Here is a 144,179-nt window from a genome sequence, read left to right as displayed (position 1 = left end):
TTCTCTTCCATTCATACTCTTGCTTGGGAAGCTGAACAAAACTGTACTACTTTAAACATGAAAGCTTAAAGTAATTTCTCCAGGTGCCTCTTTGCCTTCTGTGGGTAGGGCTCTCCTTTCTCTACAGACTTGCCTTGCCTTGGACCCTCTTTGGATTGGGCTTCACTGACTGTCCCAGTAGGGAACAAAAATTCACCAATTATGTTGCAGGGTCCAGTCACCTCCCCTCACTTTTTATTAGCCCTTCCATCTCATTCCCTCTCAGACCTCGTGGATCCAAGCACTTTTGCATGTCCAGCTTTTCTAAATAGTCCTTAACCTGTTCTTTCACCACTGAGGGCTGCTCACCTCCTCCCACATACTGTGCTGCCCAGGACAGCAGTGTGGGAGCTGAAGTTGTCTGTGAAGACTGAGGCGAAAAAAGCTTTTGAGTACTTCAGCTTTTTCCACATCATCTGTCACTAGGTAGCCTCCCCCATTCATTAAGGGTTCCACACTTTCCCTGACCTTTTTCTTGTTGCTAACATACCTGTACAAACCCTTCTTGTTACCGTTCACATCCCTTGCTAGCTGCAACTCCAGTTGTGTTTTGGCCTTCCTGATTACACCCCTGCAGCTTGAGCAATATTTTTATACTCCTCCCTAGTCATCTGACCAAGTTTCCACTTCTTGTGAGTTTCCTTTTTGAGTTTAAGCCCACCAAAGATTTCACTGTTAAGCTAAGCTGGTCACCTGCCATATTTGCTATTTTTTCTGCATATTGGGATGGTTTGTTCCTGTGCCCTCAATAAGGCTTCTTTAAAATACAGCCAGCTTTCCTGGACTCCTTTCCCCCTCATATTAGCCTCCCAGGGGATTCTGCCTGTCAGTTCCCTAGGGGAGTCAAAGTCTGCTTTTCTGAAGTCCAGCGTCCATATTTTGCTACTCTCCTTTCTTCCTTTTGTGAGGATCCTGACCTCAACCATCTCATTCATTTATTTCTGAACATTTAAATTCATGTTTCATATGGTGGTGTGTGTGTTTTTAAAAACAGGCTTGGTACCTAGCTGAGACTTTGAATGGCAGTTTTCTTTAGCCTGGGACAAGTTTTACTAGTGAGTTATAAACACCAGCAAAAACAAATTTATAATGGAAACATTGACAGATCCTTAACTATAGTAGTGTTGGCAAGCACCACTATAATATTCATATTCCAGCTCAATAATTCTTATTCTAACCATAATAAGCAGATATCGACTTCTGCTGAGTTCAACATCAAGATTTATTGACCCAAGAGGTAAATATTGGCTAAACAAAAGTCAGGGTCAGTGAGTCCCTTAAGGGACTCTTAATCTTGTGTAGACTGGAAAAAAGTCAATATCAGAATTATTACATACTTCTATTATAAAGATTTCTATTACATGAAGACACAAAGGAAAAAAGAACTTTACAAAAAAAAAATAGCAGAGCAATTTTCTCTGAGGCCTATGACAATACTATAAATCAGACTAGAGCACCCCTACATTGAAAAAATACCACAAAAGGAGCTCTGTATTTTCCACAATATACTGCGTAGCACCAATTATTAAAAAATGGGGGTGGGATACGGGAAGAGGGAACTGAAGTTTATATTGCTGGTCTCACTAAGGACTCAGTCCTGCACGGTGCTGAGCAGTCTGGCCCTGACCCAGCAAAGCATTTGCTTAGCTTTAAAAATATGAATAGTCTAAGTCAACGGTACTACATCTATTCCTTAAGCAAGCCTGTGTTTGCTTACTTTGCAGGGTCAGAGTACTTAGCCCCTTGCAGGATTGCGTTCAAAATGTGGCTGTGTGAACTGGGTTGTGTAATATTCCCATCCAGACCTTCTTAAACATTCCCCTGAAATTGAACCTTTGCTGAGGTTAACTTTTTTCCTCATCTGTTTTCTGAGGCTTCTGCTCTGCTCCTCCAAGTTAACTGGGATGGAAGCATTGGCAATCTTCGAAGCCAGCTTGTTCTTGTCTGTTCCTCCTCTAAGTTTTCTGGACTCAACTGCCTGCACCTGCAGTTTGGCATGCTTATCCAAAAAAGACCCAAACTCCCATCCTCTCAAGGTTCACCATTACTATAGCTGTCTGTTGCTCTTTCCACAATATACATAATATGGGGAAACAATATGGGCACAGTGGGATTCAAATAACATTGTTTACTACCTATTTGCAACTTGCAAGGCCTAGCTACATAAGTGCACTGTGTCTCTGGCAGAGATCTGGTGGCTTCTGAGCAGAGGTGAAAGTGGGCCGGTACGGTGTACCGGTAAGAAGTGGCTGCCGGTACGGGCCCATATGCAGCCAACGTTAAAGCGCTGCCACGCTTTTGCCCCCTTCCCCCCCACCCGTTGGTGGCCCTGCTGGTAAGGACCCTACCGGCAGGGCCGCCCACGGGGGTGTGTGTGTAAAAGGGGCAGCTGCCCTGGAGCCCGGCAATTTAAAACTGCAGCAGCCAGAGCCCCATGCCCTTTAAATCGCTGCTGGAGCCCCAGGTGGCACGGGACAGGCAGCATGGAAGGCTGGCTGGCGGAGGCTGACCCTCCCCAGCCACGCCCCTTCTGCCTGAGGCCCTGCCCCTTCTGGGGGCTGGTAAGTCTTTTATGTTACTTTCACCCCTGCTTCTGAGACAACATGAGGGCTACTGAAAGGGCTCACAAACTATTTAACGTTATAGTACTCCCAAATCCTATATACTATAACTACACTAAGCACAAAATGAAGGGAGTTTTCAAATGTGGATTTTTGATTGAATATAATAGGGTAATTCTAAAGTGGAATAAAAGGTCCAGGAAGAATGAAACGTCAGGCCAAATAAAAATAAACCAAAGAATTGACTAAAAAATGTCAATAGACTGTAGACTCTGGCATAGATCTGAATGCTATATAAAATTGCCCTGTAAGACATCCAGGGTGTAAAAGTGGCACACTTATTTTAAATGTAATTTGCTTTTTTGGTGATGCTTAATGTTGACCTGATACTGCGGTTAGAGAGTTTGCACATGTTGCCTGATATACCATATCATCAGCTACTAAGGAATGGAGCTCTGCAAACATCTCAGGTTTTAACAGAGGGCAAGATTTGCTGTTCATTATTCATGATTTGTTATTTCTCATTTGATGATCTCATGTTTTTCAAGTTTGTCACCCATTTAGGGAACAGAAGTAATATTGTGTGACTTAGGAGACCCGTCAAACAGCTTGGATAGTGAGTAGGGAACAGTCAAAGTAAACAATCTCATAGGCTGAAATTGTCCATATAAATTATTTGGTGAATACTTGCAAATAAAAAATACATTAGTAGAAAGTAGGATTGGGCCACAAATGACTCTTAAAAAGGAAATAGGTTTCAATTCACCAGACCCATTTATCTGGAACAAATAATTTGACCAGCTGTCCTTATCCTAATGAAGAAAGTATAAAAATAAAAATTCACATTTTGTAGGGCAAAATAAAGCATCTTTTATGCAAATAGCAATACATATACATTTTATTTACATAAAAGACTATTTCATTCTGTAAAATATGTGAATTTTAATTGTATAGTACATTTATGTGTGGGTACGTTATTTGCATAAGAGATATTCTATAAAAAAAAAAGTGCACGCCCACAGAGAACGTTTTCATTTTTGCTAAATGTCACACTAACTTATTTTGCTAAGTTTTGTAAATCCTTTATATCACTTAGTTACATTTTAGGCCTACAGTTCATATTTTGTAATATCAGGTTCTAAATCTTTATATTTTGTGTAGCTAAATACTAATTTTTCATTTTTTTTCACACTACAGTTGAAGAGCAGGACTGATTGGGATCTGTGCGGAGAGATGGTGTGAGGGAGTATATTCATCCCACACTGGACAAGACGGGGTTAATGCCACATGGTGGGCCAAGGAAGCCAGCCCCCCTCACCCCTGCTAGGCATGCTCCAACTGGAATAACCGTATAAAAGGGAGCAGCTCAGTCTGGGCTGACTGCCGAGGAGGGAGGATGCACCTTGTAGGCTCCAGCTCAGAAGCTGGTGATGCCCCAGATCGTGGAAGCCAGAGGCACTGAGACCCCAATGGATGCCCAGGTATCTATGGATGCCCAAGAGAGGTTAGAGCCATCGGGAGTTGGCCCAACCACGGAACCCAGAGTCTCCCGGACCATGGCATCAGGGACATGATAGGAAGTAGCCCAGGAGAACTAGACCTTGATCTGGTTGTAGAACTGAACTGTAAGTCAGCGTGTTTTGGTTGGATCCCTGCTGGCTCAATGGCAAACACGTTTGCCACTGCCAGGGCCCTGGGCTGGGATCTGGTGGAGTAGGGAGGGCCCACTTCTCCATCTGGCCACTAGGCCATGCAGCCCTGTGGAGGAGGGCAGGCATATTGATTCTGGCCATTGGGCAATGTTGTCCTGAAGCTAAGGATAGCCAGTTGGACTCAACCGTGGGGCTATAATACCCTTTCCCTCCGCCCCCAAACCACAGGGTGACAGGGGTGTATTCGTCCATGACAGATGGCAAAAGAGGACAGATATGTCAAATTCTGTGTTACTGCTGTGCTTCTTCCAAAAAAAAAAAATAGTCCCTGAAAGTACTCCATCTGTGGGGTGAATAAGGGTAAGTTAGCAAGCTATGAAACAGCACGTCAAAAGGTGACAGAGAACTGCACTGGAAGTAGGGGACATTTCAATCCACTCAGCATATATGCAGTTTCCACTTCATGGTGAGTTGAATCCGTAATAAGTATGTAGCAAAGAAAGTGAATTCTTATCTAGAGCATTTTGTTACATAAAAAGTTACCATAAAACCCTACTGATGCATGTATGAACTTATTGGTTTTTTTTGCCATCTCTGGTTTATATTAAACAAGAATGACACTTCCATATAAAAGTGTGAATAATCCATTATTATGAAGGCTAGGTGAAGGGCCTCATCCAAAGGCCTCTGGTTGGTGAGAGTCTTTTCATTAACTTCAATGTTTTTTGGATTAGGTTCTATATGAATTTGCCCTGGACATAACAATTGAGGCAGATCCCATTTATTGTAATGGAGATTGCAGATACTTGGACTATCAGTAAGAGACAGGCTACAGTCACCAGAGCCGGATGGTCTGATCAACACACAATGCGTATGAGCATGGGAGGGTAAGTGGAGGAGTGCTAATATAACTTTCAAAAACTTTGTTTTTGCAGGGCACTTTGAAATTGCTTGTTTTCATTCCCAGCTGGAATGAAAACACATGTTGAAATGGCCGAATATCTCACAGAATGGGAATTCCGAGTTTTGAATATCTCTAGTAAGTAGATCAACCTTCTTTATACTATTTATTTTGTATACCTCTGTAATATCCCCTCTTAATTCTCTGCTCTTTAAACTAAACTGTTTTCATCTTTTCAGTCTCTCCTTATGTCAAAATTCTGTCTCAAGCACTCACCGCCCAGGGATAAGTGAGTATGATCATACATAGAGAGGTAAAATGTCTCTCCTACTCCTAAATCTCTTTAGCCGTATGTGCTCCTTTCATCTGTAGGACCTTCCCGGAATGCAGTGCTGTACACACATACTATGCAGGATTCAAGGAGCAGTGATAGTTTCTCCCCCCCCGCCCATGTATGTGTTAGAAATAATTAGAAACACAAGGTGGGTGAGATAACATGTTCTATTGGGCCATCTTCTGTGAACCTCAAGAAAAGTTCAGTGTAAGCTCAAAAGCTTGTGTCTCTCGCCAAAGAATTTGGTCCAATAAAAGATATTCCCTTACCCATCTTGAATCTTTAATATCCTGGGACCACCACAGCTTCCACCACACTGCACAGAAATAATTAGAGCTGGTTAGAAAATGGAAAATGTTTGTGTGTGTGTATGAACTCTTTTTTTTATATAGAGTAACTAGAGCTAGGTGAAAATGTCTGATTTGTAATTTTGACCAACATTTTTATCAAAAATTGAATTTTGAAAGTCAAAATTTTTGCAAACTTCTCATCCCATTTTTCAACCAGCTATAGATTTGGTTAAAGATCCTCAAAATTCTAAATTGGAATGTATTTTTTGTTGAAATTTCAACAACGAATAAAAGGGATGAAATTTGTGTGGGAAATTTTCACTGTAATGGTAACCGGTTTTTCAGCCAACTGTTAAGAGTAACTTCTCTGCATAATGCTCAGGGAAAACATACTAGAAATCTGCTAACAACAACCATGTCAATTCATGGTGGCTGTTACCACAGCATTGTTAAGAAGTTCTTCAAGATCTGATGTCTTTTGGAGATCACCTAACTTTCCCTAATTAATACAAGGCCTGATTTTTCCCTTCAGAGGGATAAGTAACTCCTGTTTGTTTAAATAAGAATTGTTTGTATCCTGGGGAGAAATAGGGCTCTGGGGGAAAAGCAAAAGTGGATGGGAATCTGGGAGGCAGTGACCATGAGTTGGTTGAGTTCAGGATCCTGACACAGGGAAGAAAGGTAAGCAGCAGGATACGGACCCTGGACTTCAGGAAAGCAGACTTCGACTCCCTCAGGGAACAGATGGGTAGGATCCCCTGGGGGACTAACATGAAGGGGAAAGGAGTCCAGGAGAGCTGGCTGTATTTCAAGGAATCCCTGTTGAGGTTACAGGGACAAACCATCCCGATGTGTCAAAAGAATAGTAAATATGGCAGGTGACCAGCTTGGCTTAACGGTGAAATCCTAGCAGATCTTAAACATAAAAAAGAAGCTTACAAGAAGTGGAAGGTTGGACATATGACCAGGGAAGAGTATAAAAATATTGCTCGGGCATGTAGGAATGAAATCAGGAGGGCCAAATCGCACCTGGAGCTGCAGCTAGAGAGAGATGTTAAGAGTAACAAGAAAGGTTTCTTCAGGTATGTTGGCAACAAGAAGAAAGCCAAGGAAAGTGTGGGCCCCTTACTGAATGAGGGAGGCAACCTAGTGACAGAGGATGTGGAAAAAGCTAATGTACTCAATGCTTTTTTTTGCCTCTGTCTTCACTAACAAGGTCAGCTCCCAGACTGCTGCGCTGGGCATCACAACATGGGGAATAGATGGCCAGCCCTCTGTGGAGAAAGAGGTGGTTAGGGACTATTTAGAAAAGCTGGACGTGCACAAGTCCATGGGGCCGGACGAGTTGCATCCGAGAGTGCTAAAGGAACTGGCGGCTGTGATTGCAGAGCCATTGGCCATTATCTTTGAAAACTTGTGGCAAAAGGGGGAAGTCCCAGATGACTGGAAAAAGGCTAATGTAGTGCCAATCTTTAAAAAAGGGAAGAAGGAGGATCCTGGGAACTACAGGCCAGTCAGCCTCACTTCAGTCCCTGGAAAAATCATGGAGCAGGTCCTCAAAGAATCAATCCTGAAGCACTTAGAGGAGAGGAAAGTGATCAGGAACAGTCAGCATGGATTCACCAAGGGAAGGTCATGCCTGACTAATCTAATCGCCTTCTATGATGAGATTACTGGTTCTGTGGATGAAGGGAAAGCAGTGGATGTATTGTTTCTTGACTTTAGCAAAGCTTTTGACACGGTCTCCCACAGTATTCTTGTCAGCAAGTTAAAGAAGTACGGGCTGGACGAATGCACTATAAGGTGGGTAGAAAGTTGGCTAGATTGTCGGGCTCAACGGGTAGTGATCAATGGCTCCATGTCTAGTTGGCAGCCGGTGTCAAGTGGAGTGCCCCAGGGGTTGGTCCTGGGGCCGGTTTTGTTCAATATCTTCATAAATGATCTGGAGGATGGTGTGGATTGCACTCTCAGCAAATTTGCGGATGATACTAAACTGGGAGGAGTGGTAGATACGCTGGAGGGCAGAGATAGGATACAGAGGGACCTAGACAAATTGGAGGATTGGGCCAAAAGAAATCTGATGAGGTTCAATAAGGATAAGTGCAGGGTCCTGCACTTAGGACGGAAGAACCCAATGCACAGCTACAGACTAGGGACCGAATGGCTAGGCAGCAGTTCTGCGGAAAAGGACCTAAGGGTGACAGTGGACGATAAGCTGGATACGAGTCAACAGTGTGCCCTTGTTGCCAAAAAGGCCAATGGCATTTTGGGATGTATAAGTAGGGGCATAGCAAGCAGATCGAGGGACGTGATCGTCCCCCTCTATTCGACATTGGTGAGGCCTCATCTGGAGTACTGTGTCCAGTTTTGGGCCCCACACTATAAGAAGGATGTGGATAAATTGGAAAGAGTCCAGTGAAGGGCAACAAAAATGATTAGGGGTCTGGAACACATGACTTATGAGGAGAGGCTGAGGGAACTGGGATTGTTTAGTCTGCAGAAGAGAAGAATGAGGGGGGATTTGATAGCTACTTTCAACTACCTGAGAGGTGGTTCCAGAGAGGATGGTTCTAGACTATTCTCAGTGGTAGAAGAGGACAGGACAAGGAGTAATGGTCTGAAGTTGCAGTGGGGGAGGTTTAGGTTGGATATTAGGAAAAACTTTTTCACTCGGAGGGTGGTGAAACACTGGAATGCGTTGCCTAGGGAGGTGGTGGAATCTCCTTCCTTAGAAGTTTTTAAGGTCAGGCTTGACAAAGCCCTGGCTGGGGTGATTTAATTGGGGATTGGTCCTGCTTTTGAGCAGGGGGTTGAACTAGATGACCTCCTGAGGTCCCTTCCAACCCTGATATTCTATGATTCTATGAACTGGTACTTAGATCCTCTCTGCTGAAAAATTCATTCTTGTTCTGTATGTGCTAAAGGATTGGGAAATATAGTATAAGCGACTAGAAGCTATTTGAAAAGTGGACCTTCTGTAAAGGTTTTCTAAGCCGGAAAGTCTATCTAGAGGGACTACACTTAGCATTATATAATGTGAGACCTTTCTAGTGTGATGCATTGTACAAATTATGCTCTGTTGATCTGTCATGAAAATACACACTTTATTAAAATCAGCAGCAGCAGCCCAGCCAGACTCATGTTTCCCTTTCACTGTGGATTGGTAATGCATTTTGTTCGAATGCTTGTTGCGAAATCTAGGTTTCTTTCCTTTAAACACAAATGATACCAAGATCAGAATAACCCAGCAAAAGGGAGGAAATGGCTTCTCTCAAACCGTGATATTTTAGTGTAAACCATCCATTTGTCTCTGTAGCTGCTGGCAAAAATTTTTGTTGCTGTTAGTATTAAACAAATGTTCAATTTCCAGGTACACAGCAGTGGAGCTAAAAAACCTTGCAACCAGGATGACCATGTGAATCAGATACATGGCATTGGACTAACAAATCCACACACCATGCTTAACATTAATTAGCTTTCTACCCTGTTGAGTTTCCTTTTATAAGGTGCATACTGTCCATTAAGACTAAAGAACAGATATTACACCATATGTTCGAAACGCATCAGAAAAGTTCAGAAGATTTTAGGCTAGACAGTATCCATGTTTCATCCTGGGTTTGCAGCATATTGGTAGTGCCCACAAGGACTGTCTAAGCAGTCTCTCAACCCTTTTCTTTATTACTTTGGATTGGCCCATCTTTTGTACATTACACTGAACAGTCTATATTAGGATTTCATTCAATTTCATTTTTTTGGAGACTCCATTCTTTTCTCTCTCTCTTTCCTTTTAAAACCTTCTCACTGTAGCTTTCGTAGATTTGGCGTATGAAAAAAAGCTGTGGCTGTACTGGGGGATACAGCTCAGTGGTAGGGCACATGCTTTGCTTGTATGAGGTCCCAGGTTCAGTCCCTGGCATCTACAGGAGATTGTTTGGTCCTCTCCGAGGGTGAGATACATGGATCTCCTCACAGGCAGGCTTTGGGGGTTGGCGGCTGCTGCCTAGCCCTGCTGGGATTCTAGCTGCTGGAACTCCATGAGTGTCTGATGCTCATGGGAGCAGCTGCTTGCCCCGACACATGGGGTGACTTCCCATGCCCATGTGTTTCATTCACACCATTGGAGTGCCTTAGGAACTGCCCTGCCCAACTCCCATATGTGGTGCCAGCCCTGCTTCCCCCTTGTCTCTAGGCAGGAGGAGCTTGCCTGTCCCGGACAGGTGTGGTGGGAGCGTGGTGAGCTCATGGATTGCCCCTTTCCAGGGTGCTGACAGCCCTTGCAGACCCCTCAGGTCCCCCCTGTGCCCTGCTGGCTCTGCGTAAGGCTGGGGCTGCCATCTATGGGTCAAGGAAGGTGAAGCGAGGCTGTGCCCAGGTTACCCCACTCGCTCGCTCACTCACTCAAAGGCCTGCTCTGGTGCTTGGCATATGGGTGTGAAGAGCCCAATGAGTGTGTGTCTGGCACACAGCAGCTTCCCACTGTGGCTGAGCTGGCATCGTGGGGGGGGGGGGGAAACATTTCCTGTGCATGACGGTCATTTGCAGGAGGCTGTAATTAATCCCTGCACACGCACATGCTGTCATCCCGGAGCCGGGTCTATGGAGTCTTTCTTGCACCTGAGTGGGGACTCACCCTGTTTTCTGACATTGCAAGTTCAGATGGAGCTACTCAGAGTTCTGGGAAAGTGGGCTAACCCAGAGAAGTTATGAATCCACTACTGTTCATCACAGCTGTCCAGACCTATATTGGTGCAACTTCTCTTGGGCCCAGGCTAAGAAAACTTCATAAAGTGAGGTGACCTTGCATATGCCCCACCCCAATCCTGCTGGAGCATGATGCTGAAGAGAGACCGAAATAGAGAAGTACCTTTTTCGCCAATATCTGAAATAGAAGTCCAAGAAAGACATTTCTTCAAATCATCAGGAATCATAAGTGACTTCATGAAACAAGCAAGAGGGGCATGCCTTCTAATGGAGGATAGACAACAGTACCCAGTCACTTGGACCAAACAGTCAGGGAATGGCTCTGTTGTGGACTACATCACATCTAGTTCTTTCATATCCTACAGTCAACATGGGAGCAGTGAGTAGCTGGGTCTTTGACTCTGGTTGCCTTGGCTTAATGCACTGAGTTGAAGAGGAATGAAGGGGAAAAGTCAGGGAGGCAAATCCAAACCAATTTCACCTTCAAGGTGGACATCAGTGTGTGATCTCAAATGTTTCCATACTCAGTCCTCCCCTGACAGCTCTGTGAGGGGGAAAAAATATCCATTCTAATTAATCCCCCTTTTTGGAGAGGCCTAGGTATGCGGAAACTTGCAATGCAATGTGGTGGGATCTTCCTCCGCTTTTATCTAATGCTTGTTTCAGTGTCTGCACAAAATGCTCTGCTGATCCATTTGTTGCTGGGCGGAGTTAGCTGGCTGAGTATGTTTCATTTAATTTTGGCACAGAATGTCTATCTGAAAATCCTCCGAATAAAACTGCAGACCGTTATCTGAAATGAGCTGCTTGGGTAACCCATAGGTGGCAAACATATTGCAAAGCACCTCATTTGCTTTACAGGAGAGGTTGGTGTCAAGTGCACCACCTCTGGCAATTGAGAACAAGCATCAACCACTCCTATGGGGGGGGGGGGGAAGCGAATGTAAAGTCAGTCTGCATCCTTTACCAGATCTTCATAGCCTACTTCCATGAGTGACATGGTGCCACTTCTGGCATGTTTTAATGGCTGAGGCAGGAGTCACACTGGATACTTTCCACTTTCATATCTTGATCTGAAGCCAGAGCAAAAAAATAACTTCTGGACACCCCTTTCATTTTTACTCCTCCTTGGTGCTGCTCGTGTAATTCCACTCACATCCTTTTCTGTCAACTGTGTAGTATTATTGCTCAGACTCCATAGCAAACAATGTTCTCCATAGATAAGTCCAGTTTCCTGAAATAGTAAGGGCTAAGGGGCTCTTCTTTTATGTGATTTGGCCACCCCAAAAGCGTACAGTGCATCACCATAACCAAAATGGGGTATTTTCTTGTTTCCAGAGCAATTTTCTTAGGTGTAATAGGGAGGTCATCTAGGAAAGAGACTCTGTACCCAGAATTTTCCTCTGTTTCCCTGTGTAAAGGGGCAAACTGGGACCATACACTTGCATTAGTGTGTTTTTTGATTATCTATATGTCATACTGGTGGACTTTGATCTTCCTGCCTATCTCTGAAATCCAGCTGCCGCTAGTTGGTGGAACGCTTACCTTTGGGTCCAATATTTTTACCCGAGGTTGATGATCAGTGATGAGGGTAACCTTTTCTCCAAGCAGGTACTTGTGGAATTTAATAACCCATAAAAAGCCTAAAACCTTTTTCTATTTGGGAGTAGTTTCTCTCAGCCTCTGACAATGTTCTGGAAGCCAATGCTAGAGTTTTTCAGTCCTATCTTTACAAATGTGTGAAATGACAGCTCCAATTTCTATAGGAGAGGCATTACAGGTTGTTATGGGAAGCTCTAAATTAAAATGTATCAATAGACTGGCACTGCTCATTTCATTTTTTTTTCTTCCTCCGAAACCTTATTCTCCTTTTCTGTCCAAACTCACTTGATATTTTTAGATAACAGGACAGACTTTGATTCCAAATGTATCAACATTAAATCTATCCAGTCTTCCATAGTCGTTTAATATGACCAGAAACAATATAAAGTCGGAGTATTCTGTGGTAGTGGTGCATTCTCAAGGGCTTTTTAACTTCTCTTTTACTGGGTGTACCTCTTCTGCAATTATACAATGACCCAACTAAGTATATTGAGTGTATGTGTGGGTGGGAGGGGGGGAAGCTCATTATCTCAACATTAAAACCATATTTTTAGAACCTCCTGTAGGTTTTTAAAATGCTCCTCTGAATTCCTCTGTTATTAATGTCATCAAAATAACAGACACCACCAATTATCCCCTGCATTACCCAATTCATTATTCTTTGAAGCACAGCAGCTGTGCTGACTACCCCATAGGGTAATCTTTTATACCTAAATAACTCCTTATGTGTGTTCACTGCCAGATTTTTTTTGAAATCTGGCTTCAAAGCCACCTGCTGGAAGGCTTGGGACAAATGTAGTTTAGTAAACTTCAGTCCACTTGCTAGTTCTGCAAATAGATCTTGTGGTTTAGGAATTGGATTTGGTTCATTTCCAGCTTGGGATTTATGGTGACTTCATAGATCCCACAAATGCTTGTGCCGTCATTGCCCTTGGGCATGCACACAATTGGTACAGTCCATTCATCTAACTCAGAAATGAAATTATACCCTTATTTGCAATTCATCCAGTTGCTTTTTTCACAGGCTCCTTCAGAGCATATGGCACAGGTCTAGGCTTCAGGAATTTAGGCTTTGTCAGACACAACCAGCCTCACAGTTATTCCTCTTTCCAAACCCATGTCTGTACTGCACACAGCTTTGTATTTTTCAGTTCCCCCATTCTGTCTGGCATACGGAGCACCACAATCCAATCCAGTTTGTGCCCATCACTGGGATCCCATTTCCTTCGCTCACAATTAAGTCCTAATGGTGAACAGATACCTTTATAAATTACAGTGACGGGGGACTGCCTAACACAGCTATCTGCCCCTAATTGTAATGCTGTAAAATCACATTAGTTTCTCCTACCCAGGAAATGTTTTTGTAACCCCCCCCCCCCCCGAGATCAGACATGACAATGGAAGCAAATATAGGAATGACCAATATCACATTTACCTTTATGTTAACATAATACAGGGGATGATATGTCTGTCCATTTCCCACCACATATAGTTCTGTGAAATAATATAGTTCATGCATGCTTTCATCCAGGGGAGAACCTGTTTCTGAGCCAGACTTCTCCACAGTCACATAACTAGGACAATGGCTGGCTCCTATTTGTAGGCATGTATGGCTTCCTTTTGACGTTATCCTTTGCTGTACCCTGGTGCAGCCTGAAAGGCCTGGAGGCATGTCTCCTCTGAAATCACTCTTTGCTCTGCAGCTTATTAAGGAAACATTGCTCCTGCTTGTGTGATGTCCCTAAACAATAGAAACAGGGCTCCTTCTGTTTTGCTTGGATCTTGTGAGAGATGCCAACTAGTGGTGGTGGTTTCTACCCCTCGTGGAGGCCTTTCTTTTCAGGCCTGGCATGATGATGCCTGTTTATTTTCAAATTTTGATTGTTTTCTGTTGTAGTGTCTGGAGTGCCCTCTGGTGGCATTTCCTTCTTATACACAATATATAACAGCCTCTCACTTCATTCAAGGGGTTTTATGTCAACAACAAATTGATCTGAGAGCCTCTTTCAGAAAATTCCCCAAACAAATAGCAGACAGCTTGTGTGGGGTTTTTTTGCCCAGAGTTGCCAAAAATTCAGAGATATTTTCTCTTTAAGTTTCTTAGATGAAGCTTATCATTCTGTTATAAAAATTTGTGGTAGGCACATAATGTTTCTTTAGAATCTGTTATGTCTTTATTCTGCAGCTTATCAGGTTCTTGTGGAAAACGGAGTCTTTAAGCTCTGTCAATGTTGATTTCCCCACTAAAGTTAGAAAAACCACCCTCTATTTATCAGTATCTTCTATAGCATTTCCATAAAAATACTGCTCAAATCTGAGTATATGTTGCAAAATATTCCTCTTTGTCATTAAATTGGAAACTGTTCATATTGCCATATGTAGCTATGTTATTTTTCCTCTCTCTCTCTCTCTCTTTTTTTTAAAAATTATCCCTTCCTCATTGCCAGTTTTTTTCTATTATGTTCACCGCGTACACACAGTGAAGTTAGATAAAAACAAAATGCTCTTGCTGGAAGGTTGCAGTGTAACACTATTTTGATTTTTAGAACCCAGAATCCTAACCCACAAGTACAAAAAACAGAGACCAAGCAGGCTACTCCATAAGGGAGAGTGGCACAGCTCACCCCAACTTGCTCAAGGCTGGCTCTTTGCAGACTGACTGCTGAATTCAGGCCACACAGCTCCCTACAGAGCCCCCATAGTCTTCAAGCAGTACCAGGAAAACCCCCTACCACTTGAAATGATAGTTTTTGTGAATTTAACACAGTTTTCCATATACCACCCCCTTTATGATTACCGAGTCTAGATTTTGTGGGGCTCTGTTTTTTGTTTTCCATATTTCACTCTGGTGAGGGAGGTGCAGGCATGTAGGTCCTGTCCCAGCTTCTGCTAAATCCCATCCTGCTGTCTGTCCCAGAAGCCGTCTCCATGCCTGAGCCGCCCTGTTGTGTGGTCGTTCTCCGTTCTTTCTAATTTCCTAGAGACTTATGTGGTCTCCCCATGATCCTCCCACTCCAGGGTTGGCTCCTGACCTGTCCCGTCCAAATGCTTTCACTATCATGCTGAAGTGCTGCTGCTGTGCTAATGCTCCTAGTGCCTTGTTGTATGTGAGCGCTAGGGCAGGGATGAGTATAAGTGATGTACCGATGTCTGCCTCAACCTACAGCCTGCCTGAAGCAGAGGCAGGAAGCTGTTTGACACCACACTCGCCAGACTCCCTGCTGGCAACTCCAAGCCCTGAAAAATCCTGTCAGGCCCCCTTCCAATCCTGAGATGACTTAAATAATTTGAAATGTGTTTAGTTCTTTTTCTTTGCCTTCTGGGTGTCTTGAGCCTTTAGGCTGCATTCAACTCACATGTTTGAGCTTTTCTCTGCAACCGTGAAGGCTAAGAAGGTGAAGTCTGAAATTCTCCTTAGTCCAGGAGCTGGGGCTTTAAGAAGAACAATATTTTAGCTAGCTCTCCAGGGATGGGAGACAGACTTCAAAGCGGTCGATTTTCTGCGTTGTCCTTTAAGTATCCGTAATAGGACTGTGCTGTTGGTAGGCTGAAGGGCAGTGGGGTTGTGTGATGGAGTGTGCGCCCCACACCAACTATGATCGAGTTAACGAGGGCCTGAGAGTCTGGTTAGGTCACCTGAGAGAAGGAGGAGCAGGGTTAACTGAGAATGAAGCCCAGCTGGGGAAGGGCTGGGACAGCACTATAAAACCAGGAAGCTGAGAGTAGAAGGGGGCTGCCGAGGAAGGAGTCTGTAGTGGCTACCTGGGAGGTCTCTAGAGAACCAGGAGGAAGTGAGGGAGGGAGAGAATCCTGCCCTGCAGTAAAGAGCCTAGTAAGGGGCTAGGACGGGGTTACGTAGCCACAGGGAGTAGAGTAGACTTTAGGGGTGAACCCATCAGAGAGGCTGAGTAGGAAGGAGCCCAGGGAAACTGTGACTGAGGACCTGGATTGCTAGTTGTAAGGTCCATGGGCTGGCACCTGGTACATCAGGAGGGCCCTAGTTCTCCTGCCAGCCGCTGGTATAGTGGCACAGAGCTCTGTGCCAGGGCCGAACACTATCTGGAGAAGGCATTTGGTTAGTGGTCCTGTTGGACTTTCGAACCCTGGAAGGGGTGAACTAAATGGTGACCTTGCCAGAGGCCCAAGTTACCAGAAGACAAATTATTGCAGAGTGAGCAATGAACAGCAACTGGGCATCTGATGCAGCGAGGATTAATTCCCAGATGTAGACACAAGGAGGTGCACTAGTGGTGAGAAGCAACCCTGTGACAGGATGTCTGACATATATGAACTGTGCTGTGGATCATCTGCCCCATATTTCTTTGTTGTAATTTGCACTGTGCTTTTGAGAGCCAGGGGGAAAACGTGAGCAGGTGACTGGGAAGGAGAGGTGTGAAGGTTTCTGACAAGAGACCTATTACTGGCAATGTTGCCAGTACCAGTGATGCCAGGGTCAAAAATGCTTTGCTTGTGTATTTTAAGAACAGGGCACTTTGGCTTATTGCTTTTTAGCAGGATATGTGCTTTTAAACAAATGAATGATACCTTAGCCATACACTGGTTGTTTGTCTTACTGCTGGTATCTGCGCTGTTGTTTGAATCTTTATCTTGTGCCCCTGCTGTGTTGCTTTTGTGCGCTGGATTCGTCCCTTTCCTTCTTTACCTGAACATGTGGAGTTGTGAGTTCCAGACTGACTCGTGAGCCAAGCTTTATTTTGATTTGCTTCTTGCTGGTCAAGGAATCTTGTTTTAAACCCATCGATTCACCCCCATTGCTATACTGAATGCTAGCAACTTTATTAACCACACTTCAGCAAGCATGCACTACCCACAAACAACAAGATATAATTTAACCTTGAAGGTCTTCCAGACACAAGTCCAAGGTTTGTGTTGTGCCTGGCAAAGCTCTCCTTGTGCTGTGGAATAGGGGCTAGGACATTGCAAGGGAAGTGAAATGCCAGTTCTGAAAGAAAGGTACAGGGCACTAGACAGGAGGTGGTATAGTTTGCCAGAACTGCCTCTTTATTGGGGGAAACAATTTCTGTTGCATTTGCTGGTCCTTCTCTATGTTCTGATTCTCTGTGTAAAACAAAACAAAAAAACAACACACCCCCATCTCCAATCTCTGTCCCCTCTCCCCTGCCCCCCTATGCCTCCTCTCTTTCCATCTCTATGGCCCAATGCTGCTGCAGCTTCTGCCACATGGAGGTGTCTGACATGCACTGACCGTGCTGTGGGTCATCTGACTTAGTCACTCTGTTATCTGTAATTTTGCACTGTATTTGTGAGAGCCAGGGGTAGGGTGATCAGATAGCAAGTATGAAAAAACAGGACAGGGGTGGGGGGTAATAGGCACCTATATAAGAAAAAAAACAACCCAAATATCAGGACTGTCCCTATAAAATCGGGACATCTGGTCACCCTAGCCAGAGGGAAATGTTTGCTGGTGACTGGGAAGGAGAGGTATGGAAGTTTCTGGCACAAGACCCATTTCTAGCAGTGATGCCAGGGTCACAAATGCTTAGCTCATGTATTCTGAGTACAGGGTATTGTACCTTATTGCTTTTTAGCAGGATATGTGCAGTTCAACAAACGATGCCTTATCTATTCCCTGGTTGTTTGTCTTCCTGTTGGTAAATGTGCTGTTCGACCTTTGCTGTGCTGCTTTTGTGCTCTGGCTTTGATGCTTTACATCAGGGGTTCTCAAACTGAGGGTCAGGACCCCTCTGGGGGTCACAAGGTTATTACATGGAGGGTTGTGAGCTGTCGGCCTCCACCGCAAACCTCACTTTTCCTCCAGCATTTATAATGGTGTTAAATATATAAAAAATGTGGTGTTTTTAATTTATAAGGGGGGTTGCACTCAGAGGCTTGCTGTGTGAAAGGGGTCACGAGTACAAAAGTTTGAGGACCACTGCTTTACACGAATGTGGGAACTTGTGAATTGCAAACTGTCTCATGAGCCAGGCTTTACGCTGATTTGCTTCTTGCTGGTCATGAAGCCTTGTTTTTAAAAGCAAGGGTGCACCTCCATTGCTATACTGATCACTAGCACCTTTATTAACCACACTAAAGGGAACTTCAACAAGCATGCACCACAAGCAACAACGTTAAATTGTAACCTTGAAGGCCTTCCAGACTCATGTCTGAGGTTTGTGTCCTGCCTGGCAAAGCTCTCCTTGTGCTGGGGAGTAAGGGGTTAGTTTTTCAGTACTGAGCACAAGACAGGAGGTGGGTGTGGTTTGCCATTGCTGTGTCTCCATTTATTATTGGAGTCGGGAAGGAATTTTCTTCCAGGGCAGATTGGAAGAGGCTCTGGAGGTTTTTCGCCTTCCTCTGTAGCATGGGGCACGGGTCACTTGCTGGAGGATTCTCTGCTCCTTGAAGTCTTTAAACTACAATTCGAGGACTTCAATAGCACAGATATAGGTGTGAGGGTTTTTTTGTAGGAGTGGTGGGTGAAATTCTATGGCCTGCGTTGTGCAGGAGGTCAGACTAGATGATCATAATGGTCCCTTCTGACCTAAATATCTATGAACAGTTTCTTTTGCATTTGCTGGTCCTTTTCTGTGCTCTGATTCACCTGTAGACAACATCTGTTGCCCCTCTCTGTCCCACTCTTTCTCCTGCCGTCTCCTCTCTCCATCTCTGTGGCCCAGTGCTGCTGCTGTTGCTACATGTTGGAGGGTCTCTTTTTGTGCCTTTCTGGGATTCACTCGTCTGAGTCCAACAGAACCTCCTTGGTCTTCCTTGTTCTTGACATCAGACCTGTCTTGCTGTGCAGATGTCAATGACTGTCCAATTGGCTCTTCTGTGGCTGCTGTCCAAAGAGAAGATGAGTTAGTAACCAGAGTGAACAAGGCAGCGACGGCAACCCAACCTTTCCTGGCCCAGCCACAACAGGAGAAATGGTTTTAGCAGCCTCAATCTAGGGCACCATGAGGTTGATAGGAATCTTCAAACTGCCACTTCTGTGACTGGGAAATGTAATGCCCCCCAGATGCTCTGAGTGGCCCAGTTTCTTATGCACCATCAGCCTAGGTTTGGAGAACACACTTCTGGTGTTCTCAAGTGCTGTAGAGCCCCACACATGTAATAGACCCACAGAGAGCTGGGAGGGCCTCTGCATCTTTGTGCACCACTAAGCCCACTACTAACGGACACCAGTCCTGGCCTCTGTACAGCTAATGGTGTTCTGGAGATGAAGTGGTGGCCTCCAGACACCAGGGAACCCCTGCCCTTCATGCACCGTTGCCCAGAACATGAAGGAAAGCCATTGCTGGCCTACATAACTTCAGTGCTCTGGAAATGGAATGGCTCCCCCATGCCTGGGAACCCTCTCTTCTACTTACCTGATCTCCCCCTTGCCCCTGACTCTTCCTACCTAAACCAGGAGGTTGAGACAGAATTTGAAATTGTCCCCTTTGAAACACTTCAGTTTGCAGCCATCTGGGAACTTGCCTATTGCTCAGTGAAACTAAAGGGTCAGAAGTCAGTGAATGCCAAGTTAAGGTTGAAAGATCAACTTTATCTCTGCCCCTTTGTGCTTATGTTACAGACGGATTTTATTTAAAGGCAATAGTATACTAGTGTCTCATGATGTAGGGCACCAGAAGTTACAAGCTAGGATAGAAGCTTTCACATGGTGAGTTCCAGCATCCCCCCACATACTCAGCAAATTGGGCCAATTGTCTGACCTTCTGCTTGTCACATCTAGGCCTCTCCATAAGAGAAGATAAACTGGGAGGGTTGGCCAGTTCAGGGGGGCAGGGAGCTGTATTTGTTCCTGCTATGTAAAGGTCCCCAGGGTAGGATTGAGCCTGGAAGCATTTGAGATCACATGCTGACTTCCACCTTAAAGGTGGAATTGGTTTGGATTTGCCTCTCTTCCTCTTTACTCCTCTTCAGTTCAGTGTATTAAACCAAGGTGCCCTTAGAGACACAGAGTTAGCTTCCCCCCACATGATCTGGACATCACAGGGCTAGATCCTTTGTAAGTGTCCAGTGGAGCCACTCCCTAGTCACTTGCTCTGAGGGACCAGGCACTGCTGTCTATCCTCCAGAAGGGGGGTTGCCCTGTTCTCCCCGACCCCTTACAGACAACCTGTTGGTACAGATTAGACAGCTGCCGAAGGATGAACCCTGCTGTCAAATTTCAGCAACTAATCATGAAAATGGGAGAGTTTACAAGCACCAAGTTAGCAAATGATTTCAGTTTTAAAATTTGTAAAGAAATGCAGAAACAACCCTCCCTCTCAGTTCACATATTGTAGCAAAAAAGTTTCTACATGTCCAGTAGACCCCAATGCTTTTATATCAGTTATATCACCAGATCAGTACATCAGGCTGTCACTCATTCATTGATATTGGGAAGTTATTTTGCCTTAGCACTGCTGAGGTCATTGTTAGTTTTGCATTAAAATGTGCTCATGGTTCAGCAGAATTTGTAGTTAAATTTGGCAGGTTCACTTTGGTGCACATATATTCCATTCTGGTTAAAATGTTATAAAATACTCTATAGACAAACACTGTCTATGTACAATTGATATTCTAGGAATGAACACATGAGGAGCCATGATGTGGCCAAAACACAGGTCCCAGCGTCAGGTAATTTTTTGAAAAATGGGTACTGAGAAAAGTGACACAATCCAGTGGAAAACTGCCAAAGGGTGATATTTAAACTTGTATAATTCTCCCTGCATCAACTCATTTTTCATCAAACCGCCATGAAAAATTCAAATGGGGCGCAAAGTTTATATTGTGTGTCTTGGTTTCTTCAATTTCAGTTATCCTTTTACAAAACAGAGGTTTAAAGCTCCTGTTAATCTGAGTTTGGCAACACAACCTTAACTATTATGTAATACCCATGGCACCAAAATATTTTCTGTGGCTAAATCAGACCAATGAAAATAGGAGAAAATAACCTCTTGCTATACCCTGTTATATAATGTTTAAAAATACTTGTGGCTTAACTAGCATTTGTGGATAGTCTATTTCAGTAAATAAGTACATAAATAAACTATAGAGACATCACGCTTTGTCTGCAATGTACCTTTCTACCCTCTCGGTAGTCCTGTTAATGCTGTTACAATGTGTATCAATTTCATTTTTATTCCTTTCATCAGATGCTGTCCCTGCCTGTGTGACTTACTCTGTAAATGGGATGGTGGGAAACCTGGGCAGTTTCTTAACTTTGTTCTCTGCAGGCAAGTTTGACTGCGGGAACGTAGCACCAGGGTTTCCACTAGGAACAATTTGTTTCCTGGTTTCTTTATATGTTTCCTGGAATGAGAAGGTAGCACTGTTTCCTTAAATCTGTAGAGCAAGCCAGGCAAGTGGGCAGGATGAGGAAGGGAGGCAGAGGTTCTGAAATGAAGCGGATTTGGGGATAACACTATTTTCCTTATTCTAACAAAGTTCCTTTTTCAGTGGTTAGAAGAAAGTGACTCTTTCTGGATTTCTTTACTATTTGCATTATGACAATACTTCTCTCTAATATTAAATGGGTGTATATTTTTAGTAAGTTCAAGTCAGGTTATAGATAATAGATAAATAAACCAAGCTGCCATTCCAGATATTTATTATAGTGGTGTGTATCTCAGGAGTCAGAAAATGATCCTCAGCGACTTCACTTGACCACAAAGCTGCATCATGACACCGTAAGAGTTATTACCATTGTATCAGGTTAAAGCAGTTCTGCCACTTTGGGCATTAATCTTGGCTGGTCTCACAAACTAAGCATGGCTCGCTGGGTCAACACTCGAATAGGAGAGCTCCAGAGAAGATATGTGCTGCAGGAAGAAGTCTTGGTGATTCAGTAAATAGCACATTTCCCACTAAGTGAGAATTAAAAACGTGGGCTGGTCACGCACACAAATTGCACCGGTTTAGCTATTCTGCAATGGGGATATGGAACGGCAGTACATGTAGACACAACTAAGCTGGCTTTACTGTAGCTAGAGTGTACCAATATCGTGAAGCTGCTGCAGCCTGGATTTCAAGCACAGGCTAGCTGCCAGAATAAGTACCCAGGCCCCTGGGCAGGCTTGTACAGCCTGTGATTAATCCTGTGCTGCTGTGGCTTCACTGCTCTTGGTACTAGCACTAGCTACCGTGAGTTTGCCTGCTCATGCTGTGCACTCAGCCTCCAGCTGCAGAGTGGACATACCCTAAGGATCATAGAATCATAGAATATCAGGGTTGGAAGGGACCTCAGGAGGTCATCTAGTCCAACCCCCTGCTCAAAGCAGGACCAATCTCCAATTAAATCACCCCAGCCAGGGCTTTGTCAAACTGGGCCTTAAAACCTCTAAGGAAGGAGATTCCACCACCTCCCTAGGTAACTTATTCCAGTGTTTCACCACCCTCCTAGTGAAAAAGTTTTTCCGAATATCCAACCAAAATCTCCCCCACTGCAACTTGAGACCATTACTCCTCGTTCTGTCATCTGCTACCACTGAGAACAGTCTAGAGCCATCCTCTTTGGAACCCCCTTTCAGGTAGTTGAAAGCAGCTATCAAATCCCCCCTCATTCTTCTCTTCCGTAGACTAAACATCCCCAGTTCCCTCAGCCTCTCCTCATAAGTCATGTGTTCCAGTCCCCTAATCATTTTTGTTGCCCTCCGCTGGACTCTTTCCAATTTTTCCACATCCTTCTTGTAGTGTGGGGCCCAAAACTGGACACAGTACTCCAGATGAGGCCTCACCAGTGTTGAATAGAGGGTAACAATCACGTCCCTCGATCTGCTGGCAATGCCTCTACTTATACATCCTAAAATGCCATTGGCCTTTTTGGCAACAAGGGCACACTGTTGACTCATATTCAGCTTCTTGTCCACTGTAACCGCTAGGTCCTTTTCTGCAGAACTGGTGCCTGATCCATTCGGTCCCTAGTCTGTAGCGGTGCATTGGATTCTTCCATCCTAAGTGCAGGACTCTGCACTTGTCCTTGTTGAACTTCATCAGATTTCTCTTGGCCCAATCCTCCAATTTGTCTAGGTCCTTCTGTATCCTATCCCTACCCTCCAGCATATTTACCTCTCCTCCCAGTTTAGTGTCATCTGCAAACTTGCTGAGGGTGCAATCCACACCATCTTCCAGATCATTTATGAAGATATTGAACAAAACCGGCCCCAGGACCGACCCTTGGGGCACTCCACTTGATACCAGCTGCCAACTAGACATGGAGCCATTGATCACTACCCGTTGAGCCTGACAATCTAGCCAGCTTTCTATCCACCTTATAGTCCATTCATCCAGCCCATACTTCTTTAACTTGCTTGCAAGAATACTGTGGGAGACCATGTCAAAAGCTTTGCTAAAGTCAAGGAACAACACGTCCACTGCTTTCCCTTCATCCACAGAGCCAGTTATCTCGATGTAACATTGAACCTAAACCAGTACAAGTTTGTGCGTGGACACTTACATTGGTTTAAACCTGGCTTACACTTGTTTCGCTTTGCTCTGTTTAAATAAGAGGAAATGCCCTGTTAAAATAACAGGGGCAAGCTAAACTGATATAATAGTGTTTACTCACAATGTTGCCAAACTTAGCTGAATTGGTCCACCTTCACACTTTCAGTTAAACTGGTGCAACTGAGTGTAGGCCAGAGTTAAGTCTCTGCATTGTAGTGCTAAGGGTGCTTTGCTGCGGGACCTTCCATCTTTCACATGAGCCATGACACTGAGACACTGACCATTCATTCCTAGTCATTGAAGATTCCACAACCGTTTGGCTCAGATTGGGGTGTTAGGACAATGTGATGTGACAATGTGTGTCAAATTTCAGTTTGGGTGACTAGAGTCTACTTCCCCGAATTTCCCACTTCAATTGTAACTTCAATTGAAGTTCAAATTGTAACTTCATTACCTGTATGGTTATGTCAGATTGCAGTGTGCTGTTAGAAAGCGCTCGCATGCTACTCTAGAAATGGCTGCATTTTAATGGTGGATGAAATGATTCCAGCACAACATAAGAAAAGGAGGACTTGTGGCACTTTAGAGACTAACAAATTTATTTGAGCATAAGCTTTCGTGAGCTACAGCTCACTTCATGCATCTGATGAAGTGAGCTGTAGCTCATGAAAGCTTATGCTCAAACAAATTTGTTAGTCTCTAAAGTGCCACAAGTACTCCTTTTCTTTTTGCGAATACAGACTAACTCGGCTGCTACTCTGAAACCCAACAGAATATATTAATATTAAAGAACTTTGGTGCTTTTCTGCCAAAAAAGCACACTATAAGTGTAAAACTAATAATAAAAGTAATGAGATGGAGATACTAGAGGTGTCTGAACCATTAAGGTAGCTAGAATCTGTTCTGTTTTTTCCCCTCTGTGCCTGACTATTCTCACCCATTTCCCCCCCTGCCAGCACCTCCATGTTATACTGATAGGCTAAGCACTGTTGTTACCCTTTTAATGCTGACCTGTAACAACTGTTGCTATTCAATACTTGTGCCTCCCCAGGAAAGGCTACCAAATGGTGTGATGGTTTTGTGACGTGTGGGAAATGTGAATAAGGATTGATCTTGAACTCACCCAGCTGCATGTTGAACTCTAATTCTAAACCACTTTTGTTTTGTTTGTAAGTACTTTGGTTCTGTTTCATTGCTGTGTTTTCACCTTGGATGTTATGTTTCCATTCTGTATTAGGCTTCCCTTGCATCTCTTGTGGCTAGGTGAGGAATTACATTGCAGACTTCAATTAAGTTGCTGTCTGTCCTAGCAATAAGTCTGCATGTTGGAGTTTAATGGGCTGCAGTGTTCAGCTTATCTACATATTAGAGCTGCGTACAACTTGTTGGCTTCATACTTTAGAGTTACAACAACCTATAATTTCACCCTTGTGTTTCACTTAAATAACAAAATATGATTAAGGTTTTTTTTTGTTGTTTTTTTGGGGAGGCAGGCCTGTTTTTGATGGAAGATTTCCTGGATAGAGGCATGGTCAGGATCTAATTCTAAATCACAGTACCTTAATTTAGATGCATATTGAAGAATATGAAGCTAACTTGGATGTGTTTAAAAACCGTTTGTGCCACTGTTCAATCGTAAGACTGCATTAAAGTTCAGTCAGCAATAAGACTTGCGAAGTTCCATATGGTCAATATAGGAGTGTCTCTGCATTCCAACCAGTGGAAATAATTTATTTTGACTTTCAAAAGGCTTTTAATATGCTCATTTACAAAAGAATGCTAAGGGATCTTGGGTAACCATTGTGTGTGAAGAAGAGCCCTGTTGTGCATTGAAAATTGGTTTTGATATAGGAAACAAAGACTGGGAATAAACTGCTAATTCTCAGTATGGAAGAAGATTAATAGTAGGGCATGCCAGCCAGGAACATGAAAGGGACGGGGAAATCAGTGATATAGCTTTAAAGAGTCAATTGCCTACTTCTAACGTTCTATTCACAAAAATGAAGTGAATTTAAGATCCATTTACTGCAGCTTATTTTTGTTTCTCTAATTAAGGCTGAAAGTTAAAAGCAACAGTCTCTTGCATCTGTACCAAGGCCATGGGGATGGGAATGGAGGGCTCTAGGTTTGTAGAAGAGGAAGTAAAAGACTAAGAGGTTTCAGAGTAAGAGTGATCTAGTGAATAACCAGGGGCCTGTGAGCCAGAGAACTCTTGGGTTCTGTTCTGAGTTTTTTCCACTGGCTTATACAAAAATTTCAGCGTGTAAGTAAATCTTTGTAGGATTGGTCCCATGCTGTGTAATTTTGTCCAAGTCACTTAAAGGGACAGAGTCAGGTTAATTTGTTAATTTTATATATTTCTTTAAATACAGATTTCTGTACCAATCTAACTAGTAACGCCTAAAATGATTACTATTGGCAAAAATTTAAATACCTACTTATTTTTTCTCCATTTTTATGATGTATATTTTACTAATGTACTCAAACCTGGTCTCTGTGCTGAAGAACTTGCCCAAAAATACAATCAAAATCTGTTCGTCTACTTTGCAATCAAAGGGGTGTTTGTAGCAGCTGTAGACATACCCGAGATAGCTTTGATCTAGCTCAGTAGTTCAAAAACTGTGGATTGGGACCCCAAAGTGAGTAACAACCCCATTTTAATGGGATTGTCAGAGCTGGTGTTAGTCTTATTGGGGTGCAAGGCTGAAGACCTTGGGCTTTGGCCCTCCCTGCCCGGGATGGCAGGGTTTAGATGGGCTCAGACTTTGGTGTCCCCCCCCGTCCTGGGGTCATGCAGTAATTTTTATTGTCAGAAGGGTGTTAGGATATAGATATTCAGACCTGTCTGTAAAGGCCTGTACTCTAAGAATTTAGATGTATTCTTATCACTTGCCTAGTTATAGAGATATAAAAGAGAGAATCAAAATCACTGTCTGCCGGTGTAAAGGGTCTTCTCTTACTGTGACAGTCTGAGGCCCTGTTCTTAGGCTAAGGCCTTTGGCTAAGCAGCAGAGGCAGCCACAAGCTGGGAAGCGAACTGTCACATCCTCACATTCCAAACTAGTCACATTGAAAGAAGGTGCTATTGGGCTGTTAGGAATACTGTCCTGTCCTGATAGTGCCTATCACCTCCAGAGAAAGGGAAGTGCCTAGAAAATGTAAAAGGAAACTTAGTTTGATAGCATCCTGTCTGGCAAGAACTCACTTATCAGTAGCTGGGATGTGAAATCCCCACTTCTGTATTGTTTTGTCATTATAATTCCCACTTTGCTATTAGAAAAGGAGTACTTGTGGCACCTTAGAGACTAACCAATTTATTTGAGCATAAGCTTTCGTGAGCTCACGAAAGCTTATGCTCAAATAAATTGGTTAGTCTCTAAGGTGCCACAAGTACTCCTTTTCTTTTTGTGAATACAGACTAACACTGTTACTGTTACTCTGAAACCTGCCACTTTGCTATTGTTTGTCTGTATAATCTCTGACTGGTTCTGTGATTGTTTCTGTCTGCTGTATAATTAATTTTGCTGGGTGTAAACTAATTAAGGTGGTGGGATATAATTGGTTATATAATCATGTTACAATATATTAGGATTGGTTAGTTAAATTTCAGGAAAATGATTGGTTAAGGTATAGCTAAGCAGAACTCAAGTTTTACTATATAGTCTGCAGTCAATCAGGAAGTGAGTGGGTGTGTGTGGGGCGGAAATGGGAACAGGGAATGGGGGTGGGGAAATTGGAATCATGTTTGGCTAAGGGCAGGAATGGGAACAGGGTAAGGCTCTGTGGTGTCAGAGCTGGGAAGGGGGACACCAAGGAAGGAAACCGGAATCATGCTTGCTGGAAGTTCCCCCAATAAACATCGAATTGTTTGCACCTTTGGACTTGTTGCTCTCTGTTCATGCGAGAAGGACCAGGGAAGTAAGCGGGTGAAGGAATAAGCCCCCTAACAAAGGGGGTCACAGTGCAATGAAGTTTGAAAACCCCCGTAGGACTGAAGCCACAGCAGTCTGGACCCTAGTGCAGGCTAGCAGTCCAAGTGAGTACCCAGGGTGCCCGGGCAGGCTTGTACAGCCTGCACTGAAGCCTGTGCTGCTGCACATTCACTGCGATTTGGTACCTGTGCTACCGAGATTAAGCCAGCTCAGGTACGTCTACGTGTGGTGAAATCATGTCTCTGACTGCAGTGTAGACATACCCCAAGGCTGCATCTACAGGGTGAGCTTAGGGGGCTACTCGCATACCCGTGTTACTCGGATGGGAGGTAGTGCGAGTATAAAGAACAGTGGAGCTGCAGTGGCAAGGGCTTAGCCATGCTGAGTACATATTTGGGGTTCAGGTGTGTGTGTACCCTGTATGGCTACACTGCCCCATTGCTGCCGCTGCTCGTGCTAACGCGGCTACGTTACTATTTATACTCACGCTAGTTCCCATGGAGCTAGTGCAAGTCTGTGTATGCGAGCTGGATATCCCCCCTCCCCAGTCGTACTGTATTAGTTAGCGTGGGCAATGAAAATGAGCTATTGTTTATAGTCCATTTCTAAGATTCCTGGTTCTAGTAAATTAGCAGGATGCTGGAATGTTTGGATTTCATGCCTGTGTTTGTGGGGGAAGGGGAGGAATCTTATTCATTTCTGATCAAGTTAGATTGAATAAGAGTCCTTATAAAATTAAATGCTAGGCCTAAATTGACCTTTATATGAATCCTGTATATGAAACTCTATTTACTATGTTTCAATTTCCTCATTTGTAAATTGGCTATAATAATATTAGACCTGAACAAATAATTCACAATGAATGATTTATCCTTTTTCTGCTTGCAGAATATCCACAAACAACTCTTGATGTATTCGTTACTCAGTAAATATTGTTATATTTATGAAATGACCATGAGGACAATTCTGTGAGTATTTATTTTTTATGTGCTATTTGAGCGGTATTGATTAGGAGTGATAAATTACAGGATATTCATTCTGTTCCTTAGCTGGCTGAGTCCATAGCCTATATAATTATAAATAAGAATCTTTGCATGAGTGTGAGAGAGACATGTTTTTGGCAAACACTCAAGCATGTAACTCTGAAATTTGTCATTTTTTGCAAGGATTTGTGCCAGTAACAATCAATAACATGAATATTTGTGAAAAGCAAACACAAAAGAAATGAGCATGGTCAAAGCAATTCATGTAAACATTGGCAGACCTTTATTGTTAACCAGTATTCACCTATCACTGTGATACTTCCCTAACTCAAACGGATGTTGTGTTGGTTAAAGTTCCTAAGGTGCTTCATAGATATAGATAGATAAACACTTCCTCAAGTGTTTATTGGAAATGGCAATTTTAATAAATTCCTCTGAATATAGCCAGCCACTCAGTTTGTTCTGATGTACTGATTCTAACCTGGTATTTTATTGGTTGACTGTGTCATGATATCCCTGCTGGAAAAGATGTGGGTGGAGTTCTGAGAGGGGCCTTATTATTTATCTGTTTCATCAGTTTAGCATATCCATTGTTACTTTTCTGACTCACAATAGTGACTAGTCTATACATGGGGGGAATCCAGCATTACGCACATTTTAAAGTTTGGCATGAAAGGGACCAACAGTTATATGATGCTGCTTTGTGAGAGAATGAAAATAGGGCTGTCCCTCCTAAATTCCTATCGATATAGATAACACAGTGAGGTAAAGTAGTGCCATCCCTACTCATTTTACTTGAGGAGTCTTATTGAAGCCAACAGAACAATTTTTTTGAAAGTGAGCAGGATCTGGCCCTTAATGTGACGACTGCTGTTGGGCTCATATCCCAATTAAGACCAAAAGATGACAAGGGCTAAAAGCATGAGCCTCCATAGTGTGTTCAAGTTAGCTCCTCGATTTTTAGCCTCTGTGGATCATGCATATGAGGAGGGTGTGTAATACACATGAACAGTGAGTTCCAATGACACAGAAATTAGAGATAGAAGATCTTTATTAGATCATTGTCCAGCCCCATGCATGCAGGAAATAGGCCACTGAAAGATGTATGAGAAATTAAACTAACACTATATATGCTCTCAAGTCAAAGATGCTGAGTTTCAGCTTCATCTCTGCATGTCTGCATTGTGGTGGTTCTAAGTCAGATCCCTTCTGCTGTTGTCCCTTATTTTTCAGTTCAGTTGTGTGTGGGTAAAAGATCTTGAGCTACAGTGGCTGAGCTGATATTAAAATCATCTAAGAGGCTGCCTGATCTATATATAAAGCTGATGCAGGTCAAAATTCAAAGCTCCATCTTCTTTCTGAGGCAATAATCTACACAACTGAGCAGTCTGTGACTGCATTAACTCACTGCGATTTTTGACAGAAGAGACCTTGTTTGCACAAATCCCTTTGAATACTGATGGGAGTGTGATTACAGCTTTAACAAAAGTGAAAGCTGAATACAAATTTGGGAGGGCCAGGCAGTGTTTGGTATCACTTAGTGTTTTCATCCAAATTCTAAATCTTATTCATCCAGATGACTCTGATCTTCATATCAGTGCTCCAAAGGAAAAGAACAGAGGAGCAAAACAGCTTTTTGACCGAAGAACTGATTTTGTTATCATGTTACCAATGCACTCCATTTGGGATATTGTTCAAGGGCAGGATCAGTGCTGGGCTTTTGTTAGAGACCTTATGTTTAGAATACACTCGCTCTCCTGAGAGTTAATCCAATGGAAAAATGTTAAATTCAGGTCAGAAGATACAGAAGGTAGGATTTTGCTCAGCACGTTGAATTTTGCTGGCAGAGTAACTCTGCCTTAAGCTTAACACTAGCCTGATTCTTTTGAAAGCTTTCAAACTTAATAGCTAGATTCTATTTTCCAGTGTCAGGTTTTGTTCCTGAAACAAATTGGCAATTAGCCACCAACCAAGGGAACAAAGGGGGTTTATTCCAAGTAAATGCAATCATCATGCCTTGTCTTGGTATTTTTGTTTTCTTATGAGAGTAAAAATATCAGGTGTGTATTTTTAGCTGAAGAAATTGAACAGAAGTGAGTATTATATTTAGGGTAGCTATTCTTTTCTTCTTGGTGTTCAGCTGCAGTACCCATGCTATAGCCCTAATATCACTGCTTCAGGTGTAGCAGTTTCAAAATGTAAATGGACAAATGGTTGTAGTTGGCCTCTGCACGATGGGGACAGGGAGAAGGCACAAGGGTCCCCTCCCCATTTTGTGCCCCTTTGCATAGACTGGCCAACATCCCCCTGGAGAACACAGTCACTGCTCCCTGCAAGTACTCTTCTGGGTACCTATTGTCTGAAAGGAGGCTTGGGTGAAGTCAGAGCCATGGCTTTGCCTCCTGTCTCTGTCCAGGTATGGAATATGGAATGGCTCCCTCCTCTCTAAGAGCTATATTAGAGCAATAGAATGTGCTCCTCCACTGTCCCCAGAAAGAACTCAGTCTGCCACAGGGAGAATTCTCCCTGGGGGCTTCAGACTACCTGTACCCTACTCCAGCACAGTAGAGGAGTGTGTTGCCCAATGGTAATGTAGCATTCAGACCTCAGATTAGAGAGGAACCCTTCTAGAGGCATTAGGTCCTGCAGTGAGCTGAACAAACTGGAATCCTAGTGAATTCAATGGGATTTGAGGGCACTGGGGATCAAACCAGTAACAAAGTGGTACTTCGTTCCACTCTGAGCCCCCCAAACTCATCACTGTTCTGTATTTAAGCTAGCTCAGAAATACTTGAGTTTTTAAAATAGTGCTTAAATGAATCTCCTGTCAGACCAGAATCTTGTGAGGGGCGAGACCACCTACTTCACGTTCTATTGGGAATGCCCATGTCAAACATGAGGTTAGGGCAAAGTTCCACTTCGGTGCAGTACTTCAGTGGCAATTTTAGAGGTTTATATTCTTCATGCTATGTCACCGTATTTGAGATCTGTGTTAATGGCAAGACTTGCTGGAAATGATGCTAGTGGGTCACAGCTCATATTTGGAAACCATTGTGTTCTGCTTTTGCTGTCCATTTTCTGGCAGACTAGCATCTAATGTCATATAAGGCTGTGATTATTATTTTTTTTCCCCAATGGAGCCTAATGGAGTGAAGTGTTCAAATCCCAGTGAAATTCAATGGGATTTGGAAACCTCTCCTGTAGGAGCCTTTGAAAAAAATCACAGCCTTAGGCCTTGTGTAGGTGGGGAAATTTACTGGCAGAACCTACACAATTATATTTGTTTCAGAGTAGCAGCCGTGTTAGTCTGTATCCACAAAAAGAGCAGGAGTACTTGTGGCACCTTAGAGACTAACAAATTTATTTGAGCATAAGCTTTCGTGAGCTACATTTATATTTCGTGAGCAATTATTTGTATAATTCCCTGTGTGGACACTGAGATTTAGAGGACCCTTTTTTGATGTATCTCATCTCTTTGGAAGTGGTTTAAACTAAACCAAGCCATTTTGTGGCCACATGCCTACTTCTAGAAATAATTTGGTAACTCCGAAAGAATATTCAGTATATTGCGAATACCCTTTTGTATATTCCTTTGTCCAACAAGGATTTTTCTTTATCTTGCAAGATTCAAGCACACATCCTTGTTTTAATGCTAGCATGAAAAAAAGTCATTAAATAGCTCTGCAAAGAAAATCTACTCTAACTTGTATTGCTGGTTTATTCTTTTCTCAATACCTAATGCTTCTGAAGTGAGTAGAGGTCATCAGTTTGAACCATCCAAAAGAAGTCGTTGTAAATCAGTGTTCCTCATCAATAACACAGAATGCCTAGGAAAACTCCCCACCACCCTTCCTAGAATTCAGAAGTATTTTGTTTCTGAAAGTGGACACCATCCTAGGTAGCAGAGAAGGAAACCAAGTAAATAATAGAATTCTCTTAGTCATTCAAAGTGGATCACTTCTGCTGGACAGATTGTACCTCTGTGCATCCATGTTTTCTAGATGGCTGTTCCACCAATCCGTATGGTAGTGTTAGAACAAGACACCTACAGAATCAGATACAAGCTGGTGGAAGAGTATGGCTACCTGTTCCAATGTATATTATTTTTATGAGCGATGATAGACATTTTGATAGACTGATGCAGTTCTGCTTCCTTTGTCTTCATCTGATCCTGCAATTCCTTTCCATGTGTAGAGATCTGGTTTTGCTCCAGTAGGAATGCTGCGCATGGCAGGCATGGACATTATATGAGCAGAGCAGTGGGTCAGATAGAGTGGTTATGCATAGCAATTTAATAGGTGGTGTCCATTTAGATGGGAATCATTGGATGATATTTGCTTTGTGATGATCTGTGACTAAACAGAAGGCTAGATGGATTGTTCCCTGGCAGGCTCCTGCAACAGGAGCTATGTCACCACAGGAGCAGCTCTGGAAAGAAATTATGATTCAGATACCTCTCAGCTGGAACTCTTGATTGCTGTATGGAAGGGAAGTATGCTGCATTTACCCATTAGCAGAGCCAATAGTATTTCTCCCCCCCCCCCCCAACCCCCAGCTCTCTGCTGCATAAAGCCTGCTCTGTTGGCTGGTGGCATGTGACCAAGCACTCGTATACCACAGAGATGAGTGTAGTCTGGATGGGTGGATGGATATGTAAAGTTGAAGTGGTAAAGCTCTGGCACAGCCTACTCGTTGGCTCCTCTCTGCTCTCATTGCACCTCTCTCTGCTCACCTTGCTCGTTCAGGAGAATATTGGGCACACAGTCTCACTTTTCCTTCTCCCCAGACTTAGGATCCTAGTGAGCCCTGTGTTGCTGAGCTCCTGGCTGGGCCAGGCCTTACATCCTGTAATGGGCGGTAGTCACCTCTTTAGCACCTCCTGCTGCTGTGTGCAGTACTGCAGGCCTTTTCCTGCACCTGGAGCCCCCTGTGGGTTATTGGCTCGCTTTGCGGCTCTTCAGTGGCTTAGCACTCTGGCTAGGTTACACAGTCAAAAATCCCTTTCAGGATAGCAGAGAGACCAGCAAAAACCCTGTCTGTCTGCCCTCACCAGGGCCTTCAGCCCTAGCTCTGGGGCCTTTTAATCCAGACCTTCACTTGGGTTACTAAAGGAGCCTCGCCCCCTTCTAAGGGCTTAGGCTGCTTTGCCAGTGGGGGAACCCAGGCCCACCCACTACTCCAGGCTCCAACCCAGGGTCGCTATTAAGAGCAGCTGCATACTGCTCCCTTCAGTTAGTTGCTGCCACTTCCCTGGGCTTCTTCCCACCTGCCCCCTTTATTGTCAGCCCATAACTTAGGTTAAAGTCCTCTCTCTCTCCCATTTTAAGCAAATGCAGCCAGCTGAGCCCCTGTGGCCAGAGCAGAGCCCCTTTCCTCTCTCCTCTGGTCCCTGCCAGGAACTGCCCCGCTAAGACCCGGCAGCTGCTCTTATGTGAACCTTCTGGGCTGTAAGTAGCTGCTTCCTTGCAGTCTCTCAAGACAGGCCAGCAGGAACCACCTTCACCACTCCTTTCTTGGGTGGTGTAGAAGGACTGGGGGGGGTCTGCCGATCGGAATCACAAAGGCCAGGTACAGGGTACCCTCCCCTTGCTCTCTGGTGTGGTCATGGAGGGATCAGTCATAATGGAAGCCAAATATTAAATTCTTGTTTGCTACTGTTAGGTTGGCAGATAATTTGGGTGCAGGTGTTGGCTAATGTTGAAATATAGCCATAATAGCCACAATAAACAGGCTTATAATATCCCATAGTGTACCTCCGTCACAGGGTAGAGCTTCTCCTACCCTCCAAGTTCTGCTGCCTAGCCTGTGCTCGTGGTCTCCTAATCACAAACACACAGAAGCTGTTTCTCTTTGACCATGTGGGCATTTATTCTTCATTTACAAAGCAAAACAGAATGTAGCCCAGGCACAAACAGCAGGAGAAGAATTAGGGTCTGGCTACTCTAAAGAGCTTACAGTGGCGCAACTCCCTCTAGTGTAGCTGCTCTAAGAGGACTGGGAGAGAGAGCTCTCCCTTAATTACTTCAGCCCCCACCAGCGGTGGTAGCTATGTCAATGTAGTGCTTAAGTCAGCGTAAGTTATGTCACTCGGGGCCAGCTAATTCACATGCCTGAGCTGCAGTATAGCCAGAGCCTCCCACACAGCTTTCTCTCCTCTCCTAGGCTTACCATCTGAGCTCCCCTTTCTTTCCCATCCCTCCCAACTACATATCCTCCTAATTACTGCCACCAAACGTCAGTAATCCTTAACAGGAATGGGTTACTTGCTTCAGTGAAGCCTGCAGCCTTCCTGGCGCTGCAGCAAACTCAGTGACCAGGATGCTACAGGTAGCGCCCTCTTACTATCTCACTATATGTAGTCTTGTCATCCAAATATCTTCCTTACGACAACGATGAAACAACTTAAGACTATGCATATAAATTATTGCTCTTATCAGTTATGATAAAATTATTCATTTGTTGTCAATATTTCATTGTCCAAATGCATCACTAAAACGATTGTGTAGTCAATTAAATCTTAGTTGCTCTTTGGAATCTTGTTGTGCTTCTTTTTCTTTTGCAGATAGCCAGACGTCCCTAACTAAGCGTTCGTTGAGGTTCTTATTCTCAATTATCTTAATGTCATGGGAATATTTTCGTACAGGTATTGATGGAATTTAAGAGATTACCTATTGTGCTGGTAGTTCATACTTTGCTCAGTACTGTACTTCACTAGAGTAAGTTGGAGTTGGACACTGAAGTCATGTTGTAGTTGGCTGGTGGAACCTTTCTGGTAATATCAAAGCCATGTACCAGCCCCTAGTGAGTACCTGGCTGAGATCTTCTCCTCACTATACAATCACGTGAACAAATTAGAAATCTCTGATTAAGTCATAAACTTCCAGGGGGACAAATACCGCACTCAGCTCTTGCCTGCCTGAGCTACCTTGTCTAAGGTTTCTTTCAACAACAGACTGGGATCCATTTAAGACTGAACAATTCATTTGTCATACCATGCAATACATCTCTTGGCTTCTGATTACTGGTTTGATGGTGCTCATTCTTTTGCAAGGGACCTGCTCCTCTTTAAAAGTTCAAAGTTGTTGTCTTTCACTAGGGTCTACTGACCATTGTTTAGAGGTGCTGAGCATATCCTGACTTCTGAAAAATCAGGCCAGATTCTTCTGCTCTAACATAACAAGCCAAATAAAAAAAACCCCTCCAGTTCCAGAACGAAATCCAAATACTGGATTTTGAATATGCTTTAATAGTGCTCGTGGCACTTCTTGGATGGTTGAAAACACTTGCTCTTGAGGTTCATCCTTCACAATGATCTTTGGATTTTGCCACTGGCTAAGTAACATACCCTGTTCTAACATATTACTTAGACCCAAAGTCTGTCCGTACGTAAGTGCGTACAGCTCTTATTAACTTTAATGCAGTCAGTCCCATGTACCCAAGGCAGAATTTATCTCTTAATTAGCATGCCACAGCTTTTTCCAATTCTCTTCCCAGCAGAGCATATTTATATCAAGCGAGGCATCCAGAAATTCCAGGCATTGCTTGTAGTGACTGAAAGTGATGAGAATCAATATTTAGCTTGCCTGGGGAGATGGCTATTGTCTGTAGGCAGAACATAATCTGTGATTAATGTCTTTTTCTTTGTACAGAGATCAGGAAGACGAACATGTGGAGTCGTTAAAAACAGGTTAGATGAAGTGCTTAAGAACAGTATATATTCAGCAAAAGCAGCAGTCCTGCCTCAATGGACTGGAGGGGACAAATGACCTACTGTATCTCGAATATAGGATGCATGATTTTTTTTTTTTAGTGAAATATTGTATAGTCAAGCAGAGATGCTGTTGTACTCATGTCACTGTTTCAGAGCAGTATATTTAGAAAGGAGTGGGGATGGGGCATATTTTCTAAAACTGGATTTCATGCAGCCTTGGTCTTGAATTTTGTTTTGTTTCAGCCCCAATTCAACAAAGTGCTTAAGCACATGCTTAAATCCCATTCATTTCAAGTAAGGGCAAATCCTCAGCCAAGTTCCCAGCCTGAGTGCAGATTATATACAGGCAATGGGAGGTAAATAATGATTGTCCCTTCCCTTTGTCCCCAGGTTACAGAGCAGATGCTGCTGCAGCCTCGAAGACGCAATAGTTCTGTGGTCCTTATGCATCCCCTTCAGATGTGTTTGTGAGTGTGAGGTACAGGAGAGGGAGGGTCTTCATACAAGTACATTCTCTTGGCCTGCCCTTGCCTTGGTGCTGCCCTGGTTCCATGCTGAGCAAGAGGTGTGTACTCCTCTTGCAGCTAGCCATATCCTGCCTTATTGCACAGAAGAATCTCACCAGTTCTGGCCCTTTGTGGGACTGGGATTTTCCCCTTAGAGCAAAGTTTTCCTTTTTGATTTTCCTGGTGTATCTTGAACTCTCCCTCTTCTTGGACTGATTGTCTGTGGGAGATATGGGACTACATTAGTAGGGAAAGCAGAATACTGTATTAGTCAAGAGTCACTCTTGTGTGGCTGTGAGAGGAGAACTTTGCCCTTGATTTGCAAACATCTTTCACAAATCAAACTGCTATACGACATCAGGGGGAAGCCCTGGAAAAACTGGGCTTAGCTGTTTAGTGTGTTTTGCTGCAGGGAGGGAAGAAGGTAATTTGTAGCTCCATGGACTGTACTGTGGTAGAATTCAGCTTGCAAGCAGTAAACCACTGAGCACCCTGGTGACAGGCCATAGTATTTCACTACCTCAGCCTCCCTTGTTGCCCAACTCACAGGCAAGCAATATTGGTTTCAGCCCCTAAGGGAAAAGGAAAAAACTACGATTAGTAGTGAAAATGTAATAGCAGCATTCACACCTTGTGACAGAAAGTTAAGCCTAAGGGCATTTTTGATCACAGAAAAGCCTTGTCCTTTCTGGCTGGCTTTGTAGCACTGCTGTCAGTTCTCTATGCCAGAATACAATTTCATCAATCTCAGTGGCTGTGCCTGTTGTCCTGGAGGGAGGAAAGGTACCATAATATATTTTTTTTAAAAACCATCAGAGGAGTATGACGAACCTCCTACTGAGAGTACATTGTTTGCAAATTGGCATATTGAAATGTACTTGAGCCCATTCTCTGCTTTGTTTCCTTGAATATGTTTTTGTTGATTTAGGAAAGTAATTTTCTTGGTGTGGGCATTTGTTTAGCGTTTCATTAATAGCTGTGCACTATACATTACTAAACAGGATTGGAATTTAGTAATGTATCTCACTTGGAATATGAATCTTCTGTTCAGTGCACCTCAGTGTGTGCATGTTTTGTTTTGATTTTCACAACAAAAAATGCATTAAAAGAACATTAAGGCTGTGAAATAAGTGAAATGGAAAGGTAGTGATAAGGATGAAACCTGCACACAATGCAGAACTCCATGATAAAGCTACACTTCTGTAACACTCTCTCGAGCTAGCCACTGAAGGGTTAATTTCCTTGTTTGTTTCTCAACTTTAATGGCTATGTGAACTGGGGAGGGCGGGGGAAATCTGTCCCTTATCATTTTTTCTGTTGAAACACCTGTAACTAATACCCCCATGAAACAATGCACGTAAATGGTTGCTGGCCATGCACAGAATAAATGTTGAAGTGCTCTGTGAATTTCTCCATGTAAATTTTTACTTGATTGTTGTGTATTTCCATAATTAGTGTAATTCTATCTAATTACACAATTTGTGTATGTATGTTAATCTCACATTTACAACTGTTTTATAATTATAAAAATCATTACGGAAGACAAATCTTTATTGGGCATAACCTTTTTGTATATTTAAATATGTGGTGCATATACCATGTACACAGGGCTTGAATGGCAACATCTCAGACATTTGAAAATGTGGTTACTTTAGTACAAGGGTTTCAAACTTGAAATAATGGCACAGGGTAAATTGATGTAATTTACCCATCCCAGAGATAATGCTGTGCATGCCACCTGCATCCTTGTATTTGTTGCCCTAGTGAACTTTGGAAATTCTATTTGATTAAGCTGGGACAGGTCATCTGTGTTTTCTTTATCAGGTTCCTGCTGTAAGATGCTTCAGCTTAGTAAAACACAGGTCTTTTCATCCTGATGTTATGGGGCAGGGGATAGTGAATGACATGGAGTTTGGAGTTAGGCATAACTCTGAAAACTAGTTTTTGGGTTCACAAAAATAACGTTGATATTTTTCCCTTGTAATCTATAATCATGGGTGTCACAGTTCAAGGCAACTGCACCTGTATTCCCCCTCTATGGAGCAGCAAGGGCATCTGGCTCCACTGGCTGTTGTCTCTCTTTGGTGGAGACCCATGTCTCTCTCCCTTTTGATGAGGTATTTCCAGGCTGAACAGTTTCCTGGCCTCCCTGTGTTGTTCTCAGCAAGAGGCTCTGCCTAAGCAGACCTGCTTACTTTCTTCTCCGAGACTAACAGAGAAATTGCTCGCCGTTATAAGTTACGCACACAGCACTTCCTATAAAAGCCTGTTGTATTCCTAAGGTACAAGCACTACAGAGAAAACATGAAAAACAATGGAAGGACCTACATGCAGGCTAATCAGCTTACCAGGGATCACTCCAACCCTAACATGGGCTCTGACAGGAGCAGTCCTTTAATATCCCACCCATGTGGGATTCCCCATGGCTTCAATTTCATCACAAATTCAGCACAGAACAAGCACCCAGTCTCATGGGACATCAGTAGGCCCAGTCCTTCCCATCATTGCATAAGGATTGGGGCTCTTGTGGACTACAGGTCCTGTCTCTTTTACTGGATCAGGAAGAAGGCCTTGCATCTGTTTAAAATCCAGGCTATGTATTTAATTTATTTTTTGTCTGTTGGTCCCTGGAGGACCCAGTTGTAACTAATATATTAAGCCATCCCCTGAAGAGGTGTGCAAAAGGCTAATAACTAGAGGAATTGCTTTAGCATCCCCTTCCTACGAGAGAAGTTATGTATGTACCATTCCACAGTAACACAAATACAACTGCATTTTTAACACAATGGACCACAAAGGTGTTAAACCTAATTCAATAAGGTTTAACTTAATACAGCAAAGTTTTTTTTTATCTTAATTCCGTAAAGTTTGTCCAGGATATTGTCAGTCTGTCACAATGGGAACAAATTAAACATGTGTTTTGTTTTTTTTTAAAAGGATATGCTGGCTAAAGGGAAATTGATTCCATACTTCTGAGCTAAACAAACATCCTAATCTTTAGGCTGCCACAAATAGATGTTTTATAATATGGTACAAGTATTTATTTTTCATTAGACTTCCCTCTCCTCTCAGCTCCTTACTCCATATTTGCTCTGGATTTGTCTGTCTTCTATATCTGTGCCTTGAGTCTCATCTTCTCAGTAGAATGTCAAACTATCAATGTTTGATTGAGTGAGCTTGACATTCGTGAGCTTTCCCATTTCTAGCAGATAACAGACCATTTTTGTCTTCGATTTCCTTTTCACTCTCACTACTGTAACTGTCAGCCACTTTCGTATAACATTCATTTTATCAGTTGGTGTAATTCATTATTGTGGTTTACATGGTAAACTTTACCCTGATAAATGCATTCATAATATTCCCCATTGCCATTGGATTTTGTGGCAAAACCAAAATATACAGAGAGATGTTATCAGTTGATCCTGTATGTCTTCGAAAGGGAGATCACATATCATAAGATGTGCTATTGTAAAATTCAACAGATGGGTAGTACCATAAACTCTAATTAATCTTTATTACATTGACTGTGGTCTTGATGAAATCTAAAAGTCTGTCCTCCTGCTTTGTATTAAATTGTGTATTTAATTTTGTCTCCCACTTAATCCCAAGTGAAATTTTTCAATGTGAAGTTACTCCCATGCAAAAAAGAATACCCAAGAACAAATGTGGTTGTGTCGAGCACCAATATTTTCTCCACGATGCACTTTCTTAGCTGTTGTTCCAAGAGATTAGTTTTTTTAATATGGCACTTTTACTTATTTTGTCTTGCAAATGATTAATGAATAAATATCTTGTCTGCATTAATCTAATTTTTAAAATGTTATACTGATCATTGGCATGTGTTTGTACTAACAGTCAGAGAGGTGAGGCTGGGTGTTTGGTGACATCAACTGTCATTTAAAGATTATGTGCATTTATGGTTGTCTTCTTGTATGTACTCATGGTCTCTAACACCCATACTCTGTTTGTAGTGTAGATATCCATGTACTAAACTGCTGAGCTACATGATAAAGGACATGGATCTATGCACTTTGACTCTAACATTCCAACCCTCTGAGCAGCTTCAAACAGCTGCCATTTAAAAAACAAAGTCAAAGTCCCGTAGAAACAATTCCTCCTTATTCTTCTCTGCCTTCCAAATGTAAAATCTCCACCACTCCCAGATTTACTCTTGTGCCCAGTTGACAATATTGAGTCCTGTGCCAGTGACAAGTTTGAAGATCAGGTATAGAAGAATTATTTTTAAATTTTTCAGAAGTAAGTTTTCTTTGATTTGTTAGAATTTTTCCCCTCCTTATGAATCCTGCACATGCTACCCAGTAGAGTTGTAAACTATTATTCACTGAAAATAAAATAAAAAATTGAATGAAAGTTTATGAATTCATTTCACCTGCGATTGATCCCCTTTTCTGGGGGTATCTTGTGAATATTTCTAGCAAATAGGTTTCCTGGCAGGAATGCTTGGCAAAACAGTGAGTTTTAATTGAATACTGCAGAGTACTGGCAAAAATCAAATTTAGAACGTCATAAGTGTGAATATTTATCTGAGAAACCTGATTCTGGGATTTCAGGTTTTTCAGTCACTGGCGGGGGAGGTTGTCCCAAAAACCTGAAACAAGAAAAACAAACGTCTTGTCTTGACTGGGGGGAGGGGGGACATTCAGTACTTACTATTGGTTAAAATTACTGGAATTTCAGATTCATATATTTTTAAGGCCAAAAGAGACCATTCTGATCATGCAGTCTGACTTCCTGCATCACACAGACCATAAAACTTCATGCAGCAATTCCTGCATCAAGTCCATAACTTCTGGTTGAACTAGAGCGTCTCTCTTAGGATCTCCAGTCTTGACCTAAACATTCCAGGTGATTGAGAATCTGCCATGTCTCTTGGTCTGTTTTACAGAGAAAATTTTACCTTGGGACAAAAATCTAAAAGGAGACAGCCTAAAAGAAAGGCAGTTTCCGTAACCACAGAGGGGGAACCAAAAGTTACAGGTCATTTTGGATATTTGTGTTTGTGAATTGAAGCTTTCTGCTCCACAGCCCCTTAGCCCTTTTTTTAGCTAGTCCTGCAGTGTGTCTAGTGAATGTGGTCCCGTTGCTATAGAATGATGACTTCACAGTAGCAGGAGGTACTGATGGGGGAGTACTCCGTTTGAAGATAAAGATCTTGAATAATTAACCAACATGGCAAGACAAATACTGTTAAAATCATGGCAGATAGCTCACAGTAGATACGCTTTAAAAGTTTTCACCAGTTTAAAAATTCCTTTTTGAAATAATGACAAGCAGAGAGATTTCTGAATATTAAACCATCCAGCTCTGGAAATCAAAACACTTTACAATTAAAGTAACATTCTTGTTTAACTTAAAACTGGAAAAAGAAAACATTAATCACAATCTAAAAGTGATCAATTTAAATATCTGCCTGCTGAGAGGAGTAAGCAGTTTAATTTTGGGAGCCTGCACACTTCTGCTTTATTCTCAATCAGCAGTGAGTTGTGCTCATAAATCTTCCATGCATCAATGGCAGATTTTACACCCGAGGGCTATATAGTACACTCCCTTCAATCCACACTCAGAATTTTCATTGACCTTAATGGGGGTGGAATGATGCCTGGTATGAATGGTAATAGGAAATCACGTTAATTTCTTGGTTACCAGCCTTGATGCAGGGCTGCTGGAAGGTAAATTGATGTCTTAGGCAACAAGTTAGGTGGCAGCTACCATCTCCTACCACCCCTTCTTCGAGGGGAGTCAGTCCTTAGGTCTTTACTTCCTAACAGCCTCTTCATGGGTAGCCTAGTGTCTCAGCTTCATCTACTGGTTCTGACAAGATCCCCTCCTCCAGGGGAGCAATAGAACTTGGACAGTTACATGAACATTTGTTGCATAAGACACACTTACCGTTATAGTAGAGTACACAGATCTAGCCTGTTCATGGATCGGAGATACTCTGTGCATCTTTGTCGTCAAGGCAGTTGATACTCAAGAGCACAAGCTAATATAGCTTAATACATACCTCAGAACTCCGGGTCCTGTCCTGTTCTCCCACCCCCCCATTTTTTTGAGAGATCAGTATCTATTTAGGGTGGATTGAGGTTTAAAGCTTGTTTCTCAATATTCTCTGTAGTAAAAGTCCCCTGTGTAGGTCTGCAATGTTTCAGAGCATATAAAACATTTTAATTACTCTCTTTTTGATGGACCATAATTATACGTGAATATAAACAAAACACAGCTGTTTCTTAATCACGTGTACAATGTCAATGATCTCTCTGTGACACACCAGGATACAATCCAGACTAATGAGCAGTTGTGTGAAACCTGCCCTGCAACCATGGATGCCTTACACTGCCTTGAGGAAGTAGCTCTGCTCAAACAGCCTTCTAGCATGTGTGTGAGAGAGAGAGAGAGAGACACTGCAGCCTGCCAGCCACACTTGGGTTATACTGTTGGCTTTCACTAACCTTGGTTATACTGCAGGGTGACCCCAATACACTCCCAGTCTCAGATGTCCCCCAGGAATGTATGTCCTTTACTGCCCAGTGCTCTCCTGGACAGTACAAAATATTTTAAGTTCATTCTTCCTTAAAGGGAATAATATGCCACCTTATTTCAAATGATTATTTAGGCACTTTAATTTAAACACACTGGATTAGATAAAATGGTAAAACAGGTTTATTAACTCCAGAGATTTTAAATGCATACTCACAATGAGGCCTGAAAGTCAGAAATGGTTACAAAAAATTAAAGATAAGACATTGACTAATACCTTACTTCACAAACTATATCAGATTCAAGCAAAGTTTCTCACCTCATGCTTTCAGCAGTCTTACTGACCAAACTCTGTAGGTCAGGACCCCTTCCCCATAGTCCAACAAATACTTCCTTTGTCGCTTCAGGTACAGTGAATGCAATGGTCAGGAAGAGAGACAGGGAGGGTGCCTTGGGGTGTTTGTCCCTCCTTTTTATAGTTTGTCCCTCTTTTGAAAACACTTCCAGCTGGGCACTAGGAGACAGTCTATATGGAAGGATGTTCCCTGCTGGCTTTTTCTCACCTATTTGATCCTTCTTTATTTCCCTTCCTGCCTGATGACTCTGTTTGCTGCTTAAATGCAATTTAAGCAGAGCATGCATTCCATTGTTTAAGACAGATCTGTTTGCCAATCATTGTTTGGGCAGGGCTGTGGGGTTTGGAACATGTGTTAATAACACCATACAGGGAAATCTTATAACTTTATGTACAATGTTGTCACCCATTTTATCAGGACAATACTGACCAACAAATGATCAGTTTTCAAATGATATCTTCCAAGACATTAAACAAAAAATTATTACAGTAGTGTGTAAGTTGTAAACATCAGGCTATATTCTGTCACACTTGTTTCCTGAGTCAAACTTTATTGGTCTATTTGACTACTTTGGAACACTTGTGGTGCCATAAGATGCTTTGAACTATTTGTAAAATCTCTTCAAGGAGTATGTGAGGGTGAAATACACTCCGCTCACAAAGTCTGATGGGGAGGGGGGGGCTCTCTACATGTAGCGTGTAGAGCAAATAGGGAGGTGAAATCCACCCTTTCAATCTTTAGTAGAACAAGGAGAAATTTTTAATCTGAAACTTTTTGGTGAAAAATGCAGCTTTGGCAACATTGAAATGTTTCAGGATTTCATGTTAGTCTTGTCAAATTGTTTCAGGGAAAAAATCCACCAGAACTAAATGTTTGATTTTGATATTTTCAAAATGAAAAACATTTTAAATGTTTTGTTTCAAACAATGGCTTATGCCAAAATTTCCTTCAATTTTTTAAAAAAAACCAATCAAAAACCATTTAAAATGGTCAAAATCAAAATAAAATGTCTTGATTTTTTTTTTGTTTAAATGAAACTTTTGTTTGGCCCCACAACCTCCCCGCCCCCCAGAATTGCCAGTGAACTGAAAACTGTTATTCACACAGCTCCAATCTGGAGCTAGGGAGTAGGGCTGCCATGCAGCTCCTTATGCCTGCTTGTCCAGCCAATGGGAATATATTGCCACTTCAGTGCCAGTTGCACAATGAGTTGAAGCCATAGGATCTGTATAAAGGGGAATCCATTGGTCCCTCCTGGACTTGCCTCCAACATGCCCTCCTGCAGAGCCTGTGTGAAACTGGTGCAGAGAGACCTTTTTCACCTATGGTGTCTCTGCACAGGGCTTAGAAGCTGCACGTAGCTACAGCTGAATTTGACCTTTGGACTATTCATTCAGGACAAAAGATGACAAAATGTAGTGCAAATATAAAACACTTCGATTTAGTAAAGTCACAAAATCATTCTCTACCCTAACCAGTTGCAGAGACCAGTTGCAATCTGTTACTGACAGCAATATCTCTGCCAGAGTTACAAAGAGGAAATGAATTCCTCAGCTGAGAGCTCTCCGATGTGGGGGACCATCGCTTCGGAGTTTGTTTGCACAGTCGAGTACAGGGGTTCTCAAACTGGGGACCCCTCAGGGGGTCGTGAGGTTATTACATGGTGGGTTGTGAGTGTTCAGCCTCCACCCCAACCCCCACTTTGCCTCCAGCATTTATAATGGTGTTAAATATATAAAAAAAGTGTTTTTAATTTATTAGGGGGGTTGCACTCAGAGGCTTGCTATGTGAAAGGGGTCATCAGTACAAAAGTTTGAGAACCACTGCCCTACGGGTATGCATACCCTGGTTGAGAACCACTGGTCTAGTACAAGGGGCCCCTGATCCTCCTTGGAGGTTAATTAGGTATTGCCCCAATTGAAATTAATAAACAATAATTTCTACAGAATATCCATTGAGTGAGGAAGAGAACCAAGAACTAACTACAGGACTCCAAGAACTGAGTATACATGACACAGTTCATACAAGTCATGAAATTGTGCCTAAGGATTAAAAAAAAAATCACGTTGGGACTTTTACCCATAATGCTATCCAGTTAGAGAGGGCTCTACCTTACCTATCTTAAAGACTGCCAGTAAAATAATGGTAGCCTGTCGTTCTAGTGCTATTTAGTCAGTGTATTATTAACGCTGTGCGTGTGACACAAAACGTTATAGCATTATACAGAATTTCTCCATGATACTTAATGTTACAGTTTGAAGAAACAAAGTGAAGTTAATTTTTTTTGGAAGTTATCTTTACTGTTTTAGGATGAGTAATAGAGCTGTGTGTGTGTGTGTGTGTGTGTGTGTGTGTGTGTGGAGCACAATTTACAACATGTTCTTGAGTATTGCTCTTCCGGCTTTGAGTCTTTCTTTGTATGTATGTGCTTCAGCCTGCAGCTTCTCCCCAAGAAAGATGCTATTGGATAGTAAAGGTGTAAATTAAATGGAGATATTTGCTTCCTTGGCGCTTCTTGCTTACTCCATGTCTCCTGGCTGTAAAAGTGAATATCTTTTATTTCCCACACACTGCTCAACTTCATATTTGATTTCATGGCCTCTGTTCCAAATCTGAGCATAATAGACTGGCAGTGATGGGCTGGAGCGGGTTCTCTGAGCTGATTTCCCAGCCTTCTCTGCCTGCCACTAAATCAGTCCTGCACAGATTACTTATCCCTGAAGCTCATAAAAATATTTCTGAAGTGCAGTTTTTATTTGCTTTCAGAATGGACTGGATTGCACCAGATAGCATCTTTTCAAAAGCTTTCCCTGGGGCAGAAACCCCCTGGGTCTTCTGCAATAATTTCATACTTTCTCCCTTTCACTGCATATTCCAAACAATGTGGTATATTTTCAGTATACTCGGTGGGTTAGATACTCAGCAGCACCACAGTTCTTGTGCGTGCAGATGATGGAGGAGGAGCTAGGAGGAAGGTGACTGTAAGACACCCTGGCACTCTCCCAAGCCTCAGGACAGTTGGATGCAGAGTCAGACCCTGACATAATTTACAAGTACTGTAGCTTTAAAGTTGTTCTATATTCTGCCTGTAAAAGCCCCCCAAGGGCTGCTATGCCATTTAGGGATTGCGGGAGTGCAATATGGCCAGGCCCCTCCTGCTGCTGGCTGTTCCCTTCTATGCATGGGGTGGGGCCACTCAGTGGTGACATTGAGCTTACGATGTCAGCTCTACACCTGCAGAGGAGTCCACTGAATGGTTCAGGCTGAGGCAAACTTATTTTGTGTAGGAACCCCTTTCTTTGCTTACCTCCTTCATGTAGATGTAGGGCCAAATTGTGCCCAACTTCTCAGAGTTTGCAAAGGGGGGTGGGCTCAAGGAACATATTCTGTGCTGCACTCATTGCCATGGCATTGGAGGATACACAAAATGTGGTAACTTTTTTAAAAGCACCCAAGTGACTTAGGAACCTATTTTAAGACGTGATTTAGGGAGTTAGGCCCAAGTTGTTTTTGAAAATGAGATGTAGGGTCCGAAGTCACTTATGCACTTCTGATAATTTTACCCAAGGAGACTAATGGCCATCAAATAGGGTTTCTTTCCAAACCTCTGCACTGGGTAAAATTACATGCAAGTTAATGTTGGTTGGTTGGTTGGTTGTGGTCATGGACCAGGATCAAATTGTGCTATGTGCCGTACAAACACAGAACAAAATGAAAATCTCAGCCCCATAGCACTAGCAATCGAAGTGTTGTGTTCTAAGGGCGTTGCCAGCACTCACGATTTGATTGCTAGTCTTGCAATATGTGGTGTTTTCCCAGGAGCTGAAGCTTTAAGGAAGGCTGCTATTATTACATGCAACTCTGAGCTTTTTTTTATGGTAAATAAAAAGAGCCCTGGGTTTATTATTTCGTAAATCTCACCATTTTTAAGCCAATCCCATAATTTTTGTGGCTTGACTCATGAACTGTTGGCAATGCTCTGAAAGGTGCAAATTAGTCTTATGGGCCAGAGAATCTGCCCCACTATGTGGTTGACACTAATGCTCAGGGACTCCTGTTTCCTTTCAGACCACGTCCAGACTTGCATTCCAGAATCTCCAGCCCCATGCTAATGTCTGTCCCTCTAGGAACATGATCCTCTTTCTTCAGCTCCACTCCTCATACTATACCCCAAACAACACTTAGTGCTTTCTCTGCGTCTCATAATTTCTGATCCATTCCAGTCAGGCAACTAGCATATCCACTAATTTTATGCTCACCACTGCTTGTTTTCTTTTCACAGTTAGGTTTAAAATTGCTGTTTGCTATGATGCACTAAGTAGAATTACTGGTTCTGCTGTTGGGTCAAATGGGAGTATTTGCAGATTCGTTTAAATGAAACTTTATGCTCTGAAATGCTATCACACTTTTTTAGTGCATCGAAGTTGTCTTATCTAATCACCAGTCTCAAAAGTGTACTTAGGCTTCAGTGGTTCTTAATAAATCTAGCACTATAACATACGATGCCCAGAAATTGGTTCATGTCTTACTATCTATAGAGCTAAGTCCTTCAGCTTCATTAATTTCTTTTTCTTTCATAGATTCTGGAGAAACATATTTACTGGATAATGCATGTCCATTGGAACCCCCCCCACATCCCATGAATTTAGTTTTCTTTAAGAATTCAGTTCTGATTTTAAAAAATCAGATACTTCACTTGAGGCTGTATTGTGTTTTTTCTCTCCCCCCCACCCCCCTGGCCCCTTTCTTTATATTGGTCCAGAATATCACTACTAAAATTAAATGCATTTGCTACAGATTGTATCACATCTCTGATTACATCTTGGACAAATTCTACTGCAGAGGAAAATCAAAATGATTTAGGAAGGAAAGATAGTGTGTGGGACTGGGATTTAGGAGGTTGGAGTTCAGTTCTCAGTTCTGCCACAGACTCCTTGTGTGATTTTTGAGCAGGTCGCTTTGTCCCTTGGTGGCTCAGTTCATCGCCTGTGAAATGTAGAGAATGTATAGTTTCTCTCACTCTTAGTCTGTTTTGTCCATTTAGACTGCAAGCTCTTAGGGGAAGGGACTCTCTCTTACTATATGTTTGTATAGCATCTATCTAGGACAATGTGGCCCAGATCTAGGCTGGAGTTGCTTCAGGATTTCCTAATACAAATAAGCCCAATATGAACAGATTCAGTAAATACTGAGCTGGAATCCTCTTCTGGTTCTAATTCATGACCATCTTTGAGATGCAACTTAGAAAATATTTAGTTTCCATTTACCATCTATAAACTCTCATTCATTGTATTTGTAGAGGTGGGGGAACTTCAAAATTGTTCATAACATTTATTCATATATGTCAATTCATGGGCTTCGCATACACACCTGACCATAACATGACCTTTTAAAGATATTTTCTTGCAGTTGTGATAAAAGAAGATAGGCAGAGGGTTAAAAGGAGAAAATAGGAGTAGGCAGTGTCTTTTAAAAGACAAGACTATTTTTAAATGGTTTAGAAAATTTGAGTTGTGCATATGTGACTCCCCTGTACCCCATGTTCACCCCTGTTGTATGGTTATGAAATATTTTGTGCAAAGTGTGCCTTGTGAGGTATCATCTGAAAAGCCATAATCTGCTGAATATTCCTATCCTGTTGAAATGTGTGTAAAATGAAACTGCATGTCAAATTATGAGAGTTTGTTATATGATTGCTACTGAAATATGCTGTAACACCCTCAGCCCACTTTCTCAAAGGCACATTGGCATGGCAGCTAGCTGCTAAAAGGCCATTACCTGCTTAATCGGAGATTCACCAGCAGGGGAGTTGTAAACAAGAAATTTACAGTTCATCTAAAGCGGGGATCAGCAACCTTTGGCACGTGGCCTGTCAGGGAAAGCCGCTGGTGGGCTGAGCCGGTTTGTTTACTTGCAGCGTCTGCAGGTTTGGCTGATCGCAGCTTCCACTGGCTACGGTTCGCCGTTCCAGGCTAATGGAGGCTGCGGGAAGTGGTGTGGACCAAGGGATGTACTGGCTACATCTTCCTGCAGCCCCCATTGGCCCGTGGGAGCTGCGATTGGCCAAAGCTGTAGACGCTGCAGGTAAACAAACCGTCCCGGCCCACCAGCAGATTTCCCTGATGTGCCAAAGGTTTCTGATCCCTGATCTAAAGGATAGTTTGGACTAATTGTCTGCACCTCAGCGGGGAGACAGGGGGAGGGCTAATCCTCAGAGAGGAGAAGGATATAAAAATAAGGGACAGTGCCACCACATTACCTCTCCTCCCCCATCACAACTCATGGCAGCAAGATTGCTTGAAAGACAATAGGAGCATCATTGGACAGGGAGGAGTGATACTAGTTGGAAGGCTTTCCAGTTGGTATGGACTGCTGAAAGTTTTTGGGTGAGAGACCTTTGTCTTCAAATCTTATTTAGCTTGGTAAAGTTTAGGAATTAGGTTGTCTTATCTTTTTGTTTCTTTTATAACCAATTGTTATTTTATGCCTTAGAATCACTTAATCTACATTTCTCTAGTTAATAAACTCGTTTTATTGCTTTCGCTAAACCAGTGTGTTTTGGTTGAAGCATTTGGGAAATCTCTACTCAGGTTAACAAAGGCTGGTACATCATCATTTCCCTTGATGAAATGATAGACTATTAATGTGCTTGCATTGTTCAGTAGTGTGCTGGACAGTACAAGATGCACATTTCTTGGGGTGCAAGGCTGAGACTAAGAATTTGCAGGTGTCACCCTATGTGTAGCTTGAGTGGCTGAGAGAACATTCATGTAACTTTATGTGCTAATGGCTGAGTGTGAGCAGAGCCTGGAGAGGCTGCTTTCCACTAAGCAGTGTAAAAGGCACACTGGGCCCTGGTGGATGTCACAACACCTTGTTAGATGATGTAACTGTGTGATGGTATTTAGTGTTCCCCTCAAACTCCCTGCTGTCTTTCCTCCTACTGGTTTCAGCGTAACAGCCGTGTTAGTCTGTATTCGCAAAAAGAAAAGGAGTACTTGTGGCATCTTAGAGACTAACCAATTTATTTGAGCATGAGCTTTCGTGAGCTACAGCTCACTTCATGGGATGCATCCGATGAAGTGAGCTGTAGCTCACGAAAGCTCATGCTCAAATAAATTGGTTAGTCTCTAAGGTGCCACAAGTCCTCCTTTTCTTTTTCCTCCTACTGTTTGTTATGCTCACTTGTCATGTCCTAAACTAGACTGTAAGTTCTTCAGAGCAGTAATTGTCTCCTTATGTGATTGTGCTGCACCTAATATGCATTGATCCTGAATGGCTTTTGGATGCTACGGGCATGCAACAATGAATAGCAGTATTAATTATTGCTGGTCCTAAGTCCACTGTGAAGTCAAAACTGGTTTGACCTAAACGTAAAATGCGTCTTCTTGCATGATGGATAATAAGAACAAAGGGCCTGATCGTGATCTCGCTTACCATATACTGATGTAAATCAAGTGTAATACCACTGAAATCTAGTTTAAAACTGCATAAGATCAAAATACAGCTCAATATCTGCTCACTATCATGATCATCATCAGTCATCAATACCATGATGTATTTGAGTAAGCTCCCTTACCCTGTTTTCTTTGGATACCCTTACATTTCCTTCCTAATATTAAAATCCCCTTCTTTAGTGGTGGTTCTTGTGGACTCCTCTATGCTTTGTCCTACTAGGACATATTTTAGAAAAGTGATTCCTTATCCCCATAGGAGACACTGTTTTTCTAAAGGTTGAACATTTGGTCTGTCGGAGATATACACCGCCTCTTCCACAGGAGAGATTCAGGAAGTTCCAGCCCAGAATAACCACTAGCCAAGTGGATAGGACACTCACCAGGGATGTGGGATATCTTGATTCAAGTCGCTACTCCAGAATGGGGATTTGAATATGAGTCCTCTCATCACATGTGTTAAAATATCCAGTGTTAAAATACCCCAAAACAACACAATTTTTATTTGCCAAAAATTCAGAAAATTTTTGGTTGCAGTTTGTCCTAACCTGAACTGAATGTTTTTTTGTTTGTTTGTTTTTTTCAATTTTTCCGAACTGCCAGAAAACTGAAAAATCAATTATTCTAACAGCTATTGAAATTGTAATTTTTGTTTTTTGCTTCAGGGTCTACCTCACTAAAATGTTTATCACTTCTCAGTCTGATCGTAATGTTGTATGCAGTCTCCTTTTTCTCTTGCAGTTCCAGTTTTAAATCTTTCATGTTCTGTTTCTTGTAGGACAAAAGTGTGTGTTTGTTCAATGCATTTTTACATTGGCTGTATGTTTCTATATCATTTAATGGCTTGCTTGCATATATGCAATCCTTTGCCCCCCACCCCCCTCCCCAGCTCAAGTGATCTGCACTCAAGTGGTGTAATTCTGCAAATATATTTTTAAAAAAAATCTTAACTTTTTATTCCACGTGAAGGAATACCGTGTATTCCCACTGAGTCTGTGCTCTCAGATGAAGAGTGTGATCTTACTATTTCTGAGATGTAACTGAGTATACTGTCTTAACTATCTTGTTAATGAGAACATATATAGGGAATTGATAGGATATTTTTATAAGGGATGTAAACCTGGAATGTTTCAGGGCCCAAGCCAACCACTACCTGATAGTGGTTAGGAAAAAACCTTCCCCCAAAGGAAGATTATTCCATAATTTTCCTCCATGGAGCTGCTTACACCTTCATCTCAAACTGCTGTTACAGGCCACTGTCTGACACAGTGGACTAGATGGACCACGGGTCTGATCCCTTGGAGCAACAATTATGTTGCTAATCAGACTTCACATAACTTTTCAACTAGGCAATAATTTTATTTTCTTGGGACCTTTCCCTTTTTTTAGTTCAATTTCAGTTTTAGTTTCTTTTGGTTGCTGTTGTCAAGTTGTCCTGAAAAGAAGTGATGAGGTCAGTCAGCTTGTTACATTAACAGAAACATTTATTTAGTACGTCTTGTTCAGGTGGAGCACATAGATTTGCTCTATCCATGGATAGTATTAATCCTTTGCAGATCTTTCTAGTCAACCAAAATTGAAGCATTTGATTGACATCTTGCTTAGGCAGAATGCTGATATATCTTAAGCCTGCAGAGATGACTCCCCAGCTCAGGGTTAAGGCACTTTGAGGAAATGTTAGTTTTGACTCCATTTGTTAAGTCAGACTTTCATTACAAGCCTTCTTCTTTTAATGGGCTCCCTTAAGGACTTGCAGGTAGGATGACCAAATATCCTAATTAATATCAGGACCATCCCGATATTAGGGTCTTTGTCTTGTATAGACACCTATTCCCCCCTGCCCCCCATTATTCTCCCCCGTCCTGATTTTTCACACTTGTTATCTGGTCACCGTACTTGCAGGTAAATTTACCAAATGGGCTATGAATTCACTGGAAAAGAGGTGTGTTTTTTTACCTTAAGAGAGCTAACTTGGGATAGCTTTCTCAATGCGGTATTGTAATAGAGACAAGGGACAGGTAGTATTTTTGTCATTGTAGCTAGTTGAGGTAAACTCCGTGACTGAAGTAAAAACCACCTGTATCCCCTAGGATTTTGTATCCAGACAGCTATCTCCAGGTGAAAACACACCTTTTCTGCAGCAAATACATGATAATAATCATTGGCTCCCTCTCACTAAAGAATTGACAGTGTTAACTTGGGTTACTTAAGTATGATGGAGGTACTTCAATGTTAAGCAGCAACCTTAACTTCAGCTCAACAACATATTTCCTCTGTCATAACCAGAGGACTTCAGTTCCCAATGCTTTCACTACAGCTTCTTTAATCAGCACTACATTCATTTTAAAGTAAAAAACCTCCTCCCCATGCCCAAATTAAACGTGCCGCATTTGGAAGGTGTGGCACTGAGGTGCAGAGAGATTCTGTGGCGTGCCCTGAGTCGCAGTGAGTCAGCGCTGGAGCTGAGAGTACAACCCAAAATCTCCTGGCTCCCTGTCTCGCGCCTGAAGCCCAAGACTACCCTCCTTCTTGGCTGTCGCTACTCAGTGTCTTTTTAATCTGTCCAGGTGCTTATGTGTCTGCACGGCACCACGGTCTGACCATGGCTGATCTCTCGCTGTTGCATCGAGCCTGGAAACCTCATACATGGAATGTGGTTTCTGAGCAGTTTTCTTGATTAAAGCCCTTGAATGAATAAATGATGAAGTGGACTTAACAGCTAGGGAAGAAATGGCTCAGATAGAGCAGTCGGTCTAGAGTGGATATGTTTCCAACATTGTTTTTGTTTTTATGGATTATTTAAATGAAGTCACTCTAATCACAATGGCTCATAATGTTTTCATTTTGTATAACAGCATTTACTTTGGTTGTCTTGTTACTGTACTCAGCACGCTCTTATGATATCTACCCGACAGCATCTTTCTCTAATGTACAGGCAAATGAGAATTGTAAGCCTTTATTTCCTCCCCATTTCATCTGGAAACAAAGATGAAATTCAAGCCTTGAAGTGTTTTTAATTCTTTTATTTGTTTTCTTCCTCCCCCTTCCCCCATGCAATAGCAGGGCAAGCTTCCCTCATGCTGTCCCACCAATGTGTTTTGATCTTGTCCTGCTTGCAGTATTTCTGAGATATTCTCACAGCGTGATGACAAAGAACTGTGATGAGGAAAATCATGAGTGTGGTCACGCAGGGCAACTCAAAGGGGCTAATTATGTCGCACTGATTTATGGGCACATCTGCAAAGGGCTGTGTAGTGGAGTGGTCACCCGCTCCTGCCTGGAAGGGCTTAAAACAGCCCTGGGGCAAGGGAAAAGCTGGGCTGATTGGGAGGCAGCCTCAGCAGTGGGGCCAGTGAAGCCAGGAGCAGAAGGACTCGCTCTCTAGCTTGTGGAGAGGGAGGGACCTGGCTGCTGGGAGCATACTAAGGTACCTTAGGTGGAGGAGGGCTGGGGGAAGGCCAGAGGAGCTGGGGAGCTCCGGCCTGGAAACCCCCGAGGCTGCAGGGATAGTGGAAGGCCAAATAGGTACTGGGGTTGCAGAGGGCAGGAAACAAGGATGGAAACAAGGATGCTAAGCAAGGGACACTGAAAGAAAGGAGAAAGCGGCCTCTTCACTAGTGGTGTGTTTAAAAAAAGAAAAGGAGAGGGTAAACTAAGGTTTTTGGTGTTCCAGGCTGGGCAGAGGTACGTTAGGCATTTAAGGGTAGGTAGAGCCGCCCTTATTTTGAATTGGGTTTAGGCGAGGATGACATCAGCACTAAAACTCAGAAGTGACATTAAAATGCATATTTTCATCACTTAATTTCACATGCAGAGTGACCACACTGCATGAATTTAATGCTTTTGAGAGTTTTATAAATAAATACATTGAGTAAATGCAATATTTCCCATTTGCTATGTTCACCCTCAACTTTACTACTGTTCTTCACTAGAGTGGATTTTGTTGCTTGGTAACGGGTAACAGTGTACTTTATTTATGATTTCTTTAAATGGTCCCTAAAACATGCTAGGATTTTTAGAGGATGACAGAAAAAGAAGTCCCTGCCCTAAGAGCTTGTAGTCTGAATTTCAGACACAATACAGTGAATGAGGGCAAAGGGGATTGTGGTGGGCATAGGATGTAGAAGGAAAAGGTGTACAAAGCTTAGGCTATGCAGTAACTTGATATGCACAATGGATCGTTCTAGGGAGACCTAAATAGGCAGATACCTTTACCACAGCCATAGCCAGTATTTCCCCCAACAGCTCTCCTACTAACACTTGCTGGCATGCAATGACGAGGCCCTTGCCTCCCACCAACCACCAAAACATGTAATCCCTAGCCCATTGCTCCCCTAGTGTCTGGTGAAGCTAAATGATGGCTTACTCCTGCATAGGTGTGACAAAGGTGGATGGGAGAGAAGGAACTGCATAGTTTGGCCTAAAGAACAGAAAGAAAAGACTCTCTCAGGAAGAGGTAGGGGTAAAACAAATGAAAGTGCTGATATACTTTAAAATACTACAGTGAATTTCCAAAATTTAAAAAAATCTAGTGCCCTTAGTTATTTTTCCCTATAGAAGATAAATGGCTCCCAAAGAAAAACATTTTTGATTGAATTTTGCACTAAACAAACACAATCATGTCCCGCCCTGCAGTCAGCCAGAACATGGGATGAGCACAGCTTTAAAAAAAAAAAAAAAAAGAAAAAGAAAGAAAAGGTAGGTGTGTGGGGGTGTGTGTACCTTTAGAGCATAAAGAAATGAGACAATGGAGTAGCAGACAGCTGGTACCAAACAGCCGGATTCACAGGAAAGGGCAAGCCGTCGGCAGATGAGGTGAAAACACTAGAAGGCCCAAAAGTGACAGCACAGCATTTTAGTGCTTACTTTGCAGTTTCAAACCACAAATAAAATCCCTACAAGGAGAAAATGGCAAAGGGGAAAATGTGATTCTTAGCGTCATGGGTCTAGAATGTCGTCTCCAACACAGAAAGGGGAGAAGAATGGAGAGGCTGGGAAACACTATGTGGTTCACCTTGAGGAGATCCCAGGAAATGTGTTGGAGGCTATGGAGTGGAAAGAACAACAATTTCTCAGACCCTGTGGGGAATCCCTACATGGTGGGAGATAGGCCCCTGTGATATGGTTGTGGCCTCTCTCTTCCCTCTGCTGACATGGCTTCATCAGAAGGTATGTTGGAGGACTGTCTGCTTGCCAAGGCCTGAAAGAAAGAATATACTCATGTGCTTAATTTGCTAAAGTGAAGTAGTAGCTGGTTTGTTTTTCCCCCTGCAGTAACCAAGTTCTGAGTTGAATAATAATCTCTCAGTATTGTACTGAAATTGGCCTGGTTGGTTTGCAGATTTTAAAGTATCCAAAGGTGTCTGTTATGTTCATCACAAGTAATAGAATTAGAGGCCCTTTCAGTGGCTAAAACACCAGATATAGTTGATTTGGTGATGACCTTGCTGTTTCTTAGGCAAATGCTTTTTGTTGTGCAGCTGTAACATTTTCAGGCTGATGAAATGGCAACAGAAAACACACAGGGAAGTTGGTCACCCTGCCAAAGACAGCTAGGCATAGTTCCCTCTTCACAACTACTTTGCCTTTGGGACTGTGCTGCACTTCTGGCTCCTGATTGGGTGTGGGAGCCGGGAACAGACCAGGGACCGGTTCTTGCATTGTGTTGTCACTAAATCTCTAGGTCAGTCCTATGTTCTCATTTTGATAGCTGTGTTGAGGTGTCAGCTTTTCATTTGTTTCAAGGGTTCTTTAGGTCCAGTGGTGATTTTTTTTTAACCTATCGCAAAAAAACCCCTTCGAAATACCACTGTATGCAATATTAGTACAGTGCTGCATTCAGTGCCTTGTACAGATGTTGGAGTCCATTTTGGCGCATGGCTTGCGGTGCTTGGAGGCAAGGGGGTGCTCCAGTTATACCATGTGCTTGAGAATATTCTTAGCCCAGTGAAATTGGTGCGCTCTTGGCACATGATGATTTGGGAGCTCATTATCTCTTTTGAAAAACTCATTTTCCAGCCTACTGATTAAGGTTATGAGAGCCTACTTTCAATATGCCTCCTGCTCAGTTTTTAATTCCCTGGCTGACAGTAAAGAAAATTCTAACCAATTGTCAGGATGGTTTATATTATTCTTTTGTCTGGATGGCACATTGATCCAGTTGAATATGCCTTCTTGAAAAATGAGTTTGTCTAAAATCCAGCTTGCAAAGGGGAGGTATAAAGGTACATAGAGTTTTCCTCTGACTGGGGACCTTTCTGTTGTTCTGTATTTTGGTACAGAGTATAACTTAGAGTTCTAATCTAAAGATCAAGCCTCTTGCATGGGAGAAGCTGAATTTTCTGCTTTATTGTGCTTAATAGGGTATTCCCTGATTGATTGATTGTACCTCGGCATGTTACGATTTTATGAATGTGAACTTCCCTGTTAAGATTGTTTTAGTAACTAACATGACTACATTCCAAGACCCCCATTCAATTTTCACTCCGTGTTTACTCAGTATTTACCTAGGAAAGTTTCAGAGAAGCGGGTTGAAATCTGAGTAAATACTGAGGGGGATTGTCCATATGGGAAAATTTTACCAGTTAGACTATAAATATTAGTATAACTCCTCTTATGGACCATGTTCTAGAATAAGAGTGTTTTTCTTCAATTCAGCTTAAACCCCTTTTGTATGTCAGAACATAAGCTAAACTAGAAGAGGGCTTATACCAGAATAAGGGTGTTCATATGGGGTGTTCTATGATATGACTGTAGGGTATGAATTTAAAGCTCTATTATACCAGTATATCTTTCCAATGTAGACAAGCACTAGATTGTGCAACTGTTACTTGCATGGTGATCGCTGATTCATGCAAGTAATCCACTTATTTCTGTTCTATTCAGTTCTCATAACACCCATCACTGTAGCATCTGGGACGGCGTGTGTGTAACTTCTCACCGGTGTGAGTAAGGATTGAATATCTGAGTAAACGCTGAATAAAGGTATCAGGATTTGTTCCCCAAATAATGGAAAATGCAGGCGTATTTCTTTGCAATGCAAGCTGAACTACCCACATTTTTCAACCAAATAATTATTGCTTCACTCACTCTACATTCTAAAAACGAACAGACTCCCAGTCCTTGAGATAATCTTTCAGCAACTTAACGCTAAACTCCAGAAAAGCACTTAGGGCCATCACAGAGAGGCTATTTTACTCTTTCTCAGAAATATACGATGAACTATCTGAATGGGAGAATCTGTCCACTCCTCTAAGTACTTAATGGGTTGCTTATTTCTTCTTGCCAAAGAGAGGCTGGTGATGCGGCTGCTTTGTTGAAGTAGCCAATGGCAGAGGGAGGGGAAACGGCACTACTGTAAAGCAACAGAGAACTAGCTTAATGTCACTTTCCAGAATTAAAAGGCCCCCCTCTACCCAACCTCCTGAAATTCTTATAGGCCTCCATAGAGGAAGAAAAATGCACTGAGTTAATGAAAGATGTAAATATAACACAATTAACAGGGAGAGGGTGTAGGACAATGGTTAGAGTAGGGGTTGGGAATTGTCTCTATTAAGTAATCAGGACTCTCGCTTGATTAATAACTGAAGGATGGATTGTTTAGTGTTAACCTCATTTCAGTAATGTGGGTCTACATTTGTACGGTATAATTTTGTTTGTAGGACTAAATGTGATGGCTAATGGTTTGCTGGAAATTAATTTTTAAAAAAATTAGATGATCCCAAAGCAAAACACTAGGTGTCAATATCCCTGAACTGTGAGGAAATGCAGATCCAGATCTGTATTTCGCAGCTGGCCCTTATTCCTGTAACAGGCCAGATCAAAAGCCTGGATCCTTCCAAATGAGCTGAAGGTGATATCTGAGTTGCGATCCAAACTTGGAGATCCATTGCTTTAAAATACAATAAAGAGAATATTTTAAAATGAAGAGGAGTTTTCACACAAGAAATTCACTGCTCTGCTGTTCCAAAGCACACTTATCTAGTCACTGCAAGGTATTTGTATAATCAGGGAAAAACTGGGAGTAGCCTGTTGCAGAAACACTCTCACAGATTTTAGTTTCAGTTAGCAATTGGTGACTATGTTCCCTTCACATCAAATTTGTCTTGCAAAAAGTAACAGCATTCTAACCCTATGGTGGATGAGGGAATTCAGACAAGGAAAAATATGTAACAGGTCATTGGTGACTGTCTTGTTTTAGCTACGCACATCACGGGTGCTTAATGCGTAATAAATAGTGAGAGTTATGGCAATGATGTATTTGGCTAAATATTTGATATTTAGAAAAGAAAAGCAGGTTATTTTAGAACTTGATTATTATTATCATTATTACTATTATTATTATTTATTTATTTGCATCTACAATTCTGAAAGCCACTTTTTTTTAAAAAAAGTTATAATAGAATAAAGTTTTACCTGCTGAGAAATCTTGGTTTAAAAAAAATCCTCTTGGACCAAATCCTGAAGCTTTTACTCAAACAAAACTGCAAGAGGCGTTTAGTTTGAGACTGGACTGTGTGAGAATTTTAACATTTGTCTCATTATAATCAAGCTATATTTTCCACTGAGCTGAGCAATCCTTTCGACCATACTTTTCCTTTCCTTCTACCTCAGCATAGCTCTTTGGCTGCCAAGGCCAAAAGGTGCATCATTGCTGGCTTGCTTTTTAAACCTCTTTCAAAAAAATCCACATGAAGAATCACCCCACCAAATAGCAAAGGAGAAAGCTTGAAATAAGGTAGGATTTATTTATTGACCATGTATAAAGTTTTCTAAACTATCCGTTTTGAGCATCAGCAGTTCTGATTTCAAAGAATGTACAAAAATGAGTGGTGAGATAGGGAAAGGTCTGTGTGGAATGGAAGAAATTTGAGTTTGTAATGAGTAAAGCATGTTGGAATTGTAATGAGGTATGTTTGAGAGCCAGAACAAGTAAATGTATTTTTTGTTTTCTCTTTTGATATATGATATATGCATAGCACTGTGCACTTATATTTTCTTGTGAGAATGACTGATTGAAATTTTGCTATAGAAAGTGCAAAAAACATTGAATATTTTACACAGCAAAATCATTTCTCTACAAATGAATAGCATAAAGTCAAAGAATTAAATGTCTAGCAAGCTCATGCTTTGTGGAAGACAGTCAGTCGCTTGCTATGACCCTTAAAGATGCAGATTCTTCAAAAGAATGAAGATAATTTAGTTTTTGTTTTATTTTTCCACATTAATGAGTAAAGGGGATTCCTATTCTTTAAATGTAAAGGGTAGGTAGATAAAATGTGTTTAGCAGTAAAATTACTGAATGCCATTATTTATAGAGACCTGGATAATGGATCCTTTTGTTTTTATGGGTACATGCAGCATGACCTTTAGATTGTACCTAGTACAACTCAATATTGAAGTGCCCATTTCTAAGTAGTAATAAGATTTGTTAATTGCTTTCTATAAATAACCAGATGAGTTAATTACCATTGGAACAAGTTTTTTCCCCCCTCTGCTATCTAATGTTAATGGATTTAAGGCTAACTTGTGGCCACTCCAATGATGACTGGAAAAGTGAGTGGGGAGAGCACAGGGAGCCAGGCCTACCATCAATTAAAGTGGTAGCTGTAATTTTGATAGTAGGGGATAGAGAGAGAGGTGAATTGTTTGTGCTGTTGGCAGTGTTAATGACCTATAAAGGAATATGTCTTACCAGCAGGAAGGTCCCAAGTCTTCATAGCTGTACAGTGAAGAGCACTGTGGTAGACTGTCTGGGTCTCTTCTCACTTATGCTGATCTAACTACTGACTTCAGTGGAGTTACTTCTGGTTTAGCTCAGTGTGTGAGAATAATCTGGCCTCATTGTGCCTTTCAAAGACATAATATTATACCTCTTCTGTACAGGTCAGGCTTTGAGGACCTGTCATGCAATTCATAGCACTTCATACATAATGGAATTATTTGCTTTGTATTGAAATGGAAAAGTGAAACTACATAGCTGAATCTGGCCCAGGATTTCACTGTGTTCCTAAAGAAAGGAAAACAGCCCAAACATCGTTGGAGGTCTCTGTGAAGCTGTACTTGCTGTCAGCGGTAATGGAGAGAAACTGCAAGCAGTGTTGTAAGATGATTTTATGTTTTTAATCATCTCATTTCAAAACCAGAAAGCAATTTTTTTATAGTAATGGTTTGGTTTTTTTTAAAATCAGGAGATTGGCATATTGGAAATCTGTTACAGGGTAGATGATGCTGTAAACACTCTTGTCTGTGAGACTGAAATTGCACTGCAATATTCAATCATAGATTTGCTTGATGCAGAAAGCTAACTTGTCTAAACTTTAGTAGGAAGTAAGAGATGAGAAACTCCTTGTTGCTATGTTTGTCTTCGTTTTGTATTAGGCCAAACCTGGGCTCTTTCGTGTAGGCCATACCACACTGCTGATGGCATGGAATGGACTTTATATAAGAACATAACAGCCATACTGGGTCAAACCAAAGGTCCATCTAGCCCAGTAGCCAGTCTTTCGACAGTGGCCAATGCCAGCTGCTCCAGAGGGAATGAACAGAACAGGTAATCACCAAGGGATCCATCCCCTGTCGCCCATTCCCAGCTTCTGGCAAACAGAGGCTAGGGTCAGCATCCCTGCCCATCCTAGCGAATAGCCATTGATGGACCTATCCTCCATGAACTTACCTAGTTCTTTTTTGAACCCTGTTCAAAACTTTAGTTTTTACTGAGTCCTTACCTAACCAAACTCCTATTAATATTAATGACAGGTTTCAGAGTAGCAGCCGTGTTAGTCTGTATTCGCAAAAAGAAAAGGAGTACTTGTGGCACCTTAGAGACGAACAAATTTATTTGAGCATTTTGTTAATTTTGGGGGGAAAGATGTCAAGGTTCCTTCCCCACTCTGAACGCTAGAATACAGATGTGGGGGTCTGCATGAAAACTTCCTAAGCTTACTTTTACCAACTTAGGTTAAAACTTCCCCAAGGTACAAACTGTTTTACCTTTTGCCCTTGGACTTTCGCTGCCACCACCAAATGTCCAACCGGTATATTATTAGGAAAGAGTCCGTTTGGAAACATCTTCCCCCTCCCTCCCCCAAATCCTCCCAAAAGTTACACCCCCCTTCCTGGGGAAGGTTTGATAAAAATCCTCACCAATTAGCATAGGTGACCACAGACCCAAACCCTTGGATCTTAAGAACAATGAAAAAGCATTCATACTCTTAAAAGAAGAATTTTAATAGAAGAAAAAGTAAAAGAATCACCTCTGTAAAATCAGGATGGTAAATACCTTACAGGGTAATCCGATTCAAAACATAGAGAATCCTCCCTCTAGGCAAAACCTTAAGTTACAAAAAGACACAAAAACAGGAATATCCATTCCATTCAGCACAGCTTATTTTTCTCAGCCATTTAAAGAAATCAGAATCCAATGCATATCTAGCTAGATTACTTACTAAGTTCTAAGACTCCATTCCTTTTCTGTCCCCGGCAAAAGCATCACACAACACATTATCACACTGGTGGTATCAGAATGATAATCATGAGCAGGACATAAATGCATAACCTCAGCACAGCATGGCTTCTGCCATTACTGCACTTAGAAGATGACTGCTGCAAAAAAATAATGCAAACTATGTTGCAAACTATGTAGGCCTGTATACCTACACAATACTTTGATGCTTAGAGTGATATCCTAAATGCAGTAATGGCAGAAACAGGACTTTGCTCTGTTTAAAAAAAACAAACCAACCAAAAACCAACCCACCACCCATAAAAATTTGAGCAATTTGTTAGCCTCTAAGGTGCCATTAATATTAATGGGAGGAATTAGCCGGAATAAGGGTCAGGTATTTACCTGGGTAAAGACCCCCTTAATGTTTGGTCTATAATAATAAATCAGATCCTGTAGTCTTTACTTGGTCAAAACTCCCGTTGAAGTCAATGAGTTTTGCCTGTTTAAGAAATGAGGAAGGCAAGATTTGGTTCTCTATGCTTACTGTGAATCAGTAAGGGCCAGATTCTGCCTCTCTCTTATGTGGGTGCACAGTGTTGGATGACTCAGGGACTGCTTCCTCCAAATTCCTTTGGAGGTGCACAATGCGCTGATGGAGAATAGGACATTGGTTTCCCTCCACACTGACCAATTGAGCTGGCTGGCTGTGCGGGGGTGGAGGAATCTGTACCTCAAAAAGGGGCATGGTAGTGTGCACACAGCCTCTGCCTTGGGGAGAGTACTTCTTGCTGTTCCTTCTGGAGCACTGTGGCTAGGCATCACTCCTTACTATGGACTGTACTTACATGGCATAACTGAGTTCTTGCTATTTAAGGGGCAGTGTGATTGCTTATTTCTGCTATTTGTCATTAAACACTGGTGGTATCAGAATGATAATCATGAGCAGGACATAAATGCATAACCTCAGCACAGCATGGCTTCTGCCATTATTGCATTTAGCAGATGACTGCTGCTGCAAAAAAAATGCAAACTATGTAGGCTTGTAAACCTACACAATACTTTGATGCTTAGAGTGGTATCCTAAATGCAGTAATGGCAGAAACAGGGCTTTGCGCTGTTTTAAAAAACCAAAGCAATCAAAAACCAACCCACCACCCATAAAAACCCCACCTCACTCAAACATTCCCTGTGGTGCCAAAAACTGTAGGTTACCATTTCCTTACCCAATGAGTAATAATAGTTTATAGGTACGGACTCTTCCAAGTAAAACCAAAGCAGGGAGAAACCCCCTCTGCCCAAGGTGCTTTTTAAAAAAAAGTAGAATTCCAGAACTACAGAAGTAGATGTTATGAAGTAGGTTCAGTTTCTAGCAGCTTGATCTTTGTCTTTGTGCACAGTTGGCTTTGTGTGCATTGATGTCTTGTTGGTAATTATAGTTCTGATGACACTTTGTATTCACGATGACACTCCATATCAGTTTCATCGCAACATGAAATGTTGCTTTTTTTTAATGAGTTTAACCCAGAATTGAAAAGGCTAGACATTTCTCACAATGGGACATGGATAACCTTGCAGATTAGCTACTGATCCTATCTCAGTGCTTGTCTCTCACTCTTTCTCTCTTTTTAGGCAGACAAGGGTTTCCCTCATCAAGCTGACGACAGAATAATTTTTCCAGGTTGATTGCTCACCCCACATGGACCTCTTGAGATATTTGTACAGAAGAAAAATGGAGATCAAAACCCAGGGAAATAAAAAGAGAGAGAGAGAGAGAGAAATTCAGGGTTGAAAAAAGCTACCATAAAGAACCTGCTCCGGTTTCAGTCTGGTGATGAACAGACTTGTTAAGAATTCTAAGACCTGTCAAATTTTCCCATCCTAAATCCAGGCATATTTTTAAAAGAATTTTCATAATGAGTGTCTCTTTTCCCCCATCTGAAGGGTCGGAGTATTTTCTGAAAAAGTTCTGCAGGGCAGAGAAGTCAAACACTTATTCACATGCAGCAGTACAGGATAGATGGAGTACAGTTGACTTCACAGCTACAGGGGATTTGGTAAGTGCCCATCATGTAAGCCACCTAAAACTTTCTAGAATATTAGCATTTTGGTTTTTTGTTTGTTTGTTTGTTTGTTTTTAAAAGGCTGCTTTCTTTGTTTATCATTTTATCACCTGTTAGGCAAGGCTGACCTCATTGGGAACTCGAGTGATGGAGGAGAGGGCATTACTTTAGGAGCTGACTATGAAAAAAGGGAAACAAATGTGAACATTTGCCAGTGTCAGAGTCTGAAAAGAAACATTAATTTTTCAACTTGGATTTTATTTGATAAGATCCAGTCCAGACCCATATTATTGTTTTGATGTGAGAAGGGCATCAAGGGTCCTCTCAGCAATTCCCTTTCAACCTTGAGGTTACCGCTGCAAGTCAAACACAGTCAAACCCTCTCAACATGATTCCATCAAGGAAACAATCTTATCTGACTTGCAGTGTCAGTCTGCCAGTTCCCACACTCCTTGCATTAATAGAGACAAACCGACCGCTTTGATAGGCGAGATTTCTTATCAGGATCAGACTGCAATTGAACATCAGTTCACTGATTGGAAGTGACATCTTGAATTACAAAGATGACTGGATATACTAATTGTACTAGCGTTGTTTCTTAAAATAATAATGACACTATATTCTTGACCAAGAAATAGCTGGAATTTGAAATAGTCTCTGTTAAACTGATTAACAGATACAGGTCAAGCTGACATGGTTATTGTAAATGTTACATGCACTGTGAGAAGTACCGTTACCCTAGTCTGAGGACAACAAAAGATTGTCTAGAGGCCCTGTTTTTTTACTTGTCTTGATCAAAGAATATTTTATCAGTGCATGAAATACTTTATTGTTTTCATTCAATTAGATCTTGAGCAGTATCCTTCCTCTCATTCTAGAGGCTGATTTTAATGGGACTTCAAACCTTGTTATGAATCCAGTCTGTTTATGAAAGGGACTCAAAACAAGGTGAAAGAAATGTCTGTAAATTAATTATTTTTCCATTTCAACATGGAACCCATTTCTTTTTCATTTTTAAATAAAAACCTGGCAATATTGTGTATGTACTCTGACCGAAAAGGTTTTAGGAAACTTATGGTATTATGTGTTTTCTCAAAATGAAATGTTGGAAGCAAAAACTGTGAAACCTGTAGGGATTAGATAAAGTTGTAGTATATTGCAGCAAAATTTTTCAAGTAGTTTCTTAAAACCAGGAAAGCTAAAGTGATTCTGATATAATAAACTATTGCTAGTTTGGTGCAGAGAAGTCTTGTTTTAATGGTGACATTGCTGCAGTATCATCTATTTGCTAGTGATATCAAACTGTTATTTACTAAAGATTTATATTTATATGGCTCTCTCCAAAAGTGTAAAAGAGTCACTAAAATAGAACAGTATTCATTTAGATATTTATTTACTTGTGTGACTAGATGACTCTGGGGACAGGCATTAAAATATGGAGCATTTCACTGCTAGATCGCTGGTTTGAATCCAGCCCAGGGTTAGAGGCAACTAAAGGTCATTAGCATCTGATGCCTTTTTTGGTGGTCTCTGTAAAATGCTTTGATAGTCCTTGTAAATTCCCAGGAGGACGGAAGCCAACATCATGATCAGTAGTCTAAGAAGACAGTCAGTTGACTCAAACATGCATTGACAATGAACTACTTCTTACCCCTACCCCTGTTCAGCATAGGATTGAGGAATGTTGTTGGGCCTGCATGGGGAATTCTGCGCAACTACGGACTGGGCTGTGCACAGAGGACTTTAGTAATTTTGTCTGCAATCTGTCCCCTTTTGAAAATTTACTCACAGCTGAAAAGATCTTGGGCTGATTCTGATCGTATACTGGTGTAAATCAGGAACAACTCCAGTGAAGTCAATTGAGTAAAACCAATGTAAACTGGCATGAGAGAAATCTGAATCAGACCTTTTATCCCTCTCAGTAGTGAATATATTTTTAAAAGTAAGAAATAATGCTTATTTTACAAACATTCTGCTATTATTTCGCACATTACAAATTCTTCTGGAATACACAATCTGTAGTTAGTGCTCATAAAAACTGTAGGCTGTTTTGGGTAGTCATTTTTAAAAAATGATCAGCTTCTTGTTTATAGAGTACATAAACAATTAATGTCAGATTTATGTGTTGACTCATACTAAGAACTGCAAGTATACAAGGATGATGCTGGGATCAAATATTTGATGTTCAATGCAAGAATTATGCCTCACTATGGACACTCCTGCATATTCTATGTATGATCTTTGTTGCATCATCTGTATGTTCTCCTGGCCCTTTTGTCAATATAATGGTATGACCCAATAACTGAGGGTGGGTAGGGGTGTCAGAGAGAAATGAAACTAGCAAAGAAGCAGATCTTCATTTACCTTTTAAAAAATGAATATTTCTTTTTCCCTTTTGTAAAATCCCCCAGCACATGAATGCGTTGATCTTCAACATAACTGATTTCCCTTATTCCCATTTAAACATTGTTTAACAACAAATTAAAACTTATTTATGTGCTGAATGCCCCGAAAAGGCTGGCTAGTGGGCACATTCACCACATATTTGTGGGCTTAACTCTGTTTCCAGTTTAGCATTGCAATTCACCATTCAGGGATTGCTGATCTGCAGAATTTCTCTCTGCACTTCTGTGGGATTTTTCTGTTTTGCTTGATTTCAGAATTAGATCTTCATGGTATGGTTTGAAACTAGAATTAGATCTTCATGGTATGGTTTGAAACTAGAGAAATCTAAATCTGAAAAGGAAAATAATTCTTTGTTCTTCTAAGTCTCTGGATTGCTCTCGCAGAATGATTGTTCTGTCCACCAGTAAACCTTATAGTTGAAGCACATCCTACAGCTTCTTCATCTCTCAGGTGGAAGTATGACATAACTTCCCTAAGAAGCTATCTAAAAACATATGCTTTTAATTGTTGATATATCTATATTAAAAAAAATTTTTAAGACCAGAATCCTGTTGTATCTGTGTCAGCGCACAGTCAACCTGTGGAACTCCTTGCCTGAGGAGGTTGTGAAGGCTAGGACTATAACAAGGTTTAAAAGAGAACTGGATAAATTCATGGAGGTTAAGTCCATTAATGGCTATTAGCCAGGTTGGTAAGGAATGTTGTCCCTAGCCTCTGTTTGTCAGAGGGTGGAATGGATGGCAGGAGAGAGATCACTTGATCATTACCTGTTAGGTTCACTTCCTCTGGGGCACCTGGCATTGGCCACTTTTGGTAGACAGGATACTGGGCTGTATGGACCTTTGGTCTGACCCAGTATGGCCATTCTTATGTTCTTAGAAGACCCAAGGATTCAATGCATTGGTGAGAAACAAGGGAAGACTTAGTACTAAAGACACGGGCAGGATGATGATAGTGTCTGATCGTCTAGTTAAAGTGGGATATGTTGCAGGAGAGAGTTGGCCTGGTAACAGGAGGAAGTTGGCCCATATTTAAAATGGCTACTGCCATCCATGTGGTGCTGCCCATTTTAATTGGTATTTGTATTTATTTTTCCACTCATATTCACTGGAATATGAATACTGGCAAAATGACCATGTAGACATATGGAGTGAATAGAACTGGAAGAATTGTTCCATAATTACAACTCAAGATATTTCACCATGTCCATCACTGATACAGACTCTAGGTTTGAAATCAGATTCAGTATTTTCTTGAATAAAAGTGTAGAGTCATATTATACGTTGTTCAGTAGCATTCAGACAGCTAGTAGGCATGTGTGAAAATTCTTGCAAACTTCAAATGTTCTGTAATTTTGATCATGGATTTTTCATGTCTGAAAATTTGTGTTGGAAAAATTTTCTTTCTTATTTATTCTTTAAAAAAACCCACACCTTCGAGTCATTCAATGAGGGATCATAAACAGCATCATGTGAGTTTGCTGACCTGTCAGACACTGTGAATAATGATAGATTTCTCTCATAAATTATTTGGTGAATACTTAAAAATAATAAATATATTAATGGAAATCAGGATTGGCTCACAAATGAATAGTGATCAAAATATAGGGCTAAATTAGTAACAAATCTTAGTTTGTAATGAAAATCCAGCCAGCCCTACCAAAGAATCATGTCAGATCTTGATTTCAAGATGGAAGGATGGGAGCGGAAGAAAATAAGTATGATAGACACAGAGCTTATCAGTCAGATGCAGAAGGCCAGAGAGAGGGGCTCGAGCTGGATAATCCACAGACAATTACTTTGCCACAAACATCAAGTTATAGATTGATTTAAACAAAATGCTTTTGTATTCAATCACAAATAATACATTTAATTCTGGACATTTGTGAAGATTTTCTGGCACGGCAAAACTTGGGAAAGCAGGGTTAAGGTTCCAAAAAATGGTGATAATGATGTTACTGGGAGGTTGTTGTCACCATGATCTGTTTCTTTATGATGCAAAGTGTAGAACAGTCAGAACTGTCTCTGTGTTGTGCATATAAAGAACCAACTTGATTCAGTAAAGATCTCTGCTAGCTGTTTCTATATTGTGAAAATTTATTGTGTCATTAAATAGGGTCCTTAATTTGTAGACCATTTACATTTTGAATTGATTATTGTTTGTTTGAAAAAACGGAATAAACTGCAGTTTGCAAAATGACTTAATTAACCTGGCTTGATAGGTCTTTTTAAATCTCTGACTGTCCCTTTGTCCGTGTCCTTTCTATTAATGCTTGAGATATTAATCAAGTGAACTTCTGTTGGTGTTAATGGAAATCTTGTACACAAATTTCACCTCTGCCCCTAAATCCATAGGGAAAATAGAACCTTTCAAAGTAGAAAATAGCATACTTAGTACGAGGGAGGGGTAGGGGAAAAATCATTTGGAAGTGAAATTTTTATTAAACGGTTTAGAAAAATATTTTGGTGTGTTTGGGCCACCTTTTCAGTTTTCTTCACAAAGCCAAAGCATTTGTGTTTTTTATAATCATTTGAACATTAAAGATTACTTGAGAAAACCCTCAGCAGAGACACCAATGGGAAAAGAGGACTTAGAAAAATAAATGAAAACTCAGCATGTGTCAGTCAAAATTAGATCAGGTTTTTCAGCTAAGGATTTCATAGCCATTAAGGATCATATTTGCCTTATGGCATATGTCAGCATCTTTAGAGTCCTAAAACTTCAAACTGTCTTTTTGACAACTGACTATATTTCTTTCCTAGGCTAAGCAGCATTTTCAGGAATGTGCTGTGTGTGTTTTTCTTTTTCAAAATAGGCTCAAAGGACTTCACACAGCATAGTTAAAAAAATAGCAAAATTATGTGTACCGTGATTATTTGCTCATTTTTTTTCTTGTTTAAATAGAAAAAAATATATTTTTTGAATACTGAAACTAGACTTAACTCTCTCTCAGACAGACAGACACACAGACACACACACACACAATCCGTCGTGACTTGATTACAGTGTATAAATATCTTCACTAGGAGAAAATACAGGATACTAAAAGGCTTTTTAATCTAGCAGAAAGAGGCATTATGAGATCTAATGGCTGGAAATTAGTCAGACAAATTAGAAATAAGGCACACGTTTTTAATGGTGGGGGTGATTAACCACTGGAACAAACTAAAGTGATGGATTCTAAAGGAAAAGTGATGGATTCTCTATCTCTTGAAGTTTTTCTAGAAGATATGCTTTAGTCAAACGCACATTACTTAAAACAGGAGTAACTGGATGAAATTCTGTGGCCTGTGTAATTCAGGAGGTCAGACTAATGATCTAATGGTTGCTTCTGGCCTTAAAAATCTATGAATCCATATCTATATAAAATTCAGCAAATAGTCCAGATAAAATGATGAGGTTGATAATTATAATAGTCTGGCCATACGAGGTTATATAGGTATATAATTTTACACAGACTGTTTGCTGCTGGTGTTGGTCCATTCACCAACAGGATGGTCACTAGCACTTTTGTACTGGAGTATTGCAATGAGTACTATGTCTTTTAACAGGCGGTGGACATGTGATGGGGAGACTTGGCTGTAGGTGTGCCACTGTGGGAGGCTTGCCCGGACTAGTGGTCCCACCAAACATAGTTGTTAATCCAAAATATGGTATACTAAACTTGAGCCAGTGGTTGCAGAGGCTGTTCTATTCTGTTTTGCACAGGTTTTTAATACTGCACTCATCACTGTGTTATCTGCCATAAGATCTACCCCATCTAATGTTGTATATAAATAATATTTCCTTAGATGTGGAACAAGCAACATAACTACTGAAGATTCAATTGATTGTGTGTGTCAGCTTATACAGGTTAGGAACGTGTGCTACTTTTTTATACCTCCTTGGAGAAGAAATCCTAAACCTCAGTGGAAAATTACCAAAGTCCCACCTTTAAGTTGTTCTTCTAAAAATAAGATGGGTAACATGAAGCTATTGAAATTTTTTTACCCAATTTTTTTGAAAAACATAAGTTGAACAAAAAACTAGTCAGGCCCCCAGATCAGATTGCCTGGGCATGAATATGAAATGAAGGGTCCACTAGAGTATATTATACCTATAACAATCTGAGTATGTCTGTCTTTAACATGCTAGTCAGAAATATACAGTAGAATCCTGCCAGTGCCTGTTCCTGCCCCTATGAAATCTGTTGGAGTTGTCATTGACTTTAATGGTAGCAAGCTGAGTGCTAGAGATCATGGTGTAGAATGTCTGAGTACTGTCTTTGTGATTTAATATGCTTCACTTCAAGGCTCTCTAATTCTGCCTTTCTACTGCAGATAAGTCTGCAGTTCCCAGGCCAAATCTTGAGGTTCTTCTTCAGTATTTACTCAGGATCCAATTGTACTCTCTGTATCCATGTATGGAAGGGACAATCCATGCATGAATCTCACCTCCACTAAATGGAAAGGGTGTGGGCTGCCTCTGCCCCCCCATACCTCCATCTTTCCTGCACTCCTTAAAAGATGGCTCATGAATCTGGTGTTCCATGAAAATCTCAGAGATGCATGTTCCTCACACTGAAGGGTTGGTAGGGGTGGGAAGATGGGGAGAAACTGAGCACTCTGCCCTTAGACAGACTTAAATTGAAGTCCAGTGAGTAAGGAGTAACTAAAAACTGAGTAGGCTTGTTAGATTCTGGCCTACTCAAGAGGTTACTGGAGAAGAAGTGCTGCAAAAGATGTTATTTATTTGGGTCCATTTCTTCTGTTTTCCTCCTCTCCTGCTAAGACAAATAAAACATCAGCAGCTGAGGTTAGGTTAAATATTCAAAATTTTAGAATTGACAGTAAAATCTGTTTTCCATTGAAACTGGAAAGGTTACTGTTGTTCAGTGTTTTCCTTAGCTGCTTTTCAGATCAGGGATTTTGGTAGTAAGAAAACCAGTGTAGCAGCTAGAGAGGTAAAGCCAGATGGGTGTAAATCCAGTGTCATTCACTGAGATCACAATGTAACTGGATCAGAATCTGGCCCAAATAGAGCAGAATAATTGCAACTTTGTCCATCCAGTTCTGTAAAAGGAGAGGCGCCAGGATGTTTTACTGCAGGAGAGATGTCATTTTCCTGAGTGAAAAATCTGGTTCTTACAAAATAAAAATACAGATTGTATGTGAAAGAGCATTTCCAGCAGTGGGAAACAGAGGGTGAGAAGCAGAAAGTGAGAGAGTGCAAGTAAAGATTTTTGCAGCAACTCATGTAGCCAGCCATTTTCTTTCATAGCTTTTTCAACTCTTCTTGTCAACATTCACTGACAATAGGGTCTAATGAATGAAATAAGAAAGCCAAAATGTGCTCTTATTAACAATGCTTGAAATAAAATGGGATTGAACTTTTGTGACCGAGGAAATGTTGGCCCAGAAGCTGCACAATTGCTGTAAGACAAGCCTCTTTTGGATGTACCAATCAAAAATCTAGTTTGATTATACAGTACCATGTTTAATAAGAACCTACTATGTACGGTATTCCATTTTTTACTCCGTGCTTGTTCAAGCAAAACTGCACAGAAATTAATGGGTCAAATTTCTCCCGATTACACTCATGTAACTCCCTTGACTGTGCTGGGATTGCAAAAGTGTAAACGAGAGCAGAATTTGGTTCAACATTGTATATGCTCCAGCTTGCTTAAATTTTACTTGGAGGGGAGGAGGAGTTTTTGTGTACAGGGAATGTACCATATGAGGCTCTCGCTGCATGAGCCTTTTAAAAGGCTCATGTTTTGTTGGCTCTGTGGGCCCCATCCAAACCCCAATGGAGCTTTTCCGTTAATGTCAGTGCGCTTTGGATCAAACCTTGTGCAGGCACTAAAGATCCATTGGTACTTTTGCGAGAGAAAAGGGTTTAACCTAATGTCACTGGCTAGAACTTTTCCCTCACCCTACAATTGTCAACTCCTCTGCACTATGGCTGCCGTTCGCCATGCTAGAATGGCTGCATTTCAGTCATGTTGTATTTATACAGTTTGTGAAGGACTTTGAGATTATTTGGGATGAAAGACTGATGATAGTAATCTGAGTAATGTATCACTAGTACCACCATTATAGAAACCTAAACTTCGGAATTTCCCACCTCTTAGAATTTCACAGCATCTACTGTCTGGAAACATATGGAGTATCTTAAGAGCTACATTAGGGTGCAAAGTTATTTCCTAAAATAGAAAAAGTTCTATGTCTTTTAAATTCTGCAAGTTGTAGATCTTTTGTCAAACATTTTTGACATTTTGATAAAGCAAACATTCTTCCTGATTGGCCTATGTTATATATCTATTGCATATACACTATATCTTGAGGGTTTTCCCTCAGTCAAGTTATGCTCTAATATGTCCATTTGTTCTGATTTTGGAAACTGGTTGCCAAATTTCATTAAATTTTCTGTTTCTATGCAAACTCTCTAGTAAAGGCCAATGCAACTGCAGGCATGCTTCCAAGGCAGAATTTGGTGATAAGATATAAAAAGACAGATTTATTTCAGCACCTTAAACTTGAGAAGTAACTTACATACATTTAGCTGTATTGTTTTCAATGGTTTACTGAAGCAAAACTGTTTTTCTATCAAATCTATCTGATTTGGCAATACCTCTCCTTAAGTATTTGAAATTAAAAGAACAAAAATACTCTCTGTATGTGATAGTTAAATGCTCTGTTAAATCTGTAATATACTTTTGAAGCCTTTATTTCTTAGCTGTTTTAGGAGCTTTTTTCAAACCTTGTTGGACTTTGTTCTTGCCAATAGGATATAGGTCAACTCCCTAGAAATCAATATGCATTACTCTAATCCAGCAGTCGGAGAAATGGGACCCCCTACCCGTGGTGTATTGTCAATTTGGTTTGTGAGCCTTGTCCCTGATTCCTGGGTTGAAAACCTGAGTGGCTATAGAATCGTTTAATTGTTGCATTATGGCTCTTTAATGCAATAAACAGATGCATGCAATAACTTCATAATGTCTTGCTAGGTTTTGCAATGGAACGAATATGGTTACTGCTCCTCCTGACAATTCAGGTGCTTTCGGTGACTGCACAGTTCAATGGATATAACTGTGAGGCCAACCTACATAGCAGGTTTCCTGGTAAGTGTTAATGGGCTTTTTAGAATGGGCTTTTTAGAATGCCAACAGTGTGCTAGGTGCCTGCGGGCAGGTTTAAAGACAATAAGTTTGATTCTCTTCTCGCTTAAACTGGTATAAATCATGGGTAACTCTGCTGAAGTTAAGAGAGTTACTCATGGTGCGAGAGGAGAATCAAATGCGTTTGAGCTACCCTAAAGAGTTTACCATCTAAATACACCTACAGGGAGAGCTTGCATCCATAACAAAATTTAACTCTTGTCATTACTGACATTGCTAGAATTGTGCAGCTGTTCACTGGATTTTTTTTTTTTTTACCAGTACCATTCAAGGCTCCTTGCTTCTAAGTGTTAATGAAACAGCATGTTGTTTGTAAATAGTGGCCTGAATTAGAATACATTAAGAGTACAGCTTGAAACTTACTCCAGGTTTACTTTAAGGGCTGGTCTACATTTATAGCTCAGCAGCTGCAGCTCTTTAGTGAAGACTATCTATGCCGTCAGCAGAGCTTCTCCCATGAACATAGGTACACCACCTCTCCAAGAGGCACTAGCTATGTTGATGGGAGAAGCCCTCCTGTTGAGGTAGCACTGTCTATGCTGGAGGTTAGGTTGATATAACTATGTTACTCAGGGGCATGGAAAATCCACACCCCTGGGTGATGTAGTTATATAGACAAAAATTGGTAGTGTCGACCAAGCTTAAGAGTGGGTAATTCTCAGACAATCAGAACTTGTGGCTGCCTGATTCAGCAGCAGCATAAAGTGGACTCTCATTCTACCTATCTGTCTCCTTTCTGGTGTATGTGGGCGGGGGGGGGGGGGGGGGAGGGGGAAGACAGGGACATGGCAAGGCCTGACGTAATGTAACTTACAAATATCATTCATGTCAAGAACAAATCATGTCAAACCACCCTGATAGCTTTCTTTGACAGGATAACAAGCCTTGGAGATAGGGGGGAAGCAGTAGATGTGGTATATCTTGACTTTAATAAGGCTTTTGATACTGTCATTATGCGCTTCTAGCATGACCTTCTCCTCATAAACAAACTAGGGAAATACAACCTAGATGGAGCTACTATAAGGTGGGTGCAGAACTGGTTGGAAAATCGTTCCCAGAGAGTAGTTATCAGTGGTTCACAGTCATGCTAGAAGCGCATAATGAGTGGGGTCCCACAGGGATCAGTTCTGGGTCTGGTTCTGTTCAATATCTTCATCAATGATTTAGATAGTGGCATACAGAGTACACTTAAAGTTTGTGGATGATACCAAGCTGGGAGGGGTTGCAAGTGCTTTGGAGGATAGAATTAAAATTCAAAATGATCTGGACAAACTGGAGAAATGCTCTGAAGTAAATAAGATGAAATTCAATAAGTACAAATGCAAAGTACTCCACTTAGGAAGGAACAATCAGTTGCACACACAGAAAATGGGAAATGACTGCCTAGGAAGGAGTACTGCAGAAAGGGATCTGGGGGTCATAGTGGATCACAAGCAAAATATGAGTCAATAGTGTAACACTGTTGCAAAAAAAGCAAATATAATTCTGGGATGTAGTAGCAGGAGTGTTGTAAGCAAGACAAGAGAAGTAATTCTTCCACTCTACTCCAGCTGAGGCCTAATCAGTGTGGAGTATTGTGTCCAGTTCTGGGTGCCACATTTCAGGAAAGATGTGAACAAATTGGAGAAAGTCCAGGGAAGGGCAATAAAAATGAATAAAGGTCTAGAAAACATGACCTATGATGGAAGATTGAAAAAATTGGGTTTGTTTAGTTTGGAGAAGAGAAGACTGAGAGGGGACATAACAGTTTTCAAGTACATAAAAGTTGTTACAAGGAGAAGTGAGAGAAATTATTCTTCTTAACCTCTAAGGATAGGACAAGAAGCAATGGGCTTAAATTGCAGCAAGGGCGGTTTAGGTTGAACATTAGGAAAAAACTTCCTAACTATCAGGGTGATTAAGCACTGGAATAAATTGCCTAGGAAAGTTGTGGAATCTCCATCATTGGGGATTTTTAAGAGGAGGTTGAACAAACACCTGTCTGGGATGGTCTAAGTAATACTTAGTCCTGCCATGAGTGCAAGGGACTGGACTAGATGACCTCTCAAGATCCCTTCCAGTTCTATGATTCTATGTATTGGCAAGTTTTTTTAAAAAAAATTAAAGTAAAATACTTCTATGGTTTAGGAGTTACCCCCTGCAGCTGGGGTAACTGTGCTCACACTGCCAGTATGACTGTATGCTATGAGAAGGTTATCTTGGGGAAGGCAATTTTGTCCCTGATTTTGAGCCCGCTGAAACATAGATGTGTGTTTTTGATAAAATTAGAGCTCATTCTACAGATGAGCATAATTTACACTCTGTGCATAATTGAGGAGAAGAGAGGAAAGTAGCTCCAAGCCAACTTTCTGCGCCCCTGTTCCTGGCCATCTTGGAGCCAGAACAACTGAGTAGCCACTGCACCAGCTGGTATGCTCCCTATACAGTGGAGGGAAGAGAATGAGTGGCATAGAGCCAGTTTACACCATCTTTATTCCAGATGACAATTCCCCTGCGGCAGAGGGATCTTTGGCTGTCCATTCAGGCAAGGTTTGATTGAGGTTACACTGCCATAAAACCAAAGTGAAGCAGTGGAGAATCATGCCCTGTGTTTCTCAGGCCCATCTTTAATGATTATACATGGAAGTCTGTTTCAGGCTTCTTAAATTAACCTTTTAACAATGTTTCCTCTCAGTGTGTGACAAAGTGTTAGGATAATTCTTTCCATTACATATGCATCAAGAGGTGTATATTTGCTACTTGATACTCATGAACTACTCAAGCTACTTGTATTAGTTTATTGTGTGCATCTAGAGGACCGCTTTAAAGTGTGGTTCCACTCGGAAAAGGTCTCTGTAGCAGTGGCCCTGTTGGATGTTATGTCTATGGTCTCAATGATTCCAGATAAAATGTGTTCAGTGTACCAGTAAAAAGGCACTTTTTTTCTGCTGCCATTCTCAAAACTAACCCCAGGATGTGAGTCAAGCTGAGTTATTGGTGGTGGTGCACAAAGCCCTGCATGCTGGATCAGAGGGAGATCCCCCCCAGAGTACAGTTCGCCAGCAGGCAGGTGCATGAGTTCACAGGTGGGCTCACAGTCATGTCCATGAACCCCACAAAGCAGAACTACATCAGCTTCACTGCATAACATATGTCTGCTCTGTGTGTGTATTCACAGTGTAACAGGATGGACGAGGCTCAGACACCTCAGGGTCCTGCCACACCCATCCCGAGAAGGGGCCAGTGGAGCTAAGTCCTGCAAGTCACCTAGAGAGACTGCAGGAAGGAACCAATCAGGAGGGGAAATTGCAAGGGGCTAGCCAATCAGAGGGTTTCAGGCTAGTATAAAAGGAGCTGCAGAGCACACCTGACTCAGGTCCTTGCTGGAGCAAGAGGAGTGCAGGGGCTGTTCCTGGCTGGCCAAAGGGAATTGCAGCACCACAGACAGCTCAGTGCTGCCAGGGACCAGGGGAGTTCTGTCTGGAGAACTACTAGTAATAGTCTCTGTGCAATGATCTACCATTGTCCTTTTCTCTCATGCCTCTTTGCCTTGAGAACTTATCTTAGTCCTGGTCTACACTAGGACTTTAGGTCGAATTTAGCAGCGTTAAATCGATGTAAACCTGCACCCGTCCACATGATGAAGACCTTTATTTCGACTTAAAGGGCTCTTAAAATCGATTTCCTTACTCAACCCCTGACAAGTGGATTAGCGCTTAAATCGGCCTTGCCAGCTCGAATTTGGGGTACTGTGGACACGACGGTATTGGCCTCCGGGAGCTATCCCAGAGAGCTCCATTGTGACCGCTCTGGACAGCACTCTCAACTCAGATGCACTGGCCAGGTAGACAGGAAAAGAACCGCAAACTTTTGAATCTCATTTCCTGTTTGGGCAGCATGGCAAGCTGCAGGTGACCATGCAGAGCTCATCAGCAGAGGTGACCATGATGGAGTCCCAGAATCGCAAAAGAGCTCCAGCATGGACCGAACGGGAGGTACGGGATCTGATCGCTGTTTGGGGAGAGGAATCCATGCTATCAGAACTCCGTTCCAGTTTTCGAAATGCCAAAACCTTTGTCAAAATCTCCCAGGGCATGAAGGACAGAGGCCATAACAGGGACCCGAAGCAGTGCTGCGTGAAACTTAAGGAGCTGAGGCAAGCCTACCAGAAAACCAGAGGGGCGAATGGCCACTCCGGGTCAGAGCCCCAAACATGCCACTTCTATGATGAACTGCATGCCATTTTAGGGGGGTCAGCCACCACTACCCCAGCCGTGTTGTTTGACTCCTTCAATGGAGATGGAGGCAACACGGAAACAGGTTTTGGGGGACGAAGAAGATGATGATGATGAGGTTGTAGATAGCTCACAGCAAGCAAGCAGAGAAACCGGTTTTCCCGACAGCTAGGAACTGTTTCTCACCCTGGACCTGGAGCCAGTACCCCCTGAACCCACCCAAGGCTGCTTCCTGGACCCGGAAGGCAGAAAAGGGACCTCCAGTGAGTGTACCTTTTAAAATACTATACATGGTTTAAAAGCTAGCATGTGAAAGGATTAATTTGCCGTGGCATTCGCGGCTCTCCTGGATGTACTCCCAAAGCCTTTGCAAAAGTTTTCTGGGGAGGGCAGCCTTATTGCGTCCTTCATGGTAGGACACTTTACCACTCCAGGCCAGTAAAACGTACTCGGGAATCATTGTACAACAAAGCATTGCAGTGTATGTTTGCTGGCGTTCAAACAACATCCATTCTTTATCTCTCTGTGTTATCCTCAGGAGATTGAGATATAATTCATGGTCACCTGGTTGAAATAGAGTGCTTTTCTTCAGGGGACACTCAGAGGAGCCCGTTTCTGCTGGGCTGTTTGCCTGTGGCTAAACAGAAATGTTCCCCGCTGTTAGCCACGGGGAGGAGGGAGGGTTGAGGGGGTAGCCACGTGGTGGGGGGAGGGAAAATGCAACCTTGTAACAAAAGCACATGTGCTACATATGTAATGTTAACAGCAAGGTTTACCCTGAAAGAGTGTAGCCACTGTTTTATAAAATGTGTCTTTTTAAATACCGCTGTACTTTTTTTTTTCTCCACCAGCTGCATGTATTTCAATGATCACAGGATCTTCTCCTTCCCAGAGGCTAGTGAAGATTAGAAAGAAAAAAGAATGCACTCGAGATGAAATGTTCTCTGAGCTCATGCTGTCCTCCCGCACTGACAGAGCACAGACGAATGCGTGGAGGCAAATAATGTTAGAGTGCAGAAAAGCACAAAATGACCGGGAGGAGAGGTGGCGGGCTGAAGAGAGGGCTGAAGCTCAAATGTGGTGGCGGCGTGATGAGAGGAGGCAGGATTCAATGCTGAGGCTGCTGGAGGACCAAACCAGTATGCTCCAGTGTATGGTTGAGCTGCAGCAAAGGCAGCTGGAGCACAGACTGCCACTACAGCCCCTGTGTAACCAACCGCCCTCCTCCCCAAGTTCCATAGCTGGCATTCAATAAATTTTAAAGTTGTAAACTTTTAAAGTGCTGTGTGGCATTTTCCTTCCCTCCTCAACCACCCCTCCTGGGCTACCTTGGTAGTCATCCCCCTATTTGTGTGATGAATTAATAAAGAATGCATGAATGTGAAGCAACAATGACTTTATTGCCTCTGCAAGTGGTGATCGAAGGGAGGAGGGGAGGGTGGTTAGCTTACAGGGAAGTAGAGTTAACCAAGGGGCGGGGGGGTTTCATCAAGGAGAAATAAAGAGAACTTTCACACCGTAGCCTGGCCAGTCATGAAACTGGTTTTCAAAGCTTCTCTGATGCGTACCGTGCCCTCCTGTGCTCTTCTAACCGCCCTGGTGTCTGGCTGCGCATAACCAGCAGCCAGGCGATTTGCCTCAACCTCCCAACCCGCCATAAATGTCTCCCCCTTACTCTCACAGATATTGTGGAGCACACAGCAAGCAGTAATAACAGTGGGAATACTGGTTTCGCTGAGGTCTAAGTGAGCCAGTAAACTGCACCAGCGCGCCTTTAAACGTCCAAATGCACATTCTACCACCATTCTGCACTTGCTCAGCCTGTAGTTGAACAGCTCCTGACTACTGTCCAGGCTGCCTGTGTACGGCTTCATGAGCCATGGCATTAAGGGGTAGGCTGGGTCCCCAAGGATAACTATAGGCATTTCAACATCCCCAACAGTTATTTTCTGGTCTGGGAATAAAGTCCCTTCCTGCAGCTTTTGAAACAGACCAGAGTTCCTGAAGATGCGAGCGTCATGTACCTTTCCCGGCCATCCCACGTTGATGTTGGTGAAACATCCCTTCTGATCCACCAGAGCTTGCAGCACTATTGAAAAGTACCCCTTGCGGTTTATGTACTCGGCGGCTTGGTGCTCCGGTGCCAAGATAGGGATATGGGTTCCGTCTATGGCCCCACCACAGTTAGGGAATCCCATTGCAGCAAAGCCATCCACTATGACCTGCACATTTCCCAGGGTCACTACCCTTGATATCAGCAGATCTTTGATTGCGTGGGCTACTTGCATCACAGCAGCCCCCACAGTAGATTTGCCCACTCCAAATTGATTCCCAACTGACCGGTAGCTGTCTGGCGTTGCAAGCTTCCACAGGCCTATTGCCACTTGCTTCTCAACTGTGAGGGCTGCTCTCATCTTGGTATTCTTGCACCTCCGGGCAGGGGAAAGCAAGTCCCAAAGTTCCATGAAAGTGCCCTTAAGCATGCGAAAGTTTCGCAGCCACTGGGAATCGTCCCAGACCTGCAACACTATGCGGTCCCACTAGTCTGTGCTTGTTTCCCAAGCCCAGAATCGGCATTCCACAGCATGTACCTGCCCCATTAGCACCATGATGCATGCATTGGCAGGGCCCATGCTTTCAGAGAAATCTGTGTCCATGTTCTGATCACTCACGTGACCGTGCTGACGTTGCCTCCTCGCCCGGTATGGCTTTGCCAGGTTCTGCTGCTGCATATACTGCTGGATAATGCGTGTGGTGTTTAATGTGCTCCTAATTGCCAAAGTGAGCTGAGCAGCCTCCATGCTTGCCTTGGTATGGCGTCCTCACAGAAAAAAGGCGCGGAACGATTGTCTGCCATTGCTCTGACGGAGGGAGGGGCGACTGATGACATGGCTTACAGGGTTGGCTTCAGGGAGCTAAAATCAACAAAGGGGGTGTCTTTACATCAAGGAGTATTTCAGGCAGGACTTCGCGGAGGGTTCCAATAAGAAATGGTGCACCTAAGTTATCGTTCTTATTGGAACAAGGAGGTTAGCCTGGCCTCTGATTGATACATGGCTAGATTTACCTCGCTGCACCTTCCCTGTGAGTGACTGCAGTGTGATCTAGAGAAATGAGTCCCCTAGACGGGGGAGGAGGCAAATGAGTACAAAACAAATCTGGTCTTTATTTCTTGTTTTGATCCACTCCATCTATCTTTTACATCTTTGGCTGGCAGCAGACGGTGCAGAAGGACTGCATGCCATCCACATCTCATGGCTGCTCGGCAGAAGATGGTGCAATTGGACTGCTAGCAATCCGTATCGCCTGCCTGCTCACCATAAGACGGTTCAATAGGACTGACTGCAGGACTAAAGAGAATGACCTGGTCAAGTCACTCCAAATTTAGTCCCTGTGCCCATGTCTGTCCAGGCGCTCGTGGCCGACGTGGCCAGGAGCATCTTGGACATGACGATGACAGCTACCAGTCGTACTGTACTGTCTGCTGCCAGAAGGCAATGGGTTGCTGCTACTGTGTAGCAATGCAGTACCCCATCTGTCAGCACCCAGGAGACATACGGTGACGGTTAGCTGAGCTGGCTCCATGCTTGCCATGGTATGGCGTCTGCACAGGTAACTCAGGAAAAAAGGCACGAAACGATTGTCTGCCCTTGCTTTCATGGAGGGAGGGAGGGAACGGGGGCCTGCAATATGTACCCAGAACCACCCGCGGCAATGTTTTAGCCCCATCAGGCATTGGGATCTCAACCCAGAATTCCAATGGGCAGTGGAGACTGCGGGAACTGTGGGATAGCTACCCACAGTGCAACACTGCGGAAGTCGACTCTAGCCTCGGTACTGTGGAAGCGCTCTGCCGAGTTAATGCACTTAATGCACTTAGAGCATTTTCTGTGGGGACACACACACTCGAATATATAAAACCGATTTCTAAAAAAATGACTTCTATGAATTCGACCTTATTCCGTAGTGTAGACATACCCTTAGTGCTAGCCTCTTTCAATCAGGACTCTCTTTCTCTCCCCCAGACTTCTGTCTGGAGAGCCTGTACCCCGTCTTTGCCCTGATCTCTCAGGGTTTACTCTCCCAGGTATTTCTTCCCTGGAAAGCATGTCTGCAGTCCCTGACTCACTTTCTTCTCCTGGATTTCAGAGTCTCTGTATGCTGATCCTCTAGCTGCATCACATAATCATATACTGTGTTGAGCAAGTGCTGTTTTTCATCTTTGATGAACCAGAGATCTTTGGTCATCTGCTCATTCTTGAACATGAGATCCTCCTGCTCTCTTTCAGCTGCCTCTAGTTGTTTCACCAGGTCATTATCTCTTAGGAGGGAGCTCACGGAGCCTGTCTGTGCTACTCCCCTCCCTATCCGAGTGTCCTGTTCTGTACCCCTGCCCTTCTTTCACCTTTCCCCATTGGAGTGATTCTGTCTGGGCCTCTGTGCTAGTTAGCACAGTGGTTATTTCAATCTGAGTTCCAGAGCTCCATCTGTGTTCCCACTGTAGCCCTCTGGGTTCTCTCCCTTTGGGCCTGGGCCAATGCTTCCTGCAAAGCCAAGCATTGGTCCCTCTGCCCCTGGGCTTCCACCTGTGCCCGGGCCAAGTCCTGCTCTACCTAGACCTTCTGGCTAATGATTTTTCCCTCAGGAGATGTTGGCTGCACTCAACTTTTGTTGGCACTTCCTCAGTGGGTCTCACACATCTGGGGCATTCTGATCTCGCCTTCAGGCTCTTTTCTGGGATCTCCTTACCTGGATCCCAGCCCTTCTGCTTTCCTTCCCAGCTGAGCTTGGACCCTATAGGTCCTGGGTTGCTGTCCAGGTCTTTTCCACATGAGGGCTGAATAACTCCCCAGTCTCTTCCCAAAATCGTTGGTCATGGCAGGTCCTTGACCACACCAGCACAGTTGAGCTCTCCAGCCCTGTATCTCCAGCCCAACTTCTGCTGTGGGATAGACTCGGGTCTCCCGATTGTACACAGGAGACATGTATTGGGAGGTGCCAGTCCAGGCCAGTTGCCCTCATGTGGTGATCCCCCACAAAAGTATACCCACACCCTGAGCCTACCAGACCCTTAACTATGGTGTCTTCGAGCCTGACTGTCACAACCCATGGTGGGAACACTCTGATCTTTGGAGTATACTCCCACAGATTGGTCCCATTGTAACAAGTTTAGTCACACTCCTTTAGTGGGCAGTTCCTTTTAATATGCCTGCACTGACCACACCTGTAGCACACTATTGGGTCTCCTAGCTCCTTCCCAGTAGTACTTCCTATAGGCTGCAGGGCTTCCTGGACCCCTTGCTATTGCAGTGTACCTCCTAACTCTAGAAGCCTTGGGGCTTTTCCCCCCATGCAAGCTTCCCTGGGCCACCCCCTGATGAATACCTCTCAGTTCACCGAGGAACTTGGGCTGTTCCTCTTCTTTGGCCTCAAAGTAGACCTCAGCTTGCTTGACTGCTTCCCCCATGGAGGCCAGCTTGAAATGCCTTACCCAGCTTAAAATGCCCCTCCTGGTAGGATCTTCAGGAATTGCTCAAGGACCACCTGATCCAGGAGCTTCTCCACCGAGCTGGTCTCTTGACAAAGCCAGCCCAACTCCAGGTTCTGTAACTTCTAGGCCACTACCCATGGCTGTTCTCCTTGAAGGAATGATTCTGTCCAGAACTTGTGCCAGTATGCCTTCGGAGTCATCCCCAGCCAATCTAAAATGGCTGCCTTCATCACTGGGTAGGAACTCACTTGCTCATCACTTACCACTCAGTAAGCTGCTTGTGCCTCACCCATCAGAAATGGTGCTATGTTGGCCACCAGTGGCCTCTTCCAATCCTGCTACCTTTGCCACCCACTTAAAGGTTCAGAGGAAGGCCTCAGGGTCATCGTCCAGTCCAAGCTTTGCCAGGCCCAGTGCCAATGGACCACCCAGTTCCATCACCATCTGGGTTCCCAGCTGTGGCATGACCCAGCTGCCTCTGTGTCCACTCCTGCTGGCTGGAGTGGATCTCCTGCAATCACTGCTGTGCTGCAAACTAAGCTTCCTGTTTCAGCAGGTTCTCCATCAATTGTAACAGCAGAGCCTGGGTCCGCTTCTGCTGCATAGCAGACCCCTGCTGCTGCTGGCCTGCCATCCACAGACAAATCACCTCTTCCATAATCATGCCCCTTGTTGATCAGGGGTTGGTCTGAAAGATCACCACTTCTGATACCAGATATAATGGCATGGCACCCACCTCTCAAGAGCACCCTTTCTGGTCAGGTGTGTCTGCAGTCTTTAAACAGTCCCAGCCCTGATATCAAGCCATACCCCCAGAGCTTCCTCCCTGGAGGCAATGGTTTTGCCCTCTGTGGGTCCTTCTGGCCTCAGGTCGCCACTGGGCCACTAAGTAGTTCAGATCCCCTTCTGGGAGTTTATTGTTGTTCAATTGTAGGCCACTTCCCCAGTGGCCTATGGTGCGGGGGGAACCTGGGCCCATCCACTACTCTGGATCACAGCCCAGGCACCTTGAGAATAGCAGCCAGGTGCCACTCTGTCTCTTTAACAAAACTGCTTTCAGTTCCCTGGGCCATTTCCCCACAGCCCCAGCCTTCACGGATGCTTCACCCTTACCTCAGGTCTCTTATATGTTCAGCCTCTGGAGCCATCCAGGAGCTCTTCCTCACTCCCCTGGTCCCTGCCAGCCCTAAGCTATCTGTAGTGCTGCAGTTCCTTTTGGCCAGCCAGGAGCAACCTCTGCACTTCTCTGGTTCCAGAAAGGATCTGACTGTGGTCTGCATTACAGCTTCTTTTATACTAACCTGAAACCCTCTGCTTGGATAACCCCTTGCAACTTCCCCTCCTGATTGGCTGTTTTCTTCACAGTCTCTCTAGGTAGCGTGGAGGACTTAGCTCCACTGCTCCTTTCCTGGGATGGGTTTGGTAGGACCCTGAGGCCTGTAGCAGAGGGCCTCTGGGCCTAGTCCACCCATCACACTGTGAATTACATACAAAGCAGATATATGTTATGCAGTGAAGCTCATGTAGTTCTGCTTTGTGGGGTTCATGGACGTCGCTGTGAGCCCACCTGTGAGCTCATACACCTGCCTGCTGGGGAGATGTGCTCTGTGGGAACTCCCTCTGTTCCAGCATGTAGGACTTTGGCACAGCTTATGGGCTTGACATGGGTATGGATCACAGAGCCTCTGGCCTGCTTCTTCTCAGACGAGGTGAGTAGGGGGAATGGATGTGCAACCATGACTCGTGCAATGATGAAGGTGTGACAGCAGTCCTCGAGCCTGAGTATGGTAGAGATTACTTCTGGATCGCCCCATTCTGCATTTGTTCCATGTGTAGAATTTCCCTTGATGTTTCTTGCTTGAAATTCCCCATTGGCAAGTGCAGAATTTCCGGCTGAGAACTGCACTGCAGATTCCAAATGAGGTTTTTTTTCCCGAAAGTTGTTTTGCACAAAAATAATGAAAAAAGTTTGGCAAATATATGCAAGTTTGGCTTCTGCATGTGTAAATGAAGGAAATAAAATCTCCCTAAAGCAAACATCAGAAAAGCAGCAGCAGCCTATCCATTTTTCATTTGATTATATTTTTATCATTTATTGCTGGGGTGGCATCTTGCACACCTGTGGCGTTGCATAAATAATCTCTCACAATTTTGATTTATGCTGTTTGAAGGCTGATTCCAAGCTAAGGCTTGAACTAGTCTGTTGGATAGAAGAAAAAGTATTATACTGATGAAGTGAAAATCCTATACCTTAATATTTAAAGACTAGAACTTTGTAGCACGGACTAAATTTTGCTGGAATAGTTCTGTCCGCTAGAAATGGGAAAAAAAATAATCGCTCCCTTTAGCTGAGATAGCTATGCTGGAAAAACCACCAGTATAGACCCAACTATTTTTAAAAATCAAGGTTGATTTTTCAAATTATACTTTCAAGGATGCTTTATTTACATGAAAATGACATTGTTCTTTGGTAACCCTAGAAAAGTTAGCATTGAAATGTGGGACTGAAAATCATGTACCCATTGAAGTCTTCAGCGTCATCTTCATCTAGGGCACCACTGCTAGATATGTTGTCATATGTTGTCATAGATATGTTGCTAGATCCTTGTCCATGCTGCACTTGGATGTCTTCCTACAAGGGAGGCTGCTCTCCAAACATTTGCAGAGTAGTGTGCATCTGGTCTTTGCACATAAGCATTTAAGTAGCTGAAGGATTGATTCATGAGGGCAAGGTATTTGACACCAGGCTGGTGTGATCAGTTCATCTTCCAAGACCCATCCATGCCCAATAGGGGAGGGTAGTTTTGGATGCACTCGCTCATCCGACAGCCATTCCATTGCTTGATAATCCACCCTCTTGATAGCAAATGCAAGAGGGCATTGATAAATGCACAGCTTGTTGGTGGCAATTTTTCTTTGTTTGTCTGCTTCTTGGAAAATATTCACTGATTATAGCACTGCAAGTGTCACAATGTTGGTCTTCAGACGGTAAACATTGCAGATAAATGCCTTGAGTGCATTTACGAACTCATCAGTGACTGCTTCAGCTGTCCTTGCTCTGAAAGTGCTTGGAAGAGTCTTCAGAGGCTGAATCAAATGCCTTCTGGTAAGATAATTTGGTCTTTCCAACCAACCTGCCAGAAAGGTAACACCCTGAAAGGGCATGGAAACCTAGCAGTGTGTCAGCTTTTAATTGTCTAAGTGGTAGGAAAACCTCTTTGAGGGATATACAGTGATTCTGTACCCCAGCAGCCTGCAGAAAACCAGGATCTTGTGGAAGTTTTGGGTAGAGTCTTACAAAGTGCACTAGAACATCTGGGTCTTGTGCAAAAATCCAGAGTTTAGTAGCGCCTCTCTCTCTGGCACTGATCGCAGGCAAGATCATTTTAGTGTCAGCCTCCTCATGGGAATGAAGAAGAAGAAGAAATTCCACTGAACAGTGCAGGGCAGCAGCTTCATTATGCCATGTAATGGTGAAACTCTTTAAGCAATTCTTCACAATCGGGAGCATTTTTCCTGCCAGATGTGTGCTTAACTCATCCTTCATGCGAGTATGGGACAGTAGCTTCTCCACTGTGACATTGGAGATGTTGGTGGAGTCAAACATTTTATATTGTTCAGGTGTAATATCATGGAGTCTCTTCTTTCTGGTCATATTTTTTTAATTGATTCCTCTGCATACATGTCAAATAAGAGGTAGACATCATCATAGGTCCAGTATTTTCTCCGTAGCCTCATAATGAAGTGATCAGCCAATTCTCAGCAAGTGTTAACAGTTTCTGGTTTGTTGAGAGCTTCTACCTCAGCTGTGTCATCTAGACTGCTACACTGAAAGGCCTCTGCTGGCATAAAGTACTGGTCATGTTGTCGGTAGATGCTGGTTTAGGAAGACGATGCAAGAAGTGCATGTTTGCTGTTCACCTAGCAAACATGCATTGAATTTCTGTCGCATTCAAACGTCAATTTGGTACCATTTTACCACGTACAATTTGGTACTTGACCTATGTTAGACTTTGGGAAACATCGCAATGAGATCTTGACATGACCAGGAGACGAGCAAACAATGACCTGTCTGCGGTCAGCTCTGTCATAGTCCCTGTCACCATCATTCTGAATGTCGTCTTTGCATTAGAACACAGCTTTAGGCTGTTCTTCTTGATTCTGTAGATTTTTATGAATCAAATGACACCTCCCTTACCTTTCTGTCATTAACTTGCCCATGGAATTACATGTGCTCCCAGACTAAACAGCTGTCTTTGGGTTTAAAGCACAGTTGCCAACTTTCATGAGGTAAATAAGCACTCCGACTTTCAAAGTAAACCAAATATCATGCTAATCCCATTTCAAAACAAGCCAACCCCTAAGAATCCCAACACTCTGTGAATAGATTCCCTCCTCCGGTGTGCAGTCTGGCACTGTGGTGGGCCTGCTGTGCACCCCTGACTCTCTTCCCCCTTATCCCTGCTTGCCCCCCCTTTCCCTTGCTTGCCGGGAGCTGATCAAAAAAAAAAAAGAAGCAACAAGCTACAACAAGCAGCAAGTTACAAGCCAAACAAGCTACAAGTCAAAAACTAGCCAACAAGCAACTCACAAGCCAATTAAGCCAAAAACAAGCCCAATTTCTGCATTTTTTCCCCCGGGTTTGGCATGTCTGGTTGAAAGCTCAAATTTTTACTTCAAATTCTCTCTCTCCCTCTCTCCTCAGAAATGACCAGAGAGCAGTAGACCTCAAAAACCATCTTGGTGAAAACTTTGTCAAAACAGATAATCTCTTCAAAATGTTCCGGCTTTGTCAAAACCAGATATTTTGATTAAATTTTATGGCATCAGAAGTGTTCCAACTAGCTTCCTTAGTCTACTTTTCATGCAGTCTGTTCTAAGGCAAAATCTTGGCAGCATATGGAAGTGTGCCTGGATAAAACTGAGCTAAGGATCTCCGTGGATATGGGTCATACTGTCCTGAATCTATATCTATATATATATATGCCCACCAGTACCACAGTATCTGAGCACTTTGCAGTTTTAACTGTATTGATCCAACCAACACTCCTGTGAGGAAAGACAGTGCTAATATCCCCATTTTACAGCTGGGAACTGAGGCACAGAGAGATTAAGTGACTTGCCCAAGGTCACATAGGAAGTCTGTGACAGAGCAGGGTCTTGAATGCAGGTCTCCCAAGTCCCAGGCTAGCACCATTGGACCATCATTCCTCTCTGCTACTGTTTGAAAAACACAAAGGAGATGCATTTTGCAGTGGAAGTATGAAAAATTTGTAAATTAAGCCTACACATGTAAATTACTAGTGTTCAGTGTCATAAATTCAGTAGAAACTAGCCTGAATTAAAGCATTCAGGGAGGGGAAGTAGGGGTCTTTGCCTCTGGATTCAGATTCATCTCTTAACATCTGTACTCTGTTTTTTGAGTTGCAGAATGGGCAGATTATACAGGAGTAACCCTAGGTACAGTGACAGGGAAGAACTCGGTATTGGGAAAGGCCAGATTGTTATAATATAATCCAGAGGTAATAAATATATAATTTACAGAGCTAGGGCACTGCTCCTCTTAAAGTCCATGAGAGTTCTGAAAATGACTTTAAAGGTAAAGTAAAAAGCACACTTCAAAAGTTGGTAGGAGTGAGGGTGGATACTTTTATTTTACATTTACATTTGGCTGCTGGCAACACTGCAGCATAACCTTAATGGTAAGTTCCTGTTGTTATGCCCTCTTTTCCTGCTGCCCCCTCCTCCTTAACATATAACTGGAGTGAGTGACTTGCTACCCATATCTACTGACGGCAAAGGGCCTGATTCCTCTCATACCTTTGTAAATTGGGGAGTAATTCCATGGAAATCAACAGAATTGCATATGCTTATGTGTGAGGAAAATCCCAGCCCGCCTCAGCCCAGCTCCTCCTACTTGCCTCCTACACCCATTTCTGCCCAGTGCTTAATGTCTGATATGTAGAGCAGGACCGAGTTTGGCCTGTTATGTACTGTATTTGATTATTTTTTCTTTAATGCCACCATTTAAGGCTGCATGTAGTGTTGACGTAGCTGTGTTGGCCCCAGGATATTAGACATCCACCTTGTCTCATGATTAAGGCTATCCACATGAAATTGCCTGGGCTTCTGTTGCATGGGGAAGAGCCAGTGCGTTGCAATGGAGATTCATTTCCTTCTGCTGTGGCAAATGCATCACAACAATTTATTTGAGCAGTTGTAATGGGATAGTATTGACTGAAGTTGTTCTGCCATTTTCAGTAGCACTAAATCCTGAAGCAAATGCAATAAACTAGTTGTTGTTTAAAGGAGTAATGCCTGCATTTAACATGCTGAAAAATGTCTCTTTGTCGAGCATTGAAAAAAATGTTTAATAGGGTGCAGTCAGGAATGAGTCTGAAGGCAAAAGCTATATTATCTTGCACTGAAGCTAAACATAACTATCACTTGTTCCTCTAGCCCAGAGGTTCTCAAACTGGAGGTTGGGTCCCCTCAGGGGGTTGCGAGGCTATTACATTGCGAGCTGTCACCCTCCACCCCAAGCCCTGCTTTGCCTCCAGCATTTATAATGGTGTTAAATATGTAAAAAAGTGTTTTTAATTTATAAGGGGGGGGGGGGAACACTCAGAGGCTTGCTATGTGAAAGGGGTCACCAGTACAAAAGTCTGAGAACTACTGCTCTAGCCTGTTGTGATGTGTACAATTCTTTCACTGAAGATCACAAGAGTCTTCAGGACTTTCAAACACAAGGCCATTCTTCATCTAAAAATCTTTGGAATAGAAAGATGTGACTAGTTCTAATTGCCATTTTCTAGGTATTTTGTATTCAAGATGTTACAATTTGCAGTATGGTACATCTCCAACATACTTCACTTTATTGATCACTATCTCTCACAAGCCAGCTGATTCGTATTAATGCTAACACTGAGTGTTCTTAAAAAGGAAATCTTCAGAACAGTCATAATGAATTAATCTTATAAACTATTGATTACACTTCAATCCTTTAACTGTCCTGTTTGAGCCTGTACTTGGCACATGAAGTGGACTCTATCCTGCCTCAGATAAGCACTCTCAGCTTCTATGAGAGTTGTACAGTTGCAATGGAGGGCAGAATTCAGCCCCCTGAATTTCTATTGAAAGCAGTGGGAATTACAAATGTATTCATACAGTGCCTAGCACAATGGTGTCCTGGTCCATAATAAATAAGGGCTTCAGGATCAGGACCTATACATTTAACCCTTTGCCCATTTGTATCCCTTGGCATTCTCTCAGTTTGTCAATGAGCTTATGATTTATTTAATGGTGAGATTTTGGGTAATCACTTAAATTCCATGGTAGATTATATGCCAAGTATTTTAGTTCTGATTCTTCATCAGCCTAGTTAAAGAACAGATTAGTGAGGTTTTTACTTGATAACACAATACGGATCAAACCCTCTGACAATAGTATGAAGAGTGATATGATAGATCTGTAGAATATAACCACACTAACTGATGTAGGAGTCATCCTAGCATTCCTATATAGTTGTCAAAAGAAATCCCAGTTCTTACATTTGCTTTTCCTGTATTTTCCTTACAGCTGAACGAGATATCAGTATCTACTGTGGAGTACAGGCAATTACTATGAAGATTAATTTTTGCACAGTTCTTTTTTCTGGTTATTCTGAGACAGATTTGGCCCTGAATGGGAAACATGGAGACGCTCACTGCAAGGGGTTTATAAATAACAACACCTTTCCAGCAGTGGTCATCTTCATCATCAATCTCAGCACTTTGGAGTCCTGTGGAAGCACTCTTGTGGTAAGGCAAGATCACTGTCAGATTGTATAATAGGTAGTAATGCCTGGAATAGAGTGTGGGGGGTGCTCGAGCATTGTATCCTATACAAAAACCTCTGAAACAGTCTTATACACTTAGTAAAAATTTGCTTTTTGAAAGAAATGAATAGCTCATCAATTTGAGTGCCAATAAGAAGCCAAGGATTAGGATATAGTGGTAGACAACAACTTTATTCTTATAGAGCTAGTTTGGAATTTTCCTTCAAAAGGATTTTTCACTGGAAAATGCAGTTTCTGCAAAATCAAAACTTTCTGCAGGAATAGTTCAATTTTGTGGAAGTTTTCCAAATTTCCATCTGGAAAAATGAAACAAATATTTTATTTGGGGTTGATTTTTCATGGGAGTTGTAGTTCAAGCTCCCTGACTGAACTAAATTTCCCATGGTGCAACACAGTCTGCCCTCTGACTGAGTGGCATGATGCATCATGGAAGTGATGTGTCTGCAGGCTTATCATGGGAGATGTAATCTGGCCAGGAATCCTGACTCCTAGTGGAGAATGGAGACATCAGGTATCTGAACTACAGCTCCCATGAGGCAATGCACCACCATAGGGAAATGCTGTATAATACTGAATTGACCTGAAACAAATGCTTTGCCATTTCTGAATCAAATATTTTTAGAACGTCTCAGTTTCAATATTTGAATTTTTCATCCGATTTCAGGACAAAAATAAACATTGAAACATCGGAATTTCCCACAGGAAGGAAATTCAGATTCTCACTCAGCTCTAATTCTTATTTAATATACTGCAAGTGTATGTACCACAACTGCTGCTGGATGGTGTAAGACCTGCTCAAATGTCTAATTTATGTTGTGCTGTAGTGGTTGGTCAGCAGAAGGATGGAAGCCTTAATAGTGTTAACAACTAGTTGAGATTCTCTTTTAGCGGAAGAGGTAAATACTTGTGTTTCTAGAGCCAATCATCTTAGACTTGATATGCTATGCAGCATAAATGACAGCTGTGATATCTGGCTGTGTGCAGACAGCTACAGATGAGTTATACTCAGGTTGTCACTTAAGGCAAGATTCTGGTATCTTTTTTGCAGAGCTGTAATTTAATTAACTTTAATGGAGTTACTCCTGATTTATACCAGCGTGAATGAGAGCAGAATTAGGCTCTCCGTCTTCTAAATTGTCGTATCCAACAATGCCTCAATCTGTGGGGCAAGCCCAGATTTTAGACTTGAATTTCCTTCTACCCCTTAAGAATTGTTGTTCAACTTTTCGCTATAGGTTGGATCGCTGCAGTATGCTTTCAGATGTAAGGTGGGGATTTCCGACACACACAGGGATGGTCTGGGTCACTCCAAAATCTGCATTAAGTAATTTACAAGAATAACAACTTACAATATTTTGCAAGGTTGCCATTTGTAGCCAGAGTTGATAATGACACTTCAACTTAAGTACTCCTAGCATTTTTTGTTATATGTTCCTGTTTTCAGTTGCTTATAACTTTGCCAAAGTGTTCAGACTGAAACTTTCTATGTGCATTCTCTGTCTCAAGCTGAATTTTCTTTTTAAAGGTTCAGCAAAAATAGTTCAGTTTTTTCCAAGGGTAAGGTTAGGAAAAATGGGTAGTGTTCATAGAATCATAGAATCATAGAATATCAGGGTTGGAAGGGACCCCAGAAGGTCATCTAGTCCAACCCCCTGCTCAAAGCAGGACCAATTCCCAGTTAAATCATCCCAGCCAGGGCTTTGTCAAGCCTGACCTTAAAAACCTCTAAGGAAGGAGATTCTACCACCTCCCTAGGTAACGCATTCCAGTGTTTCACCACCCTCTTAGTGAAAAAGTTTTTCCTAATATCCAATCTAAACCTCCCCCACTGCAACTTGAGACCATTACTCCTCGTTCTGTCATCTGCTACCACTGAGAACAGTCTAGAGCCATCCTCTTTGGAACCCCCTTTCAGGTAGTTGAAAGCAGCTATCAAATCCCCCCTCATTCTTCTCTTCTGCAGGCTAAACAATCCCAGCTCCCTCAGCCTCTCCTCATAAGTCATGTGTTCCAGTCCCCTAATCATTTTTGTTGCCCTTCGCTGGACTCTCTCCAATTTATCCACATCCTTCTTGAAGTGTGGGGCCCAAAACTGGACACAGTACTCCAGATGAGGCCTCACCAATGTCGAATAGAGGGGAACGATCACGTCCCTCGATCTGCTCGCTATGCCCCTACTTATACATCCCAAAATGCCATTGGCCTTCTTGGCAACAAGGGCACACTGCTGACTCATATCCAGCTTCTCGTCCACTGTCACCCCTAGGTCCTTTTCCGCAGAACTGCTGCCTAGCCATTCGGTCCCTAGTCTGTAGCTGTGCATTGGGTTCTTCCGTCCTAAGTGCAGGACCCTGCACTTATCCTTATTGAACCTCATCAGATTAGGTGTTGCCAATGCTACTCCCCACCCTAAACTGTGTGGCTTTCTTATGTTTTAAAAAGAGCTCTACCACCTCCATAGTTTGGAGCAAGGCCTTGAAATTTGGCCGACAGCTCTAAGGTCAGAAAGATGTCTTTTGCTGTTCCCATGAAAATTACCCAGATTGGGCAAAATTATAAGCCTCTGAAAATTGCCATTTTGACATGTTCATAGAGCTTGTTAGAAATTTGCTGTTAAAATCTTTGAACATTCTGCCTGCTCTGTGCAGGCTACCATTCTCTTTGGAGCTCCCTATATAGCAAATTCTCTGAATATGCACTCATGCCCCGCAGGGCTCCCTGTGTATATCCAGATAGTGCAAAGATAAAGCAACAGCTTGCAGGGAAACAATAGCATCCCTTATGGTTTAGGTATGCTGGGCTGAGAGTCAAGAGGAGACCATGAATACTGATCTCAGCTGTTCCATTCACAGGTGTTAATACCCCCCACGTTTCAGAGCCCTTATTGCTAAGCAAGACTAATACCTCTCTGCTTCATGAGGGAGGCAGGCATCCTTCATTTTACAAATGGTGTAACTGAGAGGCTGTACTTCTGGAAAGGCTGGAACTAGAACAGAGAACTCTAACGTAGCAGACTCCATTCATATCCTCTTAACCACTCCAGCTTTCAGAATTAACGTGCCACATTTTTGTGCTAGGCTGTACTGTTTGTGATGTCTAGACTTCTCTCTCCTCCAGAGCCAGGAATGTGGATTCCTAACATTTTTCTGCTGTCTAGCAAATGGCTATGTACACCAATGGCAAAATGTACGGGGAATAACAGCCTACTATTGCAACCAGGTTTTCCATTAGTTCAAGAAATCAAGTTGTGCTATGAATCTAAAGGTCCTGGGTTCAAACTCTGATGAACTACCCAGGTATGCCGAGGGCAGCGTGGTTTGATGAATTCCTGGTTTTTCCCCAGTTTTTATTTTTTAAAAATATAGGAGATTACATACAAAAACTACATCAAAACAATGCAAAATCAAGCTACAATTAGGAAACGCCAGAGTTAATCTCCTGCAAACTCAATGTGACCCTGTTGTGTACATGCATTATAAGATACTCTTAATTACATATTCAGTTCTTAATTACTATTTTCTCCACATGACCATTAATTCACATAGTACATGGGATATATGGTGAATGAATCAGTGGGTTGCAGGAAGAGGAAGAATGTTCACTTGTGTTTTGAAGGTGTTGGATGGGGACCCAGGAGAGCTGGGTATTATTTCTGTGTCAACTACATACTTATGTGATGTTGAGCAAATCAGTCATAATTCAGACATGCAATGGGGCTGAATTAAGGTTTCACAGGCAACTTTAATTGTGGCATTGTCTAAATATTGAGTGCTTGGATTTTCAGCACTGGCATTCTTTTAACTTAGTTTTTGTGTGAGTAATTTATTATACATAGATATGCATCTCCATACAGACAGATACAAGCATTGACCAGAAATTCAATTGTTTGACTTGAATTGCTTTAGTGTCTCATTAATATCACTTTAAAAATACTATAACTCTCCCATTTCCATCATCTATTATGTGATTTGGAAACCTTCACAAACAAACATACCAGTAGTGGCCACGCATCACTTCAGTGAGTGGGATTCTGTGTAAAATAACTTCATTTTCAAGTATTAAAAACTCCACTATTTTGTTACCTTTCAAACCAAATAGAACTGCTTCTTCAGTCCCCTCCTCCCCCCAGCGATCCATGGGAATTCATCAGGAATGTTCAGAGAAAATGCCCACCTGAAAAATTATTCACGGGACCTCAGGACATTCCAGATCTGTGTTTAGGCTCTACGACCATATTTTGCATTCAGTCAGACCCCCGTAATCCCAATTGACTACTGGCTGTGCAGGTGAAATAGAAAACAGAATCTGATTTAGTAAGCCCAATTCATCTCTGGTGTACTGAATGAAGTTACACCAAGGATGAATTGGACTCGAAGTGTCAGAATTTTTCAATGTGTTTGTATTTCTCTCTCTCTCTCTCTATTTTTTTTAATGTGCTTAACCTTGTGGTAATGTCTGTTTTCGTACCTTCCTCAATAGGTATCCTCAGGTCCAGGCATCAATGCATATGGGAATGTATCAGTGGTACAGATAGGTAACGTTTCAGGCTACATAGATACGCCAGATCCACCAACAATCATCAGCTACTTACCAGGGCTTCTGTACAAATTTAGCTGTAGCTATCCATTGGAATACTTGGTCAACAATACACAATTGGCTTCGTAAGTATGCTTTTCATTCATTCATATATATTTATATATATAAGGGTGAGGGTGTCTGTCTACATGCATCTGCACAACCCAACATTTATCTCCATAAAAATTTGTGGTCTTGTACTGATGGTGAAAAAAATAAAACCAAGATTGTGGGAAGAAGTGGCAGGGAGAAAGGGGAGACTGAAGAAAGAAGAAAAGTTTACTAGGGGATCTATATAATACAGTGATTTACCAAAACTACTGTAGTTTGTTGCCTGACTAGTGTAAAAATTTGCCTTCTAAATGCATGTGGTTTTATGACAAAATAGTAGCTGCATACACATTTTAAATTTCCCATGCAATATAATATTTTTGTGTAGGGTAATCAATGAATGTGTAGTGCAAGGAAACACATTTTCCAGGAGCCGACACACTATATCATGGAGAACTGGTTCTTTTATGCCATTTTGCCTTTCTGCTAATTATTTGCCTGATTCATGTTTTTAATAGCCTCCATTACTTCCAGTATAGTTAAGGTCCTGTCATGGTCTCCACTATAAATTCCTATTTTCAGAGATTTCTAACACAAACCTTAAAAAAATCACTCCTTATGATGTATCTCAAGAACTGATTTTGAGTAAAGAAGCACTGAAATATGAAAACGCAAACAAACAAACAAAACCCTTAAACAGTTTCTGGTTTCTAAATCTGTTTTAGGTCATCAGCTGCTATTTCTGTAAGAGAGAATAATGGGACATTTATCAGCACTCTGAGTTTGCTGCTTTACAATGTAAGTATAAAATTAGTAAACAAATTATATGTAATATTCTCTGAATTACATGGCTGCAGCTCTCTTTGACAGAGCAGAATTAGGCTCCTTATGTGTTCATTATGTTCTATTTTCCCCGGAAGGGAAGCAGGCCTTTCAGACCGTTGTCATTCATCTAATTGTTACCTGGTGCTTGTCCTTTTTTTTAATTTATTATTTTTTTTTTTAAATGCACCTGTTGTCTCTCTTCTTAGTCTCTGCCCTGAATGACCTACCATCTCTCCTTTTATTCTGCACTTGTACAGCGCCTAGCACAATGGGATCCCAATCAACAATTAGGGCTTCCAGACCCTTGGGCAGTACAAATTATAATAAGTGATGCACTAGAATTCAAATATATTGCATATTGTACCTGCATATTATATTTATTCTAAATATGATCTTATAACAATATTGATATGTTAAATTTCTCACAAACTTATGTAGAGTCCAAGCCTTGTCCAAGTATGTTGACCATTTTAAATAGGAGTGAAGTTTGCAGGATTTACCCCCAATCTATACATCCATACAGATGCTTATTGCATGTACTTTGGAGACTTCATGGGTTAATATTTTTAATAACAGCATTTGGCTGCTGACACTTCTCTCATACTTTTTCAGAAATTGGGTTTGAATACACATCACTGTGTAAACTTTTATTATGTAAATCTGGACAACGACAGTAAAACGTAAAAAATGTGCAGACGTCTATTTATAACAGCTACATTCATTTCTGAAATAATTTTTGTTGATTAAAATTTTTATTCATACATTTTAAATACCTGATTTAAATATCAATTTTTCAATCTATCAAGCAACGTTTTTGTAAATTATGAATCTGATTTTTTTGGCTTTATTATTCATGCCATCGGGATGCTGAATTATAATTCATGCAACTGATTTAAAAGTCAATGCTTTTTTCTTGGAATATAATGAGCTATAAATATTGTAACAGGACATTTTCCAAAGGCATTTTTTTTAAAATTCACGTTTGTAAGTTTGTCATTTGGTAGAGCAGAGTTCTTAAAAACAGATTAAAATGAAGATTATATTTCTCCCATTTTTAAATAAATATGTAGTAAAAAGGAGAGAGAGCCAAATTCCTCAAAACTACAGGAATTGTATAGTGGATAGGAAGAGCCATTCACCGTTTCTGCAGTGAGAGAAGAATAAAATAAATATCATGCTGGAATATGCCCTTGAATGAAGTGCCCAAGTTTAAAGGGCCTGATCCTGCCCAACTGTAGTCAGTAATGTCAGATCCAAGGTATTCAAGTGATTAAGAATGAAGTCATTGGTGTTTGACTCTGAGTTTTGATCTTGTGAGATGCTCCTAGAAGAAATACTGCAATTCACAGAAGCATGAAAAAGCAACCAAACACAAAGTATTAAGATAATCTTAGTAATTGTAACTATTTTTAGGAACTTGTACATAGATGAGCTATACAGTATATTTTGCTCCTGATATTAAAGACCAACGTTTACAAATGCAGACCCCAAAAATAGACATTTAAAGCCATATTTAAGTACATAAGAGTCCTGCTTGTCAAAGGTGTTGTGCATTTGAGGCTGTGAAAATCAAATCACTTTTTTAGGTGCCCAGAAGGATTTAGGTGCCTAAGTTCAGACACCTATGTTTGAACACTTTAGACAGGCTGTTTGTTTTTTGTCACTTATTTCTCTGATGTTTAAAATTGTTATCCTTAATTCCTCCCCTCTCTCCCCCCTGACTTGTTGATGTTTTCATTTGTTCTGTTGTGCTACTTCGTGCCTTTGCCGTGTGTTAATCCATCTGCAAAATTTATGAACGCAAGCACAAAACTAACCATTATGGAAAAGATGTAAAGAGACTAATAGGGATTAAGGCTTGGATTTTCAAAGGAGCCTAAGTGATTTAGATACCCGTGTATAAATCCTTGGGGTGACTGCAGCATGTGTAGCTCAGATACTGAGTTAGCTTTGCTCTAATTAGTTTGCTAAAAATAGCACTGTTGTCATGGCAGCACAGGCCGTGCCACAGGCTAGCTGCCCACGTACAATCCCTTCTTCGTCCCTGGGTAAAAACTCAGGCAACTAGCCCATGCCATGGTCTGTGCTGCTGCAGATATATTTAACAAGATAGCTTGATCAAATTTAGCTACACATGTTGCAGTCGCCCCTCACAATTGCAGTACAAAACCTGTCTTTAGACTCCTTTGAAATTCTCAGCCTAAACCAATAGCGATCTGTAGAAATTACTCCAAAAATCTGTAGGACGTAATAAGAGTGAGATCTTTTCTACAGATTCTCTTAGCCAACATACAAATTTAACAGAGAAGTACACCCCACTATCAAATTCTACCGCTTAGCTTAGAAGTTCTGTAGCCAGTTTTCTCTCATTCTCTTTCATATTCGAAAGGACACTTCCATAGGAGTGAAGTACGTAGAAAGTTTACAAATTATGTTTTTCATTCCTTTAGAAAAATCACATGCTTTGCGCATTTAATTTAATATTTTCCAAACTTTCTGGTGTCTGCTACACCATTCTGGTTTTATTGCGACACAGCTTGTGCAAGGCAGGACTTTTTGAAAATGTGGACTGAGTCTTGGTACCCTCATCTCCCACTAGAGGCCTTTCTCCCATATGCTGAACCTCCCCCACCACTCCCATCTTTCTACTGCTCATCTGCAATATATTAAATGATGTCTGGTCCCCCCCCCCTAAAGTGGGTCGTGTATTGCTGAATTATGTCTGTGTCAACAAGTTCCTACTTCAGTTCCTGGAAACCTTGGCTGGTAGGCCCTCTTTGTGAATTTAGCAGCATACACAGAGCACTGGGGTACATCCACCAAGTGTCTTTGATTGTTTATACGCCAGGTACATCACAACATAGCAGGAGATATGCTCCCTTGCTGCTCCCTGGTTCAGCTATTTACACAGTTTGATTTCTTCTCAGGAGTACCCAGTTGGTGAGCTAATTACCTCATTAGCTCATCAGGTTCTGTACAGGTGCAAGTTTCTACCCTTCCAAGTCCAAACTACTGAAGTCCCTTTCACTCTACCTATACCCGGTGCCATGGGTATTCTAAGTGACCAGGGTGCTGGCTTCCAAAGAGCTCAGTTTATAACTGCTAACAGCACCCTGTCACAGTCTGACACTCCATATTCATTTTACAACATTGTACAAGCTGTGATTTTTCTCTCTCTCTCTGTACACACACTTACACTAGTTTGGTAATGGAGCTTTTGAAAGGAGGTAATTTTTTAAATACAATCTTTGTTTGTTATCTAACACTTTTAACATGTCATTTCCCACTAAAGCTGCATTGTGGAGAGCAAAACATCTGTTCTAATTGTCTGAGGGCAAACCTTGAACTTTGCGAAACTTGATAGCACTGCTGTTTCCACTAAGCCAACTGACCAAAAAAGCTTCTGTGTTGCAAGGTGTTGGTATTGCCATTGTGTTACAGCAACTGTGTGTGTGTTTTTCCAGGACTCAACCTACAGCCAGCTGCTGGTTATCCCCAGTATAGGTTTACCTTTGAAAACAAAAATATATGCAGCAGTGCGAGCAACCAACCTAGATGGCAGGTACAGTAAAAGATATTGTTTCTTCCCTTTCTAATTTTTGCAGCTCTTGAGCAGCATCAATCACCGTGTAAATATATAATTATATATGGCTTTTTTTTTCTGACCGTCTTTTATGGGGCTTGGTAGAATTTGATTTTTTTTAAATAATTTTGATGGATAACTGATTATTTTCAAGCATTGCTTTTTATTAATTTAAATTTTTACAGGTGTGGAAAACTATGGGAGTGTTCAACAATAGGAGAATCAATTATGTAATAACAGTACACATTGAGATTCAAAAAGTTAAATCTTTATAACTGTTAAAATACAAACTGTGAACATTGCGTCAAAATATACAAAGTAAATATCCTTACGTTGAACTCTAATAAGTTCTGCCATTTTCTTACCTTTTCTACCTGTACATTTTGAGTATTATCGATGGAAATATTTTTTTTGTAGGTTTGTGTCTGTAAGGTGAAATCCATGTTTACTGATAAAAATCTAATACTTCCAAGCCTATTTACAAGTAATGAAATGACTAATCTGTGTGAATCACTTCCCTCTGTTGGACGGAATCAGATCTGTTTTGCTATGTGTCACAGGCCCTTTATTGGTAATCATCAACAAAGATTCTCCTTGAGCTCAAGGGAGCTTTTGTAAGAGGAGGAAAGAAAGGAAACAAAAGTGTAGGAATAAATGGTCAGTTTCCATAATGGAGAGAGGTAAATAGTGGTGTCCCCCAGGGGTCTGTTCTGGGACCAGTCCTGTTCAACATATTCATAAATGGTCTGGAAAAAGGGGTAAACAGTGAGTGACAAAATTTTCAGATGATACAAAACTAGTCAAGATGGACTGCGAAGAGTTACAAAAGTTACAAAAGGATCTCACAAAAGACTAGGCAACAAAATGGCAGATGAAATTCAATGTTGATAAATGCAAAGTAATACTCATTAGCAAACATAATCCCAACAACACATACATACAAAATGATAGGGTCTAAATTAGCTGTTACCCACTGAAGAAAGAAATCTTTGAGTCATTGTGGATAGTTCTCTGAAAACATCCAGTCAATGTGCAGTGGCAGTCAAAAAAGCAAACAGAAAGTTGGGAATCACTAGGAAAGGGATAGATAGACAATATCATAGTGCCACTATATAAATCCATCATATGCCCGTATCTTGAATACTGTATGCAGATGTGCTCGTCATATTTCAAAAAAGATATATTGGAATTGGAAAAGGTACAGAAAAGGGCAACAAAAATGATTAGGGGTATGGAACAGCTCCTATATGAGGAGAGATTAATAAGACCGGGACTTTTCAACTAGGAAAAGAGACAACTAAGGGGGGATATGATACAGGTCTATAAAATTATGACTGGTGTGGAGAAAGTAAATAAGGAAGTGTTATTTACTCCTTCTCATAATACGAGAACTAGGGGCCACCCAATGAAATTAATAGGCAGCTGGTTTAAAACAAACAAAAGGAAGTATTTCTTCTCACAATGCACAGTCAACCTCTCAAACTCTTTGCGATGTTGTGAAGGCCGAGACTATAGCAGGGCTCAAAAAAGAACTAGATAAGTTCCTGGAAGATAGGTCCATCATTGGATATTAGCCAGGATGGGCAGGGATGCAAAACCATGCTCTGAAGTGTCCCTAGCCTCTGTTTACCGGAAACTGGGAATGAGCGACAGGGGACAGATCACTTGATTGCCCGTTCTGTTCATTCCCTCTGAAGCACCTAGCATTGGCCACAGTCAGAAGACAGGATACTGGGCTAGATGGACTATTGGTCTGACCCAGTATGGCCATCTTTAAAAAAGGGAAGAAGGAGGATCCTGGGAACTACAGGCCAGTCAGCCTCACCTCAGTCCCTGGAAAAATCATGGAGCAGGTCCTCAAGGAATCAATTCTGAAGCACTTAGAGGAGAGGAAAGTGATCAGGAACAGTCAGCATGGATTCACCAAGGGCAAGTCATGCCTGACTAATCTAATTGCCTTCTATGACGAGATAACTGGTTCTGTGGATGAAGGGAAAGCAGTGGACGTGTTGTTCCTTGACTTTAGCAAAGCTTTTGACACTGTCTCCCACAGTATTCTTGCCAGCAAGTTAAAGAAGTATGCCCATACATTCATGGACTATAAGGTGGATAGAAAGCTGGCTAGATTGTCGGGCTCAACGGGTAGTGATCAATGGCTCCATGTCTAGCTGGCAGCCGGTATCAAGTGGAGTGTCCCAAGGGTCGGTCCTGGGGCTGGTTTTGTTCAATATCTTCATAAATGATCTGGAGGATGGTGTGGATTGCACCCTCAGCAAGTTTGCAGGTGACACTAAACTGGGAGGAGAGGTAGATACGCTGGAGGGTAGGGATAGGATACAGAGGGACCTAGAGAAATTGGAAGATTGGGCCAAAAGAAATCTGATGAGGCTCAACAAGGACAAGTGCAGAGTCCTGCACTTAGGACAGAAGAATCCCATGCACCGCTACAGACTAGGGACCAAATGGCTCGGCACCAGTTCTGCAGAAAAGGACCTAGGGGTTACAGTGGACGAGAAGCTGGATATGTGTGCCCTTGTTGCCAAGAAGGCCAATGGCATTTTGGGCTGTATAAGTATGGGCATTGCCAGCAGATTGAGGGATGTGATTGTTCTCCTCTATTCGACATTGGTGAGGCCTCATCTGGAGTACTGTGTCCAGTTTTGGGCCCCACACTACAAGAAGGATGTGGAAAAATTGGAAAGAGTCCAGCGGAGGGCAACAAAAATGATTAGGGGACTGGAACACATGAGTTATGGGGAGAGGCTGAGGGAACAGGGGATGTTTAGTCTACGGAAGAGAAGAATGAGGGGGGATTTGATAGCTGCTTTCAACTACCTGAAAGGGGGTTCCAAAGAGGATGGCTCTAGACTGTTCTCAATGGTAGCAGATGACAGAACGAGGAGTAATGGTCTCAAGTTGCAAGTGGGGGAGGTTTAGATTGGATATTAGGAAAAACTTTTTCACTAGGAGGGTGGTGAAACACTGGAATGCGTTACCTAGGGAGGTGGTGGAGTCTCCTTCCTTAGAAGTTTTTAAGGTCAGGCTTGACAAAGCCCTGGCAGGGATGATTTAACTGGGGATCGGTCCTGCTTTGAGCAGGGGGTTGGACTAGATGACCTCCTGAGGTCCCTTCCAACCCTGATATTCTATGATTCTGTGATGTGAATCCTGTCCAATGCTGCCATGAAATTCTTAGTGGAGATGATATGCACCAAAGTGATACCCGTTGAAGTGCTATATGGTCACTGATTTGTAACAGCTTCTTTACTGTGGAACAGATGGGAGTAAAACCATGTTGGTTAAATTGTATCATTCATACACTGCACAGTCATTGTGCAGTAATGTAAGTAATGCAGAAAAATAAAAACTATTATACTGCCATAGAATGGTCTCAGTGAGAATGCAGGGATTCTATACATGGCTCGTAATTGTACATAACTGTGTAGGTTCAGTTCATCAGCTAGTACTATCAACTTGTACCTCGGTTTTTTTTTTTAATCTTTTTCCTTGACAATTATCTTGCTCCTCATGCAGATGGAATGTTTTGATGGACTATTGTTACACCACTCCATCTGGTAATCCCAATGATGAGCTTCGATACGATCTCTTCTTTAGGTAGGTACTTTGCAAATCCAGCATTTGTATGTAAATGCCCTCCTTTTAAGACCGCAATTATGAGCCTCTGTATGATAGTGTGATGCTACATTTCTTGACAGGCATGAGGTTTTTCAGGAAGGTCCAATGTCTATGCTTGTAAATAATTTATTAGTCATTAATCTAGCTATTTTTGGACATAAATATTGGGTAAGTGTGCACAGGCATGAAAATTGTGAGCACCAATGTAGGTGTAGAAATAGGCATTTTGCATGCACATACTAGGGGCCCTCTACTCAAATTTCAATGGGTATGTATTTGTTAACATTTATTTTAATGCAAGTGAGAGGATGCCCTGTGGGTAGATGATAACCATCTAACATGTCTAAGGTGCTAATTCAGGAAAGTGCTGAAGCACAAGCTTAGGTGCTGTCCTGAGTGGAAATGGCTTCCTGAATCGGGACCTTAAAGGATAGCAAAGAGCAGCTTGGTGTCTCAGCAACCCCACAGATTGAATCATATCAGTGGCTCTTGATGGAGCTGCTACCTTTGTTCAGAGGTGCTTATCTATATAAATGAGCTTACCTGATAACTTTTTGTTTCAGGTCTCATAATTATTTGGAGATTTGAATTTAAATGGAACCTGGAGCTGAGTTTCCTTGGATTTGGTTTTGATGTGGCAAAATACACAATTCAGTACCACTTTAAAGAAGTGTGTGTGTGTATGTGAGAGAGAGAGAGAGAGAGACATACACATACCCTTTGTGGACTTCTTCAATAGTGGCTCTCCTTCCTGCTATAGCCCTCCTTTCAGCAGCCACCACCAGTTGCCTTCTTTCTTGTCCTAGGACTCTTCTTTTCATCCCCCACCAGCAGGCCCATCTCCTAGTCACCTGCTCCTAGTCAGGTGACTGGACTTATTACCTCCACATAGGGAGGCAGGCCACATCTGGCACAGGTTCAGCTGAGCTCTGAACCCTCTTAAAGGGTCAGGTCCGTTTGTGACAGGGTGCCCTTATAAATACAATGTCAAGCAGACTTGATTTCCAATTGTCAGTATTGTTGGGTCCCTATCTGCATTCGCTAAGAATGCAAAACCAATGGGACAAAATTGTGCTCTGGCATAACTTTCACTAATGTCAACGGGTGTAAACACTGCAGGATCAGAGCTAGTTATCTCACATCCTGTGTGTTCCAGTCTAAGACAAGTGTATCACCTAAAGAAAATATTGGAAATGTGGCATTCTTGAACACAGATCCTTTTTAGTGTTTGTAAGAGTAATTCTGACTCTGTGCCTTTTGTCCATTGTCATTCTCTGCCTGCCTGTGCATCTGAGCAGTGCTCACTGCCATGCCATCTTAGACCTTGATGTACTATAGCACACTTGAGACTCTCATAGCTGCCCATTTTGGACATCATGGCACTCTCTTGTTTTGCACAGAGCTTAAGCATTGATCTTTTTACTTATAGTCCTTTATTCTCAGGGGCTAAAAATCAGAGGTACACATGGTCATCCCAGTTTTAATCTTTTATACCAATTAGCTGTGACAAGGACCCACAGACAACTGTAATTGAGAATGGCAAGAGTCAGATGGGCCGGTTTTCCTTTGAGGTGTTCCGCTTTGTGAAGCACAAGAACCAGAAGATGTCTACAGTCTTCCTCCATTGTGTGACAAAGCTGTGCAGAACGGATGATTGCCCCTTTCTTGCACCTGTAAGTTTTGGGTGGAGCTCTGTCAATAATCTTTATGAATCTGTGCTGTGCCAGAGGCAGAACTGTGGGGCCATTCTACACCTGTAATTTGCAGATGGATAGGAGAGGTGGAGGGCATCTGTGCAAATGAAGAAAGCACCTAGAGTTTGAACTTGTTGTTTGTTTCTAGAGAATGTGAACGCAACAAATGAAGAGTGGCATTTCAATGTCATCACCATTGTGTGACGTAACACTGGGAACTGTAAAGCTGAGGGGAATTGGGTTTGGCATAAGGAGTGTTCTCCTTTAAGTCTCTGGGTCAAATCACGCCTCGGATGATAGAGACCAAAGGTGACCACTGTCAGAAAGCCATTCAGATAGTTTATGAAAAATGAGCTGGTGGTCTTAGGATAGCTCCTAGAAAGCTCAAGGATAGAGAATGAGTTTGAGCCTTAGCCTGACCTATCCACTCATTTCTAGATGTGATCCCCACAAGACAAAGTTGAAGAACATTCATAGGGTGTTCAGGGGAAAGTTGCACTATCACTTCCCCCTCCTGTGCCTATTTAGTGGGTAGAGTATATGAGTCTTTAATACCCTTTGCCTAGCAGCAGAGCTGGTCAAAAATATTCTGATGGAACATTCTTCCATCAGAAAATGCCATTTTGTTGAAACTCAAACTTCCTGTGGGAACATGTCTATTTTGATGAAATTTTATTTCAGGAAATTAATTACTGAAAAGTTTATTATACAGTAATATGGATATTGTACATGAGCTCAATGCAGTTCCATAAATGAAATGAGGCAAAATACAACTGGAAGCCAATCATTTACAACATGCACTCTTAGGAGGTATTGCATCTCTTTTTATTGCAAAGTAATTGAATACATACAAGAAATAAAGTTGTAGTATCACTTTTTAAAAGAGCTGGCATTAAATATGGAAGCACAGGAAGGCAATAATTCTACTCCACTCTGAAACTGTGATTTTGATTAACTTCTCAGATTTGCAGTAACAGAGAAAGAAGAGATGCTGTTAAGAGAACAACTTGGAGACCTCAGAGCACCTCTGGAAATGCTGTAATCTCTGCTGGCCCCATCATTACAAGGAGCGGTAGGAATTCTCAAACATTTCTGTATATTGCAGGAATTTAAAAAACAATGCTTTGCTGTTTGAGAGTTTGCAGTGACTCAGCTAAAAAACCCAGCTAACTTATTTGGGTCTATTCCTACGGCTAAACTTTCATGTAAAAGTTCTGAGCCAATTGTTTTGGTCATATATGCATTCAAAACACCCAATGAAGTCATTGTGGGTTATGTGCATGTGTCTGAGGCTGCCATAAACACCTAAACTCAATAGGCTAAATTCCATTGCCCATACAGATGCAGCTTCCACTGAAGATAACGGAAGGTGCACCCATCTAACGCAGAAAAAAATTAGCCTGATTCATTTTGCTTAAAATCAGAGCTCAAGATGGGAAAGCCACAAAATGGAAAAAATTGTTTAGAAGCTAATGAATACCCACTTTAACATTAACTACTCCTTCTCTTGCCTGGCTCTTCCACTTCCATCTTAGGGTATATCTACACTGCCAAAAATGGTGTGTTCTTAACTAGGGTTAGCTCACTTGATTTAAATTAGCAGTGAAGACACAGCAACTTAGCTCTTAACTCACTTTAAAAGTTTGAATTAAAGCCTATAGGGCTGCTAACCTAAGTTAAAACACAAATGGCTGTGCATTCACTGCTATTTTAACCCAATTTAGCCCTGGTCTACACTTGGACTTTAGGTCGAATTTAGCAGCGTTAAATCGATGTAAACCTGCACCCGTCCACACGATGAAGCCCTTTATTTCGACTTAAAGGGCTCTTAAAATTGATTTCCGTACTCCGCCCCGACAAGTGGATTAGCGCTTAAATCGGCCTTGCCGGGTCAAATTTGGGGTACTGTGGACACAATTCGACGGTATTGGCCTCCGGGAGCTATCCCAGAGTGCTCCATTATGACCGCTCTGGACAGCACTCTCAACTCAGATGCACTGGCCAGGTAGACAGGAAAAGAACCGCGAACTTTTGAATCTCATTTCCTGTTTGGCCAGCGTGGCAAGCTGCAGGTGACTATGCAGAGCTCATCAGCAGAGGTGACCATGATGGAGTCCCAGAATCGCAAAAGAGCTCCAGCATGGACTGAATGGGAGGTACGGGATCTGATCGCTGTATGGGGAGAGCAATCCGTGCTATCAGAACTCCGTTCCAGTTTTCGAAATGCCAAAACCTTTGTCAAAATCTCCCAGGGCATGAAGGACAGAGGCCGTAACAGGGACCCGAAGCAGTGCCGCGTGAAACTGAAGGAGCTGAGGCAAGCCTACCAGAAAACCAGAGGGGCGAATGGCCACTCCGGGTCAGAGCCCCAAACATGCCGCTTCTATGATGAGCTGCATGCTATTTTAGGGGGTTCAGCCACCACTACCCCAGCCGTGTTGTTTGACTCCTTCAATGGAGATGGAGGCAACACGGAAACAGGTTTTGGGGACGAAGAAGATGATGATGATGAGGTTGTAGATAGCTCACAGCAAGCAAGTGGAGAAACCGGTTTTCCCGACAGCTAGGAACTGTTTCTCACCCTGGACCTGGAGCCAGTACCCCCCAAACCCACCCAAGGCTGCCTCGTGGACCCGGCAGGCGAAGAAGGGACCTCCGGTGAGTGTACCTTTTAAAATACTATACATGGTTTAAAAGCAAGCATGTGAAAGGATTAATTTGCCGTGGCATTCGTGGCTCTCCTGGATGTACTCCCAAAGCCTTTGCAAAAGGTTTCTAGGGAGGGCAGCCTTATTGCGTCCTTCATGGTAGGACACTTTACCACTCCAGGCCAGTAACACGTACTCGGGAATCATTGTACAACAAAGCATTGCAGTGTATGTTTGCTGGCGTTCAAACAACATCCATTCTTTATCTCTCTGTGTTATCCTCAGGAGATTGAGATATCATTCATGGTCACCTGGTTGAAATAGGGTGCTTTTCTTCAGGGGACACTCAGAGGAGCCCATTCCTGCTGGGCTGTTTGCCTGCGGCTGAACAGAAATGTTCCCCGCTGTTAGCCACGGGGAGGAGAGAGGGTTGAGGGGGTAGACACGCAGTGGGGGGAGGGCAAAATGTGACCTTGTTACGAAAGCACATGTGCTATATATGTAATGTTAACAGCAAGGTTTACCCTGAAAGAGTGTAGCCACTGTTTTATAAAATGTGTCTTTTTAAATACCGCTGTCCCTTTTTTTTTCTCCACCAGCTGCATGTGTTTCAATGATATCAGGATCTTCTCCTTCCCAGAGGCTAGTGAAGATTAGAAAGAAAAAAAAAACGCACTTGAGATGAAATGTTCTCTGAGCTCATGCTGTCCTCCCATACTGACAGAGCACAGACGAATGCATGGAGGCAAATAATGTCAGAGTGCAGGAAAGCACAAAATGACCGGGAGGAGAGGTGACGGGCTGAAGAGAGTAAGTGGCAGGCTGAAGACAGGGCTGAAGCTCAAATGTGGCAGCAGCGTGATGAGAGGAGGCAGGATTCAATGCTGAGGCTGCTGGAGGATCAAACTGGTATGCTCCAGTGTATGGCTGAGCTGCAGCAAAGGCAGCTGGAGCACAGACTGCCACTACAGCCCCTGTGTAACCAACCGCCCTCCTCCCCAAGTTCCATAGCTTCCACACCCAGACGCCCCAGAACGCAGTGGGGGGGCCACCGGCCAACCAGCCACTCCACCACAGAGGATTGCCCAAAAAAAAAGAAGGCTGGCATTCAATAAATTTTAAAGTTATAAACTTTTAAAGTGCTGTGCTTAAAGTGCTGTGTTGCATTTTCCTTCCCTCCTCCACCACCCCTCCTGGGCTACCTTCGTAGTCATCCCCCTATTTGTGTGATGAATGAATAGAGAATGCATGAATGTGAAGCAACAATGACTTTATTGCCTCTGGAAGTGGTGATCGAAGGAAGGCGGGGAGGGTGGTTAGCTTACAGGGAAGTAGAGTGAACCAAGGGGCGGGGGGTTTCATCAAGGAGAAACAAAGAGAACTTTCACACCGTAGCCTGGCCAGTCATGAAACTGGTTTTCAAAGCTTCTCTGATGCGTACCGCGCCCTTCTGTGCTCTTCTAACTGCCCTGGTGTCTGGCTGCGCGTAACCAGCAGCCAGGCGATTTGCCTCAACCTCCCACCCCGCCATAAATGTCTCCCCTTTACTCTCACAGATATTGTGGAGCACACAGAAAGCAGTAATAACAGTGGGAATACTGGTTTCGCTGAGGTCTAAGCGAGTCAGTAAACTGCGCCAGCGCGCCTTTAAACGTCCAAATGCAGATTCTACCATCATTCTGCACTTGCTCAGCCTGTAGTTGAACAGCTCCTGACTACTGTCCAGACTGCCTGTGTACGGCTTCATGAGCCATGGCATTAAGGGCTAGGCTGGGTCCCCAAGGATAACTATAGGCATTTCAACATCCCCGACAGTTATTTTCTGGTCTGGGAATAAAGTCCCTTCCTGCAGCTTTTGAAACAGACCAGAGTTCCTGAAGATGCGAGCGTCATGTACCTTTCCTGGCCATCCCACGTTGATGTTGGTGAAACGTCCCTTGTGATCCACCAGTGCTTGCAGCACTATTGAAAAGTACCCCTTGCGGTTTATGTACTTGGCGGCTTGGTGCTCCGGTGCCAAGATAGGGATATGGGTTCCGTCTATGGCCCCAACACAGTTAGGGAATCCCATTGCAGCAAAGCCATCCACTATGACCTGCACATTTCCCAGGGTCACTACCCTTGATATCAGCAGATCTTTGATTGCATGGGCTACTTGCATCACAGCAGCCCCCACAGTAGATTTGCCCACTCCAAATTGATTCCCAACTGACCGGTAGCTGTCTGGCGTTGCAAGCTTCCACAGGGCTATCGCCACTCGCTTCTCAACTGTGAGGGCTGCTCTCATCTTGGTATTCATGCGCTTCAGGGCAGGGGAAAGCAAGTCACAAAGTTCCATGAAAGTGCCCTTACGCATGCGAAAGTTTCGCAGCCACTGGGAATCGTCCCAGACCTGCAACACTATGCGGTCCCACCAATCTGTGCTTGTTTCCTGAGCCCAGAATTGGCGTTCCATAGCATGAACCTGCCCCATTAGCACCATGATGCATGCATTGGCAGGGTCCATGCTTTCAGAGAAATCTGTGTCCATGTTCTGATCACTCACGCGACCGCGCTGACGTCGCCTACTCGCCCGGTATGGCTTTGCCAGGTTCTGGTGCTGCATATACTGCTGGATAATGTGTGTGGTGTTTAATGTGCTCCTAATTGCCAAAGTGAGCTGAGCGGCCTCCATGCTTGCCTTGGTATGGCGTCCACTCAGAAAAAAGGCGGGGAATGATTGTCTGCCGTTGCTCTGACGGAGGGAGGGGCGACTGATGACATGGCTTACAGGGTTGGCTTCAGGGAGCTAAAATCAACAAAGAGGGTGGCTTTACATCAAGGAGTATTTCAGGCAGGACTTCACGGAGGGTTCCAATAAGAAATGGTGTACCTAAGTTATTGTTCTTATTGGAACAAGGAGGTTAGTCTGGCCTCTGATTGATACGTGGCTAGATTTACCTCGCTGCACCTTCTCTGTGAGTGACTGCAGTGTGACCTAGAGGAATGAGTCCCCTAGACGGGGGAGGGGGGAAGCAAATGAGTACAAAACAAATCTGGTCTATTTCTTGTTTTGATCCACTCCATCTATCTTTTACATCTTTGGCTGGCAGCAGACGGTGCAGAAGGACTGCAAGCCATCCACATCTCATGGCTGCCCGGCAGAAGATGATGCAATAGGACTGCTAGCAGTCCGTATCGCCTGCCTGCTCACCATAAGATGGTTCAATAGGACTGACTGCAGGACTAAAGAGAATGACTTGATCAAGTCACTCCAAATTTAGTCCCTGTGCCCATGTCTGTCCAGGCGCTCCCGGCCGACGTGGCCAGGAGCACCTCTGACATGACGACGACGGCTACCAGTCCTATTGCACCGTCTGCTGCCACAAGACAATGGGTTGCTGCTACTGTGTAGCAATGCAGTACCCCGTCTGCCAGCACCCAGGAGACATATGGTGACGGTTAGCTGAGCGGGCTCCATGCTTGCCGTGGTATGGCGTCTGCACAGGTAACTCAGGAAAAAAGGCGCGAAACGATTGTCTGCCCTTGCTTTCACAGAGGGAGGGAGGGAACAGGGGCCTGATGATATGTACCCAGAACCACCCGTGACAATGTTTTAGCCCCATCAGGCATTGGGATCTCAACCCAGAATTCCAATGGGCAGCGGAGACTGCGGGAACTGTGGGATAGCTACCCACAGTGCAACACTCCGGAAGTCGACTCTAGCCTCGGTACTATGGAAGCACTCCACCGAGTTAATGCACTTAATGCACTTAGAGCATTTTCTGTGGGGACACACACACTCAAATATATAAAACCGATTTCTAAAAAAATGACTTCTATAAATTCGACCTAATTTCGTAGTGTAGACATACCCTTAGATAGGACGAGTAAAGAACACACCGTTTTTTGCAGTGTAGATGTAACTTTAATGACATTAAGTGTGACTTGTGTTGGTAATATACTTTTTGCTCAGCTTTCAGCTGTAAATAGAGCCTGAGGCAAACAGTTCAGGTTTTCAGTTTAAAGACAGTTGCCCAGATTCTGTTCTCACTTAAACTGGTACCTATCCAGAGTGTAATTCCACTGATTTCTGTTCTCCTAGAATTTTAAAGTGTTTCAAATACATCTTCGAATTTCTGAGAAGCATTCATTTTGTGAATACCTGTGCTAACTAGTAAAGATAAAACATTTTGAGCCAAATTCTGCTGTTGGATGGATGTAAGTAACTGTCATTGGGTCAGTGGTTTCAGTGGAGTCGATCTGGACTGAAACCAATGAAACTGAGAGCAGAATGTATTCCCATAGAGGGAAAAGAATTATTAGGACTTGAGGACTAATTTGTCTCTGTTTGCTGTGTAGTGGTGGATGCATGGATATGCAAGAGGAGAAATTTGCCCATAGAGAATTGGGAATGTATTCAGTTTTTTGTAGGTGCTTGGTTAGAAAAGTTTTTTTTTTTTTTAAGTAGAATTGGATGAATAATGCCAAAAAATTCTGCACATATTTGAAGTAGATAAGGCATTTACTTCGGCCATTCTCATGGCCCTTTTGAGTTCACTTTTTATGAATGTTCAGTTAGTTTAAAAATATCTGGGGAAAACTAATTTCAGAGTTGCAAACATGAGGAAACTGAATTTTCAGATTTGCACTTATTTTGCACCACACATGATCATTCAATCAGGGAACAGAAACAAGACCACAGGATTTATTTGAGCAGTCATAAGCAATACAGCTCAAATTTCAAATATTTGGGATCAATCTACATAGGTTTACAAAAATAGAAAAATATTAATCAATTGCCTTTGGATATTGAATACATTCAAGTAAACCACAGAATGTTCATGGATATTCCATGAGCAGAAGAGGTGGCTAAATTCTTTCAATACATGATTGTTGAAAATTCTTTGCTTAGCTCTAGTTTAGCCATGAATAGATATGAAAAGGGGAAATAATCATTTTGCAATTGTCATCTATTTCAGAAATGGAATTCAAATATTTTATGGAATATATAGAGGACCATTTTACTTTTATTTCTGGCTTTTAGGTTGCACAGATAGGAAAGATAGTTGGGTATATGAAGCACTGGACTATGACTCAGGAGGCCTGTGTTCAGTTCCTGACTGCCACAAGTTTCCAGTGTGACTTTGGGCAACTCATTTAATCTACCTTGTGCCTCAGTTTCCCTTTTGTGAAATGTGCAGAAGGGTACTTCCCTACCTTGAGGCTAAAATCTATTAATGATTGTAGAGCTGTCAGGTATTATGGTTATGAGGAGCCATATAGAAACCTAGATAGTTACATAGGATTGCTGCTGCTTGTGACTGTCTGTCTCATGTATGTTTAAGCTATTTTAACACTGTGCTCTTTCACAGAGACCTTGCACTTGTTTGTTTATCTATAATAAATCATTTTAGACAAAATACGTGGCTTTTTCTCTGTGTACAGAAACAAAATAGTTATCTACTTCTGAAGGCAAAAGTGTTTAAAAAAAAAAGAATGAAAGCCATTGTATATCCTAGTTAAAAATAAATACAAGTCAGGACCTTGAAATAAATGTACTTTTGAGCTGTGATTGAGGCTTACAAACAGAAAAGCAAAACCAAACAAAGATAAGATATTTAGTTTCAGGACCGACAATGAGGTGTAAGTGAAAATTAGGGAAAAAACATAAACTTATCCCTAAAAACATAAACTCATCCCTCTGTGCTCCTGTCAAGAAAAAAGTGTGTGTGGAGGAGAAGTTTTCTAATGCTTTCTAGTCGCAGATTTCCTTAATGAAATGAAGATAAAGTATCCCCACTATCGCAGAGCTCCTTCCCCCTAGTACAGCACATGGTGAGAAGAAGTAGTTCCTGCTACATTGTTTTGGATCATATTTTTTATGAAATGGGACAGAAGACAATTAGCAACACGTTCAGATAACTGGACCTTGATAAAGATTTTTTTTTTGGCAGAGTAATAAGTGGTGCATTAGACCAATATCCTCGCAGTAAAAATTAGGAAGCTTCTTATAGTTAATGTTCCTAGCCTGACTTGATCAGAGACATTGATTGTGACAAGCCACCATTGCCAACACAGTTGTTGAGTTTTAGGATAGTCCTAGCTTTATGTTTGTCTGGTTTTAGTGGGAGTGAAGAGAGGATGCAAATATTGATATCTGTAAAATATAATAGCTCCATTTTTATATTTTTATACAGATGAGACACCAACCAACAATTCACAGCTAGGTAAGTTAATCAGAATAAGAGAAACACAAAAGAGGGGTGTTACAGGAGTGCTACACTAATGAGTGGGTAAACCATTTGGATTCAGCTATGTGTTGAAGTTTTCCTTATTACCATTAATTTAAAAGGAGAAAATATGAATGTGTTCTAAAGAAAGCAATTGATAAATCTGGAATGCTCCGTTAAGTTCATGTGCCCAACAGTTTAACAAATTCCAATCTCTACTATGGAACTAAAATTACAGATCAAATGCAACCCTATTTATGCTGCTATGGCACATTAGGAAACAGTGCAACTGCCAGAAGCCAAATGGCAGGTTTAAGCAATAAAGTCATTTCCTACTACAGATGAATTGAACCACAAAATGGTCATTATGGGGCAGCCTAGCCTGGCAGGCTTCACAGCTCAAAAAGGTAAAAATCCTGTTTCAGTTCCTGTAGTCCCTGACCTTTCTCCTGGATGTAACCATAGGAACCACACAAATGGTCTGTGGTAAGGCAGATGGGAATGAGTATCAGGAGATGGATCACTTGAGGATTACCTGTTCTGTTCATTCCCTCTGGGACACCTGGCATTGGCCGCTGTCAGAAGACAGGATACTGGGCTAGATGGACCTTTGGACTGACCCAGTATGGCCATTCTTATGTTACAGAGCCCAATGCTTCTGCTCTGGTGGTTGAGGAAGTAGGCTGTATGGAAAAAATATGGGCTAGTATATGGGGGAGGAGGTCTGCAGATTGTCAGAGTGCTCCTCCTCCTGGTCACCTGGAATTCTTTTGGGTGGAGAAATACATCTGTAGTGCATTCCTGGTTTCTCGGTTACTGTTGTCTGGCTGATCACTCTTTGTCAATATTTACTAGGGACCCATGTAACAAAATTCAGCTGCTATCCCTCCTGAAGTCTAAGGCAACTGGGAAAGAACCCCCCCTAGTTCTCCCTTCCTCCAACCTCCCCTAGTTCCCCCCTTCCTCTCCCTTCCTCCAACATTTGAATGGTGGGGACTCCAGAAGCATGTTAAAGTCCCTCCTCCATAATAAAATCATGTAAAAGAGAAACCTAGCATTAAATAGAAAGATTTAGGGTTCCTGTCAGCTGACATCCTGCACACCTGAGTATGGAGTTCAGATCATCTTATGCGTTAAATATTGTCCTCTTGTCTTATACCCACACCCATCATGGTGAATGTGCGTGTGAAGGAGCTATGCACCTGCAGCCGCTCCCTAAATACATTAGATAGACTTAATGTGCAGTTCAGTATCAGCCTGTTAACTGTAATTTTTGTATATAAAGGCATTGTGGCAGGAAGACCCAGCTCTGCAGAGAGAGATTCTGATGAGACCTTTCTGTGCCTTTTTTTTCCCTTGCAGCTCATCCAAATGGACCTCCTTTCCAGCTGAACTCAGTCACCAGTGCACTGATTTCAGGAATAGTCATTCTAGGGATTATGAGCATTTTCTTTTTTGTATGTTCCCTCACCCTCCTGCACAGGAAATGGCCCAGCAGCTCAGTTCTGGGTGGCATACGAAACCCAGTTTTCAACTAAAAGGGACAATTAATTTGCACTTGTTCTGGGGGTGGGGGATTGCCTTCGTTGTCCATGAAATACACTTATGTTATAAATTTACCAAGGCAACATTCTGCCAGTATCAAACTTCAGCTAGTCTTATTTGTAGTGTTGTAGACTTTATTGTATAGCTAAACAGTCATAGTGATGGCAAGAATCCTACGTAATTCTTCTCATTTGTGTTTGTGATCAGACTATTGAACATTTTGCCTGTGGGTGTACTGACAATAAAATTGGTGTCCTACTGTCTCACTGTCAACCAGGGTCTTAAAATTTAAAGATGCTTAAGATAAAACACCTTTAAATACACCATTATTAAACCAGACCTGGCCAACCTGCCACATTCACATTTAACCACCACCTTTGATAAAGACTGCCTCTACTTTTACCTTTTTTGTGTATTTTCCTACTTTATTGTGGGACCTTATCAAGCAAATTATTGTAGCTCAGAACCTACATTTTTATTTTCTATCTGGATTAAAAATAACTGCAGAAAGAATCAAAATAAGTGGACGGTGATTATCATTCATTTGGAAATGGGGTCATATGACAGAGTGGGCAGAAGTCTGCTCTGTCTTCTAATTCCATTGAATTCAGTGGGATTGCACACAGTGTAAGGAGAGTCAAAATTTGGCATGGTATCTGTCTGTCAAATTGTTTAGTGCTGAAAATTCAAAGCCGTTTCCTGGGTACAATCCTGTCGTTCACTCAGACAAAAAACTCTCACAGGGAAGTCTTTGACAACTTTAACAGGAGCTTGCCTGCATCATCAGTTGTTCAATTTTTGCTAAGACTTACTTAAATGCAGTCAGCACTGCTATTGCCTTGAGTTAAACTCTGCTGTCATGGACATCCTAGGGTGGAAAGAGTTTATTCCTTTATTTCTAAAACAAAACAACCCTCCCACCCTCGAACAACAACAAAAAACCCCAACACTTTTCCAGCCAAAAGGATGTTTTAGGGCCAAACTCTGCAGTTTGAGCAAAAACTCCACTGAAGTAATTTGAAAGGACCAATTCTGTCATATCAGTTGCACAGTTCAAAAAATAAGGTGGTCTTTCCACCCAGAGCTTTCCACAGAGTGATGCTTCCCTTTGGCTGTTTTCCCCATGAGCTAGACTTCCTCCCTGTTTGGGGAAAATCCTTGCAAGAACAGGCCACGTGCCTTACCAAACTCTCAGCTCCAGCTAATCTGATAAACCTCAGATCATCTGAATTAAGTGTGAATTATCATGTGTCCCTTTCAATAGGTGTCTATGAATAGGAATTTAGGTACATCTATCCAGGAATCTGGAAGAGGATATTGGTACTGATGACAAGCGTGGCAGTGGTAGATACAGTAGATATATTAATTTGATTGCTAAACAGTTAGTTAGGATTTGGGTCTAGTCTCAGTAAGTAAACTCTTAACTTCATTTACCATGTACTGTACATATTGGCTCAGCAGCACCTCATTGTTATTTATCACTTTTTCCCGTATTAATCATGTGTGTGCTTTCTGTGATGCGACAGAAGTGGTTAATGTTCAGGGGTCTCTGAATCTCAAGACTAAATGCAAATACAGATATGTCATATATCACTCTTCTTTGATCTAGACAATGCTGTATAAAGGCCTGTTCAGAAATTATCCAGCTGTTGTAGTGTAGGGTCTTTAACAACAACACTGTGCATGTTTTCCTCCAGTCTTAATACCTCAGAAACAATTTTTTGCACTTCAGGGGTTAGGTCTGATGACATGTAAAACATGATTGTTTAATAGAATAAACTGAAAAATATCAGAAGAAATATTTGTCTGAATGTCTTTCTTAGAGGCAACATGTAGGAGGGGACATAGTGGGGGTCAAATGTTCCCACAGATTGGCCTGCTGGGAGTGGGAGAGAGAGGGGCTCTATCCTTTCCCTGCTCCTCCCCCGTGGCATGCTCTGCTTCTGTCCCTGGCAGCCGAGCCTGGGCAGGGAGAGGGCCACCGCTGCCTCCCCGCCAGGCTCTCTCAGGCAGAAGCGGCTTCGTCTCATTCCCTGCCCGGCTGCCAGGGAGAGCGGCCGAACATGCAGGGAGGAGGCACAGGGAGAGAAGACTGGAACCCCTGCTGCAGTTAACGTGGGTGGGGTGAGCGCGGTGGCCCGGGATGGGCACAGGGCAGTGAGGTCACTGGGCACAGGAGGCACGTGAGCGATCACATGTCCTCCCCTTTAGATTGTTCCCCTCCAATATGGGGAGGCACCAGTCGGCTATGGTTATTGTCTTGATTCTGTTTCAAATTAAAATACTTAATCCTACAGAGGTGAAAATTGGGATCACATGTTTAATCTAAGTAAATTTCTTATATTGTGACTAGAGCTGGGTGAAATGTTTTATTTTATTTTATTTTGGCTGAATAGTTTATTTGCCTAAAAATGGGAACTGTTCATGAATTCTCATCAATTCAGCTAATAATTTCTGCGGAAAAGTGTGGGGGGGGAATGCAAAAAAAAGTCAAAATATTCATTTTGATATGTTAAAAATTAAATATTTTGACTTTTTGTTTTGAAATTTAGCTAGATTTCATTAAAGAAAAGTGGTTAAAAAACCATCTCAGAATGAAACATTTAGTTTTGGGCAGAATTAAATGCTTTGTTCAACCCCAAAATTTTTTTGTGTGGGTTGTTTTTGTTTTCGTAAGAAAAACAGAAACATTGTTTCAGGGCAACCTGAAATGATTTTTTTCAGATACTTTGGTTTGGCCACTAAATCAAAAAACCATTTTACTGGCTGAGCTCTAACTATGACTTAATCTAAACAAACATCATATAATCATAGTGAATCTAAGGGGAGTAGGGAGAAACTGGAGATTTGCAGGAAATGAGTGAGATTCAGATTTCAAGGCTTATCATGATTCATAGATTTATTTTTTTAAGGCCAGAAGAAACCACTGTGATGGTTTAATCAGACTTCCTGTATAATGTAGGCCATAGGACTTCCATGAATTAATTCCTGTCTCAAATCTAATAGCTGGGGTTGAAGAAGAACATCTCATCTAGAAAAGATCCAGTCTTCATTTAAAAATTTGCAGAGATGGAGAATCCACCATATCCAATGGTAAATTGTTCCAATGGTTAATTACCCTCACTGTGGAAAAAATTGTACCTTTTTTCTAGTCTGAATTTGTCTTGTTTCAATTTTCAGCCACTGGATCATGTTACACCTTTGTCTGGTAGACTGAAGAGCTTTCTATTATCAGATTTCTTTTCCCCATGTAGGTTTTTATAGACTGTGAGCAAGTCACCCTTTAATCTTTTCTCTTTGATAAACTAAACAGATTGAGCTTCTTGAGTCTTTCACCATAAGGCATGTTTCCAGTCCATTAAGCATTCTCTTATGATTCAGGTAACACCACTGAAAAACAGTAGTCATTGTTATTGGAGGTGCGGGGGGGGGGGGGGGGGAAGAGATTCTAAGCATAACCCGTGATCAGTTCAATAAGTTTGTTATATCTTTGAGTCCATCTCAGCTCTTGGAAGGGACAGTACCGTAAGGGAATTGTTGTAAATAGACATAAATTTTTATGTCTATTTATGTTAAATAGATAAATACATAAATAGTTAACAAGGAACCACCCACTGGTCTGCTGGCAGCTTGGGTATTGTGCTGCTGCTATAGTACAACAAAGTTCCATGTAAAAAGTATTCTGCTTAGTAGATGACAAGTTAATTAAAATGTCCGATATCAGGTTTACCGCCCCCCCGCCCAAACTATTGCCCCATGTTATATGTTCTGCTATGTGAGTGAAAAATGCATGATGTTCTAATGACTGCACCATGCATGTCAGTGGGGATGTGATCAAGGTACCAGGCTGGGAGTCAAACCTGGGTTCTGTTATTGCAGGTCCTATTGATGGGCAAGGCACTTAACTGTTTTGTGCCTCAGTTTCCTGATCTGTCAAATGGGATAATCCCTACCCCATTTGTGAAGCACTTTGCGATCTACAGGTGACAAGTGATATATAACAATGGAAAACTATTATTGTCATGTGTTGATCTGGCATTGGATGTTTGTTTATTTATTTATTTTGCATACCATCGCATGGGAGCACACTTGTCCACTTCTTGGGAGTGCACTTGTCCATTGGAGATAAAAATAACCAGAAGAGGTAAGTCTTATTAATGCACATTTTGTTGATCGCATCCTCCTGTACTAATGCTAGATATAGCTTATGGAAGCAATGTCCTTAAAATATGTATGACCTTTATGCATGTAATGTCATGCGAGCACCAAGCAGTGGTATCAGTAACCTTAGTGGAAGTACATCAGATATGTACAGCCTGGTACACAATAACACAGATCCTGTAAAGCAAGCCTTTAAAGTTAGTTTCTCTCACTTGCCATTATTCCAAGTATTTGACATATTTTTCAAAAACAATGGGAATTAACTTAGGGTCAGATAATCACTCTTGTTCTTCCTCGTACAGTAGAGTAGAATTTGGGTTCTCAGTGTGGTGGATTTTGCCTATGATAGTTCAGTTCGAGGTTGGGGCTTGCCCACATCTCTGAATAGGCCTGGGGTTTAGCCTCCAAAGAGCCACTAGAGCCATTTGTATTGAGCTTCAATAATTCCTGGCCTTTTGTAGTTTCCCCAGTCTCTGTTCTAGGAGTGGGTCAATCTGTGGTGGGGAAGCCTAAGTGACCCATGGAGCATTAGCTTGAGGCACGATGCCTTCTATGTTTCATTGAGGGAGTGGAGGAGAGTACATGCCAGTTAGAATGGCGTTATGCTTGTCTGCCTGAAGGTAATATTAGTGACATAGAATGGAGAGAGATTACCAGGAACAGGGCAAAGCAGGGCCGGTAGAAATTAGAAAGCACTATAAGGTCATCTGATTGTATGACTTTTTTGGGTGTGACATCTTAGCCTCGTCACACATAATGGGGTTCTCCTGCTTTTTAAGTGAAAATAATAGACCAGAAGAATGTTTAGCTGTGCTAATAAAACTGGTTGTATAAAGGATGCACATGATATTTCTGTAGACCCACAGGGTAACTCCAGCTATTAAAATACTCCTGGTCAACCTAAATGCAGCTTACAAGTTTGTGATCTTAAAAAGCTTAAGAAGTCAGTGAACCAATTGATTGGTGGTTGGTAGAATAATCACAGAAGATTCTGAGGGTTGCTCTAGATCCAAAGGAACTTAATAAAGCTATAGAGAGTTGTGAGTACTTTTGGCTCCCTACTTTGGAAGAAATAAATAGCATAACCAGCTGGAGTTAATACATCCTAGCTGCTAATGTATTTCAGTTGATTTTGGCAAATAGTCCCTGGATCAAGGTATATCACAGTTCCCACTCGGTTTGGCAGACAATGTTTCTGATGGCTGCCTTTCATATCTCTAGTGTACTGGGGTAATCCACAAGCGGGTACGATAGATACTCAAATGATTAGAAGATGTTCTAGCCTATAAGATTTCCTCACTTGGAGGGCAAACAGGGTAGAGGAGCACAATATTAAACTAAGGAGAGTTCTCAGTGTTGCATGCAAATCATTCTGCAGATTCCTGCCACCCCTTATGTAAGTGACTCTTGAAATCTTTCCAAGTGCCTTTGGAGCAGAGGTGATAAATTTTGTTGGGAGAAGACAGATCTACAAATGTATGCTACTAAATTTCCCCAGTTACATACACTGGTATTCATGGGGTCATGCTCTTTATTTGTATGAGTGCTATTTGTGAAAATGTGTGTGAATCCAATACCTTCTGTGCTGACTTTGTGCTGTAAGTGGACTATTCCCCAGTCAGCAATGAAATCTTGTACACTCCAGTACGAGTTTAAAAAAAAAAGATGCTATTTATATGATTAGGAGAAACTCTCCACAAATTGAACAGCTCATGAAACCATATTGGATGAATGTTATTCATCTGAGCCATATGGTGGATGTTTATGAATAGGGCTCAATCAGCACACAGCTACGGATTTACAGCTGCAGAGGACCTATGGATCCTAGGCACAGGTTGAAATGCTTGTGGTATACTTTAGGGCTGCCTGGTGTGATGTGTGAACTGCTTTGTGATAAATTAGGATGAAGCTTTTTTTAGCAGCCCCTGGCTTAGGGCATTTTACATAAACCACCTTCTGATTTAATGGAAAACCTACATCCACTCTTCTCCTGTCTCCCTCTGCAAACACACAACCCAACTTTGGATGCATTATTTATTTCCCCCCAATGCCCTATCATGGGGCTGAAGACAGATTGCTTCAGAGCTGGCAGAGTAGAAGAATTTGGGACAGAGATGGTGTGGGAGAAGGTCAGCCACTGAATCCTGGACCTAATAGTCAGTATTTGTTTAAATGACTTCACAGACAGGTCCAGAGTTGAATTAACAAGACTTGTTTACAAATAGCAAATACATTAGTAGAAATCAGGAATGTTTTGCAATTGATTTGCAAACCAAAAAAAGCCTAAATCATCTGTGTTAAAAGATGTATTAGCATTGGAAAAGATGCAGGGAAGGGCAACAAAAATGATTAGGGGGTATGGAATAGCTTCCATATGAGGAGAGATTAAAAAGAGTGGGACACTTCAATTTAGAAAAGAGACAGCTAAGGGGGAAATATGATAGAGGTCTAAAAACATGACTGGTGTGGAGAAAGTGAATAAGGAAGTGTTATTTACCCCTTCACATAACACAAGAATAAGGGGTCACCCAATGAAACTAATAGGCATCAGGTTTAAAACTAACATAAGGAAGTATTTCTTCACACAACACACAGTCCACCTATGGAGCTTGTTGCCAGGGGATGTTGTGAAGGCCAAAAGTATAATTGGATTCTAAAAAAGAATGAGCTAAGTTCATGGAGGGATAGGTAAGGCCATTCTTATGTGTTTTGGTTTGACTAACCCTGTGACCAAGATGGTTTTTTTCCTGAATACAAGAAGCAGAATGTAGCATCTCTGCATACATCTTTTTTTTATTTATTCCTGAAAGCAGTTCTCTGAGGTTGTTTCTGTTCTTAATTTCCATATTTTTCACATAAATGAAACTCTTTTTCAGAAAGATGGTACCTGAGGACATCCCCAAGAATATAGCGTGACACTCACATCGATGTCTTACAGAGCCATTTCCTCTTACTATTAAGAATCTGCATGACATCCACTACCTCTGCTATTTAAAATGGATCTCACAGTCTGATTTGGTGAGTGCTTTTTCCTCAGCACATAAGAGGATTTCTTTTTATCTCATGTCTCTTCATTCAAAACCAAAATGTTGTTCCTATGCTTGTTGTCATGTTGTCAGGCTCATAATTCTTAGCAGGCAGTAACATTTGTTTGCACGGTCCTGCTTCAAGAGCAGACAGAAGTTTTCTGCGAAGTCATCAAGCGCTGAATTGAGGAGGAATTTGTCTAATTACACAGCTGGGTGATTCAGTGAGCTGGATTCATCAATGTGATAATAGGTAGTTCTGGACAATAGTTAACATTCATAGTGGCAACTCATCGTTTCTGGGCCAGGGAAAGAGAGTGACTCTGGACTCTATAGCTTGCTGGTTCATTAGGGCACTCACTGGAAGGGGGGAAGCCCCTGCTCCATTGACTACTTAATTATTCATAAAAAGTGGAAGAGCTTCAACAGGAGAGCGTGAGAGAACCCCACCCCAGAATGCCCCATACCTCAGTGATTAAGGCCCTTACTAAAGAGGTGAGAGACCCAAGCTCAGATCCACACCAGGCAGAGGGGGGAATTGAGCACGGGTCTCCCACATCCTAACCGCTTGGCTAAAAGTTATGAGGGTGGTGGCGGCAGCATGTCGTCTGCCTCCAACTGTTTTGTGACTCTAGCCCTTTAAAAATGCCACCCAAAATATTTTGGGTTGAATTGCGTCTTTTGTTTGCCTCAAAATGGATTTTTTCGGTTTGCCAATTTTTTTTTATTCTCAATTTTCAGATGTAGGTTGATCCAAACCAATTTGTTTTGGAACAGCCAGAGCACCAAAAAATCAGTTGTGTCCAGCTCTAACTCCGCACTTGTGGGAATGCATCTAAACTACTCAAATATGGGTATATAAACCTAAGGGGAAATCACTGAACGATAACCTCTCTGGGTGTCTGTGTTCTCTGACTTAAAGGAAATACACAGCCAATCAGTGAGAAGAATGGAATAAAAAGACCATGGGACTGGGTTGTGAGACAGCATGGTACATTTGGTATAAACTGCCTCAGGAACTGTAGAAAAAGATCCGACACTCTGGATTGTAGGGAAGAGATTCAGCTGGGCATCTGGGTTACAAAGGTTAATGCCCTGTCACATTAACAGGAGCCACTATCCTTCGACTTCAGTGGTTGCTGGAACAGCTGATAAATTATAATGCAACTCCATGTCCACTCTTGGGTGTGGCTTCAGCTTCTTGAAGCGGTTTGTGGCTGGGATGAGGTAGAGCAGGCTGGTCTGTATCAGGGAGGCCAGCCTCACATGGCGGCTTCCGCAGGCTCAGAAGAGTGCAAAGGTGAAATCTAAGCAGCCTGCCCTGGGTGCAGATCAGATATGCCTCATTGTTTTTGCAGCATTTTAAAAACCACAGGAAACTATGGGAAAACTGATTATCAATATTTGTAGAGAATGGTATTGGTATATTGATTGGTTAATCACCTAATGCTGCTGGGTCTGGGAGCCTTTAATTAAGTTAAGCTTGTTAAATGAAGACAAGTGTATATTTCCACCTGTCCAAACTTGTGGTTGCAGCCTCATTCAGAAAGATTTTTATCGTGGATAATGTTCTAGGGCAAGTAGAAAACAACCCAATAGCATAGAACTGCCTTAATAATAGCTTTGGCTATAGTTTAACCCTTTGAGAACATAAACATTGCTTTCGCTTGAGATAGGGGCATGAACTCTACAATAATACTTTGCATTTGCTTAGCACTTTTCATAAGGGGATCTGAAAGTGTTTCATAAATTCCTTAAGCTTCACCTGTGTGAGTGATATACAATGACTACCATTAAAAAGGGAACATTTGCCAACAGTTACCAAACAGTAGTATCAGTGAGATAATACAGTATTCCTAATAGACTCTGAAATAAGTGGTACGACAACTGCTGGTAAATGTTGACTTTTTATTACAGGTAGGACCTGGTAGGGCTGCTTTTGCTTTTGCCAAACTTTATTTGCGCTAAAATTTCCGTGCTGGGCTGCTGCTTCACAGTGTTGTTTTTTTGGTTTCAACTAAAACAGTTTAACCCTTTCTGAGAATAAGATTGAGGGAAAATACATTGTTTTGTCCATATTAGAAAGATTCTTACTGTTTTGTTGAGAAGCTCTAGCGCTTCTATGCACTGGAGAAAGGGTTTGCAATTTGGGAGGGTGGGGACACTGATGCCAGGAATGTGCCTTTTGCCATCCCCATGAAAATTTGCCTCAAAATCGCCATGCTAAAAACCTCAGTGGTTAGGAACAGAGTGAAATGGAGATACGATTGGAGGGGAGTGGGAGATTGGAGCAGAGTTGGAGTGGGCATGGTTAGATGCAGAAAGTGAGGAGACCTGAGGTGGGGGAAGGGGTGGAGAAGAGTGGAGGGCTTGGAGGGCAAGAGCCAGGATGCTTGGGAGTGATGGTGGATAAGAGAAGATGGGAAGTGGGGCAGGAGCTAGGATAAGGGCACAGAGGCAGAAGTATCTGTAACCACTAGAGTGCGCTGCCCTTCAGAACTTGGAATTAAACCCAGGAGTCCTGAATCTCTACCTTCCTCTGTTGTCAGCAAACAGCTGTGAAACCCACTGGCAAAGTGTGTGTCGCATCCCTCATTACTTATAAAGGATAATAGCCTACTACTGCTACCAGTTGCTCTGTTAGCTCCCATGGTAGACATTTGTGCTATGTATCTAGAGGTCCTGACTCAGCTGGTAACCAAGGTAGGGGACAATATTGTTACACATCATAGAAATTCTATTTTTTCCCCATGTTTTTAAATGAGGAAATTACATCTAAAAAACTACCTTAAAAGAATATTGAGGTAGCAATGTCAAGCATTGAAAAGTTGGGGAATGCCACAATTAAGACTGCCTGCACAAAGTTAATTTGGTCATGCTGTGCATTATGATACTCTGTAATTACATGATCAAATACTATGTCTCTACAAGACCCCAAGGATTCTTTCCACAGTGCACAGGATGGATGGTGATCTGAGAAGGAATCAAGGTTTGGTGGAAAAGGAGGCCGTTGTCTGTAGGACCTATGTCTCATTACTGCACAAGTTCAAAACTGTAGTGAATAAGGCAGGGGATTCGAGGAAGAGAAAGGAGGGTCTCATGGGTAAGACAGTTGAATGCTGCCCTAGAGGACGGGATTCTTTCTCTGCCTCTGCCACAGAGTTTCTCTATGACAGTGAGCTAGTCACCTAAGGTGTACTCTTAGACCATACTGTTCATAGGTGATTACTAAGGGTATATCTACACTGGCAAGTTTCTGCGCCACAAGTTATACCACTTTCATTAAAATGCTGGAATTAAACTGCTGTTGAATGTCCACACTTGTGCTCCTTTTGACGCTGGAGGGCATCCACATTAGCAGCTTTTGCAAGGGCAAAGACAGCAGTGCATTGTGGTCGCTATCCCACTGTGCAATTGGCCCCAGGGTGCTTTGGGAAGGGTTTGCAATGCCTCATGGGGCAGGCACAGCATCACATGATGCAGGTTTCCCAATCCTATTGTTCCATGGGCATCCTACTACATGGCCAGCTGCTTTCCAACTGAAGTGTGTGTGTGTGGGGGGGGGAGTGTGTGACAGGGAGTGTGTGTGTGTATATGGAGGGGGGAGAGACATTTTGGGGGACAGAGAGGGTGTCAGCATGCTGTCTTGTAAGTTCAGACAGTGGCAGGTAGCAACCAGCCCTGAGGCAGGGGGAAGGGGAAACCCTGACATCAGCCCCTGCCTCCATCCCTGGGCTCTCTGCACAGCAATCTCTCTCTCTCGCAAGGGCTGTCAGAAATGGTGCTTTGAAAGGGTGCATGTCTCCAGGGCAACCGAGTTCAAAACAATGAGCAGAGCATTCACTTGAGACGTTATGTAGGGTGACCAGATGTCCCGATTTTATAGGAACAGTACTGATATTGGGGCTTTTTCTTATATAGGCACCTATTACCCCACCTCTCCCATCCCGGAGGCCAATTACAGCGCCAAGAGCAATCAAGTGCCTACACTGGCAACAGAGCGCTGAGCAAATAGCCTTATGACTCTCGTTGAGGTGTTTTTTTTGCAGCACTGCAAATGAGGAGTTTCTGCGCACAGGGTGGCATGGCAGTGTGTACATGTCTGCAGTTTGAGTGCAAAAAGCTGCTTTACTGTGTAGAAACGTGTCAGTGTAGATGAGCCCTAATTGTTTGTCTCTCATTATCTGATGCCCAATGTGAGACAGCGGGGGTCAGATTTGTAAAAGTGCTGAGCAGTCACAGCTGCAACTGAAATAATTTGGGACCTGTCCTTTGAACATATAAAGTTATCTGGAAAATCAAGGCCTAGGTGTTTCAGATTGGTACATTGCCTCTCAGCTGTTCTGTTTGGGGCTTGTTTCACATAAAACCCCAGTGTCTTCAATGGCATTACTCTGATCTTATACCTTTGTAAAATCAGAATCTGGGCCTTTATAGTTAAGAAACTAAGGCAAACAAAGTTCAAAAGGCAACCCTCGCTTCCCCCTCCACACCTTCAGCTGTTTATTCTTATGATTTCAACAGGATTGCTCTGGTGCTAGAGCGGTTGAATATGATCCTCATTGCTTTGTGAGTTTTTCTCAAGAAGAAATCATGAGGAAGAGTCCTACTTCAGACGACTTCTTGCTGCTGTGATTGACTCTGTTAATTGTGCCTCCAGGTGTGCCAGGGACAGACAATAATCTCTCTTAATGAGGATATGCAAACTACATGTTTTTTCCACTGCCTGCAGCTTGATAGGACAAAGCAACTGAGCTGGATCCTTGCTGCCATTTGTACAGCATAAACCCAGCGCCCCCTGTGAGGCATATGCCTGCGACAATTTCAAGGCAGCGAGCATACAATGCAATAAATGTTAACATCCACGTGTGTTGATTTGATGTGGTGAAAACAGCTCTTCAGTTCAAGCTCCAGTGCATCTCATAAATGGGTCCCTACTTGAATAGTTGATAGAAACACAAAAAAGTGCCTGTTTTACGGAAGAAAATGTGGATTTTTCTGGCATAAATTATATGATTTCTTTTCTTGCTTCTCTCCTTATCTATGTTCCTCCCCTTCCTTTTCTCTGACACTATAGTTTCTTGCCCCTTTACCCCTCTTTCCTTTCTTGTTAGTCTCTTTCTAGTTCTTTTTCAGCACCTCTAAAGCACAATCCTTCTCCTATTGGTTTCAGCTTCTACCTTACCAATAGTAAAGAGCAAATAATTAAGAAATCAATTTGCAGACACTTAGAAGATAATGAGGTGATACGTAACAACATGGATTTGTCAAGAACAAATGGTGACAAACCAACCCAATAGCTTTCTTTGACAGGGTAACACGCCTTGTGGATACAGGGGAAGCGGTAGATGTGGTATATCCGGACTTTAGTAAGGCTTTTGATACTGTCTTGCATGGCCTTCTCATAAACAAACTTGTGAAATACAACCTAGATGGAGCTACTATAAGGTGGGTGCATAACTGGTTGGAAAACATTCCCAGAGAGTAGTTATCAGTGGATAACAGTCATACTGGAAGGGTGTAATGAGTGGGGTCCTGCAGGGATCAGTTCTGGGTCCAGTTCTGTTCAATATCTTCATTAATGATTTAAATAATAGTATAGAGAGCATACTTATAAAGTTTGTGGATGATACTGAGCCAGGAGGAGTTGCAAGTGCTTTGGAGGATAGGATTAGAATTTAAAATGATCTGGACAAATTGGAGAAATGCTCTGACGTAAATAGGATGAAATTCGATAAGGACAAATGCAAGCTATTCCAGTTAGGAAGGAACAATCAGTTGCACACATACAAAATGGAAAATGACTGCCTAGGAAGGAGTATTGCAGAAAAGGATCTGGGGGTCATAATGGATCACAAGCTAAATATGAGTAAAAAGTATAACACGGTTGCAAAAAAAAAAAAAAAAAGCAAACATCATTCTGGGATATATTTCCAGAAGTGCTGTAAGCAAGGCATCAGAAGTAATTCTTCTTCTCTACCCCATGCTAATTAGGGCTCAAGTGGACAACTGTGTCCAGTTCTGGGTGCCACATTTCAAGAAAGATGTGGACAAATTTGGAGAAAGTCCAGAGAAAAGCAACAAAAATGATTAAAGGTCTAGAAAACAAGACCTATGAGGGAAGACTGAAAAAATTGGGTTTGTTTAGTCTGGAGAAGAGAAGACTGGAGGGACATAACAGTTTTCAAGTACATAAAAGGTTGGTACAAGGAGGCGGGAGAAAAATTGTTCTCTTTAATTTCTGAGGATAGGACAAAAAGCAATGGACTTAAATTGCAGCAATCTAGGTTTCCGTTGGACATTAAGAAAAACTTCCCAACTGTCAGAGTGGTTAAGCACTGGAATAAATTGTCCAGGCAGGTTGTGGAATCTCTATCATGGGAGATTTTTAAGAGCAGGTTAGACAAACACCTGTCAGGGATGGTCTAGATAATATTTAGACCTGCCATGAGTGCAGAGGACTGGACTAGATGACTTCTCGAGGTCCCTTCCAGTCCTTCAGTTCTATGATTTGTGATCACCAGCTGCTGATGCATATCACAGGGCCAATATTAATAGCACTTCTGGGGCAGTATGTAATGTGTAGAAGGAGGGGAAACGTGGACAATAGGGAGAATATTCTTAATTTTGTGGGCTTGTGGAAAGTGCTTGATGATGGAGTTTCAGAAAAATCACAGTCAAAATCAGGCCCTGCTTTATTGCTGAGAAACACTGAGTGGGGCTTTCTTTGAAGACTATCAGTTTCCCCCCTAGCTCAGCTGGGATGTCTCTCTCCTTCCCCCCAACTCCAGGAAGTACAGAGTCACACAGAAATCTTGAGAAATGGTGTGCTTTTGTGTGCACTTAATTGTAATTTGGTGACTTAGTTCATGTGAGCAGCGCCAATGAAATAGGAAGACAGAGTTAGAATGGTGTGAATAACTGATTGTTTTGATTTAGTGGCTGAATTGAAAAATTTGAAAGACAAATTTCACGTCAAAGAAAATGCTTCTTTTAGTTTTAGAGGGTTTTATACCTTTTTAAAATTAAAATTGAAGTAAAATTTGAAACACTCACTTCAATAAAAAATGTCAAAATATTTTGTTTTGAAAATGTCAAAATGAAACATGTTGACTTTCAGAAATATTTTTTCTGAAAGAAACAATTTGGCAAATGTGAAATGTTGTAGAATATGCTTTTTCTGGTGAAAAAACTTTGTCTGAAAAATGTCACCTTGTTCTACTCCAGAATATCAACGTATCAAAATGACATGGGAAGAAATCAGATATAAGTGGCCTGCAACACTTATTTTATTAATTCTGTCCTTTCATCTCCAATACTCTGAAACTGCAGAGAAGAGAGAGTTCATTAAAAAGTGACCAAGATTAAAAAGGCAAGGATTTAGTTTCAGGACATAAAGTGAACCTCTTGCAGGGCTGAGGTTCCATATTATTATTTCCATAGTTACAATAGTTGAGGTGAACCTTCAGGCCCCACCTCCAGCACAAACAGAGTCAAGCTGGGGGATGAGTTGACTAGAAACTTGTCAACTGATCTGGATACAACAGTTCTCCCTCCCATCCCTGTGTTGATGGAACATTTAATTTTGTTCATGAACCATGATAAAACCATTCCACTTGTAATGTAGTAGTGGCAGAGCAGTGGAGGGGGCAAGCTATATTTAGCATAGGGTTTTATACTGCTCCCTATCACTATAGTATCTAAGGGTATGAGTACACTGCGGTTAGACACCCGCGGCTGGCCCATGCCAGGTGACTTGGGCTTGGGCTGCGGAGCTGTTTCATTGCAGTATAGACTTCTGGACTCAGACTGGAGCCCAGGCTCTAGGAACCTGTGAGGTGGGAGCGTCCCAGAGCTTGGGCGCCAGCCCGAGCCCAGAAGCCGACATTGCAATTAAAGAGTCCCTTAGCCTGAGCCCTGCAAGCCCGAGTCAGCTGTCATGGACCAACCACGGGTTTTTAATTGCAGTGTAGACATACCCTGGGCTGGAGGTATAGGAGAGAGAGTAGCCAGTTGGGTCCCTTGTCTCACAGGTCTCCTTGACAACAGGTCCTGGCACCTGGCCACCATGTCCTGGACTCTGTTGGACACTAATGTCCACCTCTCTGGGGGCAGCCTATAAAATGCCTGAGCTGGCCGGGGGTGGGAGAGCGGGACACAACTGCGCAGAGCGAGACTGTTGACATCCTGTGACATCATAAGGAAAACACTCTGGTTTTAGGATCCAGATACTTCTAATGCTACTACTGTACAACACATGTTTATTTTCCATAGGGTCTGTCATACAAGCTGGATCCCAAAGTGATTAAATGGTCACGTTTAAATAGCGGCGTAAACGCAGAGGGAGAGGGAGACATTAAGATATGCAAGCAAGCATGGAAAGATGTTTTTTCAGATGAAACTTGAAAATGGATCAGGCCTGATTCTTTGATCTGAAACAGTGTTTTCAGTATAGGTTGCAGCACCTTCCAGCAACCTAGATCAGAGTCACAGACAACAGGGCTCTGTATTTTATTTTTGAGCACATAAAGACTAAACTATAACATTGCCCAACAAGCAAATCTTTATGACTGATATACAGCTGCAATCAGTTTAACGGTTGTGCTATTTTGTTCCTGAACCAGCAGGTTTCCAAATCAATATAAGTCAGCATGAGAGAATGCTAAGTTGCCACTGTTGTAAGTTAATGTTAGCAAATTTACTGAGGCATCATCATAAAACTGGAGCCATTAAGGTTAGTATACATAATGTCATCATGTCAGCAATGTAGATGTAAGCTCAGAAGCAGTTGAAATTAGCATTGCTTATAGCATTGTTTATATCAGGCTGTATTGCTCATAATACTGATGTTTGGGGAAATACTTCTTTGGCAGATGTCACACTTAACATCCAGCTGTCGGGAAAAGAGATAGAATGGCGTTAAAGATCTGTATTAAAAATGAAATGAAATGGGTGAAATGTCAGGAATTAATGTGCCTGTGTGTAAATAAATAGCCTGAAATTCTTGAGCTTATCACTTGGCTTTTGTTTGGAAAGCATGAACGTGGTGTCCTGCAAATTTCAGTGGTAGTTCACCCCCCCCCCCCCTCTCATCTTGAGACCAGATCATCCCAAGAACAATGGGAGGAGTCTGAATTCTGCAAAGTGAGTTATCTTAACATTTTATAGAGTGCTGGTCACCATAAAACTGGGCACAGCTGTGTTACATCCCCAGAATGAATTTTGGGCTTTGAAGTTAAACTCCTATTGCGGTGTGGCATGACAAGGTGAAGAAGTTTTTCCACAACACACTTGTGTAATAGCTCTACGTTGTGTTGCATTATGATGCGGTGCTTTTATTGTTGCATCCTGGTGCCATTATATTTCTCCATAAACAAAAAGAAGATGGATATTTAGCCCTATACCAAAATAGCATTTTGGGGGCATGTGTGTGGGGGAAACTACTGAAAGGTACTCTTTCGCAACAGTAGTGAAACTGCAGTTTGGAAGCTAGCAGCAGTTCTAGTAAGGATGTGGATTTTATTTCCTATTGAGATGAATTTATTCTGTGTAGACAAACAGCCACATGAAACAGATTAAGTTTTGAACTGAACTGCTCCCCTTTCAAGCATAAAGCCTTAAAGTCTATCTCTTGAGGGAACTTTCACTTTGACTATATCCTCCTGAATTCAGACCTGGTGTTAATTGGTGTAAATGCCAATGTGGTGCATGGATGATTGCCCTATAGGTTTGAGGGAGAAGAATCCAGTAGCCTGTGGACCTGGAACCCCGCATCCCCACAGCAGTTTCCATGAAGTTAGGGGGAAGGAAAAATCACTTTCTTTTCAGTGAGCCCCTCACTGGGATCTGTGGGTTTTGGCTTTTGTCTGCTAAGGAAAGTGGCACAGGGCAGGAGCCATAAATTGTAGGGAATGTTAATTTAGTATGTTAACATTACTATACGATCAGTCCCCACCGGTTTCCTGAGCTGTCATCTAAAGGATTGTGTGACTTTAAAAACTCGTTATTGGAACGTATCTTACTTTTTATAATCAACTTCAGCCAGCTCAGCACCTATGCTGAAAGGGGTGTACTTGAAAGAAATGTCTAACTTAGTCAGCAAGGTACAGACTTAAGGGTATTTGGGATTTTTATTTTGTATTTTGACCAGCTGCTATACATCAGTGCACACCTCTATAGGCACTTTATTAATAAAGAAACATCTGTTAATATGCTTATGAGTGCAATGGACTGCAGTGCATAGTCTGTTCCGCCTGTTTTTTCTCTAATAGATCATATATCCCATCAACTGTTTATACCTGAAAACCAGATTAAACTACAGAAATACCTTGGATTGAGCATTACCATTTCATTTACATTTGATAGCAGAAGCATGACATTTGTGGTTAATCTACACTAATTTTGGCTTTACATGATGCACGAACGTGATCTTGGGTGCCAGTCCTCAACTTCTTAATCCGGCAAAATTCCCACTGAAGACTCCTTCTATTCTCCAGTGAATTAAATAAAGAGACTTTGAGTTGGAATGGGCCATTTATGGATCATGTGGACTCAAGCTGAGCCTGTGGGTTTGGGTTATCCCTTACAGCTCAAAATTCTGATACACGAACAAGCAAACAGTGTCTACAGAAGCAGAGAATGCAAACTTTCCTCCCAAAAGGTTGAGAGTTATTTATGCTAATTGATTCACTGCTGCTGAGTAGCTGGTAGGGAGGATGAGAGTAATTCTGATTAATAGACTCATGGATTTTAAGGCCAGAAGGGATCATTAGATCATTTAAATCCATAGTTTTCATTAGACTATCTAGTCTGACCTCCTGTATATCATAGGCCATAGAATTTCATCCAGTTACTCTTTACAGATCCCAATAGCTTGCTTTTGACTAAAGCACAACTTCCAGAAAGGCCTCTTACGTGTGTCTCATATAAAGCAAAAATAGATTTTAAAAAATGTAACAACGCTGATAAAAGTAAAATAAAGATGTTAGTATTGTGTGCATTTTTATACAGTCATAAAGTAAGAATTCTCCAACAATTACTACACAGTGTTTCTGTCCCTAGAACAGGGAGTATCTGCATAACCTCAGATACTCTTTTTCATTGCAACCACTATATATACTGGTGAAACTTGAACTTACGGACTGTTTGATAAGTTCTAAGTTTTTGATCTCATTCTTCATACAGTGATTGCAGTTAAAAATGTTTCTTTCCAATTTTCACCATTAGATAAGAAAATTCTGTCTGTCTTCGAATGGGCAGAACAGGTGTTCCATCTCACTTACCCTCACAAAGCTAAAAGGAGCTTTACTGAGACCATTGTAGCCCAGTGAAATTTGCCCAGTGCACAGAAGCACTTAACAAGGTGAACAGGATGGTTCAGATGCAATCAAAATGGAAAACAAATCCAATGTCTGAATATGGGGCAATGATACGTCTGAATATAGGGCCAGATTCTGCCATCCTTACTCATGCTGAGTAGTTACTTTACTCTGGGCCTGATTCCAAACCTATAGAAGTCAATGGGAATCATGCAATTCACTCAAATGTGACCAGTCTGGCTGAAATTAGTGGGAGCATCAGAAGAGCAAAGTGCTACCCACCAAGAAGAAGGGTATCAGAAGATGGTCCTTGGTTAGGGTGACCAGATGTCCCAATTTAATAGGGACAGTCCCGATTTTTGGGTCTTTTTCTTATCTAGGCTCCTATTTACCCCCCTCACCCCATCCTGATTTTTCACACTTGCTGTCTGGTCACCTTATCCTCGGTTGGATAAGTGGAGTGAGAATTCTGGGTCTTCTGCTCTAAAAACACATGGCCTGATTTTTGACTTTAATGGAAGTTGTGGGTGCTGGGGACCTCTGGAACGTCAGACCAATAACTTCCTATCACTCGATAGGGAATAGTCATTAGCTGTCAATTTACATCTCCTTGGCCCAGCAATTAGAGATCGATTATAATCACAAACACTAGAAGGTCTGACGTTCAACTCAGTAGAGGAGTGATACTAGGTACATACTCTAGCCTCCCAGGGAACATAGGTAGAGTACATAAAAGTGTGCGTGTGTGTGCAATGACAACACAGTCAAAACACACCCACATTTTTCTTTCTAAGAAAAATGAGTAATGTCTACACTGCAGCTTGAGTTAGTGCACTAAACATAGCAGTGTGGACATTTTGGCACCAGCAGAGGCCTGAGCTAGCCATTCAAGCCTGGACCCATGCGACTCCCTTGGTCTGAGCTCAGGTGGCTAGCCCAAGCCTCTGCTGGTGCTGCAATGTCCACATGGCTCTTTTTAGAGTCCTAGCTCAAGCCTCACTAGTGTGACTCTGTCCACCTGGCCTTGGAGGTTTGTTCTCAGCTACACTGTAGGCGTACCCTGTGAGCAGACATGCCATACTCGTGGGAAAAAAACGCAGAAATTGAGCTTGTTTTTGGCTTAATTGGCTAGTTTTTGGCTTGTAGGTTGTTGCTTGTTGCTGCTTCTTTTTTTTTTTTTTAATCGGATCCCGGCAAGCAGGGGCAAGGGGGGCAAGGAGGGGAGAGAGTCAGGGGTGCACACCACAGTCCCAGACTGCATGCTGGGGGGATCTAGTCACATAGAGTGTTGGGGTTCTTAGGGATTGGCTTGTTTTGGCCTTGTTTTGAAATGGGATTAGCTTGATTTTTGGCTTATTGTGAAAGTCGGGGTGCTTATTTACCACGTGAAAGTTGGCAACTGTGCCTGAGGGGCAATTTGGTGTAGTTAATGGAAAGTGGCCCATCATACTCTCCATCCTATCATGTATTTATTTTAATTACTTACTTCAGTGGGCGTTGCAGGTGCTCAGCACTTCTCAGGATCAGGCCCTTCACATGTTTCTCATCCTAGCACCTAACTGTAAGAGTAAGGGGATATTTAACAAAATGGAACAAGCAATAAGAGGAAATACTATTTTACGGATTGTAGCATAGGGTCAACTCAGGGAATCAGCACACAGAGGAGCTCAGGTACTAACAGGGGTGGGCGTCCACAGAAATAATTCAATAGTCATTGAGTCAAATATTGGATTGTAAATTCCCTATCCCCAGCTAAAATAAACCAAGCTTTTATGACTGCGGGTAATCCCTGTTTTATTTAGCTTTAGTTTTTATTGTATCTAGAAACGCAGTAGCTGACCCACACGTATGTTTATCACATCTCACAATTTTCTAACATTTCTGTACTGTTGATGTTCCTTGTGAGAAGGGCAGTACAGAAAATAAGTTGAGGGGAAACGGTGCAATGACCTGTAATAACTCGAGCCATCCTGTTAATGCTTGTGAGCCGTTTTTCTCTCCGCACCCGAGGAGACAGATTTGTTATTTTGTTTATCAGTTGGTGGTAGGTGGAGGGGTGGGAGAACCAAATGACCTACAATAAATGGATGGACTTAATCCATGCTTAGTAACAAAAGCAACAGCAGCATAAAAGAAAAAAAGAAGTCTTATGTTAGCAATAGCCAAGTTGCCAACTAACCTCCTTCAACATCAAATGATGTATGAGTAAATCAGAAGTATTATTTGGAAAAAAAGATGTCTTCTCGGGGACAGTCCTGTTATTTCTTATAACAATAATCTATCCGCAGATAGTAGAAAGTCAATATTGTGTTTGAGAGAGGCCATTGACATTTTAGGAAATTGCTTTGCTTTATTTTGCTTGTGCTAGAGAATTTCCATTTATTATCTGAGATCTGGTGGTGATTGATTCGCGGAAGCGGGGAGTGATATTTGAATAGTCTGAGCTGCACTGACCTACTTCCCATAATAGCCCGATAAGATGCTCCACAATGGATTGTTCTCCAGAACAGATGTATCTGGAAAAAAAGCATTTTGCTTCATAGGAAGTTTAATCTCATCTCTGCCCCTTACTGGCTATACTTTAATTCAAACATTTAAGGCATAAGGATTACCCAGTGAGGCACCCTGGGCTTTATTTTCTTTGGTTGTTTGCCTCTACCTTCTGCCTCCTGTTTAAGGATTACCTATAATAGCCCGATAAGATGCTCCACAATGGATTGTTCTGCAGAACAGATGTATCTGGAAAAATTCAAACATTTAAGGCATAAGGATTACCCAGTGAGGCACACTGGGTTTTATTTGCTTTGGTTGTTTGCCTCTACCTTCTGCCTCCTGTTTACCTAAATCCTTCAGCTGTCAGCCTCAGTCTCCCTGCCCTTCTTGCTCTTCACCATCCTTCTTTCCTCTCTCCACCTCCCTCCTTTTACCCCATGTTCCTCTTGCTTTTCCTTCTCCCTTAATCAGAAGAACACCCCTCTTTCTGTGAATCTGGCATGACAGCTACATTGCTGGCTTTAATTTCATCTTAATTTTTGGAAAATGGAGCATTCTAGCATTTAATCTGAACAGAAATGTTCAAAGTATATCAAAATTAAACCGATGTTTGCAAAAAAATATTGAAAAGGACAAACAAGATATGTAAAACTTTGGGCTTTGCAACCTTTACAATTGTCCTTTTGAGTCAAATGATACTCAATAAGTCTCTCAAAAGTTGTCTGTTTAGTATTTTAATGTTGAGGCTGTTTACATCAATAATTTATTGCCATGTAACTGAAATTCACAGAAGGGCTTTAAGACTTTGGCGGCTGTTCAAATAAATAGGAACAAATGAGGCATCTCCACAGTTATTTTTTCACTGAAATAAAGCTATAGCTCATTAAGGCATGAGTCCATGGAAATGAGCTCCCACAATTAAAAATACCTTCCATTAGTGATGATCCATTTCAGGAAAAAACCAACCAAACAAAAATCAGCCCAGCCAAAACCAAAAAATACCGTCTCAGAAAACATCTTTCTGTTTGCACTAATGTATTCTGAATAAAACAAAAATCAATTTGGTGCTAAGGCTTTTCTGTTTACAAAAAGCCCTCAATGGAATCAGGTTAAATAATGGAAAAAAATATTTTTCTGCCAAGAGGGTGTATCATTAAAACAGGAATCAGACAAATGAGACCCTAATGCATCTTAATAAAAACAATATATTCCCGTACTTGTTCTAAAATCCTGAGGCTCTACACATTTTTTATACTTTGGCTGCCAGCTATGGGAAGCTCAATTATAATTGCCCCCCTTCTAGCTCCTTATGGCACCTACAATAGCTAGCTACTGCAGACTGTGTTACAAGAATGTTGCAGTTTTCTGAAAGCATTATATCTTTTGTACATACTCTAGCACTGTGTTCAACAAATTAGAAAGGTAATGATTTCACATGGGTCTCCAACTGTTGAAAATATTTTTCTGGCCTAGCTATTATGCTCTTTTCCTTTAAAAACTTGCAGTTTTATTTTGAAAAATAACTACAGTGTGTAAAAATGGCACTTTCTTACTCAGCAGGTCTGCAACGTGTGTGTATTAAGAGTCATATACATTTTCTTTAATGAATAAAACAAGTGTTTATTGCCCTATAAGCCTGTTAGCACTGCAGAAACCATTGAACTACAGGACAGTGACCTGATTCTTTTCCGGCTCACGCATAATCAGCAAAATTGTTTTAACTAAATTTAGATAGCAGAATCTTTATTCTTGATGATGCATGAGCCAGAAAGAACTCATCTTAACTTTCAAGTGCTGGGCTGAGCTTGTATGGCTCATAGTTAGGGAAATACAAATCTTTTAACCTGTACATTGATCAGATTTGATTAGGAAATTATAAAGGACAATAAATGTGGATGCTCACCGGGTCAGTTTTACAAAGTCACTTTTCAAAATCCCTAACTGCATAAATAAGGTGATAACTAACTCTCTCTAGATTTGCAAAGTCTTCCAAACTGGTGTACCATTCAGCTATGTTAAGTTTCATAGCATTTTTCTAGTACTTAACACAATCTGTCTTTTGGCAAAATCAGGCTGGATTTTGATTAAATAACTAACGTGGTTTTTCTAATGTTCAGAAGACAATTAAGATCTTTGGTATCTGCTTATTCCTCCTGCTGCATTTTTTGAGGTGATCGCTTCCTCGATTCCTGCATATATTTCTAAGCTGAGTTTCAATTTCAAATAGAAAACCACCGAGCCTGCACACTGATGTAATAACATCGTGGTTTGCCATATTGACTACAGTACAGGAAATAAGAGTGTGACGATTTAGAAATGTGTGACTACTTTAATTTTTTCACGCAAGTTTATGTGGGAATTTGGTATCCAGGAGTGTGAAGGATCTATAGGAACTATCATTAGACATAATGTGGACAAGCATGATACAATACAAGCCTAGTCACTGCCCGTTACTTTTTAATTGTTTGACACTTGGATAACATTGCGATGCATGCCTTAGAAGTACCTTAGATGTAGTGGATAGATGGAATGCACCTCAAGTCTTTGACCTGTAGTTTCCCCCACTGTTCCACTACTAGGCATTCTTTGAGCAGAGACTGCAATGATAACAAGTTGGTCTTCAGCCCGTTTCTGAAGGTAGGGAGAAGCTGAAGCAACCTCTTTGATATTTGCACTGTGTGCAAACCTGAAGGCCAGGCCTTCCAAAATGCCTACTGTACTGTGGTGTAGTGGTACTAAGGAGATCTTATTCATGACAGAGTATTTTTTTGGAGTTCAGTATGCATGCTCCCCATTGCCTGGTCCTTCAGTGCCACTGAAACTTGGCTTTTTGGCTGTGCCTGGGCATTACCAGGATCTGGCCATTTTAAAAACATTTGTTAACCCAAGTGAAGCATGTTAGCCATTTAATATGTATTCTTTAGCCATGCTAAAAGAGAAGTTGTATAAAGCCAGGTGATGAATCTAATGCTCTGACTTTTAATTCATCTAGTCAGCCAATTTTTATTTGCACTGCTGTGTTACTATGTGGTCAGGAGAGAAAGGAATGAATAAAATGGAGCAGAACAAGATTTTAGATCTTCGCTAGGAGGAAAGAAAAAATGCTGAAGCTTTTTCTATGGCCCTACTGATAATACTGTTAGAACTAATTGTTGGCCATGCTGTTAGATAAATGTATGTCTTTAATCTACTGATTGGAAATAGATAACTGAATTCGTAGTGAGGCAGAAACCTAGCAAAATCAAATGTATGTTCAAAACCATTGCCCATAAGTTTAACTAGATCATTAGGGGACAATGTTCAGTTGTGCCAAGATAGATAGATAAAGGGAATTCTATGCCCTCTTTCTGCTTCCCCTTCTCTCAAGCTATTGAAGGACAAATTGTCACTATATTTTCAGTCTAATGCACTAGCAATAGCTTAAAATGTTGGTTCTCAGCAAACTCGTCCTCTGGCTTTGTCTGTCATGCTTGATCTGTGTGAGCTGGAAGAAAATATGTGCCGTGTTAAACCAAATGCAATGTTTTTAAATTGTTAACTACAATTTAATTACCATCAGTCTCAGTGGACTTACTCTCTTCTATACAATATTTATATATGTTTGTTATACTCTCCTGACTAATGCTTATAATCAATTCCTGCATAATGGAACAGAATGTAGAACACAGTTATCCTAGCAGAAAAGTCAGTGCAAGATTCCTTTACTTCAGCTTAAAAAGCAAAAATCAGCCACTGTAACTCAGTTGTCCTCTTCATGTCACCTCTTCCCAGGCTCGAGGTGGCCCAGTTGTGAATCATAGTGGGGTTTCCCAGGGAAGCCTTCCATACGTCCCTGCCCATCTCCACTGGAAGATCCTTGGCGGTGGAAGGGGAAGATGTCATTCTCTGGCATCCATCTTAGCCTACATCTACATGACCCGCGAGGGGTGTGAGTCTCCCTCTCGCACAGACATACTCTGTCTGTGAGTATGAGTGATAAGCTTATCACTTGGCTTATCACGTTCACTCGATAAATAAATAGCAATAGTAGGGTAGCGATGGTGACAAGGGCAGTGGCAGCAGTAGCATGGCTAAGCAATGGCGACGACAAACACCTCCTAAAAATGTTCATGGCCTGGCTAGGCTGGGCTGCCGCTGCCTGAGCTACGGCCGCTACACTACTATTTATACTGGCGACCGCTCTCGGCGAGCTACCACCAGTGTATGTGTACACAAGCAGAGGACTCTCACCCCTCGCTTGTAGCCTTAGTGAGAGAAGATTCTAGACTGGGAAGTATAGAGAGAGAGAGAGAGAGAGAGAGAAGCTGTGTGTTGCCAACTCCAGCACAGCCAGGCTTCTCCCCCGGATTGCTGATGCTGCCACTCTGCACCATGTTGAGGCACACCCTGCCTTGAGCGCTCTTCCAGGCAGTCGCCGGGCTGGGCTGCCCAGGCTGAAGAAGTTCCAAGAGCACCAGAACACCCTGGGCACCAAAAGTGAGCGTCTTGGCAAACCTCACAGAAAGGGGAACCCCGCTTACAGCAGAGAGTTGGGCGCTACTGTGACCTCTCTCCTTTTGTAGGCGTATAGTTTAGTACCATAATCCAGACACAATGTAAATTACCCTACCCTTAAACACTCACGCAGCATGCAGAGACCTCTGATGACATCTTCCGTAACTTCTCAAAGATAATTGCTAATGGCTCAGATACCTCCTCAGTCATCTCCTTGAGTATTCAGAATGCATTTCATCAGGTCCTGCTGACTTGAAGACATCTAATTTGTCCAAGTAATTTTTAACTTGTTGGTTCCCTATTTTAGCCTCTTCTGATCCTACTCATTTTCACTACATTAGACATCTGATCACCACCAACCTTCTTGGTGAAAACAGAAACAAAGAAGTCATTATGCATCTCTGCCATTTCCACATTTTCTGTTATTGTTTCCCACCCCCCACCCGCCCTCATTGAGTAACAGGCTTACCCTGTCCTTGGTTTTCCTCTTGCTTCTCATGTATTTGTAGAATGTTTTCTTTTTACCCTTTATGTCTCTGGCTAGTCTGATCTTGTTTTGTGCCTTGGCCTTTCTAATTTTGTCCCTACATTATTGTGTTATTAGTTTATATTCATCCTTTGTAATTTGACTTAGTTTCCACTTTTTGTAAGATTCTTTTTTTAAAATTTTTAGATCATCAAAGATCTCCTGGTTCAGCCAGTGTGGTCTCTTGCCATACTTCCTATCTTTCCTTTGGACCCTTAATAATGTCTCTTTGAAAAACTGCCAACTGTCTTCTATTGTTTTTCCCCTTAGACTTGCTTCCCATGGAATCTTACCTACCAATTCTCTGAGTTTGCTAAAGTCTGCCTTCTTGAAATCCATTGTCTTTATTTTGCTCTTCTTCTTCCTACCATTCCTTAGAATCATGAACTCTGTCATTTCATGATTACTTACATTCAAGCTGCCTTCCACTTTCAAATTCTCATCCAGTTCCTCCCTATTTGTCCAAATCAAATCTAGAACAGCCTCTCCCCTTGTAACTGTCGCCACCTTCTGAAATAAAAAATGATCACCAGTACATTCCAAGAACTTTTATTGGATAATCTGTGCCCTGCTGTGTTATTTTCCCAACAGATGTCTGGATAGTTGAAGTCCCCCATCACCACCAAGTCCTGTGCTCTGGATGATTTTGCTAGTTGTTTTAAAAAAAAGCCTCATCCATCTCTTCTTCCAGGCTAGGTGGTCTGAAGTAGATCCCTACCATGACATCACCCTTGTTTTTAACCCCTTTTATCCTTACACAGAGACTTTCAGGAAGTCTGTCTCCTATTTCCATCTCAACCTCAGTCCAAGTGTATACATTTTTTATATATAAGGCAACACCTCATCCCTTTGTCCCCCTGCATGTCCTTCCTGAGCAAGCTGTACCCCGCTTTACCAATATTCCAGTCATGCATATTATCCCACCAGGTCTCTGTGATGCCAGCTATGTCATAGTTGGGTCTGTTTACTAGCATTTCAAGTTCTTTCTGCTTATTCCCCATACTTCTTGCATTCGTGTACAGACCTGTAAGATACTGATTTGATTCCCCCACCCCAAGTTCTGTCTTGTCTCTCCTTTATCCCTGCTATAACAGCCCATGCTCCTCCCCAAATTCCAAACTTTCTCCCAGGTTTCCATGTTCTTGACTTACCTGTGGGCTTTGGTCACTTGCCCCCTTTGAACCTAGTTAAAGCCCACCTCACTAGGTTAGCCAGTCTGTACCAAATATGCTTTTCCACTTCTTTGATAGGTGGACCCCATCTGTGCTTAGCAGTCCTTCTTTCTGGAACAGCATCCCGTGGTCAAGGAAGCCGAAGCCCTCCCAGCGACACCAATTTCGCAGCCAGGCATTCACTTCCAGGATGCATCTGTCTCTGCCTGGGCCTCTACCCTTGACTGGAAGGATTGAAGAGACGACAACCTGTGCCCCCAACTCCTTCACCCTTACTCCCAGTGCCCTGTAGTCACTTCTGATCTGCTGAGAGTCATACCTCGCAGTATCATCAGTGCCCACCTGGATGAGTAGTCAGATGGGATAGTAGTCAGAGGGCTGGATGATCCTCAACCAATCCCTTCATAACATCTCAGATATGGGCCCCTGTCAGGCAGCATACATCATGGGATGCCATGTCAGGGCATCAGATGGGTGCCTCCATCCCCCTCAGAAGAGAGACACCAATCACCACTACCCTACGTTTCCTCCTGGAAGTGGTGGCTGTGATCCTCCCAGCCTGGGGGTACATGGCTTCTTCTCCTCCTCCTCCTCTGGGGGTGATTCCTCATCAGTTGTTGCATGTTGTCTGCTGCTACCTACAAGCCACAACAGTGATGTGCTGTTGTTTTT

At 42.1% G+C, this 144,179-nt stretch overlaps 1 protein-coding gene across 4 annotated transcripts; it reads left to right on the top strand.

Annotated features, from left to right (window-relative positions):
- Positions 1 to 36,059: 36,059 nt before the first annotated feature.
- Positions 36,060 to 120,281, top strand: ZPLD1 (zona pellucida like domain containing 1). Of its 4 annotated transcripts, XR_012154383.1 has the most exons (13): positions 36,060 to 36,097; positions 36,512 to 36,599; positions 73,836 to 73,949; positions 91,290 to 91,510; positions 96,028 to 96,209; positions 96,900 to 96,972; positions 100,464 to 100,561; positions 104,117 to 104,197; positions 105,720 to 105,891; positions 106,876 to 106,984; positions 114,740 to 114,769; positions 119,324 to 119,410; positions 120,197 to 120,281. XR_012154383.1 is itself a non-coding variant. In XM_073306729.1 (12 exons), the coding sequence occupies exons 3-12, from the start codon at positions 73,844 to 73,846 to the stop codon at positions 116,308 to 116,310; spliced, it is 1,248 nt and encodes a 415-aa protein (XP_073162830.1). In that variant the 5' UTR covers positions 36,060 to 36,097; positions 36,512 to 36,599; positions 73,836 to 73,843; the 3' UTR covers positions 116,311 to 118,025. The 4 variants fall into 4 exon arrangements, 3 of the variants coding, with proteins under 3 accessions (XP_073162830.1, XP_073162851.1, XP_073162839.1); XM_073306729.1 differs by lacking the exons at positions 119,324 to 119,410; positions 120,197 to 120,281 and adding an exon at positions 116,135 to 118,025; XM_073306750.1 differs by lacking the exons at positions 73,836 to 73,949; positions 119,324 to 119,410; positions 120,197 to 120,281 and adding an exon at positions 116,135 to 118,025.
- Positions 120,282 to 144,179: the final 23,898 nt, after the last annotated feature.

This window comes from Lepidochelys kempii, chromosome 1 (genome assembly GCF_965140265.1).
Source record: "Lepidochelys kempii isolate rLepKem1 chromosome 1, rLepKem1.hap2, whole genome shotgun sequence".
In the NCBI taxonomy this organism is placed as follows: domain Eukaryota; kingdom Metazoa; phylum Chordata; order Testudines; family Cheloniidae; genus Lepidochelys; species Lepidochelys kempii.
The sequence above is the reverse complement of the archived record's forward strand: the minus strand, read 5'-3'. Positions and strand labels throughout refer to the sequence as shown.

Coding starts and splice junctions, on each gene's coding strand:
- ZPLD1 (XM_073306729.1), top strand. CDS start 73,844: ATGGAACGAATATGGTTACTGCTCCTCCTGACAATTCAGGTGCTTTCG. Junction 100,562..104,116: donor GCAACCAACCTAGATGGCAG/GTACAGTAAAAG, acceptor CTCCTCATGCAG/ATGGAATGTTTTGATGGACT. Junction 106,985..114,739: donor CCCCATCATTACAAGGAGCG/GTAGGAATTCTC, acceptor ATTTTTATACAG/ATGAGACACCAACCAACAAT.